General features: G+C 48.2%; 16 protein-coding genes, 2 long non-coding RNA genes and 2 other non-coding genes across 21 annotated transcripts; 14 read left to right on the forward strand and 6 right to left on the reverse strand.

The window, feature by feature from the left end:
* Window positions 1–11,167: 11,167 nt before the first annotated feature.
* LOC140221678 (uncharacterized) lies at window positions 11,168–13,631 on the reverse strand. Its single transcript, XM_072291409.1, has one exon. It carries the CDS (start codon window positions 13,622–13,624, stop codon window positions 11,168–11,170), a length of 2,457 nt encoding a protein of 818 aa, XP_072147510.1. The 5' UTR covers window positions 13,625–13,631.
* Window positions 13,632–15,572: 1,941 nt separating this feature from the next.
* LOC117845568 (uncharacterized) lies at window positions 15,573–20,682 on the forward strand. The gene is made up of 7 exons (XM_072291101.1): window positions 15,573–18,057; window positions 18,187–18,291; window positions 18,370–18,504; window positions 18,594–18,803; window positions 18,883–19,008; window positions 19,074–19,180; window positions 19,798–20,682. The coding sequence occupies exons 1-7, from the start codon at window positions 17,985–17,987 to the stop codon at window positions 20,434–20,436; spliced, it is 1,395 nt and encodes a 464-aa protein (XP_072147202.1). The 5' UTR covers window positions 15,573–17,984; the 3' UTR covers window positions 20,437–20,682.
* Window positions 20,683–23,868: 3,186 nt separating this feature from the next.
* LOC117862413 (GDSL esterase/lipase LTL1) lies at window positions 23,869–25,726 on the forward strand. Its single transcript, XM_034745882.2, has 5 exons — window positions 23,869–24,194; window positions 24,271–24,398; window positions 24,499–24,741; window positions 24,934–25,186; window positions 25,302–25,726. Exons 1-5 carry the CDS (start codon window positions 23,954–23,956, stop codon window positions 25,535–25,537), a joined length of 1,101 nt encoding a protein of 366 aa, XP_034601773.1. The 5' UTR covers window positions 23,869–23,953; the 3' UTR covers window positions 25,538–25,726.
* A 127-nt stretch (window positions 25,727–25,853) lies between these two features.
* On the forward strand, window positions 25,854–35,094 carry LOC117862374 (ATP-dependent DNA helicase MER3 homolog). The gene is made up of 27 exons (XM_034745832.2): window positions 25,854–26,215; window positions 26,459–26,573; window positions 26,831–27,014; window positions 27,116–27,277; window positions 27,371–27,608; window positions 27,713–27,749; window positions 27,830–27,876; window positions 28,368–28,405; window positions 28,535–28,556; window positions 28,656–28,868; window positions 29,028–29,184; window positions 29,262–29,313; window positions 30,285–30,356; window positions 30,467–30,516; window positions 30,637–30,754; window positions 30,834–30,897; window positions 30,978–31,061; window positions 31,677–31,802; window positions 31,880–32,076; window positions 32,170–32,358; window positions 32,442–32,690; window positions 32,765–32,814; window positions 32,921–32,938; window positions 33,204–33,286; window positions 33,381–33,657; window positions 33,959–34,002; window positions 34,121–35,094. Exons 2-27 carry the CDS (start codon window positions 26,494–26,496, stop codon window positions 34,939–34,941), a joined length of 3,672 nt encoding a protein of 1,223 aa, XP_034601723.1. The 5' UTR covers window positions 25,854–26,215; window positions 26,459–26,493; the 3' UTR covers window positions 34,942–35,094.
* Window positions 35,037–40,320, reverse strand: LOC117862397 (serine/threonine protein phosphatase 2A 55 kDa regulatory subunit B beta isoform). The gene is made up of 13 exons (XM_034745862.2): window positions 38,327–40,320; window positions 38,026–38,237; window positions 37,794–37,916; window positions 37,578–37,721; window positions 37,354–37,445; window positions 37,139–37,257; window positions 36,902–37,025; window positions 36,648–36,774; window positions 36,474–36,542; window positions 36,241–36,332; window positions 36,057–36,134; window positions 35,475–35,545; window positions 35,037–35,357 (listed from the first exon to the last, which is right to left on the reverse strand). Exons 1-13 carry the CDS (start codon window positions 38,517–38,519, stop codon window positions 35,218–35,220), a joined length of 1,584 nt encoding a protein of 527 aa, XP_034601753.1. The 5' UTR covers window positions 38,520–40,320; the 3' UTR covers window positions 35,037–35,217.
* A 141-nt stretch (window positions 40,321–40,461) lies between these two features.
* On the reverse strand, window positions 40,462–48,598 carry LOC117862389 (polyribonucleotide nucleotidyltransferase 2, mitochondrial). The gene is made up of 16 exons (XM_034745851.2): window positions 48,166–48,598; window positions 47,364–47,519; window positions 47,108–47,278; window positions 46,757–46,882; window positions 46,527–46,688; window positions 46,261–46,380; window positions 45,838–45,975; window positions 45,188–45,350; window positions 44,167–44,292; window positions 43,465–43,595; window positions 43,131–43,350; window positions 42,983–43,054; window positions 42,250–42,329; window positions 41,952–42,095; window positions 41,063–41,740; window positions 40,462–40,867 (listed from the first exon to the last, which is right to left on the reverse strand). Exons 1-16 carry the CDS (start codon window positions 48,514–48,516, stop codon window positions 40,769–40,771), a joined length of 2,937 nt encoding a protein of 978 aa, XP_034601742.1. The 5' UTR covers window positions 48,517–48,598; the 3' UTR covers window positions 40,462–40,768.
* An 88-nt stretch (window positions 48,599–48,686) lies between these two features.
* LOC117862449 (uncharacterized) lies at window positions 48,687–49,438 on the forward strand. The gene is made up of 2 exons (XR_004641992.2): window positions 48,687–49,053; window positions 49,151–49,438. It is a non-coding gene; the product is annotated as an uncharacterized lncRNA (long non-coding RNA).
* Window positions 49,439–51,694: 2,256 nt separating this feature from the next.
* Window positions 51,695–52,451, forward strand: LOC117862441 (uncharacterized). The gene is made up of 2 exons (XR_004641991.2): window positions 51,695–52,195; window positions 52,273–52,451. It is a non-coding gene; the product is annotated as an uncharacterized lncRNA (long non-coding RNA).
* A 1,543-nt stretch (window positions 52,452–53,994) lies between these two features.
* Window positions 53,995–56,729, forward strand: LOC117862427 (uncharacterized). 2 transcript variants are annotated; one of them, XM_034745915.2, is made up of 4 exons: window positions 53,995–54,144; window positions 54,220–54,420; window positions 55,810–55,874; window positions 56,358–56,729. In XM_034745915.2, the coding sequence occupies exons 2-4, from the start codon at window positions 54,273–54,275 to the stop codon at window positions 56,445–56,447; spliced, it is 303 nt and encodes a 100-aa protein (XP_034601806.1). In that variant the 5' UTR covers window positions 53,995–54,144; window positions 54,220–54,272; the 3' UTR covers window positions 56,448–56,729. The 2 variants fall into 2 exon arrangements, with proteins under 2 accessions (XP_034601806.1, XP_034601797.1); XM_034745906.2 differs by having other exon boundaries at window positions 54,041–54,420.
* Window positions 56,730–59,616: 2,887 nt separating this feature from the next.
* On the forward strand, window positions 59,617–59,702 carry LOC117841825 (small nucleolar RNA SNORD25). The gene has a single exon (XR_004637404.1). It is a non-coding gene; the product is annotated as a small nucleolar RNA SNORD25 (small nucleolar RNA).
* A 60-nt stretch (window positions 59,703–59,762) lies between these two features.
* Window positions 59,763–59,906, forward strand: LOC117841805 (small nucleolar RNA snoR136). Its single transcript, XR_004637387.1, has one exon. It is a non-coding gene; the product is annotated as a small nucleolar RNA snoR136 (small nucleolar RNA).
* Window positions 59,907–61,076: 1,170 nt separating this feature from the next.
* LOC117848602 (glutaredoxin-C4, chloroplastic) lies at window positions 61,077–63,262 on the forward strand. The gene is made up of 4 exons (XM_034730104.2): window positions 61,077–61,360; window positions 61,846–61,934; window positions 62,652–62,750; window positions 62,945–63,262. Exons 1-4 carry the CDS (start codon window positions 61,305–61,307, stop codon window positions 63,046–63,048), a joined length of 348 nt encoding a protein of 115 aa, XP_034585995.1. The 5' UTR covers window positions 61,077–61,304; the 3' UTR covers window positions 63,049–63,262.
* A 3,954-nt stretch (window positions 63,263–67,216) lies between these two features.
* Window positions 67,217–70,304, forward strand: LOC117862454 (two-component response regulator-like PRR1). The gene is made up of 6 exons (XM_034745938.2): window positions 67,217–67,892; window positions 68,092–68,253; window positions 68,339–68,472; window positions 68,597–68,764; window positions 68,955–69,036; window positions 69,148–70,304. The coding sequence occupies exons 1-6, from the start codon at window positions 67,733–67,735 to the stop codon at window positions 69,996–69,998; spliced, it is 1,557 nt and encodes a 518-aa protein (XP_034601829.1). The 5' UTR covers window positions 67,217–67,732; the 3' UTR covers window positions 69,999–70,304.
* Window positions 70,305–70,440: 136 nt separating this feature from the next.
* LOC117862465 (purple acid phosphatase 2) lies at window positions 70,441–72,488 on the forward strand. The gene is made up of 2 exons (XM_034745947.2): window positions 70,441–71,277; window positions 71,383–72,488. Exons 1-2 carry the CDS (start codon window positions 70,788–70,790, stop codon window positions 72,270–72,272), a joined length of 1,380 nt encoding a protein of 459 aa, XP_034601838.1. The 5' UTR covers window positions 70,441–70,787; the 3' UTR covers window positions 72,273–72,488.
* Window positions 72,489–72,723: 235 nt separating this feature from the next.
* Window positions 72,724–74,422, reverse strand: LOC140222938 (H/ACA ribonucleoprotein complex subunit 3-like protein). The gene is made up of 4 exons (XM_072294103.1): window positions 74,315–74,422; window positions 74,135–74,214; window positions 73,997–74,039; window positions 72,724–73,037 (listed from the first exon to the last, which is right to left on the reverse strand). The coding sequence occupies exons 2-4, from the start codon at window positions 74,186–74,188 to the stop codon at window positions 72,940–72,942; spliced, it is 195 nt and encodes a 64-aa protein (XP_072150204.1). The 5' UTR covers window positions 74,189–74,214; window positions 74,315–74,422; the 3' UTR covers window positions 72,724–72,939.
* Window positions 74,423–74,787: 365 nt separating this feature from the next.
* On the reverse strand, window positions 74,788–76,634 carry LOC117860454 (uncharacterized). The gene is made up of 3 exons (XM_034743747.2): window positions 76,299–76,634; window positions 75,900–76,029; window positions 74,788–75,803 (listed from the first exon to the last, which is right to left on the reverse strand). The coding sequence occupies exons 1-3, from the start codon at window positions 76,435–76,437 to the stop codon at window positions 75,212–75,214; spliced, it is 861 nt and encodes a 286-aa protein (XP_034599638.1). The 5' UTR covers window positions 76,438–76,634; the 3' UTR covers window positions 74,788–75,211.
* A 14,191-nt stretch (window positions 76,635–90,825) lies between these two features.
* On the forward strand, window positions 90,826–91,853 carry LOC117841598 (early nodulin-like protein 6). The gene is made up of 2 exons (XM_034722022.2): window positions 90,826–91,133; window positions 91,238–91,853. The coding sequence occupies exons 1-2, from the start codon at window positions 90,899–90,901 to the stop codon at window positions 91,624–91,626; spliced, it is 624 nt and encodes a 207-aa protein (XP_034577913.1). The 5' UTR covers window positions 90,826–90,898; the 3' UTR covers window positions 91,627–91,853.
* Window positions 91,854–92,172: 319 nt separating this feature from the next.
* Window positions 92,173–93,876, forward strand: LOC117846508 (protein CANDIDATE G-PROTEIN COUPLED RECEPTOR 7). The gene is made up of 2 exons (XM_034727746.2): window positions 92,173–93,145; window positions 93,257–93,876. The coding sequence occupies exons 1-2, from the start codon at window positions 92,270–92,272 to the stop codon at window positions 93,752–93,754; spliced, it is 1,374 nt and encodes a 457-aa protein (XP_034583637.2). The 5' UTR covers window positions 92,173–92,269; the 3' UTR covers window positions 93,755–93,876.
* A 14,423-nt stretch (window positions 93,877–108,299) lies between these two features.
* Window positions 108,300–112,997, reverse strand: LOC117862501 (E3 ubiquitin-protein ligase WAV3). The gene is made up of 2 exons (XM_034745995.2): window positions 112,500–112,997; window positions 108,300–110,586 (listed from the first exon to the last, which is right to left on the reverse strand). Exons 1-2 carry the CDS (start codon window positions 112,731–112,733, stop codon window positions 108,709–108,711), a joined length of 2,112 nt encoding a protein of 703 aa, XP_034601886.1. The 5' UTR covers window positions 112,734–112,997; the 3' UTR covers window positions 108,300–108,708.
* Window positions 112,998–124,313: 11,316 nt separating this feature from the next.
* LOC117842015 (uncharacterized) lies at window positions 124,314–125,541 on the forward strand. Its single transcript, XM_034722349.2, has 2 exons — window positions 124,314–124,895; window positions 124,997–125,541. The coding sequence occupies exons 1-2, from the start codon at window positions 124,774–124,776 to the stop codon at window positions 125,205–125,207; spliced, it is 333 nt and encodes a 110-aa protein (XP_034578240.1). The 5' UTR covers window positions 124,314–124,773; the 3' UTR covers window positions 125,208–125,541.
* The last annotated feature ends 129 nt before the right edge of the window (window positions 125,542–125,670 follow it).

The following is a 125,670-nucleotide window of genomic DNA, read 5'->3' on the forward strand; positions in this document are numbered from 1 at the left end:
TGGCTCCATGTGGAGTTCTGGAGTGGAGCAGCTCCACCCGGAGTTGGAGCCATGCCAAACAGGGCCTTAAAATGTCATTCTAAATTTGTGTGTAAGTTAACTATGTGTATCATTACTGAAAATAACATAAAGTAAACACCTAAATCTTAATCTAATTATCTCCATGTGCATTGTATAGAAATGTTCAAAAATAAACTAATATATGATTCGAAATTACCTATTTATATTATTGTTAATATAGAAAGACTAAGTTAAGGTATATACACATGATAGGTGTCACCGTATAAACTATTTATACATGTATGTGAGGAATTAATGTGATCTTTATGCTGGACGCAATGTATGGAGGTGTGATACAAAATGAGAAAAGTGTGAATGTGGATGAAAAAGTTTATGGAGTAAATACTAATTAAAAATCAATGATGACCGGATAAAGATAAGTACACGTCTATATGAGTATTATGTTGAAGTATTAAAAAAATGAGAGAGTAGTAGGTAAACAATTTTGATTATTAGGTAGGAGTTTGATTTCTAAATAATTTTCAAATGTAATAGCCTTTAAAAGGAGCAGGTTGATGCATGGAGTGGTGGTGCTAATCAGGTTCACGAGCTCGTCTAATAACGGACTTGGACGGTGTCATCTCAAGATTGTGTTTTCTCACCCGGCGCGCGCAGCAGATGTGTTTATTGGTGATGAGGTGCCAGATAACCTAACCTATCATGCATACCGAACGCGAGAACAAAATGACGAGTCGCGCTGCGCTTTGGCGGATACCAACAGTGCTTATCCGGTGGGTGGGAATGACGAGCAATCGCTAATCGCTTTTGGTCTCTACTAAATCTGTTTGTTTTTGTTGCCCTCATGCTCTGCCTTTAATTGCCTGATTGCCCTGACATGGCAGCACATGCTTTTCTTTTCTCATGTATTTGCTGTTAACAATGCTGCTTAAGGTGACAAACCACTCCCTGATTGTCCAGCATTTTTTGTTTCGTTCTTAGTACTGGATCATATGGATTCATGGATCATACATAGTTCATGGTGCAATTTGATCTGAAGGTTTTCATGACAAGATCAACAAGTGGAAGCCAAAGGCAGTGTGTATATATCGCAGCGTTGTTTCAGGAGCCAAATGCCACTATGCCCAGAATGGATAGATTTTGACAAGAAGTTGAAGGTATATGGATTCAAAGTTTCAGACCAGGGGTGGGTATAAACATCCAACTGAGGCACTGAGCCAATCTGTCATTCAAGCTAGCTATGGCGACTAGGCCGACTGGTGGTCAGAATCATCCATGTAAACCAACTTGCACCAGAGCAAAGTACTTTCCCAAATGATAAAAGCTCAAACGGAGGAAAAATAGCGGTAGGGTACAACCGGAACGTATCTAGTGTAAACCAGATACCCCGTGCAACCTTGGAAACTCTAAATAAAGACCACAAGATGCTAATCCAATAGATAGGGTTAGAAATGGGGTTATTTTGCACTTAACCGCCCGCCTGCCAGCAATGCAAGATCAGCCGAGGAAGGCGAGGAAGTCGGCGGAGGGGCACGGGTGGCGGCGGAGAGGCGAACAGGGTGGCGGTGGCGTCTCTAGATGGGTCCACTGGGGGGGTTGGATGGAAGGGGTAGGGTGGATTCGCAAAAAACTAATCTTGCGGTGCTGGCCGACGGGCGGTTAAGTGCAAAAGAACCCCATCTCTAACCCTATCCATATGATTAGCATCTTGTGATCTTGATTCAGAGCTTCCAAGGTTGCACGGGTTATTTGGTTTGCACCAGATACGTTCCCTTTTACTAAGGGCCCGTTTGGATGATCAGAATCAGGTGGAATTGGAAACACTTTCTTGGGCCGACCTGCTTGGCCGCTCTTGGAATTGGAAAGCGTCATTCCACAACATTCCGCAACATGGAATGTTAGCCCAAGTTAGATTGGTGGCAAAAAAAAAGGAAACCGATTTCGTCGTGCTCATCGTCTCCCTCCCGACTCTCCTCCCTACCCCGAGCCATCGCCTCTCACCTCCCATCCCGATCCCTCGCCTCTTCCCTCCTGGATGCCATGGCGACTAGGGTTCCCTAGTGCCGGCACCTCTATCTCCCACGTCCTCCCAGCCTGAGCCCTCAGTTATCAAGTCGCGTCGGTTGCAGGGAAGGTAGCGGGCTCGCAGGTTTCGGGCGCAGCGGTGAGGCGGTGACGGGTGCATGGGTGGCTGCATACGAGGCTGTGATAACGTGCCGCAGGTGCCAGGGCAAAGGACGACGCGTGGCCACGGGCGACAGAACCCTAACCGCTAGCTGCAAGATCTGCCGCCACCGCTGGTGAGTTTCCCAACCGTGGCCCTCTTTCCCTTCCTCCCAAGCCCGTCCATTGTTGTTGTGTGAAGGATCTGTGCGTGGATTTGATTTGTGTGCTGGTGTTTTTGTTGTAGATAGCGAGCTCCTCTTGGATTTGTTCCTGTACAACGAGATCGAGAACGGCCTGCTGTTGGAGGTCGAGGGAAAGGTCGATTCGATTTGATGTATTGCATATGCTACAGTTGATTGGTCATATAGTTTTATTGTGCTAACCTTGCTAGTAAGCACTGAAATTGTGCCTCACTAGTCAAATTTGATGTTCCATGTATGGAGCACAGGAGCATCCAACAACTTAAATATATCTGTAGAATTAGGTAATGTGTTCTGATGGTGCTTTGATGTATTCCTTTCTCATGCATTTTATTTGCTAAATACTGCAAGAAAATACTCGCCTAGGCTCATTATTTAATTAGTTTAATAGGGAAGCTTTATGAGGAATATAAAATTAACACTGGAATCATGGGAAATTGGAGTTGTTTTGCTGAGTGTCTTGCCACTAATTAATGAGCTTATTTGGCTCCCCATTGAAGCAGCCTTGGAAAGCTATCTTTTTGAGATCATCCAAATACCTAGCCTGAGATATGATTGCAGACTGCTAGAACTGCTTATCATGTAGTGTCAAGGTTTCTTAGCCTGAGATATTTTTGTTTGATATATACACTTGTCACTGTTTGATTAACTTCAATTTCTTGATCCTGATGTCTTGATGCTAAATTAAGCATTTCCTTTGCATATATGCTATAGATGCCTGATGATAATGAGAGAGAAGCGTAGGAAGAAGCTACCGGGTACATGCACAAGACTGTCTTGTACTGGGACTCAATTAGCTTGATGTTTGTCAAAGATCATGCTACTGGTGAAGGGGCAAAGACCCCAGCTGATGACGCAAAAGAGATGAGTAAGGAAGAGGGTACCAGCAAAGAGAATACTTCATCAGGAACTTCAAGAAGCTTAAAAAGGCAGTGGTTTGGTGATTCCTTCACCTCCATGATGGCTAAGAAATTGGACAAGTTCAAGGATGAAGCACCAAAAGGGCCGACGTCAAAAGGAAATTCTCAACACACTAAACGAGATAGAGGGTTTAGATGAAGACACCTTGCTAGACCTATTTGATATCTTAACCAGTCCTTATTGGCACTTCCAGTAATCTTAAGAAAGAGATGGTTGCTGAAACAACTCAAGAAGTGAATTGAATTGTTTTGTATTGATAAATTATGTCAAGTAATTGATGGGTGTTTAATGAACTTGGATATGTTTTGTAAAAGGTGGTGGTACTATATGAATGCTATATGTATCCGATCGAGTATCTGTGTGTGTAAGAAATAGTATCTAGGACTTAGTAGTTAAATCTACTACACAAATCTCTCTCTCTCTCTCTGTATGTATTGTGGCATTCTACATTTTTTCCAACCTGTGGCACTCAACATTGTAGAGAGATGAGAGATAAGCTCATGTATCTATTGTTTGAAGAGAGAAGGTTATTTTGCAAACTGGATATGTGTGTTTATTCTGTACTTAAAAAATATTCCATATTTAGCAATCCAAACAGGATATGGAATTTGATTCATGGAAAAGAATTCCATCACCACCCAAAAAAAACTGAATTGAATCAAATTCTGAATACTTAATTTCTTGTGGAATCTAATGTCTAGAATATTATTCCTGTAATGTGTTTCAATTCAAGGGATCCAAATGTACCCTTAGGAAAAACCTAAGAGTGCGTTTGGTTCCAAGGACGAAATGGGATGGGACGGGACGATCCCACTTTGTCCCGCGTTTGTTTGGGAGACAAGTGGGACGGAGACATCCATACCAAGGAATATACCACCAAGATCCGGGACGACCCCGTCTGGCAAAATCGAGCGGATGGGCTTGTCCCACTTCAACGTCGTCCCCTGCCGTCTGACGCGAGGGAGCAATGGCGAGCGTGAAGTCGTCGCCTGCCATCTGACGCGCCCTCCATGGCCGGCGGGAGCCAGCTCCACGGCCCTCCGCGGCGGAGCCGGCTTGGGGAGGCGCGGGGAGGATTCGCCGGCAGGGAGAGTGTGGCGGATCCACTTCGGATCTACTTGGTTAAACATGATTTAGCCGCCTGATACGCGACGCTCATGCCTAAGCCGAGTAAACACGAAGTGCCGTCGGATTTCCTCCGATTTAACCACTTGAACATGACCATTTTAGCAGACCCACGCGAAGGTGAGCGGTTCCAGAGAATACAACAAGTCCACCGAGTTAACAACTTAACCACTTATTTTGGTTAGAAAATAAACATCAGAGTTTTACAAGGTTTTCAAGAAGACAACAGAAGGTAAAACCACTAGCGGAAGCAAAACGTCGGGGTTGGACGTCCCTAGTGAGGCCAGCCGGGACATCACTGATCCCTCTCCTCGCCGTCCGAGGAGGGATCCCACTCGACCGTCCAACCCGGAAGGAGCTGGGGCGGCCAAGTGCCAGCGGGAGAAGGGTCGGGAGCAGCAACTTCACCTGAAAAACGGGAGCCACAACAAGGCTGAGCTACTAAGCTCAACAAGACTTAACCGACAGGAGTAAAGCTACTCCACACTTCTAGACATGCAAGGCTTTTTGGCAGAGGGGTTTGTTTGCCAAAAGCACTAAATAGAACCTTAGTTTCAAGTTTTAGCTCAGGTTCTAAGTTCATTATCCGGTCTAGGTGTTGCAACTATGCTAAACAATCATAGAACCAACCAAGGTATGTATATATATCGACAAAACCATGTCATCATCAGATTCCTCATTTACTCAGGGTGACATAGCGATCAAGCAGTCTCAAACTGTGAGAGGCAGACGAATCGATTCGAGTTCTTTAACCATGCATGGTGAACCTAACCTCACGACATCCGCGCACCCGGAGGTCGCTTCCTGTGTCGGCCTTCCCCATCAATCCCCTAACCCGTGTCGGGCCTATTTCCTTTGGTGCAAGGTTCCAAAGACCCGGCCTCTGCCGTTCTGTGACCACGCATGCCACCACGTGCGACATCTAGCAGGAGAAACTCCATTCCAAGAACAATGGGGCGACCGCTCACGTTTAGGTTCAATCCGGTACTAGGCTTCCTCATACCATACTAAGTATGAGGTTAGTACTTTCAAACACTTGATCACGAACACCACCACTGTCGGGCCTTAGTCAAGTTTCATAGATAGACGGGGCGATCAACCGACCACCAAAGAGTTACCCAACCTTGCCCCGTCCATCGTCCTTACAGTTGTAACAGAAGGGTAGACAACCAACTCCTACAACTCGCGAGTGACAGGAAATCACTCGACTTTTACCGCTTCCTATTTAAGCAAGCAGCTACTCGGTCCAACAGCTAGTGTTCAGATCAGGGGAGCTACGATATGCATCTAGGGTTCCAAACAACTCCTATACGTAAATGCACAAGCATGTTAGAGAAGGCATGCGCAAGTTTGGTAAAACAACACAGGGTTTTCATGCAACCGGGGCTTGCCTTCGAGCAAGGAGGAAGAGAACTGCTCGACTTCTGGGGCGGCTTCGGCTTCAGAGGGCAGGAGCTCAGCTACACCGTCGTCTTCTGGCGCCGGGTGCAGCTCGTAGAAGCCGTCGGCGAGAAGCAGCTCTACACGAATGCAATGCATTAGTTAGCATAGATGGTTATTTCAATAGCAACACTTGCAAGTCTGAGCCCAGAAACTCGCGACAAAAAGCAGGAGGATGGGAAGGTTCAAGGGAGCTGGTGGAGATCAAGAGGTAAGGGTCCGAGGAAAGGAACTCATGATCTGACCCTTAAACTAGAGGGTTGGTGTGCTAGGGATCCTCAGACTCAACGCTGAAGGGTTCCCAAGTTTTACACATACACCCTTGGTTTGAAGAAAAAGGTTACAGCCGAGCCCTCGGGCGAGGCGGAGAAGGGTCGGCGGAACAGACAGGGTCGGGCGAGACGGAACTAGGGTCGGGCGGATAAGAGGGGTCGGGCGAAGCGGACAGGGGTGGGACGAGGAGGACCAGGGGTCGGCAGCTTACCTTCTTCCTACAAGGAAAACTTGGGGTCGGGAAGAAACAGGTTTGGGCGGAGGGGTTAAGGCTTTGAACAACGGCTGAGTCCGGCAGTACTCCGGCAGCGGCGGTGCTTCTTGTGGATCACAAGTGAGCTCTTACGCAGCACGGAGGAGCAAGCGGCTGGATGGCTTGGGGAAAATGGAGTGGAGTGGAGAGGAGAGTTCCTCAGGAACTTAGTGGAGTGGCGCTGGGAGCTCGAGCAGGGAGCAAGAGAAATGGCGGAAAGGCAGCGATGGCGAAGGGAACTCCGGCGGGGTTCGCGCATTCCCTTTTATAGCGGCTGGGAAGGGAGAAGGGAAGCGGCGCGGGAGTGAGAAGCAGAGCGGCGCGAAGGCCAGGAAAGAAGCAATGGAGTGCTCTGCCTGGGCGGCGATTGAGCGACGAGGGCGGTGGAGCAGGACTTCGGGGATGACGCCAGCGGTCATTGGGCTCTGGCGTCAGGGCGGCGCAGGAGCGGGTATGCCGGTGGTTGAGATTTGGTGGAGGCGGGCGTCGTCGTGCGGTAGAGTTGATGGAAGTGACCAGGTTAACGGCGCTAGAATCGAGGGTGCATAGGTGAGAAGACAGGCAGCCGCGGGCGCGCGGGCGAGCGCGGAGCAACAGATTGTCGGGCGGCTTCTGACAGGGCGGGGAAAGGAGCTGTCGCTGCTATGGCCAGGGTTGGCGGAGGAGGAATCGTCGGGTAGCGAAGACCTGGCGGCGCGACTGTGCCGAAGTGACGGAAAAGACGGGCGACATCGGGCTCTGCGGCCGGGATCTGGCGATGTGATGATGGGCGCGGGAGGCGAGGCGTTGCAGAAAGGTTGCAGAGGGGCTTCCGCTGCAATTGGGGAAGGGGGCGCGAGAATCCATTCGGTCGCGGGCCAGAGACGAGGCGGAGCGGCGGGCGTCGGAGAAGTTGAGCCACGCGGCGGGGAAATGCTGAAGCGGGCATGCAACTCGAGTGCGCCTGTCGCGAAAGATCTGGGGGAAAAAGATCTCGTGGGTCCACCGGTCAGATAGAACGGACGTTTTGGGAAAGACTTAGAAGGATCCGACAGTGAGTTCGGGTTGGCGGGGTCGGAACTGGAGACAAGCGGGGAGGGGTCGGGTCTGAGGGGTCGGGACCGTTCGGGAGGTTGAACACTTAGGCTTGGAAAGCTAAGACAGGTGATCAGGGGCTCGGATTAAGATTAACTTGGAAGATTTGGGGCCGGTCGTCACAGAGAGCCAACCTGGGGTGGCGCGTGGAGGGCGCTGGTGGTGAGGGAGCCGGTCGTGGGGGTGGCACGGGGAGGGTCGGCGGCAAGGGAGCTCTGGGGATGGGGAGGAGAAGATGAGCGGATCGTGGCCGGCGTGAGATGAAGTCAGATAAAAAAAAGGAAGAAACACGCAGGAGAATGACAGGTGGGCCCACCAATTATTATATGTAACGGTGTTAAAATCGCCATCCATTCCATTTTCTTGATCTCTTGTACCAAACAATGAAACGGGACCGTCCCATCCTACTTCAACCAAACACTAGATGGAACCGTCCCGTCCCACAAAACTGGGACTGGACCGTCTCGTCCTACATTGTCTCCCATCCAAACACATGCTAATATTACTTCGATGTTTTGCTTTTATCAATTTTTCCATCTTTAAATTGGTTTACAAGAACTATTTTACTTTGTTTGTGTGTGTTTAATTCAGAACATACAGCATGATTCATCAAGAATCTGTATTGACACACGGGCACTCAACGCTAACATCTATATATAGCAACAAAAATTTGGCGTTTAGAGGCCCCCATGTCGCCTCCTGCTCGGGGTGACTCGGGCAGCGATGGCAAACCCTTGTTGCCGCCGTCGCCACCTACTTCCTCCCTCCCCTCGCCGCCACCGGAGGGCACTGCCGAAAGCTCGAGTGGCTCCTAGGAGGGTGGCGGTGGGGTTCTTCGCACCCGGTCTTGGCCGCAGGAGCCGTTCCTAAGCGGGGGACGATGGTCGCACCCCGCGGCGGTGGAGGCCGAGTGGCCACGGATCCGGCACGGCGCCTGCCGGATTCGGTGGCTGCGCAACCCAGGGAGGGCACCTAGGCGACGGGAGTGTCGGTGCGTGGAGATGGCGAGCATGAGCGCCTGTGCGCCCAGGGAGGGTCGGCGTTGAGTGCGACCGCCGTGACACGGGCATGGGCGTCGGCGCTGGCGCCGGAGTGAGGTGGAGCAGCAGCGAGTCGAGTGGATGGCAACGGCGCTGGGGGCGCCGCTTGGAGAAGTGGGCCGCGCGTCGGTGGCCGGGAGTTGAATTGGACCCGACCAGATCTGGGGCCGGCGACGCGATGGTGCGGTGCAGGTTGATGGGGGCGGCGTGTATGCCGGTCGGCGGGCACGACGGCGGCGCGATGATGGAGCGGCTGGGTCCGAGCGGATCTGGGCCTGCTCGGTGCCGCGCGGCATTGGCCACGTGTGGCCCGGCGCGTGCACGAGGCTTTAGCTCGACACAACAGTCAGCAGCGGAGGGGCGAGGAGGTGCCCCTAGGTCGGATCCGCTGATAGGAGATGGTTGGCGACGGAGGAGGCGAGGTGGCCGATGGCGGCTGTGAAGCCCACAGAGGGCAGTGATGCAGAGGTGGTGCTCTGCGTTGCGAACGCAGGTCTGCAGTTTTGCAACGCCGCCGTGGTGGTGGGGCCTGAGGGTGCATGTATGCTCGTGGCACCATGGTGGTGATGCGTGATGTGCCGGGTCACCCTTCTGGCGCAAACGTCGCGGAGGTGACGGGGAGCGAGAAGCTACTACAAGTGATGCCCGAGCAAGTCGTGGGACGTCGGGAGGCACGCGGTCACTGGGAGGAACGTGGCTAGGGGGAGCGCGCAGCCAGGAGAGAACGCGGCGGCCGGAAGGAGTGCGGTGGCCGGGAGGAGCATGGCTAGTGGACGCGCGGCGTCAACAGGGATGTGCGGGCAGTGGAACAGCCAGAGGAGGAGAGGTGAAGGAGGTGCCAGAGTAGGAGTTGTGGAGAGGCGTGGCAGATGGTCTGTGGAGTGCGGAGGTGGAGGTATGGCGGCGGGTCGTGTGGAGGTGCGGCGGTGGCGCTGGCCTGGCTAAGCGGCCGTGGTTGTGGTCTGCGAGTGCCAAGCTGAGAGTGTGCAATGACGAATTGGGATGCTCCGAGAGAAAGCCCTCGCCGACTTTCGTGCTAGTGCAGATGACGGTGGCGTCCTAGGGCGTCATTTTCCCTGTTGGAGGCATCATGTTGGAGCTACAATCCTCCTACACGGGGTTCCTCCTAGTGAAAACCCTGTCTAAATCCTGGACGAGCGACGACGGCGCCACTGGCATCGTGCCCTCCTTGGAGCCATCATCTCTGGAGACCCAACTCGGCTTGGCATCGCGGATCCACTGGTCATAGGCGGCAATAGCTGATGGCGGCAATCCCATTGTGTGGCAAGCTCGAAGGGGGTTGCCGAGCTCACGTGGTAGCAATCACAGTCATGGTGACGGCCAGGGGTTGGTGTACAGTTGTCGGTTGGCTGCTTGCAATGGATCACGGCGGCTAGCATTGCTTGGCAAAGGTCATTGCGCCGTGGGACTGTGTCTTAGGATGGCGTTTGCGGCAACGATATCATGGGATGACTTAGCTTGCAGCGGACCGCGGCGGATTTCTCAGCTCGGCTTGGCCATCCGGTGCGGTACATCATCAGAAGACGGTGCAAGCGACAGACTTGGCTCGCTGAAGTGGCGGTGAAGGCTATGCGCACGGGTGAAGCAATGAGGAGAGGCCAACCTGTGGCGGCAGCTCGGCTATTCGATGGTGATCTGGGGAAGCGGGGCAATATTGCGCACCACACCGACAACGACAAAAGAAACGGATCCGTGACATGGAGTACCGGGGCGGGCGTGGCGAGGTCCCCGCGTGAGAACGAGATGGAGTCCACCGACGGATGTGGTGAGGCCCCCGCGCAATGTGTACCGTGGTGGCGGCTGCGAGGCAGCCTGCGAGAGGTCCGGATTCGGTGATATCACTCTATCAGGTGGAGTGTGGTGTCTGCAGCGGCATTTTGGTGGAGGGTCCCGCATGGCGGCGGCCTCCTCGGTGGGGTGCAGTGTGCTTCCGTCAGGTTCCCTGTCGACGCAGGGCCACTCATGGAGGTTTCAGTGGCTACATGAGGGTGATGGTTGGTGGTGCCGCTGGGGAGAGTGGAGTGGGGAGGCCGTATTTGAGTTGAGTGGTGACCCGGGTTGATGTCCCAATCCAACCGGGTGAGTCTTTTGTTGTTTTTTTTCTTTTCTTTTCCTTTCCTGGCTATGGCCTCCCAAGGTTGTAGTCTTATATTTTTCTACTATATCAATGAAACACGCACTATCTTATGCATAGTTCTTTCAAGAAAAAAAATATATAGCAACATATGGTTTCAAATGTTTCCCAGAATAGATCCATTTCGTTATCCACACTAGCAGTACGACGGCAGACATATTTCAGTTACATACATATTAGAAGGACACCACATTTCTTCTTTTTTCCCCTTAAAACAAGAATAGCAACAAGTACCAGCAGACTGGATGTTATACGCGTGACTATATGGTTGAATACTCGAATCAACACACATAATTCGCCAGAATGTTTAAATGAAAATAGTAAACAGCTGAAGTCAGTACAGCAGCGGAATTCCAAACACATATATGCCTACATAGCTGCCTACTACATGAATTGGTACTATACAACAAACAATACATCAGAAAATGCCTACGTTAGTATTACGCTTCAAGGTGAAGGGCTGAAAAGGATTAACAACCCTTGACCACCAAGCCGTAAGTTATCAGCGCAGCCATTTAGTCTCGTGCATACGGGGATAGCTGACCAGACTTTCCTCGTATAGCATGGGAACAAGAGGTATAGCTGGCTTCTCGCATGGAGCTCCATGAGAAGAAGCAGCTCCTGTCATTTTCTTTGGAAGCAAGATCTCATCTGCGTCGTACAACTCCTCGATAGTCTCATTCACTGGATCATAGAATCCCATCTTCCTCCCGGTGCTCAGCAAGATCCTGCCATCCTTTGGATCAACTGCCAGCGGCATAACCACATCCGCAACAAGGGAATAATCAGGTGATGCTTTCAAGCATACCACATATGCTATATCCCACTCGTCATGCTCCATCTTCCATATCACCAATTCATTTGCCATCAGGTCTGCAAGGACAACACACAGCTTTCCCACGAGCTCTACCACAAACAAATGCCATGTGCTTTGGCTGCTCCAGTTTGCAACATTAATGTCCGGTGGGCAAGAGATGACATCAAACACGTCAGTGGCGATGTCGAAGGACACGATGGCATACTCGCTACTCGGGCCCAACAAAGGGTCGCTCATCCAGTATAACACCCCGGCCACATAAGCCGGTGGCATGTTGTTCACGGGGAGGGGTGGGACCAGGCCCTCTTGGTATCCAGACCCAGGCCTACAATGCCATACTGAGCAAGACAAGATATACTCGCGGGATATGAAGTTCTTGAATTCGTACAGCATTATCACAGCAACATGCTCCTGCTTTCGTGGATTGAACCCCAAGCCAACACTCTTATTACCTATCGTGAAAGCATGATCCTGCATTATCCAACCATCAGTAGGTGTCTCCCATGGTGGACATGGAAGTGACCCTGGATAGGAATTGGTGCTCCAGTAACCCGTGCAAGGGTTGTAGAGGTAGTCCCTTTCGCCCGTGATTAGCAAGTTCAGGCCATGGCAAGGCTTGGAACAAACCACCTTTGAGTCCAGCCGTGTGCCTTTATTAGCAGCCTCTGACTGCCATTTTTCCAAGGGGGCAAAATGGAAGAACTTTCTTCTTCCACAACCCTTGCTCACCATCTTGATCTTTATCCTCTTCTCCATGCTCTTATGAGCAAAGTAGGACTGGATAAAGCGCTTATCCTCGATGAATCTGCGCCATTGTTTGGACACACGCTTGAACTGTACAATGGATCTAGCAGGGAGACGGAGCAGGATCTCCTTAGTCGCCTTGGCCAGAGGAGATGAAAAAGATATCTCCTCATGGGTTTTGTGGACAGGAGCAAGAGTTTCTCTAAATAAACAGATACGTATTGCAGTGCGACCGCTTGTATAACTTACTCCTGTGTCTGCAACTGAGAGGATGGTTTTTACATTCTTTGACAAGGCATCATAGGAGTGAACAGTGTCAGTGTGACCAGATGTTGCCATAATTATTTTCTTCGTCACTGATCTGCCATCACCAACAGCACCAAGGACTCTGATAACCTGTTGGTCAACCAAATTTCTTCCGGCGTAATGTGACAGATCAATGTGAGTGTCCAACGACCAAACACCGGAGTTGTAGTCCTGCAGCTTCCAAATCTCCAGTGCGCTACTGCAATCAGGTGATCCATGGCGAAGGTCTCTGACCATGCACAAGCAGCCGTCAAGCTCCACCAAGTGCGCTCCTGATGTGCCGCACGGTGGTGACTGAACCCACCCAAAGGTCTCCTCGGTGACTGAATACGTGATGATTGAAGCTGCTAGATCAATGACTGAACACGAGCCGCCGCCGATCAGCCAGTGGAGCGAACCATTCGCGAGCACTGGCGGGAGATTCCACGTAAAAGCACATAGAATGGCGCGATAAGCAGTGGTGGAGAAGCTTGAAGGGATTCTCCCTGCGGCGGGCCTCCAGGTATCCCCATATTTGCCGCCAAGAGTGTAGACTTCACACGACACGTCTGGATCCTTGGGCTTCCTGAGCAATCTCATAACCTTGTACTCTTTCGCCCGGGCATCGAACCCAAGGCCAGCGCTGGAGTACAGCTCTTTCTGACAGGGCGGCAGCCGCGTGACCGCCCTGGTGGCCGCGTTGACGACGTAGTACGCCGGCGCCACCGCGTCGTGCAGCAGGATGAGGCCACGGCACTGCGCGGCCACGCCGCCCACGAAGTCGCCCCTCAAGTCGTCGAGGGTGAGCATCAGCTTCGCGCCGCCGGGGCATGGCGGCGAGCAGGAGTACACCACCGTGGCGTCGCACGCCGCGGTAGCGGGCGCGATGAGCAGCAGCTTGGGGTAACGCGCCGAAGCCGCAGGGGCGCCGGACTCGGTCTGAGTCTCCCTCGCCATGTGGAGGGTGCAGAATTCGTCTGAGCAAAGGGTTGCGGCCCAGGCGCGGCACACGGCGCGGAACCGGAGGATGGACTTGACCGGCAGCCGCAGCAACACCTCCGTCATGATCTCGTCCGGCAGCTCCGGCCCGGTGATGGGTGACTCGGTCTTCATCCTCTTAGTGGCTCTCATCAGCATACCGGCCCCAAATCGAAGCGCTGGACCGGATCAGCAATCCGGGCTGGACGAACGGTACAAGAAATTTGGATGTTGGGTGGTGCTAGGCGTTGGGACCCGGGTGGAGTTATATAAATAGCGCCTGTAGGTTTACATACCCGAATCGGAAGAGGATCCTGAAACCGCAATGGAAGAGGAGACCGGGGGGTTCCGAATCTGACCAGGCACTGCCTGCGTCTCCTCCTTCCTCCGCGGCTTGTCCAGCAGTCCTCACCCCCATCTGGCGACGCCGCGGTGTCGCTCGGCCAGTGCGTCGGGACTCGTCGGGCGGAAGAAAGGAGAAGGAAGAGGAGGCACGGGCCATGTTGGGCCAAGTCAGCACCATGAATTAGTTAGAGGAGAAAGGCCCACTAGCCCGGTCGATTGTGTCACTGATTATTGCGGCCCAAAAAACTGGGCGGGCCTAAACCCAGACCGAATAATAACTGAATTACCTTTAAAAAAAAGATGGTCGGCTCGAGCCCAAGCCTGGTCCGAATTGGGCCTGACTCGGGGTGTTTGTATACCAGGTGCTAAAGTTTAGCAGTGTCACATCGAATGTTCGGATGCTAATTAGGAGGATTAAACATAAGCTAATTATAAAACTAATTGCATAACCATGTGCTAATTCGTGAGACGAATCTATTAAGCCTAATTAATCCATCATTAGACAATGATTACTGTAGCACCACGTTGTCAAAATATGGATTAATTAGGTTTAATAGATTCGTCTCGCGAATTAGACTCCATCTGTGCAATTAGTTTTGTAATTAGACTATGTTTAATACTTCTAATTAGCATCCAAACATCCGATGTAACATGTGCTAAACTTTAGCAGCCTGCATCCAAACAGGCCCTTTGTTGGTCCGTGGAGTTAATGGGCGAGCTTGATGGTTCGAAAGAAACCCGGTTTTTTTCCAGCCCGGCTCGAGCCCAAGGTTTGCTCATGATTAATTTGAAGCAATGCTTTGTAGTATTCTATTGCTGGGAGCAATTTGCAATTGTTTTAACACACCATCATGCATATGCATGCTTGTACTAGCAAATGAAAGAAACTGATAATGGTCACAGTGATATTGTTGACCCTTGTTGCACTTTTGCAAGTCTTATTATTTCTGAGTTTAGTTTTGGCTTTTTCTTTATTTGAAATCTATGCCTTGTCTTGCACAGGTTAGGGAAGACCCAGTTACTCATATTCTGCGTCTCCACACAGGTTCATCCCCGTATCATATTTTGTCCAGTAGTACATAGGCCACTGAATTGTAGAAACATGCAGAATTTGAAGAAACGCAGAACTGCATAAGCATGAAAGAATTTGAAGAAACATCGAAGCTAACAGAATCATATCAAATAGTGAAGCAAAATTGAATATTTCTTTTTTGTTTCTATGTGCTACTATAACAATTTTCAGTTTTTTTTTTTACTTCATGGAGGTCCCCCTTCATATCCTTTAAAACATTTTCTAAACTTTATTCTTTCATGCTTGCAAAATGACCATATGATATTATTGCTATGATACTAGATGCCATTGTTTTACCTTAATTTGAGATGTTGTACACTTATCATATGTCACGGTGAGGCCCACACATCAGTGGCCGAATCCCTCCACAATACTTGAATACTGCAGAAGCCAGTGATTAGCCTGACATGTGGCAGTGGCACGGACAAGCCTACCCACCCACCGCGGCTCCGCGCGCGCTTTGCCGCGATGGCGCCCGCGCCGCCGCCCGATCAAACCGCTAGCCCTCCGCATACTCGCTTACCTCTTGGGGCCCCGCCTCACGGGCGCCGTGTCGCTGGATGCGCCTCCCGCTCCGGTTCCCCGGGGCCCCGGCCTCAATTGCCGCCCCGAGCCCCCGACCGCGCTGACCCACCTCCCCGCTCCTCACCTTCGGCGTGGTGTCGCTAACTCTAGACACCAGTGCGGACCCGCCGCTCAGCGCCTCCTGGTTCCTCGGCGACGACGAGCTCGACCGCGGCGTCACGGCCGTTGCCGCCAGCTTCCCCAACCTCCGCCGCCTCTCGGTCCCCCGCCACCGCGGAGTCTGGCGGGCTTATCCCTGGCGGATGCCTGGCGTCGCAAGAGCATCAGCTCCACCGGTACACCGATCTCGGCTTCCGACTTCATGCGCCTCCAGATTCTCTGCACTGTTGCGACGTCCCCGCCCTCAACGGCAACTGCAACTGCCAGGGAGGTTCTTATGCATCCCTGGTTCCGAGATTGGTCAGATTGTAGCGGATTGCGAGGGAGGTTCTTATGCATCGCGGCTGCGGGCCGGTGCAATGCTATGCCTGACAGCTTGAGGAGCTCAGATCGCCATCGCCCGATCAAAGGGAAGGTGCTCAACTATTCAACAGGCACAGTCCATCGAAGAAGCTGGTGTAAATTCTTCGATTTCAGCCCAAAGTCAGCCACATTTCTTGGTTCTCAAAAGTCAAAAGGGCAAACTCTGGTGCCCTTGGTCTTCAAAGTCTGGTTCCCCTTATTCAACTTCAGTGTGCAGACAAGAGGGCACATCATAATTTCTTCAGTGATCAGAATTCGGTAATTTGAAGCACAATTGCTAGTCCAGAGATTATAACAAGCTGAGATTTCCCTGAGTACCCTTAAAAGAGTGAATTTTTTCCGTCAAGTGCTGAGTTCTGATTGATTGATTCTGAAGAGAGCCATTGGTAAAAATTGCTCAAACTTGCTGGTGTCTCTGACTGAACTAAGCTGCTGCTCTAGAAATGCAGGCCGAGGTGTGTGTTTCATCCGCTGCAGAGTTGGGCCAACTTGTCACATATTCTGGCCCAACAACCGGATAGCCCAGGCAGGCCTTGCAATCGTTCATCCAAAACATATAAAGCCCGCAGACATCCTGCCAATTTCTTCCCATCGTCCGCGCTCTCCAACTACCAGGACAACGGAAAGCTTCGGAAAGAAGAGCAGAAGAAGAAACCAAAAACATGGCCGCCGTCCGGGGCGGCTTCTCCTCCGGTGGCAGCACCAACACGCGCCGCGCCGGCCACCTCCTCCCGCTCCCCTGCAACAGAGAGCCCGCCGCCGCGTCTTGCGCCTCGTCGGGCTCCTCCCCGGCCCGCTCCAAGGCCACGCGGGCTGCCACCTGCTACGGCACCGACGCCAAGCTGAAGCCCGAGGTTGAGGCCTCCGCGGGGAACAACACGAAGATGCTGCTCGCAATTTCCGCCACGGGCGGAAGCAGCCCGCGCTACGGAAGCCGCCCGCCCCCCTCCGACAGAGCCGGATCGCTCACCCACCACAGCCCCGCCTCGCCTTCCTCGTGCATCCGCGGCGGCGGCGGCTACCGCCAGACGCACGGAGGCGAGGACGCCTCCTCATCCGTCACGCGGAGACTGGTCAGTTTTCATGTTCTCTTGGTGTCATTTTGCGTTGTTCCAGACAGTTTCTTGCTGGAGACGAGTTAGTTCCGATGTTTCTTGGTTCTTGGCATGCTTTTCATCCCAATTCCTCGAGACGGAATTGGTTTCGATGTTTCTTGGTTCTTGGCCTGCCTTTTTATCTCAATTCCTTTCTTGGTAGTTCGCGGTTCTTGAATGCTTTTGGAATACGCCAATACATCGTGTCAGCTTTTCTTTTCTGGAGCAGAGGAGATTGCAGAGGAGATTTCTTGGATGGGCTCAGTCGATCTCCATTACTTTCTTAATAGTTTGCGGTTCTAGAATGCTGTTCGAATATGCCGAAAATATTACGTTAATTCTTCTTTTCTGGAGTAGAGACGGTTTCTTGGGCCTTAATTCTTTTCTTATTGTTTGATTGACGTTCTGAATGCTGCTGGATAATTATTTTCTGGATTAGTGGTATTTTCTTGGATGGAAGCACTCACTTTCTTTCATGAATTGCAGGAACAGACGGCTCTATTGCTTAGTGTTATCTTTCTTTTCCCTGCATATATTCTTCATCAGCTAATAATTCTGGAGTATTAAAATTGTTTGGAATCCACATGCTAGTTAACTGACATGTAAAGAATCTTGCACTTTGGACGATTTGGGCTTATTCTCACATTTCTGTTCGTCAATTCTGGAAGGCCAAAAATAAGAGAAATATTTTCTCAATCATTATCATATTATTACTATCTTCATTTATTTGTTAACTTCTTCATCATCTATCCAAAGTTGGATTACTTAGCATCTGGTTCCATTCAATTGTTTCATGCAGCTCCTGGTTTTGTATGCACTTTTTTATTTTCTCCGTCCATTTGATCTTTCATAGCCCACAGTTAATCGGAAATAAATCGATCCAAATCTTCTACTGCAGGAAAAAGGGCAAGGGAGGTTGCCAACCAGAGCAGATTTCATGAAGCCGTCTTCTACACTGCGAACCATCAGATTGCAGACAACCAGGCATCCTTCTCTGCTGGATAGGAGAGGTATGTTCTCGTTTGTCTTCTCCATTCATAGATCAGCGGCAATTATTTCTTGCAACTCCAGCTAGATTGATGCGTGGAGCTCTCACCTAGTCACCTCTCATAAGTTTCGTCAATATATGGGTGCAATAGGTTCTGTCAATGACTTGAGATTTCCTAAGGCGAGAGGAAAGGAGAATGAGGTTTGTGATAAGAACAACTGGCAGACTGATACTGTGTCATCTTGTCTATCATCAGGTTTGGCCTGAAGCCCCCTGGGTTTATCAGTTCTTCAGCGTAATATGATATTTAGGACAATCATTTTTTTGTTTTCAGCTCGTGATCAGAATTTTGAGTCCGATGGTGCCTTTAAAGGTAGCAATCACAGTGCGATGTCCATGAAACCTTCTGCTATGCTGCAAAACATCAGAATACAGACACCTAGGCACCGTTGTCTGCTGGATAGGAGAGGTAGATCTTTTTTCTTGTCTCCTCTGTTCATAGACCAACTGCACATTTTTCTTGCAATTCATGTCAGTAAATCAATTTCAAATATGCAGTTGAGGGGGGCAATCAGGTGCCTCCAAGATCCATCCACAAGGCTGTACCAGCTAGATTGATGCACCAAGGCCCCTCACATAATTGCCATCAACATGTGTATGTAATAGATCCTATCAATGACAGCATAGTTCCTGAAGTCAGTGAAGAGGAGGATGAAGTCAATGAACAGGACTGGCAGACTGATACCGCGCCGACTCATATATCCTCAGGTATTGGCCTGAATCTATTGAAGTTCATCAGATATTCAGTAATAAAATCTTAAAAGTCGGATTATCATGTTTGTTGCAGCTTGTGATGAGTCCGATGGTGCCTTTGAGGGTAGGAAGCATAGTGCGCATTTAGTGAAGCCTTCTGCTATGCCACGAAACATCAGACTGCAGATACCCAGGCACCCTTCTCTGCTGAGCAGGAGAGGTAGTTTTTTTTTTTTTTTTTTGCTTTTCCAATGCCTGTTCAATAAATCAATTTCAAATATGCAGTTGACAGAATCAATCAAGTACCTTTTATGTGTGGAGGTTGCTCCTCAGACAATAACCATCAACATGTGGATGCATTAGATACTATCGATGAATGGAGATTGCACAAGGTCAGTGATAGCATCTTGCATTCCATGGTGCATACATTTCTTCTGTTAGAAGTGCAAATTTGTATGCGTTCCATGGTGCATACATTTTATCTCAGAATTTTTCCAGTCAGTGGAAATTGTTATGCGTATGGAATGCTAACAATTCCTGATTACCTTTCAGTTAAACTCCTTTTCTAGAAACTAGCAGTGACTGTGCTTTAGTTCTGCTATTACTTTTAGAGATTGTGTTTCATTATGTCTACTGTTCCTTTACTATCCTAATAATGGATTTTTATTTACAATCTACCCGTCTTAAATCTTGGCATCAAAACAATATCTAAAATTAATTACCTATCAGTTATGCTAAATATCTTTATATTTATTTAATTCGATTATATTTGTTAATATTGTTGTTAGTTTCTATAATAATTCATGTCCAAATATTAGAGGGCCTTTGTTCCTATAACCTTCGGTGCACACACAACACGCTGTAATCTAGGAATATATACGCCGATGTTCACGTTTGATCCCTTTTTCTAGCAAATTAGGATTTCTTCAGTATTGTACCAACCTGTAGTAAGATTTCCACTTGGCAGTCCATATTCAAAAAATAACATTATATTTTTTTGTTTTCTTAGGGTTGTGTTGTGACCACCAAATGTATTGGGCAATCCTCTTCCACCGCATCAAACAGTAGCAAGTTTGCTCCATTGTCCTTGGGAAAAGTTAAAGACAAAGCGGCCATTGTCCGTTCAGCTTCAGCTCACAAATCAGGTGGCACTGTGGGTGCCAGGAAGAAAGAAGCTTATATTACCACTTTGGGCACCGGAGGTGGGTACGGGGACCCTCACCCTCCACCATTCTACAAGTGCGAGGCGTGTCACAAGGGGACGGCCTTCTACAGGCTCAAGTGCTGCCGTCTGGTGGTATGTGAGCGCTGTGGCTGTGCTTGTGAACCAGCAGAAGCTGTGGAAGACGAGAAGCTGCAGTCCCGGAGAGGCAAGGTGCAGGCTGGCAAAGAGAGACTGCCCAAGGTGAAGCTTGAAGGTTCAGATCTTTTCCTCTGGCAGCCGTGTTCGTTCCCTGCGGGGCTCATGTTGTGTGTGGCGAAACGGACTGGGAATTACCTGCAGTATTACTTTGCACCGGTTGACGATCTTATGAACCCGAAAGTCAAAGGGATAAAGGCAACTGTCTACACCTTCCGTCAGCATGGACGCAATGCTAGATCTCTGTCAGTAAGAGATGAGCTCCTTACGCGCGAGCAGTTGCGCTAGCAAACATGTATCTTCTCCTTTCTGTGCATTCGTTGTATGGTAGTATGGTACAGACCTTAACAGAATGTTAGAACGAAGAAAGTGCAGTGTCCAGGTGAACTATCTGCAGATAGAACAGTAGATGCTCTGTTTGTTTCCTCTGTGCTCTAGTTGGTTTGTAACCTAGCAACCTGTAAGGATGCTTGTAAACACAAACATTGATTGGCTTTTTTCAATATAAGCCGAGTAGATACCAGTTGACGCTGACGAGCTCATCGTTGGTTTATTGCTTTTTTAGATTGAGGGAAATGCAAATTGGTACTCCAAATTTAGACATTGTCATCGTAAAGAAAACATTGCCGTCTCCACTTCGTGACTGTTATTACTCCGTGCTTGATGATCGTCACGTTGCCCTCTTTTAGTGGACTACTGTAATTTTAGTCCTTGCATGCTTAGCGCTGCTAAATTTGCCTGTGACATGAAGGTCTTTCCTGCTACAAAGCATACTAAACTGCAATTCAAACAATGCAGATATGTTTCAACTAGAACCAGCTAGGAACTGATTTCGGCCTTCCAGATGCTTAGCAGTCGCAACGTGCATGAGTGCATCGCCGAGTTTAAAGCGCAAGACTTCAACCTTCAATCTATTTTCGCGCCTAATTTCAGTTTTCTGCAGCTTTATTACAAACTAAGAACAGCGCTTATCTTTTGTTTTGTTTAGTCCGTGTACTACTCTGGATCTAAATCTGCCTGTCAACATACCTCTGGAACTTCCCAAACTTTTTATCGTTCTTGAGAATTGCAGTACCCTCTGTCTACCCTGACAGCCGGGTCTCTGGCTGGCGCCCGCGTACTCCCGCTCCCACCAGCTCTGGGCGGCAAATCATTCTCCGACGCCGTGCCAACTGCGGATCTGTACCGCGGCCGTTTCCTGCAGTGCACCGTCTGCCAGTCGAAGATGTCAGCAGCAATGAATCGCAGGGCGACGCCAATTACTCCGGCATAACTCATAGTAGTTCGGATCGGAATGCTTTACAGTTACAGGAATACAGGGTCTTTCTGCTCTTCATTCCTCGAGCTTTCGGAAAGCAGGTTTTGTACCGCATGCATGAGGACGCTGTGATTCCGATCTGCATGGCAGTAAATTCAGGCCTGGGGAGGAACTCATCAGTTGAGGTAAACCAGCGCTGGTAGCTTCTCGTGTCCACTTCATTAAAAATCACCATGAAGAACGAACTAGGCATGCAGAGACAGAGAGAGAGAGTACACTGTGCGCATGGCATGGCTGTACACGAGGCTAGATTTGAGAGAAGGAATCATATTTCAGGGTGTTTGATCTTTAGTCCGGCCTAAAGTTTGTATCATATCGAATATTCGGAGATTAATTAGACGAACTAAATATGAACTAATTATAAAACTAATTACACATATGGAGGCTAATTCACGAGACGAATCTATTAAGCCTAATTAATCCATCATTAGCATATGTTTACTGTAACATCACATTGTCAAATCATGGACTAATTAGGTTTAATAGATTCGTCTCGCAAATTAGCCTCCATCTATGCAATTAGTTTTATAATTAATCTATATTTAATACTCTTAATTAGTATCTAAACATTCGACGTTACAGGAATTTTAGGAGGAACTAAAACCAAACAGGCCTCAGTTACTACGATAGCTAGTCATGGACGATCTCGACGATAAAGACAGTGGCATGTAAATGTAGCAATGTTACTGTGGATGAACAGGCACACGTGTAAAACCGTCAGGGGCTCCGGGTACATTCCGAGTTTCATGCACACTGTCTGTCGCACAGAATTCAATCCGGGTGAGATCTGAGTTTCTGACCAGTCCTCGCAGCTTCGTCACCTAACCACCCAACGGTGAAATACTGGATCCCCACAGCATGAGGTGGCCGGTAAATTCGCTTTCCTACAGTGCGTTCGCAACCAGGTCAGAATTCCAGCAGGGGCACGCAGTACGGTCTGTCATACGCCAGTGCTCGGCCAGTCTCGGCGGTTTTTATTGCAGATACAGCAGGAGTACTGCAGCACGATCAGGGATTCAGGACGCTAGCACACCAATGAATGCAGCCGTTGCTCTTGCGTGGTGGAAGAACAGTCGTGCGAGCGCGCTTTCAAACACTCCTCGTTACTTCACTTCAATTCCCAGCTCGATTCCACCATGGCCATGGTAGAGCCGCCGCCCGCCGACAATCTCTTCAGACTTAAAGAAACTACAGCAGTAGAAACTTAACACTCACATGCATTGTATGGTTCAGGGACTTCAGAGAATGTTAGGACGACGCTGGTGAAGAGTTGTGATTTGTGAATTGGGATCCAGCAGTACGCGAAACTGTGGTACCGCGACGGATTTTCAAGACGGCGTCGTTTCAGCTTTTAACATTCTACCCCACCGCTTTATGGATTTCACATGGCGTGCTAGTTTAACTTTGCCCATGGAGCGGCCCTGGTAGCACCATAAATGAAAAGGTGGGGGTAAATACTGTAAATGGACTGGAAGCAGGTGTATCTTTCTGGTAAGTTTCTGATGGTAGGTGTCGGTTGAATCGCCCCTGTTCTACCGAAATTGAATGGGTGACCAAACTCGGTCTACTTGCATGCGCGGTACATTGATTTTGGCGAGACAGCAAAGATGGTAGGAACGCCTCTGGCAGATGCGCTCTAGGAACTTTAATTTTGCCTGTACGTGAATCGATCTCGTTTTCCACCTTCACAACAGAATTGTTGGGCGGATCACGAATTGGTAAAAAGAAAAACCTGAATATTTTACAGACGAAAAACTCATGCTGAACATTTATCCGTCCATCGATTCAGTGATTGCTGAAAAACAACTTTGTAAATAGTGAACGAATTTTCACAACATTATGCAACTAATAATGAACTAATGGCAAATTTGGAGTTAACTAGCGACCGTTCTTCTCCTAATTTCACAAACTTTTCTTACAGCATGCTCTATTTTATGGAACGAGTACGAAAAATCGTATGCTTCATCAGTAGAACGAATTAATCTACCAGATTGGTTTTAGCATGCATTAACCCCTTCTTAAATAACTGAGAAAGGTCTCTTTCACTGACGCCAAACAGCACAAACGACGAAAGATTTAAACAGATTTTCGATCGTACTCCTACGAGTGTTAATATCAGCAATTAGCAACTCGTATCCAAATCATAAGATCACTCTGGCAGTGCAACCCATTCTTATTGGTTGTAGAACAAAAAGCTTCTGTGTCCTATCCTGCAACCACACAGACTGGCACGGGCTCCTGCTGGGCTAGCTGTTGGGGCACATGATCCAAGGCAGCCACACAACCACCTCGCATGTGTGCATTTGCTAGGGGTGGCCAGTGAGAGCTGTGTCCTTCCGCTTGGTGCAATGCAAGATGGCGATCGAGGACGTCCTCTTCCTCTATAAATCACGCGATCGCCACCTCCAGCAGCCTCCCTGAGCACGCGTAGGCCGCCGTTCACTTGGCCATTCCTCTCGTAGCTTAGCGTCTGACGAGACTTGCACGATGGACGCTGCTCCTGCGCCTCTGCTCGTCTCCATCCTCTGCCTGCTGGCGGCTGCCGCGCCGCCGGCGGCGTCCGCGGCGCGGGCCTTCTTCGTGTTCGGCGACTCCCTCGTGGACAACGGCAACAACAACTACCTGCTCACCACGGCGCGCGCCGACGCGCCGCCCTACGGCATCGACTTCCCCACGCACCGCGCCACGGGGCGCTTCTCCAACGGGCTCAACATCCCCGACATCATCAGTAAGAGAACCAGTGCCTCTACTACTTGATCAGCTTGGTGTGCTACGTACTGCACTGCACTGACATTTGGTTTCAGGCGAGCACCTCGGTGCTGAACCTGCGCTGCCGTACCTGAGCCCGGAGCTCCGAGGGGAGAAGCTGCTCGTCGGCGCCAACTTCGCGTCGGCCGGCGTCGGGATCCTCAACGACACGGGGATACAATTCGTACGTCTCAATTCTATCTTGTCGCTGCCCTGTCACGAATACTCTCCAAATAATTCTGACGCCCATGCGTCGTGATGCATGCGTGTGGCCGATCGAGCAGGTGAACATCATCCGGATCGGCGACCAGCTGCAGTACTTCCGGGAGTACCAGCGGAAGCTGAGGGCCCTCATCGGCGAGGAGCAGGCGGCGCAGCTGGTGAACCAGGCCCTGGTGCTCATCACCCTCGGCGGCAACGACTTCGTCAACAACTACTACCTGGTGCCCATGTCCGTGCGCTCGCGCCAGTATGCGCTCCCGGACTACGTCCGCTTCATCGTCTCCGAGTACCGCAAGATCCTCTTGGTAAGTAAATCCATTCTCTCGTCTCCACGTAGCTGTACAATTCACTCCGGGCACGCCGCGCCATGTGCGCTGCACCGCCTCCATCAGTTCAGTAGGCGAGAGTCACCTGTGTGCTCGGCACCGACTGATCCGCGTGCATCGTGTGTGTGTGTGTGTGTGTGTGTGTGTGTGTGTGTGTGTGTGTGTGTGCAGAGGCTGTACGAGCTGGGCGCGCGGAAGGTGATCGTGACGGGGACGGGGCCGCTGGGGTGCGTGCCGGCCGAGCTGGCGCTGCACAGCCAGAACGGCGAGTGCGCCACGGAGCTGACGCGCGCCGTGAACCTCTTCAACCCGCAGCTGGTGGACATGGCGCGGGGGCTCAACCGCGAACTCGGCGCCGACGTCTTCGTCACCGCCAACACCCTCCGCATGAACTTCGACTACATCAACAACCCGGAGAGATTCGGTGAGTAGTCGTCACGTGCTGCGGCCGAACCCAAGATTTTTTTTCCAGATCCGGCGTGGGAAATCAAGCGGCGCTCGGGTTGGTGACTTGATCCTCTTGTGCTTTCTTCATGCAGGGTTCACGAACGTGCAGGTGGCGTGCTGCGGGCAGGGCCCGTACAACGGGATCGGGCTGTGCACGCCGGCGTCCAACGTGTGCGACAACCGGGACGTGTTCGCCTTCTGGGACGCGTTCCACCCCACGGAGAGGGCCAACCGCATCATCGTCGGCCAGTTCATGAACGGCGACACGGACTACATGCACCCCATGAACCTCAGCACCATCCTCGCCATGGACCGGGAGGGGCTCTAGATTTTTTCTAGCGTCATCAGCCGGCCGGCCACGAGTTTATATACGTACATGTCACGTGCCGATCGAGCACACTATGTCCTGCACGGTGGCAGCATAATTTGATTGGTGTCGTGACACAATTGAGTTTGACAGTGTTTTCCTTGATCTGTCATGGATTTAACGGGAATTAGTAATTGGTTGGGATTGATACTTTCGAGTTATGCATTGTGCTGTGGTGCCTAATTTGTTGGTGTCAGTTGTATCAAGTGAAATGGCCATTGGAATATTTTTTTAAAAAAAAAGAAGAAGAAATGATCTTCAGGGTCGTGTCTCGTGCATGCTGGAAGTCTGGAACCCTGCACGGCTGCTGGCTGCACGTCTGGACCTGACCTTTTCGGCAGAGCCGTCAGCCACTCAGCCGTGCCAAACAACGCATCCCGCCTGCAAAACCCACGGCAAAATTTGAATCGCTTCCTGCTCACAAACGTCTCCCCTTCCTCCAGTCCTCCTCGAGGCGCCACCGAACCAACGCCATCAGCCCAGCGCGCGTCTCCTCCCGCTGCTGCGCTCACAGCTAAGCCCCCTCGCGAAGCAAGCAGGCGGCTCCTCTGATCCTCTCCTCCTCCCCGCCGTCTCGTCGGCAGCCGCTTCCGCATCTCGCTGCGCTCTCCTCCGACCCGATCCCGCACCCATCAGCGAGTAAGTGCGCCCTTCCCCCGCTCGTCTCCAACCTCTCGCTCCCGCCCGCCGATTCGGCCGCGTAACCCCCCGCCGGGTCCGCTCCCAGCGGGCGGCGCCGCGCGCAAGGTGTTCGACTATACTCCCCGCGATGGATTCCTCGCCACTGATCGCTCGGATTTTCTCATCATCGATCGCTCTGGTTTTTTTTTCCGCCACCGATCACCAGCTGGATTGCTCACCCCGATCACTTGAATTCTGCAGGAGGCGAGTCTGTGCGGCTTAGCGTCCGACCGACGATGGGATCTCTCGTCGACCCGTACGCGCTACGCTGTGTCTCCGATCTGCCCCCGCCATTCCGCCCCGTGTTTGGGTTCAGGTGCGACCCGTGTGCTGATCATTCAAGCTCTGCGTTTACTTTTTGGTGTTCATACGGAGTGTTTCTGCACTGCTGTGTTTGTTCAGTTGTGTGATTGCAGCACCCCCTTGTAGATGATTCGAATTGAGTAATAGTCTCGCACATTGCATGAGATTACAGTGGTAACAACTTGAGAGTTGAGATTATGGGAAATATGAAGCCATTTTGATCGACTGCTGTAAGGGTAGGATTTTATTAACATTTTGGTTTCTCTGCAGATACTTCAATTCCTTGCAGAGCGAGTGCTTCCATGTGTGCTTCTTCTCAGATGTGAACATGGTTATCTCTGCACCTACTGGGAGTGGGAAGACCGTGCTGTTTGAGCTCTGCATCCTGAGGCTCCTCTCTAGGTTCCTTTCACCAGACCTGAGGTTCAATTTGGTTAAAGGAACTCTGAAAACAGTATGTGCCTTCTGACTGCCTTTCCTCAAAAAGCATAGGGGGCTTATAATGTAAATGGGGTTTTAGGGTTCTGATAGTTCTTCACTGGAATGGCACTGCAGATCTACATTGCACCCTCCAAGGCGCTAGTGCAGGAGAAGCTGCGGGACTGGAACACGAAGCTGGGCCCATTGGGGATCAATTGCTTGGAGATGACTGGTGACAATGAATTCTACAACAATAAAGCCATACACGATGCTGATTTGATCCTCACCACTCCTGAGGTCTATGTCACTACTTATTTTGATATGTGGAAGTTAAGATGATAGCTTGCTAACCAATTTCTTGCATTCTCGCTGAAATTGTAATACATGCAGAAGTTTGATTCTATGAGCCGACATGGTGTAAGAGATGGTAGATTGGGTTTCTTCAGTGACATTGCTCTTGTCCTTATTGATGAAGTTCACCTTCTCAATGATCCACGTGGAGCTGCATTGGAAGCAGTTATCAGTAGAATTAAAATGCTTTCGCGACAGGGCAACATGAAATCTTCTCCTTTGGCTAATGTTCGATTCATAGCTGTTTCTGCCACTATCCCTAATATTGAGGACATAGGTTTGTAAATCTCTGCAGTATGTTCTTAACATACTATTTACCTTTCCATATCACACACTCCAATAAAGGAAATTATGTTTCTCATTAACATTGTAAAATTTCAGCGGAGTGGCTCCTAGCACCCCCAGAAGGAGTTAAAAGGTGACTAACAAAATTTACTTGAGGATTTTATGGAGTACTCCCAATAAATTTAACTTATCTGTGGTATGCTGCTTTTGCAGATTTGGAGAAGAAATGAGGCCAGTGAAGTTGACAACCAAGGTCTTTGGTACGATTTTCCTATATACTAGAATCTAGGCTAGCAAATGTCATGTACTCGTACATAGCAAAACCTGATAAAATACTTTGCCAACCCTTAAGATTAGCTATCCTGGAACTGCTCAGACTTAATTATGATGCAGCAAACTATTCAACTAATCTGGCAGCAAATGCTCTCCCTATCATGTGTTGCCTTGAAGGATCAACGCCAAGTCATTAAAGGCTAGGTTGTTCCAATTTCCATCAACAATGATTTGACTGTTTTTCTATGCCACAAATTACATTGGATTTACTTATGTCAAAACACCTGTGTGTATGAAATAGCCACGATTTTCTCAGCCATAGAATTAACCTGCGTTTTTATGCTACTAGGTAAAATTATGAACATATATATACATGCTGTACTAATTGCCTAATACCTTTCCAATGATCTTTCAGCTGCCACTTCATCAGCAATTTCTGTGCTGCTAATTCTTTCTTTTTTACTATTGTGCTATTTAGGTTATGCTCCAGCTAAAAACGACTTCCTTTTTGAGAGGGTATGCATCTTTACAATCCCAATGTTCTTTCTTTCACAATTAGAGGAGGAAAATTAGTGGTGAGTTTTAAGCATTCAATTAAAGTTCGATTCTGACCACTTAATTCCTTTTCTTTCGTTCAACTTGTAGAGGTTGCAAAGTTTTATTTACGGTAAGTAACATCCCCCCATCCCTCAATTGCATTGCACATCATGCAAATTACAGTATCAGAATTTCAGTACTAAAAATAGAAATGAAATACTGATTACAGATATCCTGATGCAACATTCAAGAGGGAAGTCTGCACTTGTTTTCTGTTCTACAAGAAAAGGTGCACAGGAAGCAGCGCAGTGCCTTTCACAAACTGGAGCATCGCTTGGGTATTCGAATCCATTTATGCAATCAATGCAGCAGTATGAACATCTAAGGGAGGCTTCTCTAACCTGTAGTGACAAGCAACTGCAGGCTTGCATTGTACATGGAGGTTGTCTGGAAATCTTGTTCCCTAGGCACCCATAATACCTTCCTTAACTTTGCAACCTCCAATTTTTTAGTTGTCTTTTTGATACCCATGCTAGGTGATACACTTGGCCTAAAAACTTTAATGGAATGCTTAACTGATGTGATCCTATTCCATTTTCAGTTGGTTTTCATAATGGTGGTCTTTGCTTAAAAGATCGGAATCTTGTTGAGGGTCTTTTTCTCAAGGGTGATCTTCAAATTCTATGCACAACAAATACTTTGGCGCATGGTGTCAACTTACCAGCACATACAGTTGTCATAAAGTCAACACAATTTTTGTGAGAATAAAATTTAGATATGGCATCAATTAACTTGATCTACACTTCTAGTTTCTGACATCGATTCTATTCTGCAGCAACAAAGAGAAAGGCCTATATGTAGAATATGAGAGGTCCATGGTGCTTCAGGTGTACTACTAAGTCTCAATATGTCCTATAAACTATTATTGTTGATATACAATAATAAATATTCCATCTCGCTTCACATCTTACTGTGATTTTGTGTGGTTAAAATATAGCTTCAATGTTGTATGTCCATTGCTATATTTCTTTTACTTCTGTCTAAACTAATAGGTCAGGTTTGAGGCATAAAAACTACTGAATTTGTTTCTGTGATTGTAACTCAAATGCTAAAATCTTTATTAGAAGGTGGTTCTGAAATACATCATTGGCATTTCTGTATCGAAAGAGCAGGAGTACTGGATATGTTAACTTATCTATATAGGTTGAATTTTACGTATACTGAAAAACTTCAATGAATTAAGTGCTGTAGTTAATTAATTTATATCTTTGCTACCTGGAAAAAAGGCATTCATTTATAAAGAGGCTCTACATTTGTACATTCATTTACCAAGACTCTTAGATTTCTGTTTATTTCTTGACTTCGAGCCCTGCATCTTCTTCAATCAAAGCGGGGTGCGGTCTGCTCCTTCCCGTCAAGTTTTTTTTTTCTGTTTATTTCTTGACTGGATTATGTAGTTCAGTTCACTAGTGGCTCTGCTTATGCTTGTACTGTAATTAATTTTGTTGTAATCTGTTGTTTATCAAACAACAGTAGTTCCCTAAAATAACATCAACATCAACATGAAAATCTAAGATGGTATTGAAATTTACATATATATAAAATACAAATTGAACAGTAAAAGTTAGCACATTTAGTAATTTCACTACTCCCTCCTTCCCAAATTGTAGGTCGTTTTGGCTTTTCTAGGTGCATAGTTTTTGCTATGCACCTAGATGCATAATACTATCTATGAGACTATGAACCTAGGAAAGCCAAAATGACCTACAATTTGAAACGGAGGGAGTATTAAATATAAAACATACTATATGATTATTCTCTTATTTCTGACAAAGCTTCTGTTTTTGATGATCTGCAGATGTGTGGGAGGGCTGGACGCCCACCATTTGATGATACTGGAACAATTATAATTATGACAAGAAGAGAAACAGTAATTCGTCCTGTGTTTTCACTCTTATAGATTTCGTGAATTGTGACATATTTTGACAGGAAAATATTTCCTGGGTTATTGGACTAACATGCTGTAAGTTTTCCTTTTAGGTTCATCTATATGAGAACCTTCTAAATGGATGTGAAATGGTGGAGTCTCAGTAAGTGCTTCATGTGTAATCAGAAACTAGTGTTTTATGTGATATTTCACCTAAAAGATGACTATGATATGCACTGCATACAATTTTATACTTCTGACCAAGTATTTATACTATCACCAGGTTGCTGCCATGTGCAGTGGAGCATCTAAATGCAGAAATTGTTCAGCTGACAGTAGCTGACATAAGTTTGGCAATTGAGTGGATCAAGTGCTCATATTTGTACATCAGGATAAAGAAGGTATGGATACACTCTTGTTTAACATTTAAAATCTATGTAATTTAATGAATGTAGTAACTTTAATGAAATATATTGCTAGAATCCTGAGAACTACGGAGTTAAGAGGGGGACTCCTAGAGATCTCCTTGAAAAGCAAATTCAAGGTAACTCCTTTTGGACTTTGTTGGCTTGATGATTCTATTATGATGCCTTATGCTTTGATCCTAAGCAATCTAATATACAGGTATATGTGTTGAGAAGATTCATGAGTTGGTAGAGTATGGACTGATTTTGACAGATGAATACGCTTTCCTTCTACAACCATTAGGTAAAGTTTTCTTCTGTAAAACACTATGCAGATGCAGAAATTACAATCAGAAGATGTCATATACTGCAATGCTCAATCTTTTGTGATAAAATACTGCCTTTTTTGTTGCACCGTACCCTTTATGCATTGGGTGCACCCAGCCCAGAATGCAAAACAAACTGTAGACTAAAATATATGTTATATATATCAACCAGCCAGATCCATGACTATATTGGTCTGGATACGTTGTCCTTATCCCATGATCTGGGTTTGTTGGATTTGTATGTCTAAATCCCCAGGGTTCCCATATGAAAATGGGGCACCCTATTTCACAGTTCTAATACTGTGCCGATTCCTTCAGAACATTCTGATAATGACATGCATACACCTTATCTCTTCCTCCTCCCAACTCTGAGGGTTGACATGCAGCCATGCAGGAATGTTACTTGGAGTCTAACATTCTGTGATAACCAGGATTATTATTCGATTATTTTGAATCCATTTTCCCTCAAATATATATTTTCCTGCTATTTAGGGATGGTAGTATTCCAATTAATCACTCCATTCGCATGTGTCTATTTTGCAATTTTTCATCAAAAGGACTCTCTTTTAAGATCTATAATTGTTCATACTCAGAACCTGGGAAGCTGATGGCAAAATTCTACCTGAAGTTTGATACAATGAAGCTTATCGTCAAAGCTTCTGCCTGTTGCAGTTTGGAAGATTTATTGCATATCATCTGTCACTCTGCAGAGATTACTTGTAGGTAGTTGCACATGTTTTGAATTAGTTATTAAGCGTCAATCATTTTAATTTTATTTATGTTTTGGTATATCAAGGGATCCAACTACGCCGAAATGAGAAGAAGGTTCTAAATGACATAAACACTGACAAAGATGGTAGACTCCTCTTCCATATTGTCATGGAGAATGGAAAAAGGAAGAAGCGTGTTCAGACAAGAGAAGACAAAATATTCTTGCTAGCAAATGACTGCTTAACTGGGGATCCCCTGATCCATGATTTATCCCTCAACCAGGTTGTTTGTTTGTCTAATTTAAAATACCTCTTGATTTTCACCCCTGCTATGTTGACTTAAGTGAGCTTCGACTTAAGTGAGCTTCCCGTGCAGGAGATGAATTCAATATGCTCAAATGGATGTAGGATTGCCAGGTGCATGAGAGAATACTTTATATACAAAAAGAGTTACAGATCTGCTATAAATTCTATGATCCTTGCAAATAGTCTACATCAAAAGCTTTGGGAGAGGAGTCCATTTCTTCTGAAACAACTGCCTGGGATTGGAATTGTAACAGCAAAGGTTATTAATTTTCTTATTGTTATGTAGACACTTCTCTATCCGCAGCCTGCATAATTAATGCTTGAGTTGATCACTTGCTACAGGCTCTGAAGAGTGCTGGAATTTGTGACTTTGACACCTTGGCAGCTGCTGATGCTAGAAAGATAGAATCAGTAACAGGGCGCAATTATCCATTTGGCAATCATATAAAGGAATTAATGTCATCATTACCACCCAAAATTGACATACACATAGAGGATGCTGGAAACAGACTGGGGAAATCGACCATTACTGTAACACTGACTCGTCTATCACAGGCAATTCAATCCAATAAACGCAATTTTGCTGACATGGTACCCTATCAGCTTTGCTTCCAAACATTTAGTGCTTTTAATACCTACTAAGTTTTATAATATTCTTTTGTCAGGTTGTGGGCTCGGAGGAAGACAATGTGATCCTCTTTCATGAGAAAATAAGGTCAGTGTACCCCCTCCTTTCTTTGTCAAACTGATACCTTTGACAATTTTTTCTTCTTCTACTGATGTGGATGGTTGTTTGTTGTTCTTATGGTTGTTGCCACCAGGACTCAAGAATTCCACAGGTAACACTTTTCAACTTTATTATTCCAGGATATGTTTGACCATTCTTCTTCACCGTCAAATGAGAGGGATATAACATCATCTGAACAAATAAGCTGAAGTAGCATTATTTCATATAACAGATGAACAGATCACAATGATAGCAAAAATGAACAAATTGGGACTAATATCATTATAGAAGTATCTAGCTGCGCTCTCAGATACCTAAGTTTAATCCTAAGTTGTTCAGGGTTCCTCAGTCCTCACTGCCAATTTGTTAAAATGCAGCCCATATTCTGTAAAAGTTTTTGTGCCATGCCCCCCGAATGCACGGGTCACTCTGAAGGCTGATCTAATATTTGAAGAATATGGTAATATCACCAACCAAGAATGCTTTCTTTAAAACATTTAATACACACATCATGTGTATGCTCACACTGTTTACGCTTCCATTTTATGTTGAAGTTGGTCTTGATGTGCACAAGAAGCATATAATCAGCAGAGAAGATGATTTGCATGTCACCAAAGCGCATGGGATAGATAAGGCTGAACCCACATACAATCTTCCTGCAGAGATTTGTTTGGTTAGCTCCAGAACAATTCGAACAAGCCGATCTCAGTCTCGCACTGAACAGAGCCCTCTTTCCAAAGAGGTATATGTCATAGAAGATGATGCTGTCACTGCTCTCGAGAAAGCTGATAATGTACAAGGAACCAGAAAATTTAACAACTTGGCTTCACTGTAAGTGGTTAATCTTTGTTTTTTTTTCTTTTGCTGGCCAATGATTTGGGAATTAATTGCCAGACATCAGCATAAACCAAAATACTAATCAAACTGGGGAATATGCAATCTGTAGTTTCCAAATATCTGGAAGGTTGGAATTAGTCATTATGTTACTTCACAGCTACAAGTGAAAAAAATTCAGCACGTATCAAATTAGCAGTTACTTCACAACTCTGTACTTATTTAGTCTATATCAATCAATCCATGTTTTCTGAACCTTAGGTGAGTATTTTGTAACATGGTATTTTCATTATTACAGGGAGGTCCCCAGCTTTGATCTGCTGTCTGAGGAAGAGTACGGAGGTAAGACAATGCTGCGAACAGTATATAGCTATGTGCACTTTATGCTTCATTCGTGCTCCTTCCTTTGAAATCTAGTATTTTATTATTAGCTTGCTGAAATGTGCATTATCGTGTTTAGATATGCAAGCTGCTGCATCAACTCCTGAACCAGCAGAGGCAGAATGCAAAAGTGCCACAAGCAACACGATCTTTGATCACATACGCAAGAAATCCAAAGATTTCCCCACTCTGGTGCTGTCAAAATCCATGGATAGCTCTTATGAACCTCTGATACTGAAGAAGATGAAAACATCAAGAGACCAGTTTGGGGTAGAACAGAGCAGTCTGCACACGGGCGGGGTCACGCCAATGGATTCTGAACCTGCTGAGCCTAGGGTCTCTCCAACCAATATGCTGTTTACTGGCAAAAGGAACAGCCCATCTGAGAAGAAGATAATGACAACGCCAGGCGAAAGCCCTCTTCGGTTTTCTGGTGAAAATGACAGCCCATTGGAGAAGAGCAAGATCCTGATCAACGCTCCAGCTGAAAACTCTCATCTCCAACTTGCAGCCAAACGTAGCAGCCCATCTGAGAAGAGCAAGATGACGACAACTCTAGATGAATGCTCTCTTGGGCTTGCAGGTGGAAAGGACCGCCCGCTGGAGAAGAGCAACATCTTGATCAGAACTCCAGTTGAAAATCCTTTCGAAAAAGGAACTCCAGCCGAAAACTCTCCTCAGTTTGCAGCTAAACGTGACAGCCCATCTGAGAAGAGGAAATTCAGCTTCAGCAGTTCCCTTCCATGCTTCCAGGCTGAGCAATGCACAAAGCAAGAAGTCCGAGCTGCATATCAACCCTTCAATATTGAGGAATATGTCAAGGATATATTGCGGAAACCAAAGGATAGCGAGAACGGCGACTCTTTTCTTAATTGTAGGAGCGTCTTTTCCTTTCTCTGATTTGCTGGGAGATCTTGAACAATGTACATTCAGTTATTGTGCTCAAAACACGCACTGTAACGTGGCAACGCATCTCCTTTTCTGGGCACGAACAGTTATGAATGCTACCCTGCAATTTGCTCTGTAATAAATATTCCCTCCATCCCAAATTACTATTCGTTTGGATTTTTTAGATTTATAACTTTTGTTATGCACCTAGATGATACATAATATATCTAGATACGTAGCAAAAGTCATGTACCTAGAAAAGTCAATTTGGGACGGAGGGACATGTGCTTATCTATGGTACATGTACAAGCTGTTATTGGCTGCACAAACGATGAAGTTTTCCATCGGGTGCCACGCTATATGTGTGACCTTTGATGCCATGTTGCATGGCATTTCCTCCTTGCCGTCTGACCTCGGACCATCCTGACCTGCACGACAAGCAGACAAGAGATTTTCAAGAGCACACTATGAGCTCCGGCAATAACTTCGCCGAGACATTAACTGAAAACACAAATGGAGAACTTGGCAAATGGCTGTTTCCGAACCTTTTCTACCAACTCCAAGAGAGAAACTGCTGAAGAGCACCGGAATCTTTGTAGGAGCATGTGATTGTACCCTGTGGCGAAAGTGCAAAGTTCAGTAGAGGGGCAAAAGGCATTCGCTGCTTTAGAGGGTATTTGGATACGCCTACTAAAGTTTAGCACCTATCACATTGGATGTTTGGATGCTAAGAAGTATTAAATATAGGCTAATTACAAAACTAATTGCACAGATGGAGTCTAATTCGCGAGACGAATCTATTAAGCCTAATTAGTCCATGATTTGACAATGCGGTGCTCCAGTAACCATTTGCTAATGATAAATTAATTAGGCTTAATAGATTCATCTCGCGAATTAGCACAGGGTTCTGCAATTAGTTTTATAATTAGCTCATGTTTAGTCCTCCTAATTAGCATCCGAACATCCGATGTGACGCTGCTAAAGTTTAGCACCTAGTATCAAACACCACCTTAGTTTCATGTTATATTTGATAGCACATATCCGCAATATTTTTTTATGATAAACAGTACTCCAGATTGTCCTTTCAAAGCGAGAGATGGAAAAACATAGATGTTTGAAGCAAATACCTGTAAGGGTTGGTGCTAGCTTCCAACGTAGTGCCAGAGGTCTGCGCAGCAGTACGGGAGAAAACTTTGAACGTATTACTGCTTATCATAAGAGCCAGAAGAACGATGAGGAAATCAGGAAACGACCAAGGAGGGGAGAATGAGATCACTACACTCTGTGCTCATGCGTTTCAGTAGTGAGAACCTGTAAGATCCAGTGGCGAAGTAGCTCCCGTCCTTGCTGGCGCAGCAGCTGAACCGGTCAAAAATGTAGTCCTCGGTGTATAACTCTGACAGCTGCAGCATCAGCAGACAAGGAACATTTCTGATACTGTCATCTTTTATTTGAAATTTGGACAGATTCAATTGACAAACTGTTGAAGGCAACGTCTGATAATGAATTATTTCCATGTTGGATGAAGCATGAAGTATATGTACCTTTGGGCGAAGGAACTCGTGCACCTTGTATGTGGCGATGGGTGAGGTCTCCACCCGCAAGTCCCAGAGCTGCAAACAGTGAGGCTTCAGGGTGAACCGTTGCTGCGTTGCTGCTTGCTAACAACAGGTAGCTGTATAGTTGGTATGCTTGGAACAAATGGAGTTTCATAGCACCTTGAGGTTCATGTAGTCTCGAGTTAGAAGGCATCTTCCCTCGCCAGTGAACTTCAGATCGGTGGTGCAAGAGATTATCTCGGTGAAAAATGTGCTGGGCTGAGGTCGGCTCTGGCGATCCTTGAATCTGTTCAGTAAGCGATAGTTCAATTCAGGAGTGATGGTTTTAGTCTTGCAAAACGAGTGGCCTTAAGAAGCATAAGCGTCGAGAGTTGAGATCGAGGGGTGGTTGCGGAAATGCAGAGGGCACTCACGTTCTGACGCTCTGGTCGCACAGCGCCGACCGCCGCAGGTCGACCAGCCGGACGAGGCCGCTGGAGCTGCCGTAGCCCAGCAGGCTGCAGGACGACGGGTGGAACTCGGCCGTGGTGATCACCTCTGGTTCATCATCCAGCATAGTCAAGCGTCAGTGCTTGCTAGTGACCAATTGTTGACATTCACGAACTTGACAAGTGTTACTACTTGATGGTAAAAAAAAATGACCAAATCACCTACGAGATCCTCCATGTCCGCGGGCTTCTTGTCGACGATGTTAAAGCACTGGCTCGTCACCTCCAGGTGCCACAGGTTGATCCTCAGGTCGTCCGCGGACACGAACGTCTCCCCGTCACTGTATGCACATTAACAAGTACTGCCATTGCTTTGCCTAGAAAAAAAATCAGAGGTCCAGGGGCAGAATGAACCTGCGAGAATAAGATTAGCCTACCAGTTATTCGAGATGGAGTTGATGTTGAACTCGTGAGCACGATCGAAGACTCTCCGGCACTTTGCAGAGTACCCATCTCCGACATCACCTATCTGATCGATCAAGCATGACAGAAAAAATTCATAAACATCTCAGTATCATTATCACCCAGTACTACATCGATCAAATGCGCCCGGCAGATCAAACACCACAACTACAAACGCTGAAGAATCCAGAGAGAAAACCTTTTCAATTAGCTCAGAGGAATCTGCAGACGAACCCCTGTGTTTCGTGGCCGCCCATTCAGAGTGCGGTTCTTGCAGAGGCAACGCCGAGGTGCTCCGGCGCCGCTCGCCGTCCCCTTTCTTCGGCGCCTTGCGTTCCGAGACCTGCCCTGAAGCAACAGCGTCATTATACTCGAATCCTTCTTCTGTCCGTGTCATTTATGCCGCGTTCGGTACCTTCCAGAGCTTGACGGTGCGGTCGTTTGCGGAGAGCATGCACAGGGAGCGGTGGTTCGGCCGCGCGCACCACCTCACCTTCTTGATCTTCTCGCCGATCTCCAGGCTGTGCAGCACGTCAAACTGTGTACCAAGTACCGGCAGGGGATCATCAACGGAGTGCGTGCGCTAGATTTACAGTAAGATTTCGCCCTGCTCATCTGATGAACAGCTCGATCGACCGGTGCCTCACCTCCGGCTCGTGGCTCTGGAACTCCATCGCGAAGCTGTACCTCGGCGGCGGCGCCACGGCGTAGTCCGTGCGCTCCAGCTCGGCACGAGGCCACGCCTGCGGGGGCGCGTCGTCGTCGTCGGTCCTTCGGAAGAGGATGACGCGCCCGGCGTGGTCACCGGCGGCCAGGTACTCGCCGCGGCCGTCGAACTCGATGGCCGAGATTTCGTCCGCTGCGACACGCGTGCAAGTAAAGCACTGATTATTTCATCTGCAACATACATGTGGGTTCTGACGTTTTGAGTTTGGTATTGACAGGTACCGTCATCTTGGAGCGCGGCCGGGCCGTTGCGGTGGCCCCCGGCGGCGGGCGCCGGCAGCTCGCCGAGGACCTGGGAGAACTTCCACTGGGGTAACTGGGAGGGCCGCGATTCTTGGTTGCCGGAAGACGAAGAGGAGGTCGGGGACGGGGTTATGGAGCTCGTGGTCCGCCGCCGCCTGCCGGCGCTGCTCATCGTCTCAGCCTATAGGATCATGTATCGGGAATGGACAGTGCTCTGGTTTTAGAGCATCCGTAGCCACTCGCCGGCTGTTATCTTCATCTGTTGTTGGCTCTTGCGCTTTTCCTGCCGAATCACCTATCGGCTATCGCCGTCGCAAAATGGTCATGAGCTGAGTTTAATAAAAAAAAAAGGAGAGAGAAAAGGTGCAGCGAAAAATTCTCAGGCAAAGAAACCACAAATAACGTCACTCTTGTAGGCAGGCATAAGAGCAACTTCAAAAGGTTTTTAAAATATTCTTCTCCAAAACGAGGTATTGGGGGTTATACTAAAAAAACTTTCACCTAAAAATATATCAATCCACATTGAAACGCTAAAAACTACCCTTAATAATTTTAAAAAAGTCACGTCGTCATTATTGGACCCTTAGCCTGCCCACCTCCCGGCCCATGACACCAGGCACCTTCCTTCCCCTCTCGGAGCACTCCATGCACTTGGTTAGCACAACCTTGGCCGCCGGCATCACCTTCCTGCCGCCGTCTTTCTGCCTGAGTCCGCTGCCAAGGCTGAGGCCTAGCCCGAGGCCGTTGTTGCTGCCGCCGTCCGCCTCGGCAGCACGGTGGCGGCGCATGTGGCCACCGAGCGCCTGGCCAATGGCGAACTCGAGTGCAATGATCCTGACCCTGGAACAAACAGACAGCGTAGGTTGACAAGATTACTCATACCCTTTGGCAAGTCATCCAGACCTCTCCAATGTCTAACATCTAATACCTGTAGGTGGTAGAGCTTACATATTGCATCAGGCAAAGGTTTATGCAAGTCAGAATCAAATCTCAGCTCTGAATAGCGAAGATGGATGAACTTTTTGACACTGGATAGCAAAATTTCAGCATTGAAGGGCATTGCTGATATCTTAAGTACTCGGATATAATGCAATTGATCCAGAATCTTCACAAATTTTGTCGAGAAGTTCTCATCATACACACCTACCAGCATTAAACTCTCCAAGCTTGTCAGGATAACATTATTCTGAATTTGATCTTGCTTTTCTTCAAAAGTTATACTACGTTCTATGTTCTGTTCATTATAAACCAACTCAGTCCAGATGCCAACATGACGAACTGATGGGAAGATTTTTTGAAGATCTGAGCCATCAACTGTAAGGCATTCATGTAGTGAGACTTCTCGTGCTACATCATGTATCAGATCATGTACAACAAAGTAGTGTTCATTCATCACTATCTAAAATTGAGATACTGCAACTGCACTTGTTATCTCCCCTTCATGAGATCTGAAGATCTGAAGAAAAGAAATTGAGAAGGGGCCAAAAATAAGTCTCCTTGGCTCCGTAGTTCCCCCGTTCTTGCAAAGGCTCGCTGGCGGACTGAGGAACAGACGGGAGGGAGGGAGGGCAAAAGGGGGTGTACCATCTCGTAGTACTTGAGCTCGTCGAGGTGCTTGGCCAGGTCGGCGGCCAGGCGCTGCATCTGGTTGATCTGCACCACCATCTGCTGGTTCCCGATCCTGATGCTGGCGGCAGCCCCGGCGGGCACGGCGCCGAGGACGAGGTTGGCGCGGCGCAGCGCGTCCCTGAGGTGTGCGACTTCCTTCTCGAAGCACTCGGAGCTGAGCAGCGCGTTGACCCTCCGCCCCTCGCCCCGCCCCCGCCGCTGCGCGCGCGGGAAGGGGCCACGCAGGAAGGTCCGGCTGCTCGGGTGCGCGGCCGGCGGGCGCTGCGGGGCGGCCACTGCGCGACATCCGGCGCCCTGCTGCGCGCGCCCGGGGAAAAAACACGCGCGCGGGAAAGAGGTCGGGGGCGGATTGGGGAGGACCGGGCACTGCAAATATACGCGGGGCCTAGAGTGTTTTTTTCGCGTCGCGAATCCTTCGAGGGAGTATCCTTCGAGGGAGTTTAGGTGGAGAAAGTATCCAGCCTTTTGGAGTTGCTATAAGTACGTGTTACGAAGAACTGGTATTCATCGTCTGGATTATTTAAATCAGTATATAGATAAGCAACCTTGCCCTAGTAATATACATTTGCTGCAGCAGGTTCAGGACGCCGGGTGGTTCGTACGCTAACTTTCACGTGATTCTCTGGACCTAATTTTAACTCCATTATGTTCATGCTTGTATGTCGGGGGAAAAAATCAGGACAATGCTTTCAACCGCTAAAGAACAAAATTTCGCTAGCCCCGTGTTCCTCACGTTGGTAGATCAGCTGCTAGCTTGCTACACATTTACAGGTGTCTGGTCTCCCTTGTCCACTAGTCCAACAGCGAGAAGACTGGGATTCCCTTCGCGTTGAAACTTGCACATTTCACAAGTAGTTCCTGTCCAACTTCAAATTCCTTTTGACCATTTGCCTGCAACAAATGCTCCATAATTTCAGTAACAGAAGTTCATTGAAAAGGGTCAAAATAGGATTCAAGGGTTAACAATCATGAACATAGTGGCACAACTATTAATAAAAAGAATAGATGCAACAAATGCCCCAGAATAAGCACTTGCATAATGTTGGTATGAACAGGAAAGAACCCTCAACAGTTATATGAAGTTACCTCAAATTTATGCATTCCGCGTGCTCCATCGCTCAGCTCAAGTACTAGTCCAAAGGCTCGAATCTGATAGACCTTTGCTGTAACCACATCACCCAACTTCATAGACCCAGATTGGAAGTTCACCGGAGTCTGCTTCAGGTCCAGAGTGTTGCTAGCAGTTGGTTCTGGAACCTCTTCTGACCCACTGGTTTCCAGGCTGTTACTCCCAGATTCCTCAATCTTTACTTTCTTATCAGTTTTCTTGGTAGCACCTCGGGCTTTCTTAGCGGTAGCTGTCCTAACCTCCTGACGTTCGCTGGGTGCTTTATATGGTCTAGGAGATGACTTGGAAACCCTTGCCCGCTTCTTTGGACCATTTGCGGCATCTTGAGCATCACAGTCAGCCTCACTTCGTATTATAACTGAAGGAGTGGAAAATGCAGGTGCCTCCTCAGCTGTGCCATCTTCATGTTTGCTACTGGATGGCTCAGCATCAGCACCTACACTGGGCATGTTCTCTACAGCAGCCCAGCCTACTTCTTGACTTGGCAAAGGACCTTTACTCTCTAAATCCTTCTTCTTACGTGGTTGGGGTAAGGTTGCCTTAAGTGAGAGTTTAATGTTACCCCTCACGTCCTGTCCAATACACATCAAAGAGAGCGATTGGCCAACAGTTACAATATCGGAGACTTTTGATACCTGAGGGGGGGACAACAAAACAAAATACACAAATAATAGTTAAAAATGATGAAAAGCTGGTCTGTCAGTATTCAACCCAATAAGTAAGACAAAACAAAAGAAAGCTATTCGAGAAACAAATATTTAACTACTTCTAATAAGCATCCAGTAAGTCTGGAACCATAGAGGTGCACTAACAGAGCTGAGTAAAACTGATTCACAAGAGAAGTACCGGTTCATGTGACAGCTCTGAAATGTGAAGAAGGCCTTGCTGTCCACCATTGAACTCCACAAAAGCGCCATACTCCTTAACTGAGGAAACAGTTCCTTTGTATGTCCGACCAACTTCAATTTCACGTCCCACGAGAAACTCAACCTGCATTTAAAAGAAAGGGTAGATTTCATTATATGAATATTCTTCTTCCCAGTCGCTTGCACTTAGCATTTTAACTAGCACAAAAGGGGATTATGTATACAGTAAGCAAGGGTTATCAAGCGCTATCATAAGTGGGTGTCATAAGAACTAGTACCTTCTCAATAGCTTTATCCATAATAGGTTGGGTTTTAGCAACAATAGTGACTGTACCATCACTGACTGATACCCGTGCACCTAATAATGGAAGAGAGAAATTAACACCCAGTAGTTGAAGAAATATAACCCAGCATAGTTATATAAAAAATGCTCAATAATTGAAACATGTAATTAATTATACGGATGAACCATGTTTTGTGCCACTGGTTTATCACACTGAGGTGCAAACCCAAAGCCCGCATAAGTATAGCCAGTGCAAAAAAAACAAAAGGTCACAGCTTAAAGAAAAATGGGACAGACCCTGGAATATAAAATCAAATGAAACCATCTATACCAAGATGTTTCCCAGTTAGTTTAATATGTGCAGCTCATTGCCATATAAAGTCATGTTAAGCACATAGCTGATCTAATCACCAAATGGTAGAGGATGGATTAGTTTCGCTGTCCTTGATACCCCACTGTTTTCTCCCTTCATCCAGTCATCTAGTCAGCTATTGAAAATGCCTGTTTTTACTCCTTACGAATTTGCAGATGAAAAGCACTTCTCTTACGCCCCCCCCCCCCCCCCCCCTCACCAAGAATCAAGTTCCTGGCTTCACCCCTGACAACAGGTAATGTCCAAAATATGCACCAATATCCAATACCTTGTCCGATGAAATAAATAAATCGTATCTTACAAAAGAGCACAAGAAAGAACATGAACAAAGGCAGGTGTATAGATAGCTTGATACCTGTTTCTTGCTCAATTTTCTTCCTGTGGAAAAGCAGTTTCCTAAGAGAATCGCTGCTGAAGCTCAGTGTAGCTGCAAACAGAGGGTCAGTTCTGACCTTAATCATATCAGGATTGTGACAAAACAACAAGCAAGTACATTAACAAACCTAATCGAGGGGCACTTCCATCATTCATAGCACGTGCGATACTTATTTCCTGGTCCATGCGGTCAAGGATTTGAGTACGAGCCTTCCGTGCAGGCTCTAAACTTTCACATACTATGTCCAATGGTATTCCAGCAGGTTTTATATCCAGCTGAATAGCAGTAATACCTTTCCTTGTTCCTGCAATTTTGAAGTCCATGTCACCCAAATGATCTTCAAGACCCTGACAAAAAATGATTATCATGTTCAGTTGAGCATCAACATCCTTTTCATTCTGTGGAAACAGAATATACAATTGACTGAAAAACCTTTGAATGAAGTGCATCAAAACACTTACCAAAATATCCGTTAAGATGCGATAATTAGAAATATCTCCAGTTGTTGGATCTACTTGACTTACAAGACCTACTGAAACACCAGCTACATGTTCTCTTACTGGTATCCCAGCATCCATCAAAGCCATACTTCCTGTGAAACCACATTTACAAATGAATGAACATTAAGAAAGAAATAATAATTTTCTAGCTGTTCAAGGGTGTCACAATAACAATGAAAAGGTAATTTACATCAAATAAGAAAATACTCCCTCTATCTAAAAAGGAATGGCATTCTAGCTTTGTCCGAAGTCAAACCATCTAATATTTGACCAACTTATAATACAGAAAAGGACCAATATGTGGTGCCAATTAAGCAGCATTAGATTTACGATGAGTATTTTCATAGTATACCAATTTGGCATCATAAATATTGATATTTTTCTCTATAAACTAGGTCAAACTTGAGATAGTTTGACTTAGGACAAAATTATAATGATATTCCTTTTTGGGATGGAGGGAGCATGAGCTAAACAAATTATTATTTTATCAAAAGCAGATTCCTTGCATTTATGGCAGAAAGGAAAAGGGTGGTGCTAATGAAAAGCTTCGCTTTGTTAAAAAAAGAAAACAAGGGATTCAATATATTTCTTAGGATAGTGAAGCATGTGGTCTTGCAAACTGAAGTACAGCGCCACTATAAGAGAAAATGGTTTGTTGCATACCTCCACATACTGATGCCATTGATGTCGAACCATCAGAGGCCATGACTTCTGAATTTACCCGAACAGTATATGGAAAATCACTTTCTGGAGGAAGCACAGCGAGCAATGCTTTCTCCGCAAGAGTGCCTGCACAATGGTACAAAATAAATAACTGCAGTGCTGGTATTCATTTTGCTTTATCCAAATTTAAAACAGACCATAGTAGCCCAATCTTGCCCAAACCACACCAAATCCTCAAGCTTTCATGCACTATTTGAAGTTCCCCAGACTCTACTCTGTTCCAAAATATGTCGTTTTAGTATTGTCCTATGTCGAACTTTTCTAACTTTGACCAAGTTTATATATACAATACCAAATAAATGCACTGTAAGGACATACTTCATGGTGGATTTAATGAAACTAATTGGATGCTGTTGATGTTAGTGCATTTTCTGTAAACTTGATCAAAGTTAGCGAAGTTTGACTTATAAACTTGACGCAATACCAAATGAATGCACTATAAGGACATACTATATGGTGGATTTAATGAAACTAATTGGATGTTGTTGATGTTAGTGCATTTTTCTATAAACTTGATCAAAGTTAGAGAAGTTTGACTTAGGACAAAACTAAAACAACCTACATTTTGGACTGGAGTAATATAACACTGCTACTTCCTCCACTTTTCATATGACATATTAGGATTTGAGGGAAAAGGTCGAACTTTATAAAAGTTGACGGACAATTAGTTTTATACGCATGCCTAGTATACAAAAGTTGTATGAACAGATACAACATTGATTTTGCCGCAATTGATTATAAGAGAAACTTGTGGTCAACATATGTTTCTAAAGACTGCAAATCTTGAATACACCCTATAAAAAGAAATTGGAGGGGGCACACTACTTCATCTACCAATTAAAGATTAATTATATCACATTGATAAGCCTCTATATGAGCCAAATTGGGCGAGGATATCAGACATATTCCTTTAACTAACTTCAGGATAGTTCATTTAGTATATGGAAGAGAAAGCGTGTACCATGTCCAACTTCCCGTCGATTCAGGCCCCCACGTTTGGCAACTTCATTTATCGAAAATGGTGGAAAGCTATAGTGAAGCATGAAACGCTTTGTTGGAGGGCCAACAATTGAATCCAGTCGCTGAGCATCACCAGGAGCACCAAGGGTAACTGTACACAGAACCTACAACCATGGTGCTGGTTATTTGCATGATTATATATGCAACAACTTGGTCCAAAAAATATGTTAAGTTCCTCCAAAGTTAAGCAAATAATACTGTGTGTATGTGTTGTTTTATCATTTGGTACTGTGGACTGTTAGCATTAATCTTGTTACTAGAGAGTTGTGCCCAGGGTCAGCTAGTGTCTAGTTCATTCCTATTAGTGCTGGCTAGATTTTAGCTTGTTGAAGAGAATAATACGCAGATCATATGGGCATTGACTGCATTAATTATAATGGGCAAGCGTGCAAGCCCTGTATCAGCTACATATATGTGAGAAAACGATGAGGGCTAGTGTGGTCGCATCGACCAAATACTACTTGTTATTTTTGTGCTTGTGTGTGTCCACCAGGCATAAACATTAGCGTGTGTTTGTAATAAACACGTAGAAACTGAGGGAGTGATTTCCAAAATGCACTGTAGAGTTAAGGATATAGAGATAGAGAGCACCTGTGTATCTCCACGTGAAAACAGGGCAGATCCATGTAATACTGGATATGTGTTGGCTTCACAAAACAATGGTCTGACCTCATCAAGTTGTCTACCATCTACTCTAAGTCCCTCCTCAATTATTCTTTTACGTATGACCTGCACAATTCGACACAAATCCTTGTCAATCAAAGTAGCGAAAGTGATCCAATAAGAATATAGCAATGAACAAAGTAGCATCAAGTGGTGTCACTTAAATAAATTTGCCCAAATATTCAGAAATTCCCATGAACTAATGTACAGCATCTTCAGAAATTTGAGTAAAATCATTAGACTAAGATTATACATTAAGCTACAGACATGTAACAGCATGCATTCAATGCTGAGTAATTTCTTCCCTCTTTTTTGTTGCAAGATTCTGCCAAAGAAATTAATGTAGCCTACCTGTTTCCTCACTGTGTCAACTGCCTTGGAAAGAAACTTCAAGCTGTCCTCATCGTTTTCTTCTTCAAGCTTTGCTTTCACAGATTGTGTGATTTTTTCTAAAGCTTCTCCCCGCTCAAACTGAAATGAAAATATCCAATAAATCCATGCTGTGAAGGGAAAAAAAACACTTTGCACTTCTTGCTGGTGGCAGGGGTTTGTAAATGTTGATCAACATCGAATGTTTTGGCTTCCCCTCCACCAAGCATAAGATAAAATATAATAACCTTGCCATATGATGAATCAGTGAAGACTTCCTCAATGGGTGCTTCTGATAATGTTCTAATTTTCTCGTAGGATGTATCTGAAATCAGAGATATCTTGTATTCTTTCTTCTCTTTACCGGCTCGCTTAGCCAATCTTATTTGAGGGTCAATACATTTAATTGCCTGAGTAATAATAAATGCATGAGACTATACTCACAATGGATCAAAAAATAAAAGATAAATAAGATTACCTCAGAGTGTGCAAGCTTCATTCCTGCCTGAAGATCTCTTTCAGTTATTTCACGAGCTTGTACATCTATCATTAAAGTTTTATCCCGTGAACATGCATAAACAAGATTGAGATCACTCAAACCTAGCTGCAAAGCACCGTCCAATATAAAAAAATATGAGTCAACTGAACAAATTTGTAGTAGTGCAGATGATCCCAAGTATGATATTAAGTTAGATCCATTATGAAATGCTACCAGGAAATATAAGGTCCACAAGCAGTATAAATGCACAACATCATGAAAACAGTACATGCACAATTTACAGGATACAACAAATTTGTTCCCTGTGTCAGTAAACCAATCAAAATTTACCTCATCGACTGTAGGGTTTAAGACAAAATTCCCATCAATTCTCCCAACACGTATTACTCCAATCGGCCCATTCCAAGGTATATCAGATAGCATTAATGCAGCGGAAGAGGCGTTAGCAGCCATCACATCTGGATCTTGCTTTCCATCTGATGAAAGAACATTTACCATGATCTAAAAAAGAGGATGTGTGATTTTATCAATGAGTTCCAATGATTGTTCAAACTACAATAATTTGATTTATCATAAGAAAGAATACCTGAACTTCATGGTAAAAGCCAGGAGGAAACAGTGGTCTTATAGGTCGATCAATTATACGCCCACACAGAAGTTCTCTTTCCTTAGGGGCACCTTCCCTGCGCATATATGTTGTGGGAATAACACCTTGCGCATATTGTTTTTCTTGATAATCAACCTACAGCCACCCAAAAAGAAAAACTTCATTGGGGCGAAGAAACAACCAAATAGTACTCAAAAGATAAATATAAGACAGAATATTGCATTAAAAATGCAAGATCACACAGAACATAACTTTTGGACCCTGAACTTCTAAAATCATCACAATTTTTTTATAATTTAGACTTAAAATACCGCATAGGATAAAGAGCTTGTTAATTAGATGGAGCTTTTGCGACATTTCAAACTCAAATATCCTTGCACTAAAAAAAGGTTGATTATACTGCCTACTTGGAATCAGTTTCACCAAATTCTTGATGCCAGTTGTGTGCCTATTTGCATGATTAAGAACAAAAACTAATCATTCGGCAATCAAAAACATGCTTGTAAAACATGAAGCAAATTTTAAAACATCAAAGCTCAAATGTGAGTATGGAGGCGGATGTAATTATGGCAGTATAAAATCTGGAGTTTCCTTAATCCTTATGAAGCCAAATCAAGCATGATTCATCAACTGAAAGTTGTTTATGCTCGCATAACATAACCATATCAAATTGCAGGATTTATAAGTGGGGGCAGATGAACTGGGCATTCCTTGTAGAATTCAACGCTCTTTAAAATCACACATCACAATCACATTATACAGGCCATGGGAAGGACCGTACAGTTAGTGGGAGGAAGTCCCGGACGGGCTCGTTGGACTTGGCGGCGGCGACGGTTGAGAGGACGTGGGTGTCTTCCATGGAGATCACCACGGAGCCGTTCGCGAAGCGCGCCATCTTTCCCGTCTCGAAGGCGATTGTGCGGCCCCCGATCTCAAACTCCTCGCGGAAGCTCTCCAGCACCTTCCGCCCCGGGGCAGGAGGCGGCGCCGCCGCATCCGTGGCCGCCTCCTCGGCCGCGCCGGAGAGGAATGCCGCGCGGGCGCCGGGGACGGCAAGGGGCGCCGCGGGCAAGCGGAGGCGGGGCCGGCGGCGCGCCAGGGAGCGGAGGGAGGCGGCCACCGCCATCGACATGGTGGCGGGCGGCGAGCTGGGAGGAGCAGGGAGCAGAGGGTTTTGGTTAGGGTTTAAGCGAAAGAAATGGTTGGGTCTCGCAGTCTTTGCCCCCTGTTGCGGCGGAGTTGTTTGTCTCGCTGTGAACCATGGCCCACATGTCAGTTGGCTAAAACGCCGCAGCTTCTCGCGTTTCTGTCCTCCCCGCGATCTAAACCGTAAACGCAGCGATCGACGGCTCAGGATTCTCGAGGCGTGTCGACCGAGAGCACCACGCATCCAGCGGTTCCCCCACCGGCGCCGGAGCACGCCGCGTGGCCGTCGTCTCCCTCGAGACCGACGGCGAAGATGGCGATGCCCTTCGGGGCTTCGGCGCACGGAGCTGCTCTGAACGGTCGACACGCCCGTCGTTCGTGGCATCTGGTTGCTGTTCGCGGGTGGGAGCTAGCAATGGCTGGTCTTCGCTATATATCTCATTTCTTCCCAGAGATCGGAATCGTTCTTGGTGGATAACGAATTTGTGATGTGTAGAGAAAAATTCTCGCGCTTCCATGCCCGGTAAAGTAGTTGAATAGTCATTGGATATAGATGCTTTTGTCCTAATTTTGGCGATGCTTATGTGTTGTGCTAATTTGTCCTTTGTGATGTGTTGCAGCTCTTCCTCGCAATATGTTTTGTGTTTGAATGAGAGCTTGGGGCTGAACTGAGTAGCATCTGTGACTATATGAGCGTCCACTGCATATTCTGGAGCATTGTAAGTTCGAGTTAGTTTTTTTTTCCCATGATAACGATCTTAATCTCTGAAGAAGCTTAAGACGCAACGGAAATCCTAAGATTAAGCGAAATGTAAAATCTGAAGCACCACTCCTTCATTTCTTCGATCATATTGTTTGTTTGTTGGATATTGCTACTGTCAGTTATTCAATATCTTGTTACACCGTCACTCGTGAGTCTTGAAGTGGTATTATGGCACTTTTCTTACCAATGACCCAAGTGGCCAAGTATGATAAGAACAGTTTTATGTGCGAAGAATAGTTGGTTCCCCAAACTAGCAAATAATATTTCTGTGTCAACTGCTAAACCATCTTCCATCATAGTTAGTCTAAGTAAAATATAGGATCCTAAAATATATGTGATTTGGCCAAGTGTTAAAGGTTTTCTCAAATTTATATGTGCTTTATGCCTCACTAAACCCTTTTTCATATTTCCTTAGACTAATCATGTCCTCTATACCAACTATATGCAATCGTTGTTTTGATCACTGTTTACTATTGGCCATGAAAGGTGCCATTTCGTTTGGTGACTAAAAGGCTATTAAATATGTCAGATGAATGACATCTGTACTACTCAATTGTGCACCCTCCACATGCTAAGAAAGAACAAACCAGTTATTTCTGGTGGGGCAACCATGTTCCCTTGAGTGTTGTTTACTTTATATTACTCTGAAGATTGATAGCAACATAATTTTTTGAAAGGGAATGGAAGCTCACAGTTGCTTCATAGATTATTAAGCTACTTTTTAAACAGAAATCAGGGAGATGATGTATCAAGAGAAAATAAGCTTAATTCCATTACAAGATGAACAAATTGAAAAATACTGGTGCTTATGGTGTTGACAAATGGCCACGTCCATGATACACTGATGGTATTTTCCAGCTTGAGTGATCTTTAAATCTGTACGTAGAGAAAACTAGGCTATTAGGTTTCTAGGAAGCCTTTTTTTTCTTTTTTGTTGTTTTTTTGGCTTGTAAGGACAAAAATCATTGAGCACACGCATTCAGAAGTGGAGGCTATCAATTCAAAAATTCTTGATCCCTGCGCGTGTTGATGCTTTGTCATGGGACACGTAAGGTCGAAAAGGACCTATTATTGGTGCTTCTCAGTGTAGTGTGAAGTGTCCATGATGGCGATTATTAGGTGCACTTCCAGCAGGCAGGCTCACCACCTCGATGGCTCCTCCACCATTCCACCTGTTCAAAGGATGGAAAGGGGATTCAGAAATTCCATTGGAAGGGGTCCACTGCCCTGGGCCTCAACCATTAAATCTCACTTTTGTGGAAATGCCATTCTTTGGTGGTATTGATTTCTTTTCCTTTATTGTGGAAGCAGTTTCCACTAAATATGCATCATATAGTCCCTTTTAACTCCGAAGAATTGTTTATTGGCAGACTGATTAACAGTATATTGCATGGTGTTTTTCTCTACTCTTTGCCTTTATGGTCCTGTGACAATATCAGGCAGAACTGATTCAGTTAGATGCATGGAAGTGATTTTAACTTGAACTGAAGAATTAGGAAATGAAAGCTTGATAAGCACGAAGTAGTGGCAAAACAGGAAGGCCACACTCCCCAATCTCCATGTTCTAAAAAGTGCATCTCAAAAGAGGAGATTGCCTCTTCAACTTTTTGTGAAAGGCACCTTTATGTTTGTATCGTGGATCTGTAGATTTTGTCTCCAGGCAAAATTTGAGTACCCTGAGTATGTTGTTAAAGATTGGTTAGTTGGGTTAAGCCTCAGGTTGGTTGTTAGACACTTAATTGCTAAGCAATTGGGTGGCAAGTAAGAAGGATATCTGCATTCCAAATTTTGGCAGCAAGCATGGCAATTGGTCAAAAGCTGCTACCAAATTATTACTAGTAAAAAGGTAAATGAGATTAGTATAGAGGTTGTCTTAACTTTTACCAGCATGAATGCCTTGGATGGCTGGATGCTGTACATTTACACTCAGTAATTTACTCTAGGGCAGCCCCCAAACAAGGATAGGAATGGAGAATTGTCAGCAGAAGGAATAGCTGCAGAATTGATGTTTGGTTAGACAGGAATAGCATGGATAGGGATTTCCAGACATTGCCACGCGCCCCATACAGTAAGCTTTCTTTGACTTTTCGTTATTCTTTTTTTTTTCCACTAAAGCACACCACCGCTAGCCTCTTTATAATGCCACCGTGCAAGCTGTTCTTGGTTCTCACAAGAGCTTTTGCTGCATCAACACTTGCCGACTACATCCAGGTAAAAGGATTCCTCTCCTCTCCTTTCCTCTGCGCCACAGCCCCCCCCCCCCCCCCCCCCCCCCCCCCCACACACACACACACACACCCCGCAGATCATGGAGGGCGCATGGCAGGAGCGTCTGCATGGTTCTTGAGAGCTGCGTAAGCAGTACAGCAGCACAAGGATGGAGGACAATGGCTGCGCTCAGCTGAGCTCCTCCTCCTCATCAATGATCAGTTTGTATTTGTCCATACCTCTCATGGCCTTCTTCCCTGGCTTCCAGTTCCAGATGGCTTGGTGAGGCTTGGACAGAAACCGGCAAGTCAGAAATCGGCAATGGTGAGCTCCTACAGGAGCCTACCAGTTTAAGTTTTCCCTCTTCCTGTTGTTCCTCGTTTTCCTTCATTCCTTCTTTTTTTTTTTCCTTTTACCTTAGAGTTGTATCTAGTGAGAGCAGAAGATTTCAGTAGAAGTCTTGCTTTCTGGAGACAATGTTTTTTCTGTTTGTTTTGGAATATCCTACTTTGAACTGCTCGTGGTTACCCTTATAAAGATGGCGTGTAACCTATTCTGTTGTTGGTTCTGCAACCTTGTTTGATCTCCTTTTGAAGGATACGGTTGTCGTATTTTTGGCAACCCTTGCTGTGAACTGAAGCCAACTCCGCTAGCGAAAAAACAATGAATGGTGGTGCCCCAGTCTCACAGACATGTACTGAATCCTACTCACATACTAGTCAGGTTGGAGTAACAAAATTTATGGTTTTCTGAAGGTCTGAATTGTTGCAGTTGTAAGCTGACCCTGCGTACACTACTGCTAAGCGAAAGATGTTTTTTCCCTGCAACTTGCAAGAATATGTACTGTTTGATGGTAGTACTACCACATGTAATTTCAGGCGACTGATATCCAGAAAAATTCCCTGTTTCCTGAGGCACCTATCGGCGATTCAGGGAAAATATCTTGCACATTTCCCTGGAACATTGATGTTTTCAGAAAAGTATGGCCAAGCCTCTCTTCGGTTCATGTTGGTGAATTATTCTTCCCTTGTGGGACCGTGAAACTGCATTATTCCGAAGGTGTAGTGCCGACACGCTGCTCGATGAGTGGAATTTTCACTGACACTGGAAAATAGCCTGAAACGACAGCTCTGGTCTTGCAGAATGCAGATATACTGGCAACTTTGATCATTCGTTCAGAGAGAGCTATAATTAAATCTGCATGAGCTAATTAGTTTATCCTAAACAAGTAAACATAGTATAATTAAGGACGAAGAGATTAAGTAACAATAAATTTTTCCAGTTTGTCTATGAACTTTTGTTGATTTGGGGAGGAGTGGGTGGAAGGAATGGAGAGGTTTGAGCCCACCGAATCTACTTTATCAACTTCTTCACCCGGTCGGAAGGAGAATAATTCTGCCACCGGTCTCCATAACCCTAATGGAGCTTTTTAATTTACTCGCGAAAATTATTTTTCCACCTAAAAAACGTGGTTTGTCCCACTCTCCTTTATGGATATCTTCTCCCCTCCTCGTTGATTTCCCCCCTTAATTATTTGATTTTTTTACTCGTGGAGTAATTTTTACCTCATGTTCTATGTGTGCAAAAATAGTGTTCCACCAGTAAAAAAACCATGCCATTAGGGATAAAGGGTGAGTGCCAGTATTGCTAATCTCTACCAAGGTGGAGCATAAGAAGACCTCTGCGAACCTTACTAACGCATTATGTTGTTCTTTGGCAAAATTGGCCTAAATTACTTGGAATAATTTTCAACTATGACCCTTTTAGCTACATGTGTTTCTTATGTCAATTTTGGAAATAAATTCTTGTGGTACACATTGACGCATTCACGGTAATATATTACTTTTTTACAATTAACACACTTAAAAGGATGCTCGAAATCTGACAAGTGATCGACATGTATGGGTGCAATATTTCACCCCCAAGATGTTTGCGAGGGCAGGTGATGGGCCTGTTCGCTTCAGCTTATAAGTCGGCTGAAAAGCTAGAACGACTGATTTGTTGTGAGAGAAAAATAGTATTTGGTGGCTGATAAGCCGGCTGAATAAGCTGACGCGAACAGGCTCGCGCGTGTTTCTTTGCTCCACCTGCACCTCACGCAACCCGTTACCATCCCTTTACCAAGTTAATTATCTTCAAATGATCAGATCAGTTACTAGCATGTTTTGATTTGCTAGGATGCGTTAGCACTAGTACCAGCTTCAGGTGTGCACAGTCCTTGCCTCCTTAGCAGCCATCTTCCCTCCGCCACTAAAAATACATGGATATGATGAAAATTGAGCTAGTAAGTTGTGCAAACTTTACCTTCCACCTTTTACAAACTTATTAAATGAAACATGATGATCCAATTCTTCAAAGTTCGAACTCTCGAAACAAAAGGCGCTAGTTTCAAAATGCACTCGTCTTTCCAGTGGTTCTTCAAAAAAAAAAATCATAGTCCATCGTGCGCCGCTAGCAGCCTTTCAGTTTTCAGAGCTCCAGAGTTCTCTCATTCGGCCTTCGAAGTTCGAACAGAGAATGGGCTGAACCAAACAAAGTGGTGGGCCAGCCCAAACACAGCCCACACTCTCCAGCTTCCAAGTCCAAACCCTACCACCGCCGCATCGCCGCCTCCGCCTCCGATCCCCCTTCACCGCTCGTCCCGTACGCTCCGGCCACCCTCGCCTCCGGCGACCGCCATTCCCGCAATCATTTTCTTTTTGCTTCTGCGGTGTGCAGGAACGAGCGGGAGGAAAAAGAAGCCACTTGGCTGGTACAGGCAGCGCTGAAGGATGCCGCTGGGGCTCATACTGAGTTCGCTCGGGCGGTCGATGCGGCGGAAGCGGATTTCTTCGCTAGACATCCTCTCCTCCAAACGTGCGCCCCGGGATTACTACAAGGGCAAGAACTGCAAGCCCACGGGGTTCCACACCCGCAAAGGTAACAGTACAATCAATCGGTTGTGACTTGGGGTCTAGCTTTTCCAGTTCATGGTCGCCCTCGCTCTGCAATTTATGTTTCTCAGTAGTTTACAAAATGGTAATGATTGCGGCAGTGGAATGTGAATTTTTTTAGGATTTGGAACTAAACTAACCGTAGATGAAACTTGGAATGGTAGCTGATTCCAAACTGTTTACCCTGTTTCTGTTTGGATGTATTGAGGTATTCATCACTGCATATCGAGCATGAAGAGTTTTATGAGACTAACTAAATGTTCCTAGCTTAGGATACCATGGAATTTTATGAGTAGTGAACACTATGCATTTCTTTTTTTTTAAGAAAACAAGCTTGGGTTTAAGTGGTCAACTCCTTTGGTAGGCTCGGATGAAATTTTTTACTGTGAATTTATCAGGTAAATATTTGCATGCATCACCCTATGTTGTATACAATAAGGCTAATGGACACAGAGTGTCTTTAGTACTATTGCGTACTGCTTGAAAAACGGCATAGAGAATAGTGAGTAATGTGGCGTAGAATTCAACAATTTCATATCATGATAATATTGGGACAGCCTTACCACTCTGAGAAATAGAACAGCAACAATTCATCCATATGAGTAGATTCTGAATTATGAATGCAACGGAAGAAACTTTGAGGTTTGAACCATGGACACTTATTAGCTGATGTGGCACCACACTATTTTTTGAAAAACCAGCAGGAGCACTGCTCATTCATTTAAGAAGGAAAGCAAGCATTGTTTTAAATAGTTTGTATCACATAAAAGGAAGGAAAACTCGAAACACATCAGAGCACACAGAACTCATTCGATCCATGGATCACCGCAGGTCATCTTCCGTTTGATGTGGCACTGCACTAGATTTTAAGACTTAGAACTACATATTGATGTAAGCTGAAACTTTGTTTTAATCAAGCGAGTTATGTGTATACGATCTTATTGTGAGAGGTGGAGTGAACAAAGTTGTGCTCTGGTTATCTTTTTTTTTTGTTTATTAATCTTACGTTTTTATTAGTCCATTCTTCCTCCAGAAGTACAGGTTGGCTCTTTGCGATAGCGTTTAACGGGCAATGCTTGTCTAAGCCTTGAATGGTGTATAAATTCTTATCTATGGCAGTGCAGTTTGATTTTGTGTTAAATGTATAGTCCTGTCATCGGGCTCTTTTTCTGACTGCAATCTTGATTTTACTTGATTCGGTCAACATCCCCATTCGCTTTAATGCTATTGCATGATAATCCATATGTTTGTATAAAACATGTTGCAAAACTCTTAGTTCCTATCCTTCCTATCTCTTTGATGAGATTTAAACTTTTAGACTTGTAGTTGTATATGTTTTTGTACATCTGTTAAAAAAGTCTGTGTGCTTTTGCAGGTGGATATGTGATTGTTGATGAAAAGTTGCCAAGATTTGTAGTCCCCGATTTGACTGATTTCAAGGTAATGAGCAGTTTTTTCCCCCCCACAGTTCATGGACTTGATTTGCATGCTCTGGCTAGATATCAAGTGTCAAATTGTGCTCTTCACTCCATTCATTGTATGATGAAATTTTATGGAACGAAGAAACATATGGAAATAATAAAGTAGTTGAAAACTAAAGAAACAAAAAAAAATAGTGTGCACACAAGAAAAACTCAGCACAAGCACAAAATATAGATTTCCAAGTTTATGCTTATTGATGTTTTCTGTTAATTAGTTAAGTATTTGGAGATGCCTTCCATGTCTTAATTTATTGAGAATTTGAGATACAGTTACTTGAATGTTCAGAAATACAGTACCATTGCAAAAGCGACTTAACCATTGTTGCAAAGGTAGAGGACCTGTAGTACGTCTAGTATCATTTGACCTAGAAGTGGTAACCATTTCCTTCATCTACTCACTTATGAGTTTTGAGTAACAAATTTGCCATATAAATTACTGCAGTTGAAGCCATATGTGTCACAATGCGCCAGGGACCTCACGGCGTCCACGACATCCTCGACTACAGCTGAATCTTCTGAAAACAAGAGTTGATCTTACGCATCTGCTTTAGTGAATGCTTACGTTTTATAAGAATGCTCTCAAGAGTTTATGTTTTCGTGGAGAGTGCCGATGTTCGGAGCTTAGCATCAGGCCATCAGCAGCCTAGCTACATGTGGACTGTTCAGATAGCTTTCTTGTAATGACAAACTTCATGCCGCAGCATAAATCGTGTCGACTTTCTTGTCCTCACATGTACCCATGCACAATTGTCGCTGTTTCTTCCTGTAAATTTGATTTTCATTTCGAAGTAAAGATTGAAGCTATGTTGCACCCCGTTGAGGATAGAAAGCAGGCAGCGGACTCGATTTTTTTTTGTCCTTTTCAGGTCCATCGGTGTGAATGTTAACTACACGGATGCGTATACAAAATTAACGTAGAGAGACATATACTGCGTGCGTCTCTATCCATCGTGTCAGAAAATTCACGTCAGTAGTACAGTAGTTATTCCTGAAGCTGTTTTTTAAGAACCTGTTTGGGATCCGCTCCAAGTTTAGCAGCTCTCCTAATTCATCTTGCCAAACACCTACAACTCTATACTAAGGGGGTGTTTGGATACGAGCTACTAAACTTTAGGAGTGTCACATCGAATGTTCGGATGCTAATTAGAAGGACTAAACATGAGCTAATTATAAAACTAATTGCAGAACCCCTATACTAATTTGCGAGACGAATCTATTAAGCCTAATTAATTCATCATTAATAAATGGTTACTGTAGCATCACATTGTCAAATCATGGACTAATTAGGCTTAATAGATTCGTCTCACGAATTAGACTCCATCTGTGCAATTGATTTTGTAATTAGACTTTATTTAATACTTCTAATTAATATTCAAACATCCGATGTGACAGGTACTAAAGTTTAGGATGGTGTTGCCAAACACCCCCTAATTCTAGGAAAAAGTTGGATCTGGGAGCAACTTCAAGGTTTTTCTGAAGCTCCTTTATGCTCCCAAAAAACTAATTTCACACCTTCTCTTGAAGTTGGGTGGAAATTACGCACCAATACCCTGTTTAATCACGTGCCGCTTGAGGGAAAAAAAACCAACGCCTCCCTCGCGATCTCCTGTTCCGCCGCCGCTCCCTCCCTCGTGATCTCCTGTTCCGCCGCTGCCCCCTCTCCCTCGCAACGCCTCATCCGCGCTCAGGCCCCTGTGCGCGCGCACCATGCCGGCGTCCCAGTCGTCCTCCCGCACCTCCACCACCCGCCCGCCCGGTCGCGCTACTCGCTGGTACGAACGCCTCTCGTCGACGCGCCGTCCAATGTCTCGCTATTTCCGTCGATGTTTGCTTGCTCGACGCCGACAGCAGCGGTGGCGAGGAGTGGTGCACTAACTCACGTGCTCGCCGCTGTCGTGCTACTTATCCGACGACCCGCCGCAGCCGCCGCGCATTGCCGTGCCGACCTCGTGCCAGTTCCCGGACTACGACTAGTGCGCGCTGGAGAAGGTGCGGTCAATGACGACGCAGACCACGCCACGGTATGTGCATGTGCACGCGCCGGCCACCACGCCCAAGTCCGTGGCGGGCTACTCGCCGTCGCTCAACGGCTGCCGGAACTACATGTCGAGCACGCAGGCTTCGGAGGCGAAGGTGTGGTCGCAGAGCGCGCCGAAGCAGTGGCCAGAGCTCGCCTGTGGCGGCGGCGCTCGGAAGCGGGTGCCGCTGAGTGAGGTGGTGGTGGTGGAGTCACCCCGCGTGAGCTGAGCGGCGTCGGCATGCAGTGCAGGTGCGGCGGCCGCGCGCACGAGGCCTTCAGCTTCAAGTCCGCCGTCATCGGCCGCATCGACCGCACGCTGGATATTTGAATACTAATTAGAAGTATTAAATATAGTCTAATTACAAAACTAATTGTACAGATAGAATCTAATTCATGAGACGAATCTATCAAGTCTAATTAGTCCATGATTTGACAATGGGGTGCTACAGTAACCAGTTGCTAATGATGGATTAATTAGGCTTAATAGATTTGTCTCGCGAATTAGTATAGGGGTTCTGCAGTTAGTTTTATAATTAGCTCATGTTTAGTCCTCCTAATTAACGCTTGAACATCCGATGCGATACTCCTATAACTCGTATCCAAACACCCCCGTAGTGATGGCTCCTCTCCATTGGGAATGCCAGCTAGACGACGAGAGCTTCGGGGGAGTAATTAGCAATAAGAATGTGTTTTCCTGTGCTCTTTTGCTGTTGTGTTTTGCAATGTGATCAATCATGCGACGTGTGTTACTTCCCTTTCTTTTTCTTTTTTGTGTTTATTTGCGGCAAATAAGTGTAGGAGTAAAATTAGATTCATACTGCACTTGCCATGTAAATTCTTGCCCCTATTATTGTACTGTAGCGACGGGTACGCAGGTAAGCGGCGCGGAAAAAACCATCCAAAGGTAAGAGTGGCTGTTCCCACTGGTTCCTACAATTTCTAGAGCTGAATTTGCATCTGTTAGTCAAAACAGGTATATAACTCTCTATTTTCTTGAAGTTAGCTGAGTGAATCTAAAAAGGTGGCGTTAGTGGAGTGGAGCTGTTTTTTTTTGAGCGGGCAGTCCAAAGGCCATTAGTTTTTACGGAGAAGCTAGCATTTTCGGAGTATATATAGAGGCAGTATAAAGAAAAAAACTGAACGCAAAGAAAGAACACCAAATTTGCTTAGGAGGCCCACCGGACGAACCAGAGAGCCCATTATCAGCCCGTTAGGGTTTTGAGACCGAACCCACAAGCCGCCGGGCAATCACCAGCGGCGACTATAAATTGCCCTCCCTTCCTCCACAGGTTAAACACCGCCGCCGCTTCCTCCGTCTTCGCTGGTATCGTCTTCGTCTCGCGGATTAGAATAGATTTGGTTCTTTGCTCTGCGTTTTGATTTGATTTCCCTTCAAAATTGCGGCTCCCTTGTGCTTCGTCATCTGGTCTCTGGGATGATCGGTCTCGTACCAATCGGTTCCCAGTAGACTCGTTCCCTTGAAGCAACATCACCCTGTTGTATCCTGAGCTCGCCTTCGTAATGTGCCCTCGGATCTTTTTGGCGCCGCTGGGTACGCTGCGACTCTTACATACATGAATTACCGCCGCATCCCACCATCGATCTGGTAGTTCTTCCCTTTTAAAGTTTAATCTGATGTGCGATTTGTTTTGTGAAAGCATTTTTTGTTTTTATTCTTGCTGGCAACGGTGATGAGTCCTACAGACCTGTAATGACTCCTGCGGAGATGATCGCATGGTCAAAGAACATCTAAGGGACTGAGTTGTCTCAGCAGCTTATCAATCCATCTATAGTCTTGTTTAGTAGTGTTTTGGTCTAGCAGATCTTGTGTCTGGCTTCCCTTGATTTCGTTGTGCCTGTGAGCCCGTATGGTTCGTGGGCAGTGCCAAGAATGTGAAGCAACAGCGACTGTTCCTCTCGCTATCCGGCGCGGATCTTTTTGATGCGATTGGACGTCGAGGAACTACAATTTTCATTGTTTTGCTCAGTCTTTTGAATTTGCAATTTAGTTGGCAAATTTTTTACTTTTGTGGTTTGTCTGACGAAGTTCAGTGGACGAATACATCGGAAAAGAACACAGATTCAATCTGAATAGAGCAGCATACAAACCGTAAGGTCACCCCATTGCTATGAAACTGGTTGTTGTCTATAATAATAACTAGATTAATATCTGTCAGCGCAGTATTGGGCAAAATGATATCATTTTTTTTGAGGGCAGACAAAATGATATCATTAGTAAGACGCTCAGCAATGCAACCTCAGGTTCTGCGCGTGGAATAGACCAGCTGATCTTAGCCCAATGTCAGAGCTCGACCTGGATTGGCCCACTCGTGTATTCAACCAATGGGCTAACCTGGACTTCTTGAAATTGATGGATTGCACAAATGGACCTATCTGGACTTATTGAAATAGATGGGCCAATACGGGCTTTATATACACTTGATGGACCTCCCTTCGCCGGCCTGGCCCAAACGTTTTCTCCTCTAGCCGTTCAAACGCACCGCAAGTCGCCGTACGACTGAAAAACGAACGCATGGCGGACGGAATTCCGCGTCAAAAAAACTGGCTTGCTTTTATGATCGCTTGCCCAAGTGGTGGCGTTTGGGCGTGCCGAAATCGCAGCTGCGACCGGCCGAAGTATTCGAAGGCTGAAGTAGCCTGGTCCTGCAGGAGCTGTCCGATTTGGAAGGCGCATATGAGACCGGCGGCGGGGTGGGCCTCCGGCTCCACGAAGGCCACGCGAGACGCCGGGCGAGGGGACTCGAACGGCGTCGGGCGTGCGGGAGGCGGCGGCGCTACGTCCCCGCGCGGATGGAGGGACGGGACGGTAGGCAACAGGGCGATGAGGAGATTTCTGCAGCATGGCTTGTGTGAGCCTGGCTCCGCTAGTACGCGGGCTGCTCGCGTTCTTCTGGAGCCAGGCTAAGGGGGGGTTGCTGCATAGCTGGAGCCTGGCTAAAGGCGTTAACCAGGTAACCAAAAATGGGTTGGGCGGCCTGCTGGAGCCTGGCTAGGAGTTATGCCAGGCAACCAAACACGCCCTCAGCCCTCCCACAAATGTCCACGCGCAGCTGACCGGCGCAAACGTCAGGTCGTGCGTGGGTGCGCTCCTGGCTTAACGTGCACGGCGAGGTCGTCGGGAGTCGACGCGGGCGGCGGCGGCGCCCAAGAAAACCATCTCGTTTTCGACTTTTCGTCCGTTCCCGCGACAAATCTGCACCGCCCGGTCGTATATAAACAGGACGGGCGGGGTCGGCTCCGAAATCACACGGCCGTCCAGTTTTCTGAAAATCACACGGCCAGACGTCCTCTTCCTCGCCCGCCCCAGCAACGAGCCAACGACCAACGGAAGAAACGAGCAAACCGCCCATGGCGCTCGAGAAGGCCAAGGAGATCGTCGCTTCCTCCCCCGTGGTCGTCTTCAGGTCTCTCCCCCATCTACGCTTTGTTTCTACTGCCCTTTACAGATCGAGCAAACTTTGGTCTGGATCCTAGAGTTGGAATCATACATAGGTGACCGTGTAGTCATCCCTTATCCGTGGTGGTGCTGTTTTTTTGCCTCCTTGCTAATTTGCAGTTTGCTCGGCTTGGTCTAGAACATAAGGTCATTTGTGGATTGTGATAGACATCAGGATTCATTCTTTTCTTCTTTTCTTTTACCGGTAATTTAACAATATGCTGCTGCACATGGTGTGTTTGTTCACTGTTCTTGTTCATGCCAACAAGTGGACAGCTAAAATATGATCACTCCCTTTGCTATCCATTAATAACATTTATGATGAAAGGGTGTGCATACATGTCAGGCAATTCTGTTGGTATGCTTACGGGTTAACAGAATTTATATTTTTGCTTCAACTTTCCTGAAGTCTTATTTTGATATTTCCTGATATTGTAATTTGGATGACCACAGCAAAACCTACTGTCCTTTCTGCACCCGAGTGAAACAATTGCTAGCACAGTTGGGGGCGAATTACAAGGCTGTTGAACTGGATGTGGAAAGTGAGTGTTTTGATTTTAGTGTACTTCTTTTATTCTGTATAGTTTGCAATTAGGCAGATAAATGTTCTGAAAATTTGAACCCGTTATCTCCTTTAGAATTACAAGGAACATAGTCTGATTCATAAACCTTAATAGTCAAGAAATTGAACCTATTAAAGAAGGTTAATTTTTACGATATTGACTAATGATGCTCCTAGAAACCAATCATATGTAGACTTATCAGCTCATCTATCAACTGAAAGATATTGTTACTTAAGTTTAACCAAGAGATGCAAATATTTTTTTTTTGGTCTGGTTCTTGTTAAATTTTACATATTGTTCACTGCAAAACACTTGTTTTGATCAAATTGCAGTCCTGAAAGTGGCTGGATACTACTGAGCATGTAATCATTGGGGCAATCAAATAAGAGCTTACTTAGTACTTCTGCAAACCATGTAGGAATCTGCCTAACGTTTTAGTGCCATTATCAGATTGATTTATCATAATAATACACTGTAAAAATTTGCTCCTTGAATGAAGAACAAAAATATGTTATGTTAACGAAATAGCATGATCAATTAGATCATTTAGCAACAACGCATATCATGTGTCTTTTTTTGACAGTGCAATTACATGAGCAATTTTAACATGTTTCAAGTACTCCTCGTAGATAACAAGATGCATGCATTCTATGAGAATCCTGTGCTGAACTATTACGTTTTTATCACTTTGCGAAGGTGATGGATCTGATTTGCAATCAGCTCTTGCTGAATGGACTGGGCAGAAAACTGTTCCAAATGTCTTCATTAAAGGGCAACATATCGGTGGCTGTGATGGTGAGTCGTTGCCTTCTGAAATCATGTTATTATCGTACTGATCCCAAGAAAACTATAAGTTGCATTCACTTTGTTGCTGTCTTACTGGCCAGTCAGATTTTTTTTTTGTGTGCACTGCGTTTTAAGCTGAATAGCATCTTGCTCATTTGCATCTGAAATTTGTCTTGACGGTGGTATTAACACTTCCTGAGCAGCTACCGTAGCAATGCACAACGGTGGGAAGCTGGTGCCTCTTCTGGCGGAGGCTGGAGCAATTGCCAGTGCCAGTGCCAAGGCCACTGCCACTCCGTCTTTGTAGACAGGTTCTACATTGTCATTCTGGTCGCTTGGTGGCTATATGCAATTGTTGCATACTAATGTGATTGTCGTATAATAAAGATGAATAAGGGGTTTCATCGACCTCAATTGCCTCTTGGCTTCGGTGTTGACTGTAAGTCTGTAATTGTAGCTTCAGGTGGCTATTAAGCCTCTTTGCAGATCTTCAGACACAAATAAATCATTTCTCCTGCTAACCGCATCTGTACGGCCCTGTACCTATCAGTAAATTTTTTTTCTTCTGTTCAAAGAAAACCTATCAGTAAAGTGGCGTCGATTAGGCGCTGCAAGTCTGCAACATCCCATTCAGTCACGATTTCAAACAGTAAGTTCAGGGGGTCACTATTACCATGTCACATAGAGCGTAAGAGACCCTAGCGCCAAGCATACAGTCGTCCCCCCAAAATTGAGCCTCCTTTGGCACGACTCATCGAGCGGCTTCTAGAGCGGTTTTTGATGAAGCCGTGCCAAACGCTAGAATGCAAAACGGCTCACCCGTGAAAGCCAACAGAAGCCTCGCAAAATGCGGTCTCTGCGTTCCTCCACCCGCCGGAAGCCAAAAATAGTGGCTTATTCCGGCTCCTCATCATCATTTCCATCCTTGTCCTCGGCGCTGGTGCAGGGCGGACGGAGATTGGTGGTGGCGGCAGAGGGAGCCGGGGCCGGCGGGGTGGCGGCGGAGGGGCGGAGGAGGAGGGCCGGGGTGGCGGCGGAGGGAGCCGGGGCCGACCGGGGGGGGGGGTGGCGGTGGAAGGGCGGAGGAGGAGGGTCAGGGTGGCGGATAAGGCCAGGATGGGAAGCGGGAGGGAGAGGCCGATCGGATAAGGAGAGAGGAGGGGAAAAGAAAGAAGGGGAGAAGGCAAGAGAAATAAAAAAAGGAAAGAAAAAAAAAGAAAAAGGAAGAGAAAAAAGAAAAAGAAAAGAGAAAAAAAATATTGGATATTTGATATCTTCTTTCCATTCTAAAAAGCTACATTCTAAAAAGCTAGGAGAAGCTATTTTCAAACGTTTTCGTACAAAATAAGCCAGAGCTAGAAAAAGCTACCTTTTCAGATGAGCTAGAGCCAGGGCTGTTTTTTCACGAGCCAAAGCCATGCCAAACGGGCCCTGAAAGTTCAAACAATCAGGTTTAAGATTCCCTGCGAGAATGTGACAGAGGGCCATGTTTTTGTGTAAACTGCAACCAGAGTGGGAGGCTGGAACCCGGACACTCTCTCTAAATAAAAAAAAGGAAAGCTAAACTATGCCTGGGCATTTTTTCCAGCTCCCCACACTCGAATTTTTGCTTCCCCCATCTCTCCCTTCTTCTCTAGCACCGGCGAGCCCCGACGAGCTCCGACGAGCTTTTAGGGTTCGGGGTTGGGGGCGTACCTGTCTCCGGCAGACCTAGAGGAAGCTCCGGGGTGGCAGGATAGCGGGCGGTGGTGGCGGTAGAGACGACAGCTAGGTGGGGTGGCGGGGGCACCGTTCGTCGCGGCAGCGGTGGACCTCGGCTGGGCGGTGGAGGGGTGGGGCGAGCACCGGCGACGAATTAGTGTGGGGGCAGTCGAGATGGCGGCGGGAGCCGCCGACAGGCAGGGCAGCGACAGAGGCAGGGGCAACCGGCGCCGGGGACCTCAACCAAGCGGCCAAATGGAGAAGGGGCAGGGAGGAGGGAGGGGCGGTGGAGGAAGGCGGGCCAGCGTCGGCAAGGCGGAGGGCAGCGGCGGTGGGATGGAGGGTGGCGGAGGTCGGGAGGACGACGGGCTGCACGAGTGGATGGATAAGAAAGGGTGGGGGAGGTAAAAGGATGTTGGGCCGAGCTATTCGTTTTAGATCTATCACAATCCACAAGTACACAGTAGATAGCCAAAAAAATGCATCATTGTTCAGTGTCATGATCATCGTTCGTCAGGAATTTATTTTTTTTAAAATAAGCAGGAGCACTGCTAATTTATTTATAAAATTCAAATTGATCTCTACTCTTAAGCATTTAAGGAAGCTAAGATACACTACGCAGATCTAGATTCCCATGAGCTCGGCGTCTCAGCCAGACGTCCTCCTGAATTTTGTGAAAAAGTTGCATTGGCCGGAGGGTTTGGCCTTGAAAGACTCGTTCGTTTCATATGTTCCATGTTGTGAGGGATATGATAGCTGCCTTATATCGTCTCTATCTTGTGCTGAACAACTGCAACGCTCTTGTGCACCATGCTTCCACTTCTTCATTGTCATTAGCTGGAATGGTGACCTTCAGGTGCTCACTAGCAGCCATACTTCCTTGGAGTAACTGCAATGCAGGCACATATGAACTGTTGTTTCCGATTTTTGATGCTGTTACATTGCCAATTTCTAGCCAGCAGTTTGTCAGGAATTTACAACTGCGCCTTTGATCGGACAACAGAGCGAGCCAAATGGCCCATTGCTGATTCTGCTGCTAGGGTTGCATCTCCACAGCCACCATTTGAGGGGGTGTTTGGGAGGAGGGGGCTAAACTTTAGCCCTGTCACATCGGATGTTCGGATACTAATTAGGAGGACTAAACATAAGCTAATTACAAAACTAATTTCAGAACTCCTAGGCTAAATCGCGAGACGAATCTATTAAGCCTAATTAGTCCATGATTGGACAATGTGGTGCTACAGTAACCGTTCACTAATGATGGATTAATTAGGCTTAATAGATTCGTCTCGCGATTTAGCCTAGAGGTTGTGTAATTAATTTTGTAATTAATCTATATTTAATATCTTTAATTAATGTCCAAACATTTAATGTGACGGTGCTATTTCCCGAACACCCCTCGTATCGTCAAACCGAGCAAAAGGCCGAACGCACGCACGATGGCAGACAGCCGAGGCGACGGTAGGCCAAACGAAACCATGCTCCTCCGTGACTACCACAACTATAAAGTTCATTAGCCCCAATTAAAATTCAGATCAATATTTTAACAAAACCTATTCAACATTTCAACAAATCAGATTCAACATTTTGTAGAAGTCAGATTCAACATTTTGTAGAAGTCAGGTCAACATCTAAAAATACTAGATTCAACATTTTAAAAATATAGATCAACATTTTGTAACAAAACATAACATTCTACATTTTTCACTATCTATTTCAACATTTAAACAAACAAGATTCAAACATTGTTCCAAATAAGAATCAACATTTTTTCCCCCTGTCTTCTTCCTCAAGTCCGGCGGGCAACCGGACGGCGCGGTGCCAGAGGGGCGGCGTCGCCCGCGGCCGACGGCGCGCCGCGCGCGGGGCCGGCAGCGGCGCGCGGGTCGGCTGTGCCCGCGGCCAGCGGCGCGCGTGGCCGGCAGGGAGCCGGTCAGTCCAGGGCGGCGGCGCCGGGCCAAGAGGCGGCGGCGTGCTGTGGCCCGTGGGAGAAGCTAGGGTTGAGGAGGAGTGGAGACACATCCAACGGCTGGTATTGCGTGCACGAATCTCAAATAATGGGAGTTGGATATGGATAAAACTTCCGGAAGCTTTCCCGACGAAAACAGCGTAGCCGGGCCGCCGGGGCCCGCCCGCGGCACGAGCCGCCACCACCGCCTGTCACTCTCTCCCACGATCGGAACGAAAGAAAGAGATCACAACCGAGCGTCAGCGTTCGCGGCCGCGGCGTGATCCGGAACAAGGGGCGGGGAGGCGGCCACCGTGGCCGCCCGCGCCGGCGCTCGTGGGGGGCAACGGTCGAAGGTGGCGGGCATGGGCGCGCCGGGAACGGGAGGGGATGAGCTCGAGGACGTGGCGCGCGCGGCCCACCACCCCGGCCGGCGCGGCCCGCCTCCGCCTCTCGTTTCGTAGCCCCGCCTGGCCCAGCTGGCCGGTCTGTCCCCCCGAGTCTCCGTTAACAAGGCCCAGCGACCAGAAGCGTGGCTCCACCAGGTGGGGCCGGCTCGGGCTAAAGATATTTCCGGGACGCCTCGCCCGCCGACACGTAGCCCAAAAAGCGAAGCGTTTAACGGAGGAGCCAGAGCTAGATATTTTTGCCCGGTCAGCCTCACCCGCTGCCCGGCTGGGCCCCATAGCCGCGCCCGGACGGCACCTGCTCGCCCGCGCCTCGCGCGCGCGGGCGGCCGAGATCGCGCGGCCGGCACGCCCGAGCGCGCCGAGCCGTCGCCTCCTCGCCTCGTGTTTTATTTTACTCCGCGGCCGCGGCGCCGTGCGGCTGGCTGGCTGGCTTCTCCTTCCCCCCTTCCGCGCCGAGCGAGGCAGGCTGCTGCTGTGGCTGCGTGCCCCACCGCACTCACCGAGGGAAAGCGAAAAAAAGCGAGGAAAATATCCTGCTTCCAGCGCAGCACCCCGCAGCAGCAGAGGAGGAGAGAGCGGACGCCATCGCCAGTCGCCACCGCCGGTGCCGCCCCTGAATAGATTAGGCGCGGATAATGGTGGGGGCCCGACCGCGACGGGCCGAGGAGCGCGCCGCCGCCGGTGGCGACCCCAGCCGCTGCTGATTGCTGTACTCGCCTACCATCATCGGTGGTGGTGGTAGCTCGCCAGGCGCCGGATTGATTGGGGGGACGATGCTGCCGGCCTCGGGGACGGAGGAGGAGGCGCCCGCAGATCCAGCGACAGTCCACGTCTCCGGCTCCGGCCGGTGCTGAATCGGACGCTTCGGGTTGGTGTCGCGCGCTTGGTGGAGGAGCGCGTGGTTGGTGCGTGGGGGGTTTGACGGTTTGGGTATGGTGGGCGGCGGCGAGGGGGATCGCGTTGGCGGCGGCGCCGGGGTGGGGGGAGGGCAGCAGTTCGTGGACCGGAGCAAGGTCAGGATCCTGCTTTGCGACGGCGACGCCACCAGCTCGCGGGAGGTGCTGCGGCTCCTCTGCAACTGCTCGTACCAAGGTTAGTCAAACCTCTTCAATTTCAACCGTACCTGGTTTCCCGGATTAGGATTTTGTTTTGCTTATCGCTGTGAGCTTAATCATTAGTTGTAGTATATAGTACTAATATGTTCGCTTCTAATCATGGAATCTGTTACGCGTCATGTGTGCTTACTGTTGTGCTGGTGCTGATGCTGATGCTGGTGAACTTTATGTTTCAGTAACTTGCGCCAAGTCTCCGCGGCAGGTGATCAATATTCTCAACTACGAGGGCGGCGAGATAGACATCATCCTGGCTGAGGTCGATCTGCCGGTCACAAAGTGCTTCAAGATGCTCAAGTACATTGCCAGGAACAAGGACCTGCGCCACATCCCCATCATCAGTAAGCTGCCTTCCTGCTCTGTGTCTTCTACCGATTCCCATGACGTGCTTGTAGTGATCGTCCTCCTGTTGATGGAGCTATGCAGTGATGTCCAACAGAGACGAGGTCTCCGTTGTTGTCAAGTGCTTGCGGCTTGGGGCAGCAGAGTACCTGGTGAAGCCGCTGCGCACAAATGAGCTGCTGAACCTATGGACCCATGTGTGGCGGCGGCGACGGATGGTAAAGGCCACTATGCTGATTCACCTTAGCCTCTGTGTTAAAAGCATGCTCTAAGCTGAGATGCTTGTGGGTGTTGCTGTACCTGTATGAATTGTTCTTTAAAACTGGGTACTGGTGTTGGCAGCTTGGTTTGCCCGAGAAGAACTTCTTCAATGACAACTTCGAGTTGGTGCTCTCAGAACCTAGTGACGCCAATACCAATAGCACCACCCTCCTCTCAGATGAGACAGATGATAGGCCAAAAGAAAACATGAATCAAGAAACGGGCACCTCAAATCAACGCGAACACGAGGTAACATTAGGAAGTTTGTCGCATTCCAGATATTCTTTTTGCTGTTTTAGTAGGTTTCCATTTTTCTGCTTTGATGAGTTGCCACAAAGATGTGCCCGGTTTCCTTGTATGTTGTATGATGACGGCATGCTAACATGTATGCATTCAGATACTTGTTTAAGCTCTGTTCCATTTCTTGGCGTGTTTCCAGTCTAATCCTTCTGTTGCTGAGCCTGAGCAAAGAGGCAAAATGGAGGGTGTGCCAGGTTCTGTTGTAGATGCCGATCAAGCATGTAAGATATTTCAGTCCGACCTGTCTTTTCCTGTAATAATTGGTCTTCCTTTTTCATTTTTAATCACTCCTACTTCTAATCTGTTTCCTGTTTGATTCTTTTAATTGCCAGCATCACCAGGAATAATGTTTTCACGCCCCATAAAAACTAACCTGAGGGTTGGCGAATCGTCTGCGTTTCTAGCATATGTTAAGTCAAGCACCCCAGCCACCAGCTCATTTGATAGTGAATTACAAAGAGGTGGCAGTCGGTTAGATTCTTTGGATAACCAGGGTAATTGCTCTAGCGCAACTGACAGAAGTGACACTGGTACTGATGTAAATATTCGGGATAAAGAAGGCTTTGAGATGCCTGTACAGTACCCTATGGTATGCTTTTCTTCCTCTAACACACATATGGAGCGAAGCAATGAAGGCCAAAATGATACTTCAGGAACTCCGCCTATGTACCAGTACCCATTTTATTATCCAGGGATGGTAGAGCACAGCATAGCACTTTCTTCGGCGCAAAATTTTCAAGAAAACATAAACAATGCTCAAGCATATACACCACCAACAATGATCCCACAGTACAATGTTTATCCCCAATGCCATGCTGTACCTATGATGTCATCATTTCAGTTTAATCCTGCTGGTATGGTTATGCACTCAAGTCATATACCGACACAAAACATGTGGTCATCAGTGTCAAGCACCCCAGTGCCTGAGGAAACATGCAGTCGCTCTGAAAGGAGGGCCGCAGCACTTGCCAAGTTCAGGCAGAAAAGGAAAGAACGCTGTTTTGACAAGAAAGTGAGGTATGTAAATCGGAAGAAACTTGCTGAAACAAGGCCAAGGGTACGAGGGCAGTTTGTTAGGCAGGCAAGCAATACCGATGTTATCAGCACTGGAGATGATATCTCCGAAGATGAAGATGATGATCCATCATCCAGGGAGGTAGAGATTATTTCTTCTCCAGAGTAGTGGTGGAAAGGTCCTCTATGTGAAAAGATAGAGTGCAGATGATTACTGCTCGCTTTGTTACAACTCAGTAGACCTAGGCAATACATTCTTCTACTGGGAAAGGCAATACAACCTTCCGCTCACACAGTATACCCTTTTTGTCCCTGAAAAACATGTTACATGTGGCAATACCACCATTGTTACTCTGGACATTTTGGAGAATCATCTTTTGATAGTTTTGTTGTAGTTATGCTAATTAGTGACGCACAGACCAGTGTAAGTCAATATAATCTTATTGCAGACCGATATCTGCTTTTTTGAGGTAAACAGGGCTATTGTCGTACATACTGCATATTCTAAGTTGATTCCACATTTCGGTTTCCCAGTCCATGTGCAGTTTAGATGAATTAGCCATGATAGAAATTGTATTATGTACTTGGGCTGAGCCTGTCTTCCCCAGTCCCTCTCGGCTCTCGCACAAAGCACAATCTGGATTCTGGAGTGACCTGTGTCTATGATACAGGAAAATATCGTGATTGAGTGGGGCCAGAGGAGCTGGGTCGACCTGTTCCAGAGGGGCCACCTGCCGGCGCGGATAAACGGAGTTTCTGTTGCGGAATGCCGCATCAGTCTGTTGAGAGGCGAGGGAAGAGCAACCAGTCAACCGCCACCGCCGCCGCCGCCGCCATCGGCCATCGGCCATCGCTACGTTCTATATAGATCGAGTCAGAGAGAATAGAACATCAGAGACAGAGAGACTATCAGTATCAGAGATATACGGAGGAAAGAGCCGGAGGAGATCTAGCCACGATGCCGATGGGGCGCGTTCTGGCCATGCTCCTGCTCCTCGCGGCGCGCGCGGGCGTCCCGTGCGCCACCGCCGGCGTCACGAGCCCGTACCGGAGGAGCCTGCAGATGCTCCCCGACATGCCGCTCGACGCCGACGTGTTCCGCCCGCCGCCGGGGTTCAACGCGCCGGAGCAGGTGCACATCACGCTGGGAGACCAGACGGGGCGCGCCATGATCGTGTCGTGGGTGACCCCCGAGCACGCCGGCAGCAACGTCGTGCGCTACGGGCTCTCCGCCCACCACCTCACGTTCACTGCCGAGGGCACCGTCCAGCGCTACACCTTCGGGCCGTCGTACAAGTCGGGGTACATCCACCACGCCACCCTCACGGACCTCGAGTACGGCACCAGGTACCTGTACCGCATCGGCTTCGGCTACGCCGTCAGGACCTTCTCCTTCAAGACGCCTCCCAAGCCTGGCCCCGATGTGCCCTTCAAGTTCGGCTTGATTGGTTGGTCAATAATGGATTCTATTCCTTGCATGCGTCGGGATGTAGTGCAATTTGCATCTGATCGATCGTTCACACTGCTCCATTGTATTGTGCTTTTATCTGCAGGTGATCTCGGGCAGACGTACCACTCGAACGACACGCTGACGCACTACGAGGCGTCCAACGCCGACGCGGTGCTCTTCATCGGCGACCTGTCGTACGCCGACAACTACCCGCAGCACGACAACAACCGGTGGGATTCGTGGGGCCGCTTCACCGAGAGGGTGGTGGCGTACCAGCCGTGGATCTGGACCACGGGGAACCACGAGCTCGACTTCGTCCCGGAGATCGGCGAGACGGAGCCCTTCAAGCCGTTCCGGAACCGGTACCCGACGCCGTTCGCGGCTTCCGGGAGCACGCAGCCGCACTGGTACTCGGTGAGGATGGCCTCGGCGCACGTCATCGTGCTGTCGTCCTACTCGGCGTACGGCAAGTACACGCCGCAGTGGGCGTGGCTCAAGGCGGAGCTGGCGCGCGTCGACCGCTCCGTGACGCCGTGGCTGGTCGTGTGCGTGCACTCGCCGTGGTACAACAGCAACGACTACCACTACATGGAGGGCGAGACGATGCGGGTGCAGTTCGAGCAGTGGCTCGTCGACGCCAGGGCCGACCTGGTGCTGGCCGGCCACGTGCACTCGTACGAGCGCACCCACCGCGTGTCCAACGTCGCCTACGACGTCGCCAACGGCAAGGCCACGCCCGTGCTCAACGGCTCGGCGCCGGCGTACGTGAACATCGGCGACGGCGGCAACATCGAGGGCCTCGCCGACAAGTTCCGGTGGCCGCAGCCGGACTACTCGGCGTTCCGGGAGGCGAGCTTCGGGCACGCCACGCTGGAGATCATGAACAGGACGCACGCCTTGTACCAGTGGCACCGCAACGACGACGGCGTCAAGGTCGTCGCCGACGAGGCGTGGTTCACCAACCGGCATTTCCTGCCCACCGACACCAACTAATATAATCGCTCTCGATCGATCCTAACCGGTGGTTTCATCGGCAAGGTTATAGGTACAGAAGAGTGTTGCAATGTATTTTTGGATTATTAGTCGGAGGAACTAGCTTATGAGATTAGAGAATCAGAGGTAGAGAGTTCTTAAAATTCGATGAACATTGCCCATTTCTTGTAGCCCTTGTTAATAATTAATAATCCATTGTTGGTAGAGTCTGCATAAGGCCTCGACTACATGCAAACTCAACGACGAATAACCTACCTGGAGTAGCATGAAGCTGAGCCTTAGATTACCTCCCTTTTTAGAAAGGGGATCCAGTTATGCTCCAACGAGAAGACCAAGAGAAGCTGCCTGGAATTCCTAGGAGCCCAGGAAATACAAGTCTAGACTCCGATGTACTTTTAGTAGATAAGCATGTTAACAGTCAAAGAGAATGAGGTCGAAATAAAAAGGAGAATGAGGTCTAAATGATCTGAGGGACACATACATAATATTAGGAAGCGCGATCCATTAATAGCATAGCATTACATAGTGTCTGAATCTGCTGGGAGACACCATGGTAGTGCCTAGCAGTGTTTGATTTCTTTTCTCACATAGCTAATCTACATTCCAACCAGCAGGCAGCAAAACAGACGGTATTCTCCACAACATCCATGGTGAGACAGTTGAAACTTCAGTACTTCAGTGCTGGCTTCTGGGTTGGCAGCAGTCCAAATCTCTTCTTCAACAGGTACCGCTGGCGAGCGTACTTGTCATCTGGTGAGAAGCGAGCTGCACCGCAAGTACCACGATTTCAGTAATTCATGACGCGAGAAAGGGGCGTGAGACAAACTCGAATTATAAATCAAAACCACAAATGCAACCACGAAAAAGAACTAATTCCACATGTACCAGTTCTGCCCGTTACATCCTTTTTACACATGGACAATACAAGTGTTCACATCAAGAAAACTAAAATCGGTCCTTATCTCTACTACGTAGTCTAATACTCGTACAAGAGAAGGAAGCTCTAATCTGGCAAACAGTGCATGTTAAGGCCATTGATGACTAAAATCGGTCATATATGAATGTCAGTTGAAGTCATATTGCAAAAGAATTTGTAGCTGGAAAAGAAAGAATGATCTGAAATTTTGTACACTGTATAAGATCTTACAGAAGAGTTGCGCAAGCAATCTGCTTAAATATCCAGGATCCTTATCTCAAAAGAAATTGAAAGTACATCGTACAATTGGATAAACATCACTGGAAATTATATCTTGATGGAAAAGGATTGATTCAGATACAAAATACAAAAATGTCAATATATATGCTTGGCATCCTATGAGCATAATACTATACCACCAGTACCAAATCAGAAACTAGGATCAACTGGTGCTAGCAAGCAACGCTCCATGAGCATAATGTTCCAACACTGAGAAACTAAAATTGACACAAATAAACCATGCCTTTCTGTTTGACAAACGTTGAGTTTAGCAACGGATTAACAGAAGCATAATCAATACAAGTTCCCCAAAAGGATCTACAGCGCATATCTAATCACAAAAAACTATTGACAAATCGGGCGGAGCTCCAACAAGTCTACAAACATGCCTACGCACGCTAATAATTAAACAACCGTTTGTCCATGACTACATCTTTCTTCGCAACACAAGAAAACCATATTATTACATCTTAGACAAGTAAGATAACAGCAGGCACAAAAGGAGCTGCATCGAACGAAGGGGGCGTACCCGGGTGAGCAGACTGCGTCGGCACCCCAAGAGGCGACTCCTTCTGCAAAGGAGGAAACAAGATACGCACATCAGCACGGGCTGACACCTCAAAACCATCAGCTATTCAGCGAAGATTAAGCGCAACGTCACACATACCTTGGTGGTGTAAACCTTGTCCCCCTTCTCGTTGATGTAGTACTGGAGATACATCTTGAATCCACGAGCAGGGGTGAGCCCTGATAAATCCGACGAGAATAAAAGAGTGATTACTCCCGGTATCGGAAAGAATCGCAGCAAACGAAACCAATAGAGATTGGGGAGGTGTCGCGAAGTTACCAGAGGATGGCGGAGGAGAGGAGCGGAGCGGAGGCGAGAAGGAATCGGCACGGTACCTGGCGGCTAGGGTATACGGGGGAGACCGGAGAAGAGGCTCGGGAAGTGGGCTTTCTGAAATATTTGGGCTGTGTGACCGTTCCGTCGTGTCCAGCCCACCCACGATTGGCCTCAGACCATGCAGGTCAACAGTTGTGGCCCTTGCGCCGGCACAAAGGCACGGCCCATCATAGGAGGAAATGGCACACAATTTAGGTAATAAAATGTATTATAATTTAGTTACACGAACTAACCATTTCAATTAAAAAACTAAATTTATATATCAGAAAAGATGAAAAATTCACTTATATTTCAACAAAATAGGCAAGGAAGATGAAGACGTAAATTTTATCGAGTAAAAGGATAATGTTTCCGAAATGTGTTTGTTGATGAAGCAAAAAAAAAAAACCCCGTAGAAGTAAATAATTCCAGGACAGTGAAATTAAATGGTGCATCGAAATGCTTGTTGAACTTGAGTAGATGTAAAACGAGAGTACAGGATCTAAGGTGCACTTTCAACACCTTCATCTTTCTTGCCCTCTCATATCTCCTTTTTTTTTTTGCAAAAGGAGATAAAAAACTACCTCATTCCCCTAAAAAGGTGTTCTAAGACGAGCTAAACATGTCACGGAGACAGGCTACTCGATCGAAGTGGGCTTTAGTTGGTGTTGCATCCTTATCCACCAACACCACATCATGTACACAATCACAGTGGCCTCTCGCTCTCACCCTCTAGCCACTACGTGTCGTGTACCCTCCACGCATAGGTCGGACGGCGGCGGCAGCAAGCAGTCCAGCACGGAAAGAACATCTAGTTATAGCATGGCTATAAAATTGTAGGCTAGCTCTAGCTGCTAGCTGCTAGTAGAAAGCGAGCCCTTGATCCTGCAGCAAAGGGTAGCTGCTGGTGTCCCAGTCCCAACCGCCGTCGACGATGTCATCCACCACGTCGTCGAGGTTCCACAGGCTGCCCCATCCCCACGTGGCGGCGGCGCCGTCGAGCTGGTGATCCCCGCTGGACCCCTCGTCGCTCGCCGTCGCTGAAGCGCTGGCGGTGGCAGCGCCGGGGAGGAGGCCGCAGGAGGAGGAGGTGCAGGAGGCTATCATGGGGCAGAACTGGAACAGCAGGTCGTCCATGTCCTGCTGCAGCATCCGCAGGTCCTCCTCGTGCTGCTGCGCCGCCAGCGAGACGGCCGGCGACGACGCCTCTTCCCTGACGACGGCTTCGTCGTCGTGGTCGTTGCCGGCCTGCCTCTGCTGCTGGTGGTGCTGCTGGTCCTGTCCCTGCTGCTGCAGCAGCAGCTGGCTCTGCATCTCGCGGCGCTGCTTGAGGAACCGCGCCCGCGCGCGCTCGATGTTCTTGGACGGCTTGCCCTTCTTGAAATGCGTCCGCCAGTAGTTCTTGATCTCGTTGTCCGTCCGCCCCGGCAGGCTGCGCGCGATCGTCGACCATCTGTGCATATGCCAGAGCAGAACGTGATCAGCTATCAGAAAAAAAGTTACAAGATGATCAGCTAATACCCTTCAGAGTTTCAGAAGAGATTGTTACCTGTTTCCCCAGAGGGCGTGCAGCTCGAGTATGACGCTCTCCTCCTGCGGCGTGATCTTGCCTCTCTTGAGGTCAGGCCTCAGGTAGTTCACCCACCGGAGCCTGCAGCTCTTGCCGCTTCGCTTCAGACCTGCATCAAGCCCAGACAGCGTGAGACAACTAGGCAAAACCACTTGACGTGTACGATAGAGCTGAATTATGCATGAACCTCAATTGACTTAGCAAGTTGGCAATCATATATCCTAAATTTACACATGTACTTTCAGGTTTGACTGCATCAACTTGCCGATTAACCTAATGCAACTTGCAGTTTCGAGGTTGGTGATAAAGCTTTCTCTGACAAAGATAAGGAATTTTAACGAGACAATTGAGGAAATATAAGAAGCAAGTGTTCAGTACCGGTCAGCTTGGCGACAGAATTCCACCTCCCTTCGCCATGCTGCCTGACGTACTCGACCAGCAGCTTGTCCTCCTGCGCCGTCCATGGCCCCTTCCTCCACCCTCCCTCCTCTCTGCCCCATCCAAACTGCCCTTCCATTCTTCCTGCCGTCTCCTCTTCCCTCTCTCTCCCTCTCTAGGCAAGGCGCCTCAAGTCAAGAGAGAAGAACCTGTTAAGTCTTTCACTTCAGCGATCTTAGCTAGTGATCGAGCTAATCAATCTCTAATCCTCCCCGAGCTGTCTCCCCAACGAGGTGTTAGTGAGTGTGTCTCAGTGAGGCGATGCGCGGCAACCGAGTGAGCTACTGCCGCATATATATCCAGCACGGGCTCGCCAGGGGAGGCCGGCCGCCGCGTCGCTGTCGGGGGCATCCCACTGCCACTACGCCCCCCCGATGGTGCCGGGCGGGCGTTGCCGGAAATGCCCCCCCGGCGATCGGTGTCGCGGGTAATTTTGGGAAGCTTTTGCGCGCTTTCTTTTCTTCTCGACGGATATGATGACGGATTACCGACTTACCGTAGGATTTCCTGCCGAAAGCGCGGCCTCGCCGCCTAGAGCTAGCTTAGCACCTCACCTGTGCCTTTGTTGTTGTTTTTTTTTTCGGTGCTGCGTGGAGGAGCCACGACAAGGACAAACCATGTTTCCTTAGCTCGTAGCCAGCGGCCAAACACCGGCAAATCTTAGCTTAGATTTCAACTGTTTTTTGCTCGCAATCGATGGAGTCGTTGGTCGTGTGAAGTGATGATCTCCATGAATAGTCGGTCCGTGTCGTCATCGGAAAACACAGTCGATTTGGTGGCGTGTCGCGTCTAGTTACTGGTGATCTAGATGTTGAGCAGGACAAGCAGAAATAGTATGTTCCACACCGGCCTAATGTGCTTGTGACTTGTGACGCGAGATATCTCACGTAAACTTTACTGGAAATCAGTACACAGTTCCGAGGAAATCCTTTGTGAATGCTGACGTCCGGGCGATCCTGAGTGCTTGGCTAAGGACCCATGTAATGCATCTAGTGCATGGTACATGGATGGGTTGACCCGGCCGCCCCCTCTTAGTAGCACAACGCCAAAGGCCGAGCAAGCAAGCACTTGCTAGTAGCTTGGTCGCGATCGAGCCCCATCAGGTGCCCATTGTGCTGGATTCCGGACACAGCACAGTTGACCTGCCACGTTTCCTTTTGTACAGTGTCGCTCTCGTGCTTTGACAGTTGACTTGGGGCTCCCAGCTTGCGTTATGGCCTACCATACCCATACGACTGTACCGGTCGCTCGTGTTGGTCAAGGTTTCGTTGTTCATGTCGCTCGAGTCTAGTAGACATCAGCCCAGCTTGTCTCTTTTCACGTGATACGTCTAGGGGTGGTAGTGGATCATGACCCTCATGTCTCATTCACAATCTAACTCAGCCCTATCTATTTTTAGTTCAAAATCATATAATATTATGGTCCGATCTTTATTGAGCCCGATACTTAAATTTGCTAAGCTATCAGAGGGCCCTTTACCACCTCTAGATACGCCCCTTCAGAATCTGATAGTCCACATCTGAATTCGAAATGACGCCTGACTTCCCATTTGATGGCTCCATGCCTACCATACCATACTGAGGCCCCGTTTGGTAGGGCTTCTCAAGGTGCTTCTCTACCGGCTTTTGGTGAAGCCCTACCAAAGGGGCAATTTCAAAACAGCTCCACCACCAAAGCCGAGGAGAAGCCGCATAATGGCTTACACTAAAGAGAGGAGGAGCCAAAAAAATTGAATTCACCGGCTTTTCCACTCTCTCAAAGTATTAAGTGATCATAAAATTACCCATATTGCCATTGAGAAGCCGTTTTATCAAACATATTGCAAAATGACTTCAGTTCCACTAGAGAAGCCACTCCACCAAAGGAGCTAGAGCTGAAGCCGTTTTGGAAGGAGGTGAAGCTCTACCGAACGAGCCTGAGTTTATAAACAAATTGTTGAATTAACCGAGGCATAGCGCAAAAAAAGCTTACGCTCCTACTCTCTAAACAGAATGCATCGTGAACATATTTAAGAACTAAATTCAAACTTCTTTCACTGCAAACATTAGTAACTAACGCGGAGGCACCGGGAAAATCCAGGACGGGATCGTAATTCCACTGCTCAACCGTAGACCCGAAAGTTGAAGCTCGCCGAGCAGGTCGATCAAGATGAGGTAAAATAATCCTAGACCCCGACGGCGATCGCAAGGTTAAGCCCCCCAATCAAGCACCAAGCGCCTAACTCGTTGAACACCTGGCCGCCGCTGCGCGCGTCCCGGTCGCTTCAAGCCAGAGCAATATTCCGCGACGCGGTTACCATGAAGAAAAGGCGATCGAGCCGGCCGGGACCGAGAGCCTCTCGCGCTCATCCGATGGATAGCGCGCGCCGTCGCCGTCAGGAAAAAGGCCACAGCCCAGCGCCGGCTCCGCCTCCGGGCGGTGCACGACTTCCCTTTTGACCGCGCCACATCGTCCCCCCCGGGTCCGGCGCCCCATCGGGGTGCGCCACGTCGGGCAGTCGGCACGCGCCCTCGCGTCACCTGCCCCCTCCCGTCCCGTGTCCCTTGTACGGCGAGTCGGGTCGCCTCGCGCCCTCGCCGTCAACACGGCCGGGGAGTGCGGCAGTGCGGCCTAACCCCACCTCGTCCCCGCCGCAACAGCGTAGAACGAGCTCTGAGCCTCTGACCCGGGGGTCAGCAGCCGGTCAGTTCGCTGCGCCGCTGCGGCCACGCGACACGCGGTAGCCCGCTCGACCCCGGTGCGGCGCGCGCGCTCACTCGGTTTGGGCGGTTGGGCCGTTCATGCCCACGAACAAACAAGACGGGATCACCAGAGGGAGAAAGCGAGAGCGCGTGCGTGCGTGGAGGAGACCGCGAGTGGGAGGTGATGTTACCATCGTCTGCGCTTTATTTTTTGGAAGGAGGGAGCTGAGGATTAGCACGGGAGGAAAAGAGCGCAAGGGGGACGACGAATCGGAGAGGTTCCCTCGAGCCTCGTGGCACACACACAGCTAGAGGATTAGCATGTTTGTGGTTTAGGGGTCATGGGGGACATGATGCGAGGGCGAGAAATTAGCCGATCATGCCATGAGAGCTGAGAGCTTGAGAGCGATCTGGGCGCTGTTTGCGAGTTGGACGTGATGGCCTGGTGACCATCTTCCATTCTTCCGTGTTGCACGTGGTGCTCTGCGTGTTGCTTGGTACGCTGAATTATGGGACGTTTGGTTCCTCAAGCTAAAGTTTAATCCGTGTCACATCGAATATTCGGAGGTTAATTAAGAGGACTAAATATGAGTTAATTATAAAACTAATTGCACAGATGGAGGCTAAACGACGAGATGAATCTATTAAGCCTAATTAATCCATCATTAGCTAATGTTTACTGTAGCATCACATTGCAAATCATGGACTAATTAGGCTTAATAGATTCGTCTCGCCGTTTAGCCTCCAACTGTGTAATGGTTTTGTAAATAGTCGACGTTTAATACTTCTAATTAGTATCTAAACATTCGATGAGACATGTGCTAAAAATAAGTCAGAGGAACCAAACGGCCCTTTAATCTTGTTCGACGATAAAGAGATGCTCCAAACCTACAATAATTTTAGGGCTTTTTTTATCAGCTGAAACGTCCAGATATCCCATGCTTAGCGGTTAGTGACGATAGGAAAAAAACTATACCATGTTTATCGTTATAGGTTTAATTTTTAATTTTTATTAATTATTTGTTTGAATTTAGTCCAATTCCCGATGTATTGCGTTTATTTGGTGACCTCCATAAATTTTATCACCGATAATATAGAACAAGGAGCATCAAAATGACTAACTCATAACACGAGATATATCCTTGTTTTACCATTAACATGTTTATCATAATTACATGTCGGGTAGGGACAAAAATAATATAGGTGAATATTTAAATAGGACTAGTTGAATAGCCGTGAGAGAAATTCACAGGGCACATGCCCCCTTCCCTCCCACCCACAATATATTGTCACTTCACTGTATAAAAATGCAATGAACTAAAATCTAACAATAAGTAGGTAAAAGTTCATTATTTGTTTTGAGAACCATACCTATGCTTAATTTCAAGACATTTTTGTTGCTCAACTGTGTTGCCAGCCTTCAACCACGAGTTCTTTAGAATGTGTAATGTTACCGAATAAGCAGGAGAATACATAGTATGTAGAAACTATATCAAATGTACATATGGCTCAAGTTATATCTATCGAACCTTGAACTATGTGATCCTAATGACCCTAATAAAAGTGGCTCTAGGTTTCGGTGACCCACTTGTACTTGCAATGAGATACCCATTTGATCGCTCTCCACAACATTATATTGGTGTGGTTTAGTAAGAATTTTTCATGATTTATAGATCTAGTGATGTAACTTGGAAAATGCAAAACCGCATGTACATGTGACCATATGGCTTATATCAACCGTTGATTTCTTTCCATCCAACCATTGATCCACTACCTACCCCATATACTTCTAACCTAGCTATAATTCATCTCACCATTGATTCAAAAATGAATGGCTTGGATAGCTCATGTGGTCACATGTATATGTGAAAAATCAATGTAACTTTCTTTTTGTTGATACTTACACCTTTTTTTAGCTATTCAAGTAAGAAAAAAATGCATGCAGTTAATATATATGAATATTAGCAATTGGTGACATATAGATTTGGTTCTATTGCTGCAATGTTAACCATATAACTGAACCTGGATTAGACATGGTTATTAGTCTTGTGCTCCATGTTTTAGTTGTGAACTTACTGCACTATGATAGACAAGTAACTAAAAAAGTCCATTTCGGCGGCATAACTGAAATGACCCCAAATTACTTATCACTTTGAAACTCGCCAATTAAAACGATGCGAAGAAGATAGTAAAGAAGCAAGTGGCTCGCACCAACAAAGGTGCAAGTTCAAGAAAGAACCAAACATTCACCAAGGAGGTGCGCTGCCTTTTTGTAATGATATGGAAAAGATCACTAATCAAGTTTCCTCAAGGAAAAAGAAAGCAACAAACAAAAGCTAGTTGTTAGCAATAATTAAGTTGTTGTGTGTGTGTGTGTCACACATGTGACACTGTTGTTTGAACAGCTTGCTTGAACAAACAAAAGAAAAAGATCTTGTGATAGATCGACATAGACGACTCGTAGTCACGCGTCGCCGGCCCTTAGCATAGCGCGCAAGCATGTTCCACAAAATGGAACAGAGCGAAAAGGGGGCAATGGCAATTGGCAATCCACCAGTTGACGTCTCAAGACCGACCAGGAGACTTTCTCGAGAGAGTGAAAGAGAAAGACCCAAATGCTCCATTAATATCTTCCGGATGACCATGCGTTTATGATTCAGAGGAATCAGCATATAGTGCTGCACAGGAAGGCTGCCAATGCACGTAGTCGCGGCTGAACACGTTGCCGCCTTGGATCAGCGTACTCCGCATATAAAATTACGCTGGGCGGCAGCAAATCGTACGCGGTTATGGGTAAATCGATCTTTGTAGGCTGCCAAACCAGGGTTTACCCTATGTTTTCTTTGATGCATGCGCGCCGGCGGCACGCGCGAGTTGGATGCTTGTGCCGCCAGTACGTCGTCTCTACGGCCATGGTCAAATGATGATCTGATCTGATCTGATCTGATCTTCTCACACGGTTTAAATAGTGGTTAGCAGGTTAGGGACCATGGTTTGTTTCGTTAATGGCCAACTCGCCCGGCTACACATTGCTTTTTAATTTGTGGAAACTGGCAGTACGTGGTGTTGCACTGATGAAAGGTTTAGGAGCGACCGCCGCCGTCGACTTGGAGTGGAAGACCAACTGATTATAGTAAACACGTGTAGTGTCGATGCGTGCGTGCATCATCGGCTGGGACGACCGGGGCAGGAAGATGGGAGGAGCAGTGGTTGAGTTGACCGACGTGACTGCACGTGTTTTCTGGAATCTGATAGATGGATTGCCGTACAGTAAGTTCGATCAAATCTATGTTCGTAGGTCGTCTCGCAGCATTGGTGGTGGATTATTAGTTGCACAAGCTCATCATGGGAAGTAACAATTTCAGACCCTGAGAGCGTTATCAGGCTTTGTCTTGTGCTTTTTAGAGACCTCGCTAGATTAACCGAGGGTGACGACGCCCGTGCAAAGGGGTAGCCTTGTCACACGACGGAGAGGAGTCCAAGTCCGACCGCACGACCTCCGGTCCGGACGTCCGGTCCACGTACAGCCGTGTTGCTTGCTGCCATTTTTTTAAGATTAAGTCTTAACATTCACAGTGAAGTCTACTATCACGACGAAACAAATTTAGCCAACTACCCGGACGATACATGAGTACTTAGACTCCAAACCTCAAAATAAGAGTACAAAATAAGAAAGAAAGAGACTAAGAATAAAGCTAGAAAGATTAAGCTTCAAATTTCTTCTAAGTTCGTGCTTACACCTTGTTTTGATCCTTGTGCAGCAACAAAATCCATACATCTGTTGTTTTCTTAGAAACTATTGATGTTAAGATTATTCTGCCACGCATATCGAAAGACAAGTCAAGCACGACTAACGCTCCAAGCTCACCATGATTCTGCCAACCCAAGGACTCAAAGCGACTCCTCAAGAGGAAAGTAACGTTAAGATGCTAACGTCACCCGAACTATCAAGTCGATTCTTTGGTTTTCACCTGGAAATGTCCCTGGGGTTGAGGTCCTCACCGCAACGCCTTCAAGAAGGAAAAGAATGCCCATAGCACCGTCATCGCTGGCCAATGGTGAAGGACCAAGCTAGACTTTCACCCGAGAACATGCACCCCACATGGCAACCGCCAAACACTGTCGGTCGTCACCTTAGTTGTACCACTACGAGCCACCGAGCATTGGTCCGGCTGTCAGTCCAACTCCCTATCTGCTCACCGCCTAGGGTCGTGGATGCACGGAAGTACCCAATGAGGCCGGACGTCACCCTTACCATCAGCGGGCCGTCGTCGCTGCTGCCGCCATGGATGGGCGCCCTAGCATGGCGCCACCCACCGGGGCCACCATGGACCAGCCGGCGAAACAACTCGCAGGGTAAACGGCGGGGACAAAGCCGGATCTACCGCCAAGACCACCGGCCCGGTTGTACGGCCGTGTTGCTTGCTGCCATAGCTCCCTAGTTTAATCGTAGCCTAGCTAAAAGCGGGCGGCAGGCGAAAGCACGCTGTCACGTACATCCCGAGCAACGGCAAATTGTTTTTTTCACCCATCCCCGGCGGTAGGTACGTGTCACGGCCGCTCGCCACGCCACCACCCCCCCCCCCCCCCCCCCCCCCCCCCCCCCCCCCCGGGGCGGTGGTCGTGGTCCTTCTCCGCCACACGGCCGTACGACCGGGCCGGAGCATCCGCATCCATCCGACCATCCCACGCCGCCATGCCGTCGCTTATGGAGTACTCCTCGGGCACTCGAGAACTCCGGCTCTCCCTCTCGGGCGCTCGCGGTGACGCCGGCCGCCAGCAAAGGGGCTCTCCCTGTCGGCCGCTCGGAGTAAACTAGCGCGGCGTTCGTGGTCCGTGGATGCCGTTTCCGGCGAGGGGTGCGGCCGCGGGGGACAGGCTTGACGCGGGCGCGTGGGCGCGGGCGGTCGGCCTGCGACAGGTGTCCCGGTGCGGGGGATTGTTAAATGGCGATGCGCATAAAGCCGGCCGGCCTCCGATCCGTGGCCGGAAAGGGAAGGCCTGCCGGCCGCGCTGTCTATATGCGGCACATAATTGTGGTATACTCCAGCAAGGCAGCAAGCATCCGTGCAGTGCAGGGAGTATTTAAGCTTGGGTATCTCTGGGCTAGAAGCATCTAATCTTACTTCTCACTCAAAAAGAGTGTACGTGATCTGTACGTATGGTCAGCCGATACTGCAAGCGAGCTCCATGCAGCAAAGGCGAAAAGGAACGGAGGCTACAATATCTGGGCAAATTCCAAATCTATCACAGGATGCACCAATACTGCAGGCGCTGTGCCTTTTCATCACAAAAACATGGCCTGAACAAACGCCAGGCACCATGGAAAGAAGAATCTGAAGGGAACTGTTTGGTTTTGGGACTGAGTGGAATAGGTTGGCTCCGTCCCAGTTTTCGAGGTTGAGTCCGACCCATTTCATGTTTAGTTGATGGGTTAGATTCGATCCAATTTTTTGTTTGGTTAGAGGAGTTGAGAGAGGTAGAATGGATGTTATTTTAACACCGTTAGGAACAGTTGTACGTGGACCCCATATGTCATCATGGGACCCACATGTCATCCTCCTCCTCTTTTTTATTTTTTTCCCGTGCACCTTACTGTGGCAGAACCACCAAATTAATCTAGCTTAAGTGTGCTAAATATCAGCTTAAATGCGATCAGCCACTTAAATTGGATGAAGATGGCAGTCTGTAAAACCAATACAACCACGTATTTGAGATCGAAACAAGCATACAAATACTCGTACGAAGACGAGCTTAGAGATTACAACAATCCAGATAAAAATATCACATAGGTCCATATTTATTTATTACAAACCAAGTTCAAATTCATAAAGTGGTTCAGAGTTTAAGTGCAGCGGAAAGAAACGATAATCTAACGATGATACATGACATTATGGTGAAGCCGTTTATGACATCACTCACCACGGTCCTCGCCCGTTGAGAGCGTGTCCCACTCAACCGTCCATCCCGGAGGGAGCTGGTACGGCCAAGTCATACTAGCAACCATTTCATCAACTTCATTACCTGAAAAAAAGCCACAAGTAGAGAGTATATTAATACTCCGCAACGCTTACCTGACAGGTGGTATCTAGTCCACCGACTTCTAGACATGCGAGACTTTTTGGCTGAGGGGTTGTTTTTACCAAAAGCTTCTAAAGTGGGTCCTTACTTTCAAGTTTTAGCATCAAATTCTAGTTGATTAACCATTCTAGTTAAGCATCTATTCTAAGCAAGAATGGTAGAACAAGAAATTTAATCAAGCCTCAAAATTAAGCATCATCATTGTTCATCTTCTTACTCAATGCAGCATAGTGGTCAACCAGTCTCAATAACTGCGATAAACAGACGATCGAATCGAATTTCTTAACCTTGCAAGGTGGACCTAAACACACGACATGCGCATACCGCGACGGGTCCACACATTATCAATGGTTCCCATCGATCCCCGATGCGTGTCCAGGGCCCACTTCCCTTGGATACAAGGTCCCGCCAGTCCCCGGAACGACGCCGTGCCGTGACCGTACTTGTACCCACATGATGCATCAGGGGAATCGTATCCAGAGAGAGCGGGAAAAAAGTCCACGCCCCGGTTCAATCAGGTATTAGGCTTACCGATTACCATATTCTCAGCATGTGTTTAGTACGTTCAAAAACTTGACCACGAACACCGATACGTTTCGACCTTAGCAATTTCCACTATACAGATGGGGCATCAATAAATTCAGGAACATCGCACAAAGCCCCACCCGTCGACCTTATGATTCCAACATAAGTAAACAAGCAACTCCTATCGCGAGTGATAGGAAACCACTCGACTTTTACCGTGTCCCTATTTAGCATAGCAACTAAGCGACCTAACATGCTAGTATTCAAAATATGGGTACTAGGAGCATGCAACTAGGGTTTCAATACAACTCCTATGGACTTAATGCACACACACAAGTAACAAGAATACTGTATAAATTTGGAAACTAGGGTTATGCTCTGTAGCTTGCCTTCCTACCCTAAATCAGCCTTGGACCCTTCCAAACTTTGGTTCAGGCCTTGGTTTGCCTTGATCACGTTCAGCTCACCCTCCTGCTGTCCTTCTTCGCATTTCGGGATGAGCTCGTACGTTCCGTTGGTGAGGTTAGCTTCTACACGAGATGCATATGCATAAGATTTCTTTTATAATTTTTCATGACGTAGGTTCTATTTCGTTAACCATAAAAACACGGGGTGTAGTTTTGGCCACATTCACCTAGACAAGTTTATAAATATTTCTTTTCTTTTGCTCACATTCACCTAGACAAGTTTATAAGCATTTCTTTTCTTCACCTAAACATGCTTGGTTGGAAAGAAAACATATATTTTATTTTGATGGTGATTGTGTACATATATAAAATTTTTAGAAATTTATTATTCAAAAGACAACAGGTTGTGCTATTTTGGTACTATTAAGTAAACTTTTTAGGGATGATCATGCTACTGATGAAGAGCATAAATAATCATTTGGGAGCATCCTAGTAGCAATTATCTTTACTAAATAAACTAGCTTTCAACATGAATAAATGTTTGAGGAAGCATATGCTAGTATATGAACATGAATGATTTACAGGATCTTTCCTCCTATATAAGAAATCCACTGTAAAAATTTAAGATGGATTTGACAACTACAGAATTTACTAAAAATCAAACGCGGTTACACTGCAGATATGAAGAATGATTTATAACTAGAGTTCTACCACAAACTTCACAGAATGGTTTTCAACACTATCATGTACTACTGTGAATTTATCAGGATTTTATGAGTATGAAAACTATTTATTCCACAATAAGGAGATTAAACAACATGCATTTTGATAAGTAACAAAAACACATATTTCACAGATATGAGGATTAGAAAACTAACAAAATTTATTTTGTATTTCTATCTTTTTTCTTTGATTTTAAATGAATTTCCAAACTTTCAGCCATTTCTATACATTTTATTCAAACTTGAATTTTCTCCTTTACAGAATGACTCTTAGAACTTTTCAAGGTTTACAACTACGCCCCTATATTTTGCACTAAGGACCCTAAAACTAAAATCTAGATTGCAATTGGATCCTTGGCTGGCCGGCGGCTCGGGGAGCGCGATTCCGACGATGTAGGGCTGCGAGGTCAGGGGCTAGGGTCATGAGGGCGACGAGGGGCTCACCAGCGACCGGTTTGGAGCAGGTCTCGGGGGCGGAGGAGGGTCTGTGATGGCTCACGGCGAAGCAGTGGCGGCGCGACCGCTTCGGTTTCGGCTCCGATGTTGGTGGCGGTGGTGGTGGAGGTTTGTGGGGCTGGGGAGGTGGAGTGGTGGTAGGGGAAGGCGCGCGTGCGCTTGGGTGGCAATGGGGATGGCCGGGAGGGGGTGCTCGTCGGACGTCGGCAATGGCGGAGCGGTGGGGGTGCGTGCGGCCGGTGAGGTATGGGCACGGGGCCTTTTTTATAGGCGGTAAAGGGGAAGGGGAGGGGCGAGGTGTCGAGGCGGAGCTCGCAGCTCACTGGCGCGGCAGGGCAGTGGCCGGGCGCGCGGGGAGTGGCCTGGTGGCCGTGGCGTGCGCCGGCGCTCGTGGCGTGGCGCAGACGGCGGTTGGCCACTGCGGATTTGCCGTGCGGGGGAGGAAGATTGCACGCACAGGGAGTGGGCGAGCTATTGCGCGTGTTTGTGCGTCGCCTCGCCGGCGGCCATTGGCTTGGCGCGACGTGGCTGTAGGAATCTCACGCCGCATGGCGACGGCGAGCGCGTCGCGAACACGGTGACCACGCCCAGGGTGCGTCGCACGCGTGGAGTGGGAAGGGGCCGTCTTCAACGGGAGTTTCTTTCAAATTTTGAACTATGTGTTTGAATCTCCAAATATAAAGGTTGAAGTTCAAAGTATAGGCTATAACTTTGGTAAAAGCTAACATATGAAAAACGGAGATAAACTTGGGAGAAGTTTGGTGGAACGTCAGCCAAAACTGGTTTTGAAAATGATTCGAATTTCGGCGGAACTTCTACTCAATTTTTGAACACCTTCCACTCAAAATCAAGAAAAGTGCAAAATAATGAAAGTTGTTCCATTTGAAAAGATCTATCACTTTTATATTGGCTAAAAATTATGTTCTTATATAAAATTTATTTTTATTTGCTTCCAAGTGCATCATTATAAGGGTGTTTAACACTTAACCATTTTGATTTTTCTTTGATTTATTCTCAATTTCTCGTGATTTGGCTCTTAATTACTTGAGGTGTCACAGTTGTCTTCTTCCTCCCGAGTGCCGCCCCTCCATCTCCTTTGTGCTGGCCGCCGCCCGCTGCCCCTCCCTCCCTCTCCCCAGCGCTGGCTACCACCCGCCGCCCCTGCCTCTTTCCCGCCTCCACGCCATGCTACACCACCCTGCTCCCCCGCTGCGGCGGCTTGGCTCCTCTATGCCGCGCCGCCCTTCTCCCTTCTCCTCGGCACTGGCCACCCCTCCCTTCTCCCCGGCGCCGCCCGCCCCCCGCTGGCGAGGCCCTTTGCCTCGTGCTGCCCTGCCTTGCCGCTGCTCGAGAACGGAGACGGATGGTGTTGATGTGGGTTGGGGTGGTCCGCTCGTTTTGGGCGGACCGTTCCAACCCGCATCTACGGGAAATATTCTCTATGGGAGACGACTTCAACCTACTACATTTCCAACCAAACGCGGGTCTGAGGTCGAACCCATTCCAATCCAGTTTGGCGCCAAACCAAACACACCCTAAGTTCTTGCCTAGGACCTCGGATGGCAGCGAAAGATACGTTGTTTTCCGTCGCGAGAACATGATCAGCGGACAAGACGTTTTCAAGGAATCCGGAGGCAAGCAGTAGAGCTCCGGGGGGTTGACATTCTGCAGGTTTCTGAAAGGACACAAAATTCGTGTCCCTTTGTAGCTAATCATATGCCGAGATGGTCTGCACATCTCCGGAGCCTTCTGGATGAACGAATCTCGAGCAAACTATTGGCAGCATATATAGCGACCTATGGACAGACAAGTATCCCGATCAACTCACGTTGGGATGCGGTGGGAAACAGCACAAAAATAGAGTTCCAGCTAGGGGATACGAACGCATAGGAAATTAATTTTGGTAGAGTAGCCTCCATCCAAGAATCCCTAGATCTCTTTTGTTTTTGCCTAAAGAGAAGCTAGAATCCGGAAGCAGACACAGATCATGTGCCCAGTCATGGGTACAGAGAGATTTTGTTAACGAAGAAGAAGAATGATGTGCCGATTAACGACAGCGACTTAGAAAGGGACCTGTAGGTAAAATCTAGGTCACGAAGAACTCAGATTAGCAGATTACGCATCGCTCTAAAGAAATTGTGTAGGGCTCAAGTTGAACAGCAAGCAAGTACATATTTTTTTATGTTCGTCTCAATACCAGGGGATATTTGGTTCTTTAGTCCGGACTAAAATTTATATCACGTCGAATATTCGAACGTTAATTAGGATTAAATATGATCTAATTATAAAACTAATTACATAGATGGAGGCTAATTCACGAGACGAATCTATTAAGCCATTCCATCATTAGCACATGTTTACTGTAGCACCATATTGTCGAATCATGAACTAATTAGGCTTAATAGATTCATCTCGCAAATTAGTCTCCATCCGTACGATTGGTTTTATAATTAATTTATATTTAATACTCCTAAGGCCCCGTTTGGGTCCAAGGAATTGGAATCTATTTATGGAGTAGGCTAATTTATGTTGGAATGTGGCATTCCACAACTTTCCAAAGTTTAGATATAAGCCTATCTTAAATTCATGGGGTGGGAGATGGAAATTGATTCTATAGATTATGGTTATTAGATGGAATTCAATTCTTATAGCACGCTCTTAGACTCGCTTCTCTATAGTAGAAGTGCAGCATACAAGTATCTCTCCCATATCACCAACTATAATATACAACTATATTCCACATACAATTATATTAGCTTAATTAATTTATGTCTAAATTATGATTATTAGGATGGAATTCAATTCCATCGAAACAAACGGGGCCTAATTAGTATTCATCATTCGGAATTTTAGGAGGTATAACCAAACATCCCTAAAGCTCAAATCGGCCTAGCCCAGTCCGTTAAGCCCATGAGGCCATGGTTCTGTGTGAGTCGAAACAGAATGTAACTTGGCCCACGAACCAACCAAATCTTGACAATGCAACTAGTGCTTTAAGCGCAACAAGGGTAATGTTTGGATTTCTAAAAAAGGAAAATGTACATTTTACTCCCAAAAGTACGGTGAGTTAGCTTAATCTGATAATCTCTAACGTTTCGTCTGACAAACCAGAGCTCTGGCAGAACTCGTGACATTCTTCGATGCCAGGCAAGCACGGCCGCCGCGGAGGGGAGGCGCGGACGCTCGAGAAGTTGTGGGCCGTGGCGCTCGCCCGCCGTGTAGGTTTCGGGCTACGACTCCAGGTCCAAGGCGTGCAGGGACACCCACACGGCCACACACCAGCAGCATGCGGGAGGGCGCGGCGGTGTCATGTCTTGCAACGCGCTAACTGCCGCCGCCTCGTCCCCCACGTCTCATCGCGTTCGCCCTCGCCCACACCGCACGCACGTTCCACAGACCACGGAGCGCGCGCTCGCGCAGTCAAACTACAACCGGCGATGCGACGCGACGCGACCAGCAGGAGTCATACTAGCAACCGTCCGAGCCCGCCAAGCCCCTGCAAGACGCGCCCGAGCACCTACAAGACGCCCACGAGCGCGCACCTCCAGTTCCAACTCCACACAACCCGCGCGCGAGCACCAAGCCAGAAGCCACATCCGAGGCAGCTCAATCCTTCTCCTCCTCGCTCTCGCCGTGAGCGCATCGCCTCCTGCAAGCAAGCTAGGTCCATGGCGGCGTCCGCCGGCATCATCAGCTCCCGCGTGCTCCCCGCGCTGGCCCTCGCCGGCGCCGTCTTACTCTCCGTCCTCCTCGCTCCGGGCGCCTTCGCCGCCGAGGCCGCCGCGCCGCGGGCGGGGCTGGAGTTCCACGTCGGCGGGCCGCGCGGGTGGCGCGTCCCGGACGCCAACACCAGCTACGGCTGGTGGGCAATGAACAACCGCTTCCACGTCGGCGACCGCCTCTGTGAGTACCAGCCAAAACAATCACTTTTCACCATTTATCATTCCATTTCGATGCAAGTATAACGACGGCAGTGGATGTATGATCGATCCGGTCCTCGCATGCAGATTTCAAGTACGCCCACGACTCGGTGCTGGTGGTGGACCGGCCGTCCTTCGACGCCTGCAACGCCACCGAGCCGCTCGCGGCGTTCGCCGACGGCGCCACCACGGTCCGCCTCGACCGCCCGGGCTTCTTCTGCTTCATCAGCGGCGAGCCGGGCCACTGCGAGCAGGGCCAGCGGCTCGTCGTGCGCGTCATGGTGCACCCGGCACTGGCCGCGGCGCCCGGCCCTGCTGCCGCCTCCGCGCCCGGGACTTCGGCACGGCCGGGCCACGGAGGCGGCCGCCCCGGCGCGTCGTCCTCCGGCGCTGCCGCAGAGGTCGCTGCCGCCGCCGGCGTCGCCGTCGCGGCGGCGGTGGCTGCGCTCGTTGGTGTCGTCTTGGTGCTCCCGTGATCAGTTTGTTTAGTGTCCAAGTTCGCGTGGTACTAGTTGTTAGGTTAATATGCCGCCTCACTATTGCAGTTTCAGTTTCCATGTTATTTTAGGTCCATGACTCATGAGCTATCGGATTTGCGACAGACAATTTGTTTTACTGAGTGATTAGATTGCTATATGTAATTTGTATTGTGATTCATTTCATCATGCTCTTGGAGTTCCTGAACGATGCCGATTTATAGTGAGATCACGAGTTCTGTGTTAATTCGTATGGATTGCCGAATGGCATATGGTCCATCAGTCAATCAGTTCATTGCGTCAGTTGATGATGCAGCACATGCTGAAATGGTACATTGCAAGATATGAAACTGGTCAGGGCGTCAGGCAGTGCTAGCTAGAATATGCACAGAGAAAAAAAAATAGAGCAATGATTGAACCACGTGGCAGAGAGAAGGGCCGTGCTCTCATGGCCCTCCCTAAAACGCGCCATGCTCATCGATGAGCCGCTTGTCCGTCGTCTCCATTGCCGTTGCTCGAGCGGACGCCATGCACGTGTCACAATGGTTCCCGATCCCGAACGGGCAAGCTGAGACGCAAGCAGAACGATCCATCTAGGGCGTTGCATGACAACACGCACGGCGTACCCTCGTTGGCGAACTCCATGGGCACCCCGGTCGCCGTCGCGGCGGCCGTCGCCGCCGCCGCCGCCGCCGCCGTCCTCCTCCTCGCGCGGGTTGCCCATGCCGAGATCAAGATCACGCCCATCGTCTCCGACCCGAGGTCGATCATCCTCTTCGAGCAGTTCGGCTTCGCGAGCGGCGGCAAGGCCACGATCTCCATAAGCCGCGCGACGTGGCAGCTCCCGCCGGGGTCGCGCCTCGCCGGCGTCGACCCCAACCTCATGGGGTTCGTGCTCATCTCCGGCTCCCAGTTCCCGAAGGTCAACAACCAGACCGAGTACTCCGCCGCCGACCCGGGGCCGGGAGGTGGCGGCGGTGGCGGGTTCTGCGTGCTGACGAGCGAGTACGCGCTCCCGATGCTCCGGCTCAACGACGTCCCGCCGGGCGGGGTCACCACCACCGTGACCATCGACGACCCCGACGAGTACGCCGTCGTGTTCAGCAACTGCCAGGACGGCGCGGAGGTCACCATGGACGTGCGCACCGAGATGTACAACGTGCGCCGTGACGCCTCCGGCGGGGTCCGGGACTACCTCCCCGTGGGGCTCCGGCCGCTGCCGGGCATCTACGCGGCCGTGTCGGCGGTGTACGTCGCGTTCCTGGCCGGGTGGGCGTGGACGTGCTCCCGGCAGCGCGCAACGGCGGAGCGGATCCACGCCGTCATGGGCGCGCTGCTGCTGTTCAAGGCGCTCAAGACGGCGTGCGCCGCCGAGGACGCGTGGTTCGTCCAGCGCACCGGCACGCCCCACGGCTGGGACGTCGCATTCTACGTCTTCGGCTTCTTCAAGGGCATTCTGCTCTTCACCGTCATCGTCCTCATCGGCACCGGCTGGTCCTTCCTCAAGCCCTACCTCCAGGTCAATTTGTCGATCCGTCGTTCATAAACATTAGCAATGCATCCCCAAAGTTGAATTAGAATTATTGGTCGAAAAAAAGTTGAATTAGAATTCTTTCTGGATGTGATTCAGGAGCGCGAGAAGAGCGTGCTCATGATCGTGATCCCTCTGCAAGTGATCGAGAACCTGGTGCTGGTGGTGATCGGCGAGACGGGGCCGACGGGGAGGGACTGGATCGTGTGGAACCAGGTGTTCCTGCTCATCGACGTCATCTGCTGCTGCGCCGTCTTCTTCCCCATCATCTGGTCCATCCGCGGCCTGCGCGAGGCCTCCAAGACCGACGGCAAGGCGGCGCGCAACCTCCAGAAGCTCACGCTCTTCAAGCGCTTCTACCTCGTTGTCGTCGGCTACCTCTACTTCACCCGGATCATCGTGTCGGCGTTCCTCGCCGTGCTCAACTACAAGTACCAGTGGGGCGTCAACGTCGCCGTCGAGGGCGCCAGCTTCGCCTTCTACCTGTTTGTTTTCTACAACTTCAAGCCGGTGGAGAAGAACCCGTATCTGTACATTGGCGACGAGGAGGAGGAGGCCGCCGGCGGGGAGCTTGAGATGGACGATGGAGCTTTCTGAGCTCTGATTCATGGGATGCAGACCCATCCCATCGTGCCTCAAAGTTTTTTTCCATGTACGTACGTGTTATACTTAGCAAGTACAACTAGCCAGGTGCTGCTGGGGGGTTCGGTTGTGTACAAATGTTTCTCTTCTCCTCTTTTCATGAAGGAATGAACATATACATGTGCTCTTTAGGATTTCTTGAAGAATAACCGTGAAATTTCAATAAAATTCATGTTAGATGTCCAAGTATAGGCATATGTATTAGATACTGTTCTTCCCTTTCCCAGTTGGTAAGAAAAATCATTTATTTTCCCTACCAATAAAATACCGCACATATTCACAAAGTAATTATTTTTTCTCAGTAATTAATTGTTACGCCTGCAAAGAAATTCTACAAGAACTCTACGCTTGACATGCTAACGTGGACAGCAACCATGCTTTTGAGTTTTGACTTAAAATAACCTTTACCAGTTGAAAGGTTTTACGGCGGGTTGGTAGTTTTTGTCCACGACAACACCTAGAGTTTTTGTATAACTTTGTAGGTGTTACTCTTTCTTTATCTGCATTTGACCTAAATCAATACAGCAAAATGCAAATTTGGTATATATATTTTTTATTAGTACATCAGAAGTTTTTCCCCTAGTTTATTGCAACAAAAATTAAGGTTTTTTTTCTTACTTCTACTTTGAAGTGCAATTGTGTTTTTACTCTCATTTTCTTTTTCTTAACTTTGTGATTTTCCCTCAGCTATTCAAAAATTAATGTGATTTTGCTCTTGATCTAAGGGTAAAATCGTATTGACTTCTGAATAGCTTAAGGCAAAATCACAAAGTTGAGAAAGCAAGGGCAAAATCACAATTACACATCAAAGTAGGACAAATACCCCAAACACTAAAAACTTGATCACACGAATGTACGATGCTAAGGCGAATGATGATGAGGACATTACAATTTCACGTTAGATGGCTATTGAGCATCTCCAACTGTCTCTCTTTCCTTAAAAAACCACAAGTATGGCAAAGGGACTTCTCAAATACCCTCCTAATATTTATCTATTCCTTTTGTTCCAAATTGTAAGTCGTTTTGGTTTTTTAAATTCATAGATATTATTATGTATCTAGACATACACTATATGTAGATGCATAGTAAAAACTATGCACATAAAAAAACCAAAACAACCTACAATTTAAGACGGAAGGAATACTTTTTAAATATTTTTAAGTAATTTCCGTCAAGTAGAGGCCTTGTCAAAACGTCGTTCTCTTCGCACCTTTCTTTTTCCTGTTGGCTCTCCTCCCGCGCCGCCGGTTGCCGGCATTTTATTCTATCTTTTCTAGAACATAAGTATCCCCTCGTTTATAATAGAGGGGGAAAAAATTAAGTCCCAATTGTAGCCATCAGGATATATAAACCGCACATGCCCTACGAACGTGTGCATCAAGAAATTGAAGCTGGCCAGTGCACGTATTCGATCGATCTAATAAAGCCCTCGAGAAGGTCCGCTTGCTCGTGCTCTCCCTTTGCCGGCCAGGCCAGATCGATCATGTCGTCGCCGTCCTCCCGGCTGATCGTGCCGGCGCTCCGCGGCGCCTGTGTCCGCGCGCGCGACACGCTCCCCTCGTCCTCCGTCCTCGCGCGTAGAGTGAGATCAATCTATCGCAATTTCGGAGGCGAAATTGAAGGTCGTGACGAAGGTCCGGGTGTAGATTTCAAGTTGGAAAGGCATTTTGATAGCTGTAGCTGCCTATACAACTTCGATCTGCCGGACACCCTTAGAATTAATGATTGCTCCTCACGTCATGCTAAGTGAAAAACCCTTGTAGTCATTATATATTTGTATTGATGGTTCCAGAAACAATCGATAGCAGTACTGCTGGGTTCATACAAAAACCCATAAGTATTATTTTTATAGAAATTTTACCTCTACAAATTAACAAATCATACAAAAACTCTACTTTTTGTGCTGATGTGGACAATATAACCATGCACTATGATTTAAGCTTACCAATTGAAAGGTTTTACTGGTTTGTTGTTTTCCAGGACAACAAATTAAAGTAGAGTTTTTGTTGAGATTTTATAGGCGTAGCTTACTCCATTACTCTTTTATTTGCATTTAACCTAAACCAAATGTAACCAAACTCAAATATGGCCTAATTTTTTTGCTCGGTATACATGCTTTTTTACTGGTGCATTAGCGGTTGTTTAGCAAGTACATTGCCAATAATGTAAACCAGATGGTGCATTGCAGTTACAACATTAATTAGGTGCACTACGAGAGCAATGGCCTTGCGTCCAGCACATTAGTGCCGGTTGCAATTGGGTCGGGTACTAATGCTCACATTAGTACCGGTACCGGACCTAACAGATAGTTCCCGAGATGCCCCCCTAACCCCTTTAGTACCGGGTGGGAGTTCCACCCGGTACTAAAGCTCCCTTCCGCCGCCTCCCCCCTCATCCCTCTCTCTCTCTCAGCCGCTTCTTATCCATCCATACATCCGTATCCTCTCTCTCTCTCAGCACCCTTACTCCTCCTCTCCTCCTCTACCTCCCCTTCCCTCCTGCTCGCCCCTCACCGGCAGTGAGGAGCAGCGGCAGGGCGAGGTGAGGTGGCGGCGGGAACGGCGGCGGGTGGGGCGAGGTGAGGCTGGCGATGGCGGCAGGCGGGGGTGGCGGCAACCGGGGGGGGAGGGTGTCGGGGGGGCGGAAGGGCGGGGCGGCGGGGTCCGTCGGGAGGGCAGCGGGAGGGAGGGCGGCGGTGGGGGTGGGGGCAACAGGGCCGGGCCGATGGTATGCCCGATTTCATTTTTTTAATTTTTTAATACATTTTAGTACCGGTTATTTGACCCAAGGGTCCTACTTTAGTACCAAACTAATAGAACAGGTTGCGAAACCGGTACTAAAAGGCCATTTCCTAGTAGTGGTGGTTGCTGAGCTTAAGAGGCATGTATAATGTAAGGTGCTTAGACACAGACGCTTAAAAAGAGAGAAAGGTGCCACGTTATCAAGCATTGGTACAAAGCAAATTAATGCTTAAGTAGGTCGTTCAACCACCATGTTATGTTAGAAGTTAGATCATTGAGCACCGGTGCAAATTTAAGCAACTAGCTTATCCATCTTATAAACACAGCGTACAAATGCCATGCTAAAAAATCCTGGTTTTTTAACTAAGCGCATCCTCTAAGCACCTGCATTTTATGTGCTTTCACTTTCAGAGGGAGGTTTCTTTTGGAGCAAATAAGAGGGGTTTGGACGGCATATTAGCATGGCTTAGAGCTATTCTGCTGCGCACAACGAATAAGCATGGTTGGTGGATCGTATAGAGTACTCCTCCGTCCCGCAAAGAGTGTCTCTTTAGGTTTGTCATAAATCAAACTGTTTTAATTGTTTTAAATTTGACTAAGTTATAATGAAGAATATCAATATTTATAACACTAAATAGGTATGCTATGAAAATATATTTCATAACAAATCTAATGAAACTTGCTAAACATCAAAAACATTGATATATTTTTATATAAACTTGGTCAAACATAAGATGTTTTGACTTAGGACATAATTAAAGGATACTCTTTGCGGGACGGAGGGAGTAGTGTCAAAGACAAGGACAATGTCAAAGTTTTTTTTCTACAATTTAGTCGACTGCTGGCAGAAGCTCGAAATACTGGTTGAGATTTTCTATTAAAGAAGAGAACAAATAGAGAAGTAAAATCAATAACCCCCAAATAGATGGATATGTCATCGTCAACGCCACACGGCAGATGAACATGGCTTCCAATTAATCCTACAGCTACCGAAGGAGTCCGTGTGGAACCCGAACCTCTATGCCCCTGGCTGCGGCACCGCCACGGCCGTGTCCACGTTGTTCACGACTCACGGAGCCCGCAACGCGCCGACGACATCCCCGACCCGCCTGGCTATGCACCGCACCAGCTCCCCCTGGCGGCTGTCGTCGTGCACCGACGGGACGGTGAGCGTGACGTCGAACGCCGCGTCCCCGCGCGCCATCTCCCCGGCGAGGCTGCCCATCACGAACCCCGGCACGCGGACCGCGGCGCCCCACGCCACGACGGGCGTCGCCGTCACCGCCGCCTCCATGCGGCCGGCGCACAGGTGCGGCGCCGGGGGGCCGGCGAGCCGGAGGCCGCGGTAGGACACGTCGAGCGCCGCGCCGACGTCGACGCACGCGCCGTACGCGCGGCTCCGCGAGGCGATGCGGAGGGTGAGGTTGAACGCCGGGTCCAGCGTCGTCGCCCGGCCGGCGAGGTCCCTCGCCGCGTCGAGGCCGGAGACGGAGGCGATCGCGGCGTAGTAGCGCGGCTCCTTGGTGCTGTCATCGACTAGCCACCCCAAGGAGCCGATAAGGCGATAACTACCGCGGCAAGTACGGACCATATTACGAGGTACCAGCAAAACTGGTGCTTCTGGACATGTGGACAGCAGCAGCAGCAACGAGAACGCCGTCGTTCGCCCGGCTCTGCCTGTGCCCCGAACGCCATCATCGCCGACGCCGTAGGGTTTTTTCCAGTTATTGTGGGGATTAAAAAGGACAGGAGGGAATTATTGGACAGTTTAAATCCCATACAAGCGTCTTTGTAATTTGTTTTCTACCTATAATAGGAGAGTTTAAATCCCATACGAGCGTCGTTGTAATTTGTTTTTCTACCCATAATACAATAATGTGTAATAATGTGTAGCTCTCCTGCATATTCAAGAAAAAAAACAAATCCCATTCAAGTCAAAATCTCCTCAATCTCGTCCAACCCCAACCCAATCCCCTCGCGCTATTGCTATATTTTCACGCGCGGTACTACGTCTCGTCACCCAATCCTTTTTTGCTGTAAACCCCTCCGGCAGGAGAGATTGGTGCTCATAGAAGAAGGCCACACGATCCAATTCGAATCTAAATGGTATGAAATTGACAGATTCTGTCTCCTAAATCAATCGACAGGTATCGATCATTGTTCACTTAAACTCCAAATCTTGTTTCTTCCGTTCTAAGCTAGCAAAACTATATAAAAACAAAGAAAACTATGCGAGCTAAAGAAAATTCTAGACAAATATGTATCCTCTCAGTAACATGAAATGCCTTATCAGCATCATCATCTGGCGCGGAGGGTGATACACTGATACTGCTGATCTGCTGCACTACGTTGTGGCAAACAAGCAACAGGTAATGATATCATCTTCGTCTTCATCGATCTTTTGGAGGAGATGAGCTGCTGTTATTGCGGCGCAGAACAGGCTGCTACTTTCATTGTTAACTTTTTTTCGTGATCATGCCTTAGCACATTTTTCATCGTTAGCTCCATATTGATCTAGGATCTTGCTTGAGTGATTTTAGCTTTGTGGTTTTGGTTGGCGTAGCGTGGACCGTGGGTTTATCTGCGTATATATTATTAGATATTGGTTATTTGCTACCTCGGCAACACACGTTCATGATCACACGGCAACGCGTGCATGTAGTACATACTTCCTCCGTTTCATTGTATGTACATAGATTTTGCTATGTATCTATACATAATGTATATCTAGGTGCATAGCAAGAATCATGTATTTACAAAAGTCAAAACGATCTACAATTTAAAATGGAGGAAGTACATACATAACATTATATAAACTTCACTAGTTCACTGACAACCAATGTTTTCAAATCGTATAATCGAACCTAGACCACCGATAAGCCGACTAATTGCGATTAGTCGTCGACAAGGCCGATTAGTCGAGCCTAGTCGGTACCTAGTCCTCCAGCGTAAAGGATGTATATATACTATACAGTTACCTAGTTGGTCACTTCTCACTTGGGATTACAAGTATTGAGTACACAGATGTTGAAATTAACAGCAAGCCACCAATTACTATGAGGCGTAAGCACCGAGCAAGTGAGCAAACAACAGAGCAATAGGAAGCTCGAGGATAGAAGAGCAATAGGAGATACATTTGTTCACTAACCATCAGAGGAGGAACTCATCTTCGTTACCCAGTACAGCTTCGCCAGCCGGCACAGAGGAACAGGTGGGCGGCCAAGGCATGGACGGGCAGGCGTCAGGTAGACAGGGGCAGAATTCCGGGAGGAACGGGATCCGGCGGCAGACCAGCGCATGGCCACGGCAGAGATGGGATCCGGTGGCGGCGGTAGATTCAGGAGCGAGCTCACGCACGGGTAGGGGGTGGTTCGCTCGGGCTCGGTAGTCAGGTATGGGACTGAGATGGACCTAAAATCTAATGGGCCAAGTCGTCGGCCCAAAATACCAAGTTCAGAGTTGGCTCAACCTAGTCGTTCCCTCCCTAATCGGACGACTAGTCATGATTAATCGATGATTAGTCGGACGACCAGCAGGCTAGTCGAACAAATCGAATCGTTGGGCATTATCGGTGGCAGGGAATTGATAAGGGCGATTAATCACCACTAATCGGATGATTTAATAACAAGGTGTACAATTGTGCAAGACAAAAACCAATATTTATGCTTAAACAGTTCGGAAAAATGTAAGCATTTTTTTCCTTTTAATAACTTTCCCAACTCGTCTATAACTCTCTAAAGGCCCGACCTGTTTCAGGTGTAACACTGATAATTACTATCCAGACGCGCGCGGCTATGCAACATCTAGAATCCCTGCCCTACCCGGCAGAGCAATCTGTGGCGCGGCTGTCGACGCCTGCTGGACGGTGCCCACCACGGTCACGTTGCAGGGGCCGCCCTGCAGCGCGGCGGCGTCCCCGACCTTCGCCTTGCACGACACCACCTTCCACCTTCCCTGGTACGGGACGGTAAGCGAGACGTCGAACTCCGCCGGGCCGAAGCCCCACCACAGGTCCCTCGCGAGCGCGTCCCGGACGGCCCCGGGCAGGCGCACCCCGCTCCCTCTGGCGACGACGGGGACGGACCCCGCCGCCCCGCCGCCGCTGCCATGGGACGAGCCGGCGCAGCGCCTCGACGGCACGGCCGCGGCGGCGAGCGGGACGCGGCGGTAGGACACCGCCACGGACGAGCCGAGCTCGAGGCACGCGTCGCCGTGGTGGCCCCAGAGACCCTGGCCGATGTGCACCCTGAGGTCGAACTCGGGGTAGAGCGCCGGCCGGGCCAGGTCCGTCGACGGGTTGAGGCCGGCGACGGCGTCGATCCCGACGTGGTAGACCGGGTTCTCGGGGGTCCCGGCGCCGCCCAGGATTGCGACGACAAACACAACGACGAGGAAGGCCGCCGCGCAGAATTCCCCGCACGTGTCGTCCTCTCCATGACCCATTGTTTAAGCTTCGTGGACTCTCCTCCCCTCTCGGCACGGGGTTTATGTAGATGGCGATGGGTTTGGATTCGTGTGTCGGTGTGTGATGGCAGGGTTTGGGTCTAACACGATGATGTTCTATGGGGACTATATGAGACTGCATTGGACTTGTTTTTTTGTTGCTGCACATCATGGACAAACACTACAAAAACACAATTCTGATAGAAAATTCAACAACACGTTTGTCCAAGCATCTTAGAGATGCATGCAAGTTGCAAGAACCCCATAGGCAAGTAGGCAACGGTATCTGTGCCGGTGTCCACTTCACTTCGGGGCCTGCTTAGTTCCCCAAATTCCCAACTTTATCACTATGCAAAAATAAGATTTCTCGTCACATCAAACTTGCGGTACATGCATGAAGTACTAAACGTAGACGAAATCAAAAACTAATTGCATAATTTTGTTGTACTTTGCGAGACGAATCTTTTAAGCCTAATTAGTCCATGTTTGAACAATAATTCACAAATTGGGAACTAAACAAGACCTCGGTCACGAGGCACGGAGCCCGCAGGACGAGCGACAACGAACTCGACCGCGTCGCGCCGCAGGTCCCTCCCTGGTGAGAGCTTGGCCCGCCGACGGGTCGAGGCCGGCGACGTACGGCGTCGAGAGCGCGACGTGGTAAAGCGGCTGCTTCGCATCCTCTCCCGACGGAACCACTGCCTGACGGACGTTCCTATGTACCCACCCCTTGGATCCACCGGCGCCGTCGCCATATTCCCGCCTCCACCGCCGGCCGGGAGCCACTCGGAGCTTTTCCTCCGGTCCTGCAAGCCATAATTCAGTTGTACCACAAATCCCCATCCCTAATTTAATTTCCAGTAAAGATTTACATCCATTGACACAAAATACAAATGCTCAATCGAGTGAGGGTGTAAATCTGTTAAAATACATTTCAAACAGAAATATTTTTGCAACACATGGCACCTTATTGATGAAATTTTAAAAAAAAAAGATTTATGCTAGATATCTGTCAACAGATTTCTGGAAGAAAATCAGTCAAATTTCTCACTCACGATTTAGCGACGAGATTCGTGCAGAGGTCCATCTCCTCTGTGCCCGGCGGCCTCCGGTGACCTCCATTAACTCCGGCGAGCTTTAGGGTTAGGATTCGGGTTAGGGGTTTTGGGTGTGGGGGTGGGGGGATTTGTGGCCTCCGGGCGTAGAGGAGATGGCCGGGGAGCTGGTCGGTCCGGCGGTGGTGGCCGGTCGCTGGGGCGGACGGCGAGGCGGCGGGGGCGCCGCTCGCCGCGGGCGGCAGTGGAACCCCGGATGGGCGGGGTAGGTGGCGGGGGCGATGCTGGCGAGGTGGTGGTTGTCGGGGCGGCGGATACGTCGGCCGGAGCGCCGCCTGATCCGAGCAGGCGGCGGCGGTAGGCGGGGGCGCCGGAGCCCAAGAAGATGAAGGAAAGAGACGACGGGGATTGCGGCCACTGGGGAGCGAAGTCGGCGGAGGGGGGGAGGGCGGGGTGCGCCGGCGCCGCCGACGGCGCCGGTGCGGCAGGAAGGCGGCGCGTCGAGGGAGGTGAAGGGGGCGATGGGGAGGTGGCGCCTGGCGCGCGTCGGGGGATGAAAAGGGGCGGCGGGGTAGAAGGGATAAGGTGGTGGAGTACGGTGTACAGTTGATTAGATCCTAACCATATATTGATGATCCAACGGTGTAGAATTTGACAGATTTTAGGGGCTCAAATCTGTTGACTGATAACTAGACAGACCCATAAAAAAAATCCTGCACAAGACCCAAGTTCTCACTCAATACCGTTGCAACTTGAAAGACAGGAGATGATGATGTGCTTGCAGCATAACCAGAATCTCAGCATGTACGGCGGCGCTGACCGGCCGCGTGCATCGCTAGCTCAGAGGCGGTCGGCGGCGGCCTCCACCCTTACCCAGCGCGTCTCCACATCCCACCAGCCGCCTCCCCCGCCCTCGATGAGCTTGACCTCGACCATGGCCTCCCCGCTCCTCATCTCCTCGGCGAGGCTGTCCACCAAGAACCCCGGCACGGCCACGTCGCGCCCATGCACGACGACGGCACGCGGGCCGATCAACTCCAGCGGGCCAACGCAGACGCCCGGCGTGCTCCCGGAGGCCAGCGGGAGGCGGAGGTAGGAGTAGGACACCTCGACGGCGGTGTAGGGCCCGATGCACGCCCCGTACGCCCGGCTGCGCGAGGCGACGCCGACGGTGAGGTTGAACACCGGGTTGAGAAGCGCCGGGCCACCCTTCCGCAGGTCCGTCGCCGGGTCGAGGCCGAACGCCGGAGACGGCGGTGATGGAGATGGAGTAGTCCGGCGGGATCTTTGATTCCTCGTCGTACCAGCATAAATTCATGACGTAAACGAATAGCGCCACCAAGGCGAACGTCACGAACCAGCAGCACAGGCACTGCCTTGTCGGCCTCGGGCAAGAGGGGCCACCATGGCGGGTCAGAACAGGCTGCTCCTCTACGGAGTACGCGCCCATCATTAACTCTCTATCTAGGGTTTTGGTAAGGCTTGCAGTGAGGGTGAAGGATTTTGGATCCTAGGAATGAGGAACGGTATCCCAACAATCCGGAGAGGCGTGTACCACGGATTCAATTACAGTTATAGGTTTCCTGAAGCTGGTTTGAATCTTTCTTCAACTTGAAGCAAGTGCCCATCAATCGTGAGAAGTTTGTATTTTCAACTGACTGAAGCATAGTGTCTCCCTAATCCAATCTTTTTTCCTTTTCCAAAAGCAACCATGGATAAGAGCATCTCCAGCAGTCCCCCGATAAATATTTATCCTAATATCACTTTCATCATTATTGTAAGAGTTGTTTTTGCAGTCTCCTAATAATCTCATCCCAATCCAACTACCATATTGGGAGTCACAACTCCTACTTTATTTAGGGAGAGTTGGTGTGAATTATTGGGTTGTCCCATTAATTATTGGGAAAAGGGAAAAGGAAAGCGAGACTGCTGGAGCATTATTTTCTTATCAACTCTCCCAATATGATAGTTGGATTGGGGAAAGGGAGATTGCTGGAGATGCTCTATACTCAATATGTATCAATGTTAATTACATGACGATACAAGTGAAACACAGGTACCCGATAATCTAATTTCCATTATTGAGAAGCTGAGATTACCTAATCAGGTTTATTTTCTATCTAATATAAACAGCAAAAGAACATAAGCGCTAGAACGTAGAATTGTTCAGCTGCCAGCAAATTCAGGGTGGCACTGGCACGTCAGCTGGAACTGGGTGCTGAACGTAGCCGGAATCCCCGGCTGCGGTTCCGGCATCTCGTCAATGCGCGTGAAGGACTGGACGCACGGCATCGACGCGCCGGTGCCGCCGGCGCGTCCCCCGCCCTCACCCAGCACGTCACCACCTTCCACCTCTCCCCTTCCAGGCTCGTCAGCTTGACCTCGAACGCGGCCTCCCCGCGCCTCATCTCCTCGGCGAGGCTGTCCGCCAGGAACCCTAGCATGGCCACCTCCCGCCCGCGCGCGACGACGGGGCGCTCCGCCGCCTCACGCGGCCCCACGCACATGTCCAGCGCGCACCCCCTGGCCATCGGGAGCCGGAGTCACGAGTAGGAGACCCTGACGGCGGTGCCGGGCTCGATGCAGCAGCCGCCCACCACGCTGTGCGAGGCGAGGCAGACGGTCAGGTTGCCGCCACCCGCCGAGGAGAAGGGGAGGGGGCCACCCGCCGCCACGCCACCTGTCACCGAGGAGAAGGGGAGGTGGCGATCGGCCGCCGCCGGATCCGGCCACGAAGGGAGGGGATCTGGCCAGTAGGGGAGGAGCCGCCGCCGGATCTGGCCTGGAGGGGAGGTGCCACTGCCGCATCCGACCTGGAGGGGAGAGGCGCCGCGGGGAGAAGGGGAGGGGGCGGCCGCCGGGGGAGGGAGGGCCGCCTCCCAACCTCGCCCGGATCTAGCCCCCGCCGCCCGGATCTGGCCCGTCCGCCGGGGAAGAAAGGAAGAAGGGAGGCGCTGTCCGGCGGGAGGGGAGGGGTGGCGTGGGTGAGGAAGCCGAGGTCCGGCGTGGGTGGGGGAGGAGAAGGGCGGCCTGAGGGCAGGCGGGCGGGGGGGGGGGGGTGGCGTCGTGAGGGGAGGCGGGGGTGTGACGTGCGGCGTGGGTGGTTTGCAGAACTTGTGTCCTGCGCGTGAAGGGAGGCGGGCCCGGTGCGGAAACAAAAAAAACAGAGAGATTCGTCGAGTGTCCTAGGTGTGACACTCAGTAAAGGGTTGCTTTGCCGAGTGTCTGACGTAGAACACTCGGCAAAGCTTTTTTAGAAAAAATTCAATAAATATTCAACGGTTCAAAAAAAAGTACCAAAATTCACATGAAACAATATAGGTTCTGTATTGACTATACAAAAAGTTTTGTAGTCAAACCAAAACTTGACCATCATTTTGACTCCAAATCTTATCGAATCTTTCTCAAAGTTACCATTCTTCTTCTGAGATGCTTCGGTTTGTAAACATCGTACGTGACGAAATGTGTAAAATCTTCTCAATTTTTTTTCATAGCCTCTATGTGTGATATCATCACATCATGACAAATCTCATGATTTTCAGACTTTGCTTATTTTTTTTACAATTTAAAAATACTACTGTCACACATTCATGGTCGTGTTTCCTGAACAAGATGTTCGAAATTTCTTTTCATTTCATGGGTCAGATCTCAAATTGGGCCAAATAACGAATATCATTTTTCTACTCATTTTATTCTATAATTCGAATCACTTGCAGTTTAAATTCGACTTATACCAAAAATTTCCTTAAAATGCAATTAATTAAATAAATATAGCAAACAAATCCAAAAATATACCAAATTTTAACATGGAGTACCACATGTTGTATGTGGGGAGTAGAAAAAATTTCAAGGTGAAAAGAGGGGAAAAACTTATTTTTTTGCCGAATGTCAAAAAAATACTCAGCAAACCCCCCCTCTTTGTCGAGTGTTTTTTTTTACACTCAGCAAACCCCCTTGTTTGCCGAGTGTTTTTTTTTGACACGCGACAAACTCCTTATTTGCCAAGTATTTTTTCTTTGCTGAGTGTTTTTAGTCTAGCACTCGGCAAAGAGCTTGTTTGCGGAGTGTCAGGAGAAAAATACTCGATAAAAAAAACACTTGGCAAATTTAAGGTTCCAGTAGTGCGCGCCGATATGTAGCTCCGTTAGTCTAGGGTTTTGGTAGTTTGGTAGGTGGTTTTGTCTCTGTGGCTTCGGAGGGATTGATCTGCCTGCACGTACGTGGGCTGGGAGTATAGAAGCGTACAAGATCGTGTCCTCCACGATAGGCTCCCGTGCCATTGCCGAACTCTTGGAGAGGAACCAACTCCAACCATCATATAAACACACGGCACGGCCATGTGCTCCAACGCCTTCCAAGTTCCAACCCCTCGTCATGGGAGCGCACGCGCGGATAACCGAGCCGCTCCTCGACGTCGAGGACGGCGGCGGCGGCGGCGGCTGCTGCGACGACGCGATTGGGCTCTTCTGGGAGATCCTCCCGTGCATGCTCGGCGTGCTGCTCGGGCTCGTGATGACGGTGCCCATGCTCTACTACCGCTACCTGTGGTCCTTCGACAACGGCAAGTACCCGGAGTTCACCGTCGCCGTCGCGGGCTTCTCGGGGCTCGACCCGGCGCTCCCCACCATGGACCCCACCTTCGACCTCACCGTCCGCATCGCGGAGCCCCGGAGGTGGAGCGCCGCGTGCGTCGAGCGCGGCACCACGGCGGTCGTCTCCTACCGCGGCGTGCGGCTGGCGAGCGGCCCCGTCCCGGGGTTCTGCGGCCGGAGCGAGAACACCACCGAGGCCTCGTCCGTCATGGCTTGGGGCACCGCCGTTCCCGTGCCGCGGTTCGCGAGGGACCGGCTCGCAGAGGAGCTCCGCCGCGGGGAGGCGGATGTGGACGTCGTCCTGATGGGGCCCGCGTACTGCGTCGACTGCCACCAGACGGTGATCGAGTGCAAGCCCCGCCTGGGGCGCGGCGAGGCATCGCCGCCGTGCTCGGTCAGGTACGACCACCCGAAGCTGCCCGACGACCCGGCCAGGAGGCTGCAGCGGGCGCCGCAGTAGCTGATGCGCGGCGTGGAGCCTTTTTTGTTTCGCAAATCGCAACTAGGTGTTCCGTAACTTCGTGATTAGAAGTTTAGCGCTATCAAACTCTGTTCTTTGTTAATCAGGGAAACATTGTGCTCTCTAGATCTAATGGTAGATTTATGGATGCGGTTTATAATTTGCTCAACAGATTTGATGTCAACAATGTTGCAAATCACGGGCTATAGAATTTAGAGGAGTGCTTCCGAAAAAGCTACAGACGCTATAGCGGCAGCTATGGCCTTTACCGGTATGCAAAAAATCAGCAAAATTTAGACCTAAACATTATTAATTTTATAAATTTCAGCTCATATTTCATAACTCACAAGATAAATCTTAAATCATATTTTAGCTCATATTAATTGCAAGCATGAGTGTGAGCATAAGCAAATAAATCACAACTCACAAGATAAATCATAAATCATAAATTGTAGTTCATAGATCACGTATATATAAGTTCATAGCTCAATCATAGGGTGTTAGCGGCACTAGGCTATTAAATTTAACGGGGCTATTTCACGCTATAGCGGAGTTAGCGGCATTAGCGATAATATTTGCAATATCGTCGCAACACGTGTCTCAAAAAGCTATAGTGGGCTATTAGGAGGCTATTTGCAACATTGGATGTCAACCTTTTAAGTTTAACTTATCTGGAATACTAGCAATTTACCGCTATGAAATTCTATTTTACGATTGCAGGGAAACATGTGCCCTATGGATCAGGCAATGGTACATACTTGCAGTTTATGGTGCTCAAGATTTTGTGTTAACCTTTTCGGTAATTTACCACATATACTAATCTGAAGCTAATTGGCGAATTTTATGTAGTGCTTAATCAACTGCTGGGAATAAGAACAATGACAGATATCACGAAAACTACATTATCATACAGGTACCTAGAGACCTACATTATGTTGTGTGCTGCAAACTGACCAGTCTTTTTGTTTCTCTAGCCTATGCACCAGGCAGCTAAGGAGCGGAATTCATAAGCAGAATCTGACAAAAATCGAGTCCAACTCGAACCAATGTGAGTATGTGACAATAGGCACGAACTAGTTGAAAGCAGCAAAAGGCCTCACGGCATGTGCTACATCATGAGCTAATAAATTGAACAAGAGTTATGGATCCATGGAATAGCATTACACCCCCCCCCCCCCCCCAATCAAAATTTCCAGAGATTCCATGATATACTAACCCAAGACCGGACCCTCTTATCTACATCACCAAAGATCAAAGGGAAAAAGATACAATGACAATGAACTGACCTGACCCTAAACTACACCTTACCCAGTTACCGCGTTGAAGCTATTACACAGTTTCTCCAGCCCCTCCTCTACCAGTCTAACTTATTCCTTCACACCACAGGAGTATACCCCCCACAATGTATTTACCACCAAAGCCCCTCCTCACCTTCCACAGTATACCCCCAGAATATATTTACCTCCAAGCCCGCCTCACCACTACCATGACTCAAACAAGAGAAACAAAAGACAGGTGCTAAAGCACTACGTTATGACCTCCTAAGCAGCCATACAAATGATCTTTTCTTTTTCACCATCATCCATGCACTTGCTTGGCAAGATAATGGCAATACCTTTTATCTAGGCTGGGGTTTTTCAAAGAGAATCCTAGGTTGTTGGACCTGTGATGGGCCCTGAGGTGAAGGGCTGTGGTTCTGTGAGCGCTGCAGCATCTGAAGCATGGATGGTGTCTGATAGGAGTAGACAAGCGTAGCACTGTCGGTGGAATCGCCTCGTGCAGTGGCTCTCTGCCAAGAATGTGAGCTCAGTCCAGACAGCAGATAAGCCCGTCCTGAAGCCTCATAGCGTTGCCGGTTAGCCATCCTCTCTTGCATTTCCCTCAGCTCTGCATCAAGGGCTGTGCACAGACGATCCCCACTCTTGCTTGCAAAAGATTCTGATAGTATCCTCCGGCAATCATCAAGAATAGTCACAGCATCAGAAAGTACGCCTCTCTCAGCAGCAGCCCTTGCAGCCTCAATAGCATCAGCAGCACGGACACGATTTCTCTCACGATCAACCTCCATGCAAACCAGCTCAGATGTGGGTGATTTAGTCCTCAAGATTTTTACCTCATCACCTTGAATCCTGAAGTCTTCACTTGTTAACGAATCTCTGTAAGCACAAGCAACTCTCAGAAGTGTGGTCTGTTCACGACATTGTGGTAATCTCACTGACAGCAAAAAGTCTCTCTCCTCATCAGCGTAGAGATGACCAACATCAATTGAGCCATTTCGCCCATTTGCTGCCACCTTACTCAGGTAACTACCAGATTTGATGGAGCGAAGCTGAACACCAGGATGCACACACTCCACATTTAGTTGCATATTCTGAACGACAACACTGAGAAGCCCACCTATACACTGAGCAAATGCATCCTGAATCACACCTTCATCCTCAATAAAAGAGAAGGTACCACCAGAGGCCTCAGCAATTGAGTGCAAAGCATCTGAATCATGGTCTACTCCAAAACCAAAAGCATGCACGGGCACTAAGCGAAATGTGTGATTTAGTATGGAAGATGGAACTAATGACCTATAATCTGGTCGGGCACCCCTGATATTTGAGGAAATATTGTATGTATCTTGGCCATCTGACAAGAGAATGATGCTGCATACTGGATTCTGATAGCTCCTGTCCTCAATAACCTTAGCAGCTTTCTTCAGTGCATCAGCAATGTTTGTGCCACCACTAGCACCGAGTGAGTTGACAGCCAGCAAGGCCTGCTGCCGACCAGAGTGTGACATCCGTCGGAGATGGAACAACCTTCTGGCAGTAGATGAGAAAGCAATGACTGAAAGACGATCAGATGGCCCCAGGTGCTGTATTACAAACCCCATGGCTCGCTTCAAGAGTGCCAGTTTAGTGCCTGCCATACTTCCACTAACATCAAGCACGGTAACAAGATCCACAGGGGCACGAGATGTAGGATACCCATTTGAGGTCACATTGACCGATCTGCCTGTGACCTGCTCAGGGTTAGCATATGGGGCCTTTAGATGGATCAGAACGGCAAAATCATCTTGAGATGATTGTGGAATAGCTGAAAACTCTGGATATGCCTTAATTTCCACAGTTCTACTAGATCCAATGTTAGCAGACTCCATCTTCTGCAAAGGTTCATCATCATTGAAGTCTACTGGCTCAGAACCAAGTAAGACAGGAGCTTCTCGCTGACGGTTCGGAACCGGGCGGAGAAGAGCCATGTAGGCATCTTGCTGGGGTAATCGAGCTTGGTTTGCATTGAGCCCACCTCTTCCTCGGGGAACTATAGAAGATAATGAGCGATTGAAGGGGATCTCTTTCCACTTTGCCCGGCAAATTGGGCATACATGGTTTCCATGCTTCACACTGGAGGAGATGCAGTGGAAGTGAAACATATGAGAACATTCAGCAGTGAATAGGGCTTGCCCGTGACCTGGCTTCATGGAATCAAAACATATAGCGCACATTCTCTGTTGATAAAACAATAAACGATGTGTTAATTTGGCTATTTTTCAAAAAAGAAAGCAGGATGGAATGGACATACAGATCACAAGTAACAGTACATATACTTAATTTTATAGAAATAGCACCTCACAACAAAAGGTGAGTATAAAAAAAATACTTATCATTACTGTATAAGAAACCCTACCAAAATGGTGTTTAAGGACTCTGACTAAACAGAAAATCAAATTAACCACCATCACACAACTAAACCCAAAATATCACTTTCTATTCACATGCTAATTCTAACACATGGTACAAATTTCCAACTCATAGATGTATAAGAAAACATGCAAACAGACATGCATCAAAATATTGCTTATTGGTCATAATATGCGGCACTTTGCACAAAATTTGAAAAGCCTGGCTGGACAAACAGACAAAAATATTGTCAAAATCCTTGCCACTAAAATTTGACCTAAATTATCCAATGTTGGTTTCTAACATATGTCAACTTTCAAAACATGACCAAACTAATCTTTCAAAGATTATTCAGGCCTCACAATAAACAAATAATCTAGTTTGCCTTTTCCTTACATTGTAGGCTTAACCTTTGACCAGAACAGGCAAATTTAGAACCGTCACGTGCATAAATGTCAACCCTATGGGAGAAATACTTGTGAGGTTGCTGGTCAAATAGGGGCACTTCCAAACACAATTATAACCAAGTATGGCATACCCCATTAAACAAAAAAGCATGAAGCCATCAATAAAGGCATCGATGCCTCGACCCAACCACACAAAGATTCTATCACAAAAATCTCAGATCTTAAGACTATCAAAGAACTCACGCGCCTGCCATGACAGCTGTATACAGGTACATCCTTTAAGAAAACAGTTGAAAGCCAAAAAAAAATATTAGCACTAATCCTGGCAATTTGGCATTCCTGTTAATGGACAGCAACCCGAGTTGAAAATTTTGGTTGACATTTAATGATATTACAAAATTTATAGGCGAGTGGTAGAGGTGTGAAGATGATACACGTGAACAAAATGGGAAGTTGGCAAGTTGGTCAGCAAAGAAGCCAACTTTCCCTTTCCGGGAGGAGCAAGTTGATGCAGTAGAAAAGAAGCTTACGTTAAGCCGCTATGCATATCACACACAACAAAGCAATCAGCGTCCAGAGCGGCTCTAAAGGATATCTAGAGTTCTAGACAAAACTAGCAAACCGAACGCACGCCAAAATCGCTAAGGATCTCTGAAAATGAGGAGATCTGTGAAGAGAAAAAGAAATTGAAGATTCTGTACATTTGAAAACAGCACAAAGTTCTATGAGAAAATAGCATGGGACGGAATATTCACAACAGAAAGTGACATCATCTTGCAAAAGTGCATCTATTTTGGACGTGTTCATGTGTTCTCTCGAGTAATTTGGGGAAAAAAGTTAAAACACCAGTAACTAAGGAAAAAATTGGTTCTTGTCATGAACATATGCTCCCGCAGGAACAGTACGAGATGAATTCGATTTTCAACTGGGAGACAAAGTGACAAATGACAAATCCCGACTACTAGAGGCGCAGCTTAAGACAAAACCACGGGATTAAAAAATCAGATGCATACAAAGAATGCTGGACGCAAGCAAGAGCATCCAAACCAAAACGCCCATCAAATCATCCAAAAATTGCCGACCAGGGGAAAACCGCATCTGGAGACAAATCGTTCACAAGCGAAGCCACATTGCTTCAATCCGTACCCAACTCTAACCAAAAAAAACCCAGAAGGGCGGCAAGCCGGCCTCCGTCCCTGCGACATTCCACATCTAAGCCTGCAATGCTTGCCCGGCCCCTCACGCGCCAGGTTGCCGGCGAACCTCACGCAAATCTTAACTCGGAATGACGGGAGGTAAATGCTTGGAGAAGGGAGGGGAAGAAAAGGTCTCACCTTGGAGGACTTGCCTCCAGAAATGGACCTCCGCAGCGCGCGGGCCTCCGCCGTGCCCGTCGCCGCCGGCGTGTTCGGCGCCGATGCGTGCGCCGCCGCTGTAGAGTCCAGGGAGACCGCATCCGAGGCGCGGCGCTCGCTTGCGCCGTCCTCCCGGTCGCCGGCGACGGCGGGGAGGTGCACGCACAGGCCGGCGCCCAGCGCCTTCTTGGCCTTCCTCCACACCCCCTCCATTGCTCGCCCCCGCTACCGCCGCAGATTCGCCTAGCGAGCTCCTGCCTTCGCTTGTATGGAGATTGAGGTTAGCACTACTAGAGGAAGATTGCGAGGGAGACGGGGCGAGGGGAAAGGCGGTTTTGAAGGGGGAGGGGAGCCGCCATTGGAGAGCTGTGGCGGCGGTGGGTTGGGCTGGGGTTGCGGCGGGGTGCGGCTTTTGGTTTGACCTCTGTGCTGCGAGAGAGACAGGCAGGGAGGAGGCAGAGCAATAAGTGGCGAGGACAGAGGAGGGGGCGAGCGGGGTTTTGACTACGAGCCGAACTGCCGAAGGAAAAAAAAAAATGAATTGGGAGGGGGGCTTTTGGGTGCCCGGGCTCGTTTGGTTTTACGCGGGCAATGGGTTCGCTTGGCTTGGTCACCGCCGGTTGGTGGCAGCCTACTTCTTCCGGTCAAAACTCATCAATGCAACGAATTGGCAAGTGCCAATTGGTCCATCCACAGCTACTCACCCACATGGTTCCCAAGGCCAAGTGAACAAGCCTCTAAACCAGGTTCATTAGTTTTCCATGTGTTTGTGCGAGTTTGCAATGTGATTTTGACCAAGGATATTGTGGTTTTAATGTTATGCAATGTTGACTTCTCTCTATCCTCTAGATTAGTCCGTGGTCAGGGGCAGAGCTAGCCCTTGTCACCGAGGTCAGCTGATCCCGACAAAATTCTGTAATCACCTAACTAATTCACTAATTCACTGTTTATCACTAATCCATGCAATCTTGACCACGTTATTCAACAGAGCTGACCCAGCGGCTGTTTAGGTTGGCTTCGCCCCTGGTTGTGGCCTTATTAAAGTTGTAATTTTCTTCTCTGCTTCTTTACCAATAACTTTCATACTTTTTTACTAATAGCTCTCAAATTCATAAGTGATTCATTGACAAATCCGATGCCGACTTATACATTCTGTGCATTTCTTATGATGACAAAATGCAAACGATGACTCATGTCACTAGTGCTCACCATCTTCCAAAAATAGCTCCTAGCATTATTAACAATGCCTAGCCATCATTTCTAAAATCCATAAATGAGCATCTAACATTCTAGCACCAGCTTTTATTTCCTAGTACAGTATCTTTGTGAATTATGACATGATAGGTTCGTCGGTAAAAAAAAACTAATTTTGCACAATGCACAGAGAGAAACAAAATTTTAGCACTATCAACTGCATATGCATCAAATGTTAGCGTGGGGGTAGAGGTGTGATGGCATAGCTCCACCATACACACATTTCGAGTGGTTTCATTTGTATATATGTGATTCGGGACGCAACATGTTATATCACATCCGTTGGATGTTAAGGATATCTTCCATGCAAAAATTAACTGGTCGTAAAGGAAAACACATAGAAATATGACTTGTTTTATTGAACGTATAGGGAGTAATGAACCAGGGTCACTAATGTACCAATACCAACTCAGAAGTACCGAATGCTAGACAAGAGGTGGTGTACGTTTCGACGTGATAATCAATTCCCTGGATACAGAGGTAGTTCTGAAGACATGGCATGTCAATGTTGTCACGGCTGTTCTTGCGATCTTGTCAGCGCTGACCAGATCGGCTTCGATCAAAGCATACGTGCCTCGTGCCATTATTCGGTCCAAGTGACCAACTTTTCAGCCCACATTTAATCCCAAATATTCGATCCATAGACATCCTGCCAGCTTCCAGCCGTGTACTCGGTTCAAGTTAGGCATGCATTGCGTACGTAGGTGCATCATGCATGGAAAACCGCAGTACCTGATGCCATGAAAATTGCTCTCTCCTGTAATCAAGTACGCAGGTAAGCAGTCACATCTGCACACGAAGACCCGGCCATTGGAGCACTCTCCGTACTGTACCTTACCGTTGAGCAAACCAACTCTAAGCACACAAAATCAGATCAGGGTTGGCGGTTTGCCCCTTTCCGCGAGCTACTCGATCCTGCTCCGAGCGAGCAAAAATCATTGGCGCACATCAGAATCATATTAAACCACACGCCGACGCAGGTAAGCGTTGCAATAATCGTCTAGGCATGGACGCTTCAACTAATTTTATGCTCGCTTGCCGGTAGCTTAGCTTTGCGCCGCTGTGCCCAGGTGATGAGCGAGCGATACGCGAATCCGCTGCCCATGCGGCCTGAGCGCGATCCGGCAGGTGACCCCCGCCGCGCGCACGAGGAATCCTCGGCGGACCACGAAGACCCCCGCGCGCCTTTCGGCCATCACCCCTGATAATATCGGCCGCGCACGCATCCATGGCCAAAGGAGCAGCAGAGCGCTTTTGTGTCCGGGCCGCCGGCCAGATCGCCGGGGACGACGACGCGACGGCGGGAAAGGGCGCCTGACCTGACAGTGCAGCGAGCAGCGTGCGGGGCGGGGGAGCTCGCGTCGTCGCGTGTGTGCAATTTGCCATTTGCGCCATGATAACGCTGCAGGGATCATGGCTTAAGCGAGTAGATTAGTGGGCAGCTAGGGAGTAGGAGGAGCAGGGGCAGGGCTGCTGGCCTCGTGTTGAGGCTCGAGTATAGTGCTGTTACTTTCCGGTGCCTGCCCATAAAGTGGCGTGAGCTTTATGTCAGGACAGGGGGAGAGGGGATTCTTTGAGATAAGTTTACAAAAGACAGTTAAAAGTTGCATCGATCAGGTAGCTTTATTTGGAAATGGTCCGCCGCTCCTGGATGGGTTATATCCTTTCCTTTGGCTATGGACTTAAGGTTTATCGAAAGGTTGGAAGCATAATGTAGTACTGGTTTGACCAGATATGGTATTCTTAAGTCCTGAAACCAGATGCTACAGTAGGAGCATGCATATTCCTGACACGCTCGGTGTTGCTTTTTCTTGACTAAAACAAGTTCTTTCTATTAGATCGACTAAAAATGAAGATCATGCAAACAAAAGGACACCGTACGGTCCCTATGGCGAATCCAGGCGAGAGCGCCACCGGAGTAGCTATATATTGCACGCAGGGGCTAGCTCCTTTGTCGAACACAGTGCTAAACAATAATTTTCCACTTAGGTTCTGGCAGAGTTCCTAAGCAGATTCTCTGTTGAATCGAATAGGAGCTCTGCCAAAGAGTTTTTTAGAGAGAAGTGAATCTCTATTGATTCCGTAAAGTGGTTCTTTGAAATGAACTAAGAAGCTGGGAGCGGAAAAAAGTAGCTTCTCTTGATTCCGTGAAGTGATTATCCATTCTGATTTTAAAAGTTTATACTAGAAAATTAAAGAAAATCACTTAACCACAGAATCACTTCTCTCAGAAAATCAACTCTCATTGAGAATCAGAATCAGATGGGACTCTACCAAACGAACAGATCCTTAATTTACCAAACTTCATCGGGGTCAGCTGCACGCAGGAGGACCTTGGTAAACCCCTCTCACCTATCCCTCGAGTTCTCATTACAACTGATCACTGAATCGACCTGGACTATATTGGATCCAGCGTGTCCAAGCATGAGAGTGCCATGGTCGCTCGAGGCCAAGGCGACAAACTCGATGCTGCTCAACTCCACCTCCGGACCTCCTCTCCACGGCGGCAAGATGATACGGTCCGGAGAAGAAATCATAGCCACGAAAAACTACGCGCGCAGATCCTATACCCGCCACTGTGGAATGGAACAACCGGAGTGGAACGCTGCTGCTGCTCGCGATCGAGTGCTCGTGTCTCCTTCCTAGGCCGGCTTTATAAATTGTGACATCGGATTTCAAATTCTTAATTCTGAACAGATATTTGTTTTCGTGCACATGATGAAATTGAAAATAATTTGCACATGAGGACCATCCATTATGAATAAGCGACTATCCGTAGATCGATATATTGTAGATAATGAAGTTGCAATGGTGTTTATTGACTGTTATAACGCGTTAACTCGTATATTCTTGATTGGTACATTATTGATTGATATATTATAGGTAATGAAGTTGCAATGGTGTTTATTGACTGTGATGACGCGTTACCTCGTATATTTTCTACTGTGAGTATAGCTTATGATGATCCTTACAATCAAGGGAAAAATGTTGAAATTGATCATGCTTAGTTAAAGGGATCGAGTCCTAAGGGGGCTAACAACCACCATATTGTCCTAGTCTAGGGCAACCAACTTGACTAACGGCTTGATCCTAAGGATGATCCGTGCTATGAGAAGCGGTTCTTCTCACCCCAATAGATCAAGGTAAGTTATCCCTAACTCTATTTTGCACGGGCACGGATTTGAAGACCACCGCCAGCCACCGTCTGCTCGTGATGTTGTTTCCCACAAGACTATATCAACGCCACGCCCTGCTTCCTCAAGTAGGCACGAGGTCGTCAGCGTCCTTAAGGGGATCTACTGATTTCATATATAAGTGTAGTCAAATCCTTAATTGATTCCATTCTTAGATGTTCATGACATTAGACTATTAGATATTAAGAATCAATGAGCTCCCGCAAGTTCAAAGCAAGCAGGCAGGCTTGAGGTCACCTGCGTCCTGCAGGCGCGCCAGCGTGCGGGTTGATGCTGTTCGTCGGCACGGGGAGGCCGGGAAGGCGAGCCGGCGAGCATGATGCTGGGTGGGACGGCGCGGCGAGCAGCGTCCGCAGTGCTCACCCCCACCACGGAAAGCCATGCATGCGGCCGGCGCCAGGCGAAAAGGCCGCCCCCCGCTTCCCGGGGCTGACCTTTTGCCCCCGAAAAAGCACGGGATCCTCCCCTCAAAAACGGCGTCCGCCGATGGGTGGCCGGCCCCCGCGCGCTTGCTTGCCTTTCATGGAATCGTCGGCTCGTCGCACGGCGGCATCCGCCGTCTGCCCATCCCGATATCTCAGTCTCAGTCTCACCCGGGTGCTGGCATGGCAAAGCCTCGTTGATCTGGCTGACACGACGACAATTGAAGTGGTGGCGCGGTCGGGTTGAGGCTCGTCTCGTCGTCTGACAGGTAGCGTACGTGGAGAGTTCAGAAGCCCGATTGGCTTTCAGCTGGCACTGGCAGCGGCAGCGAGTGGTCGCTCGGGCACACCATGTGCGGTCGTTTTGGTTGCGCTGCCATGCCATGCCGTGCGTGCGCATGGGCCGCGCGAACGGGATGTTGTTCACGTGCTCATGCGCGCGCACTGACGCACAGGACGCACGTACGCGCCCTGCCCGCCCAGGCGCCCACTTGGCCACTTCAACGGCGTAGTACGACGAATGCGTGGTCCACGGCCTTTGTCGTCAGCGAGCACCCGCTGCTTTTCCGATCGTTTCAGCTCTAAACCAGTTTTTCGGTCGCCTGATGGTGCAGAGGTCAACGTTTCACGGTTGGAACCGCAGACGCATTCATACCGCGGAAAAAAGGCCAGCGGTTGGACCGGAACGAAAAAAATTCCTTGATGCGAGGGTCAGAGAGATTAGCAGGGATTAGGGGCACGGACTCGGGAGGTTTTTGTGTGGCCATGCTGATAGGACAGGAGGTGGCGGGGAGAGAAGGGTACGGCGGCGCTGGGCTGCTGGCGCGCACCTTGTCCGTGCGACCCGACCATGCCCGCACGCTGCCGGAGAAAGGGACTCGTCGCTCGCCTTTCCGATAAAGGCCGGGGAGGCAAGGGAGCTGACTTTATGGCATCGGAGTAAAAAGGTCCACCCACTCACTAATCTCATGGAGGCCACTTTGGCACGTCGCTTTCGTCGACGCTTGTCGTTTTTCAGCGATAGCAATCTGTAAGCTCTGGGTAATTGCATGCTGTTTGCCTGTTTGGAAGGGGCACACAAACCATCATGTGGCGTTTGCATGCTGTTTGGAACGGGCGCACACGCCTGACATATGGTGCTACCATCATACTCCCCCAGCGCGCACGTACAAGGAAGGGAAAAAGTCCAGGGGTTTTGTGCTGAAACTTGAATGATGATGCAGAAGGAGCGTGTTTTTATCTTCGTGTAACTTTCACAAACTGTTTGCACTAATTATAGAAACAAAACTACTACAGCTTAGAACAAACCTCTCGCAAAACTACAATTAATTGTGGTTTGTAGAGCAAGATCGAATGGAAGTAATCACGTGCAATTCCGTAGTAGTAGTAAGTATGATTTAGTTTTTTTGTGAAAAAGTTGCTCTTAATTGTTCCCGAAACTAAATTTCAAAAAAATTGTTCCCGAAACTAGAGAAACTGCACATGAGCAGCAGTCCCATGCCGTACCAAACACTTTGCAACATTGCATTGCCGAAGATCGAGAAGTTCATGCCTTTTGCCCAAAAATTGCTCCCCAGGTCCACGCACGATTCCGAATTTGCTGCGGTAAGATATTGGTGACGGACGACAGCCCACTAGCAAAATCCTGGATCATCCGCAATACCGGGCCATTCTACATAGGATTCAGCCCATTGCAGAATTCAGGCTTATACGGACATACGGTCCACCACGGCACGAGGCCCGCCGACCCAGCGCCAATTTGCAAACTTTGAACTTTGAAGCCCACGACCAGCGGCTAGGCCTAGGCCGAGGCAAGCAGCCGGAAGCCGTATGGACTCTCTTTAATAAGCCAATATAAAAATAGCCCTATGAGCAGCTTCGGTCCGATCGCACAAATCTCCAGATCCCCGCGGCGAAATATCAGCCACCCAAGGCCGGCCGGCATGGAGTCGCGTCGTCATCACCAGAGGTCCCGCAGCGTCCGCGGCCCACCCCTCCCGCCCCACCACCACCCCCGCCACCACGCGCCCCCTCACCACCACCGCCCCCAGAACCCTAGCCTCTCCCCCGCCGCCGCCGCCTCCCACGTCTTCCACCCGCGCTTCCCGATGGAGGACGACGCCGTCTCGACGCTCATGGACATCGACGACTCGCCGCTCGGCGCCGCGGGGGCCGGCTTCCTCGACGAGGACGGCGAGGAGGAGTTGTTCCTCGCCCCGCACCGCGGGGGCCGCGGCGGAGGCACTGCCGAGGTCCGCGGGCCCCTCCCCTTCTCCACGTTCTACAACAACTTCGACGGCGCTGACTTCGACGACGCCGACCTCGCCTGAGGGGGAGCCGCCGCGCGGGTTCGGTAATGGGGGCCGTTCGTGGGCCGCGATCTGAGGAAAGTTAGGGATTTGTCTGTCATGTTCTGTCGATATCGTGATGGGATCTTTTAATTAGCGTATCTGTTGAGACTCGTTTCGAGACATCTGCCAGACGGTTTGGCATCAATCTAGGTACCTTTCTGCTGCGTTGTTTGCGGATCATTGTGCATTCACTTGCTCGTCAATTTTGGCATTTTGGAATGATCGCTTTGATCTGTTTGAAGTATCCTCTATGCTATTTTCTGTTTATGTTGCAATTGATGAGGTATCTGTCGTTTCAGTACCTGGAAGGATCTCCATGCTTGATGTGGTTTACCCTAGAAAACTTGGGCTACAACATTTCGTGTTGAAATTCATAATTTGTGAGGAATTGAACTGGCTAGGCTAATTTGTCCGTATCTTGGATTAATCGGTATTGGCTCCTGCATGCAAATTTGGCACTGCAGACCTACAAGCACTTGTATAAGATGCAGGTAACAAATTAAGCGCAAGAGGTTACTGGTACAAACCTTTCTGCCCCCACCACACTAGTATAAAACAATCGCAACACTAATATTTTACACCTGAAGCTTTGCCCTCACTTTTGTTAACCTGTATTTGGATAACTTTAGCTGTTATTCAGTTGTACTGATAGGCTTTGTTGCAACATATTACAAGTTCCGTCTGAAACTTTTCCAGCAAGGTTTGGTGTCTCTTGCGTTTAATTCATCCCCTGCATCTCTTGACCTGTATTTTGATAACTGTTGTTCAGTTGTGTTGATAGGCTTTTGTCGCAACGTATTACAAGTTCAATCTGTAACTTTGCCCTTACTCCCTGGAATCAGTCATCACAGGTAGATTTTCTTGTAGAAGTTTTGCTTTAGAAATCGAAACTAGCATCAGTATAGTCATGGTTTTCAGTTTGTATGACAACCACTGGTAGGAACCTGTAGGACATGCAGTTAGCTTTCACGCCAACAAATACTTCTATGCTCTTGCTCTTGATGGTCAATATACAAAACTGTTGCAGGACGTAGCAGGCTATTTTTAAGTTTCTGGTGGTAGAGTCTGTCAAGCTGTATCCTTAACTTCACTTGATGTTCAGTTGTATTTTGCTGGACGTGATAGTGACATATTGCTAACTCTGTCTGATACTTTGTCGTATTCAATGGAATCAATCACCATAAACTGCGAGGATTGTAACATCTATTTTTCTTAAAACTGGACTTCAGATCGTATTTTGACCGTAACTTCTAGTTTCTTTTTTATGGGTCAACCAAAGTTGTGTCAGATAACGTGAGATTGTATATTTCTAGGTTTTCACATGTGAGATTTTGTGCGTTTCTTAGTTTTCATACAAGATGTTTCTTGGTGTCTGAACCTATCTGATTATACTCCGAACTTCGCAATTGTCAGTATATTGTATATGAAAAATTTGCATCTTAGAACACATGCCTAGCATAATTTTTAGGCTGGATGCTGTATGATGAAAGGTTTGCTCTGCTGTTTTTTCTTCAAGAGGAATTTGGGGTTCAGTTGTATTGATAGACTTAGTTGCAACATACACCAAATTTCCAAGCTCCATCCGGAACTTTGTTCTCAACATTCCTGCAACCGCTCATTGAAAGTTACATTTTCCAAGCTACATCCGGAACTTTGTACTCAGAATTCGGAAGGATATGCCATTGCATTTGCTTAACAATATAAAATAGTTGCAAAGTCTAGCATGCAGTCAGCAAACGACCGTAAGTGGTAGGGAATGTACTAATGGAGCATGCATCTACATTCTTGAAACATGAAAGTGGTTCGTTTTGCGGCCATTGTTACTTCTGATGAAGCGACGAATATGAAGTCGTGGTTACTTCTAGAGCTATGAAGTAGTGTCAAATAATTATTTTGCATGTGAGATGATGTGTATTTCTTTTTCTTTTTTCCCCCATATTTGTGTATGTTCCTTAGTTTCCATATTTCTCGGATTGATGTGCAATGAATGCGAGATCGTGTATTGTTTATTTCTGAACCTTAGCCAATGCTCCTCAATTATTTGAAAGATTACATGACTTAAAATCAGATCATTTGGATACAACCTTTATCGATTATCACTGCCACTGCCCGTTTTCCTTCTAAGAGCGATTCGAACTGATTATCCATTTTTGACTCCCCACTTGACTTTCTATCCAAGTTGGCAAAAAGATTCCTCTTCATATTAAGTTGCTTCCTACAACAGACTATCCATTTCTCACTCTTCAAATCCCAATAGCTAGTTCACTTTCTAAAAATCTACACTCTCCATCTACTCCACCAATCTTTTCATTTCACACTGCAATGCAACAGACTTTCCATTTCGCACTCTCAATTTTGCATATTTGGCAAGTCAAATCCGCTTGCCAAGTTTGAAGAGTGTGGGAGAGTATTTGGCAAGTTGGATGGGATGGCCATCCGGATAGCGACTCTGTTGGATCATGATTTTCAACAGACTTGTCAAATTTTAGCTTGGAGAGGGAGAGAGGGAGATGGCAAGGCTGTTCAAGTTGCTCTAAGAGCTCTTACTTATTATATTTGATGGAGTTGTTTATTTTTCAGCTTTACCCTTGCTCCGACCTTTTACTCTTGCACAAAGGAAAGAGGTTGCAGGCTTGTAGCCTGTAAGACAGGCAGCTTGCTCAGGCCGTGGATTCTGAGCACTTTGGGGTTGGTAAGTTGGTTTGAGCTCCCTGGTGTCAGCTGCCTGGCCCAAGGTTTTTAACCAAACATCCCCTTTGTGCTAGTTTGGTTTGTTCAGAAAAATTGCTGAATGTTTTTTTTTCCATCAAAAAATCACCGAACGACTGATCTCCTCACACCGGATGAACTAAATCCCTCAACCAAACGTGCTATTAGTTTCTGAGATGCTTTTTTTTTTTGGAACTTCCAACTTTAGTCCCGAAATTTTAGCTTTTTACCTCAAATAAAACCCAACTTTCAACTTTTTTAAGTTCAACTCGGATGGCTTTGAAACCAGTCGCGAGTACACACAGCACAGGGGTGGTCGGGCCTCAGGCGTGCAACACTGCAGTGGCAAGAGAAGAGACGTGATGTTTTTTTCTTTGAACGAACCGAAGCGAGGTGATGTTGGGATTGTAGGTTTGCAATGGCAAGAGAAACGAGCCGCTGGAGCAGTTCGGCGTTTCTGTCAGCTCGAGAACACGATGCTGCATGACAGACGTGTGAACAGATTTGACTGGTGACACCAGCATCAAGCCAATGGAGATGCAAAGAGATCAAGAGATCACCGAGGGCCGAGGCCCACGTGCAGTGTCCATGACCACTACATGGCGAAGGTGATAGCTGCCATTTGCTCGATCCCATCGCCATCCCCATCCGCACGGCGACGAGGTCGTCTTGGCCCTTGTTTATTTCACTCCCAACTCCTAACTTTGTTACTATGCAAAAAGAAAATTTATCATCATATCAAACTTGCGGTACATGCATGGAGTACTAAATGTAGATGAAATTAAAAACTAATTGCACAGTTTTGTTGTACCTTGCGAGACGAATCTTTTAAACCTAATTAGTCAATGTTTGGATAATAATTCACAAATACAAACGAAACGCTACAGTGTGATACAGTACCGGAACAGTAATTTTGTCACTCCTAATTTTGACAACTAAACAAGGCGTTGGGATTTCAGGGCTCACCAGGGCATGGTCGGGCCCTCCCTCAGTCCCTCCGTCAACCCTCGTGAAGCCGCAGAAAGATCCCGCCTCCCCCGCCTGGTGCGCCGGCCACGCGTCGGCCGGCCACTGGCGCCTCCACATCTTTGGGAGGGGGCACGGCGCCGTACGACCAGGGGATGCAGGGTCGGGTCGCGCTTGGCCGCTTGCGCCCTCCCTCCGCCGGCGACCGGCGACCGGCGTCACGTCGTCGCCATGCGGCCAGTGGCTCGTGCGCCCTCCCACGCTCCCAGGGCCCACGCGTGCCGTCCGATCACGCCTCGCCGCACGTGTTCCCCGGCGGTGTCACGCGGGGGCCACACGGGGGCCGTAGGCACATGGGATCCCCTGTCGCGACGGGCGGTCAAACGCCTGGTCAGCCGCTGGTCTGGTCCCACCGCCGCCACGTCGGCCGACGGGTCGGGGGAACGGGGGATGGACGAACCGAACGGATAGGGACGGACGGGGGCTGCGGGCCCTCGTCGTGGCTCGTGCTCGTGTGGGCGTGCTCCGTGGCTGGTGGCTCACGATTTTGTGTGTGTGTTGACCGCGTCGTGTGGTGGTCGGTGGATTTCGCTGCTCTTTGATCCTCGGCGTCGCGTTCGTGTGGTTGCTTTCGAACCTCATTTTCACCTCACCTTTCTTTTCTTGACTCCATGGGCTCCAGCCTTGGTGCTCATAAAATATCTTGCTTCTGAGAAAGCATGCCTTCCACGATGCCCTACACATGCAAAGTAGCCTCCCGAAGCATCTACAGTAGTTACGCACATGCAGAAAATGAGGAAATTCAGTTGTTCTTCTACTTGTCTTCAGAGGTTTAAAATGCAGAAATTGGCTTTTCCCAACCCTCCAGAATGCGAGTGAGCTGGTTTGTGCTTGTCTCCCAAGTTCGAAATTGGCTTGCCAACCCTCCAAAAGTGCTGAAACCTCCTTGAAGATAAAATGTTTGGGTTTGTGGCAAACATATATGAATTTTGTTCATCTTCTGGAAAAGAATTCCACAGTTACCACCCTTTCTTAAATTCTAAATTTGTGACCCCAGTGCTCCAAATGCTATACACATGCACAAGAAGAAACAATAACCATCTCTCACGCTCTTTATAAAACGAGAACACAAAAAGATCCCTTCTCTCCGGTTTAATACAGGCCGAAACCACCGCTCCAACTGCCCTCGGAGAGCCTCCTTCCCACTACCACACCTCACACCCTCACCCTCCTCAACCCCTACCAAACTAGCACAGCCTCTCCATAACTGCCGCTGCTGCTGCTCCTCCTCCTCCCGGACCCGGAGCTGCCATTCTCCGTCGATCTCCTCCAGCCTCCGGCGCCGCCTCGCTCGCCCATGGCCTCGGGGTCGAACCCGGACAGCATGGACACCGACCCTCCCGGCGGCCTCTCCATCGCCGTCGAGCGCAACCCGCCGGAGTCCCGCCTGCTCCAGCTCGGCGTCAAGTCCTGGCCCAAGTGAGTACCGTACCACCGCCGCCGATCGATCACGCTGCCCGGTTTCCCTGGCCTCGTTTCCTGATCACCGTAGTGTTCGTTGGCCGTCGTCGTGCGCGCAGGTGGGGTTGCCCGACGGGGAAGTTCCCGGTGAAGTTCGACGCGCGGCAGACGTGCTACCTGCTCAAGGGCAAGGTGCGGGCGCACATCAAGGGGTCGTCGGAGTGCGTGGAGTTCGGCGCCGGCGACCTCGTCGTCTTCCCCAAGGGGCTCAGCTGCACCTGGGACGTCGTCGCCGCCGTCGACAAGTACTACAAGTTCGACTCGTCCTGACTCATCAGATTGCTCGTCGCGCGCGGGTTCCGCTGATTGATGGTGATCCGCCTATTGGTTTACTGGGCTGCGTGTGTCCTAGCTTAATTGCGTTGCTGATTAGCCTAATTCTGCTGCTGCTAATTTGCTTACCTAGCTTTGCGGTTGTGTCTATCCCTAATCGTCTTTTCTGTGTCGTGTAAAAAAATTGGAGGTGCAGGGCATCTAGCCCCTGCTGCGTAGGCCAGTGGTTACTCATCCGGGAACTGCAACAAATCCGGTCAATGCAGGAGCTGTTCAAAGTATTCTTGTTTATTCCTCCAAGTGCAATCCATTTTGAATGCTTCTTTGACCAGGGTCCTTGGACTACGCTGTCTCCATTGATTTCTTTTTTTTTTCGTTTTTTATGTGCATTTCCAGAGGCTTGAGCTAGGACCACTTGGAACACAGCATTATTTAGCGCTAGGACCATTTAGAACATACG

This window comes from Setaria viridis, chromosome 1 (assembly GCF_005286985.2).
Source record: "Setaria viridis chromosome 1, Setaria_viridis_v4.0, whole genome shotgun sequence".
NCBI lineage: Eukaryota > Viridiplantae > Streptophyta > Magnoliopsida > Poales > Poaceae > Setaria > Setaria viridis.

Bases quoted from the DNA above. Each gene is read 5' to 3' on its own strand.
- LOC117862427 (XM_034745915.2), top strand. From the start codon at position 54,273: ATGCCGCTGGGGCTCATACTGAGTTCGCTCGGGCGGTCGATGCGGCGG. The intron at 54,421-55,809 runs GTAACAGTACAA...GTGCTTTTGCAG, and splicing joins GGGGTTCCACACCCGCAAAG to GTGGATATGTGATTGTTGAT. The intron at 55,875-56,357 runs GTAATGAGCAGT...AAATTACTGCAG, and splicing joins CCGATTTGACTGATTTCAAG to TTGAAGCCATATGTGTCACA.
- LOC117846508 (XM_034727746.2), top strand. From the start codon at position 92,270: ATGGGCACCCCGGTCGCCGTCGCGGCGGCCGTCGCCGCCGCCGCCGCC. The intron at 93,146-93,256 runs GTCAATTTGTCG...GATGTGATTCAG, and splicing joins TCCTCAAGCCCTACCTCCAG to GAGCGCGAGAAGAGCGTGCT.
- LOC117845568 (XM_072291101.1), top strand. From the start codon at position 17,985: ATGAAGCCGTCTTCTACACTGCGAACCATCAGATTGCAGACAACCAGG. The intron at 18,058-18,186 runs GTATGTTCTCGT...TGGGTGCAATAG, and splicing joins TTCTCTGCTGGATAGGAGAG to GTTCTGTCAATGACTTGAGA. The intron at 18,505-18,593 runs GTAGATCTTTTT...TCAAATATGCAG, and splicing joins TTGTCTGCTGGATAGGAGAG to TTGAGGGGGGCAATCAGGTG.
- LOC117860454 (XM_034743747.2), bottom strand. From the start codon at position 76,437: ATGGAAGGGCAGTTTGGATGGGGCAGAGAGGAGGGAGGGTGGAGGAAG. The intron at 76,030-76,298 runs GTACTGAACACT...GGCTTGATGCAG, and splicing joins TTCTGTCGCCAAGCTGACCG to GTCTGAAGCGAAGCGGCAAG. The intron at 75,804-75,899 runs GTAACAATCTCT...GCATATGCACAG, and splicing joins CACGCCCTCTGGGGAAACAG to ATGGTCGACGATCGCGCGCA.
- LOC117842015 (XM_034722349.2), top strand. From the start codon at position 124,774: ATGGCCTCGGGGTCGAACCCGGACAGCATGGACACCGACCCTCCCGGC. The intron at 124,896-124,996 runs GTGAGTACCGTA...TCGTGCGCGCAG, and splicing joins GGCGTCAAGTCCTGGCCCAA to GTGGGGTTGCCCGACGGGGA.
- LOC117862389 (XM_034745851.2), bottom strand. From the start codon at position 48,516: ATGTCGATGGCGGTGGCCGCCTCCCTCCGCTCCCTGGCGCGCCGCCGG. The intron at 42,096-42,249 runs GTACTAGTTCTT...TTTTAAATGCAG, and splicing joins TGGATAAAGCTATTGAGAAG to GTTGAGTTTCTCGTGGGACG. The intron at 41,741-41,951 runs GTACTTCTCTTG...TCCCCCCCTCAG, and splicing joins CAGAGCTGTCACATGAACCG to GTATCAAAAGTCTCCGATAT.
- LOC140222938 (XM_072294103.1), bottom strand. From the start codon at position 74,188: ATGTATCTCCAGTACTACATCAACGAGAAGGGGGACAAGGTTTACACC. The intron at 74,040-74,134 runs GTATGTGTGACG...CCTCCTTTGCAG, and splicing joins ACAAGGTTTACACCACCAAG to AAGGAGTCGCCTCTTGGGGT. The intron at 73,038-73,996 runs GTACGCCCCCTT...CTTGCGGTGCAG, and splicing joins GACGCAGTCTGCTCACCCGG to CTCGCTTCTCACCAGATGAC.
- LOC117862397 (XM_034745862.2), bottom strand. From the start codon at position 38,519: ATGAGCAGCGCCGGCAGGCGGCGGCGGACCACGAGCTCCATAACCCCG. The intron at 37,722-37,793 runs GTACCGAACGCG...GCTTCAGGGCAG, and splicing joins GCACCGTCAAGCTCTGGAAG to GTCTCGGAACGCAAGGCGCC. The intron at 36,775-36,901 runs GTGAGTGCCCTC...CTTACTGAACAG, and splicing joins TGCGACCAGAGCGTCAGAAC to ATTCAAGGATCGCCAGAGCC.
- LOC117862374 (XM_034745832.2), top strand. From the start codon at position 26,494: ATGGGATCTCTCGTCGACCCGTACGCGCTACGCTGTGTCTCCGATCTG. The intron at 28,869-29,027 runs GTTGTCTGGAAA...TTCCATTTTCAG, and splicing joins GGCTTGCATTGTACATGGAG to TTGGTTTTCATAATGGTGGT. The intron at 32,691-32,764 runs GTACCCTATCAG...TTCTTTTGTCAG, and splicing joins AACGCAATTTTGCTGACATG to GTTGTGGGCTCGGAGGAAGA.
- LOC117862501 (XM_034745995.2), bottom strand. From the start codon at position 112,733: ATGGAGGGGGTGTGGAGGAAGGCCAAGAAGGCGCTGGGCGCCGGCCTG. The intron at 110,587-112,499 runs GTGAGACCTTTT...TTTTATCAACAG, and splicing joins CTGGAGGCAAGTCCTCCAAG to AGAATGTGCGCTATATGTTT.
- LOC117848602 (XM_034730104.2), top strand. From the start codon at position 61,305: ATGGCGCTCGAGAAGGCCAAGGAGATCGTCGCTTCCTCCCCCGTGGTC. The intron at 61,361-61,845 runs GTCTCTCCCCCA...GGATGACCACAG, and splicing joins TCCCCCGTGGTCGTCTTCAG to CAAAACCTACTGTCCTTTCT. The intron at 62,751-62,944 runs GTGAGTCGTTGC...CTTCCTGAGCAG, and splicing joins ACATATCGGTGGCTGTGATG to CTACCGTAGCAATGCACAAC.
- LOC117862454 (XM_034745938.2), top strand. From the start codon at position 67,733: ATGGTGGGCGGCGGCGAGGGGGATCGCGTTGGCGGCGGCGCCGGGGTG. The intron at 67,893-68,091 runs GTTAGTCAAACC...TTTATGTTTCAG, and splicing joins CTGCAACTGCTCGTACCAAG to TAACTTGCGCCAAGTCTCCG. The intron at 68,254-68,338 runs GTAAGCTGCCTT...GGAGCTATGCAG, and splicing joins GCGCCACATCCCCATCATCA to TGATGTCCAACAGAGACGAG.
- LOC140221678 (XM_072291409.1), bottom strand. From the start codon at position 13,624: ATGAAGACCGAGTCACCCATCACCGGGCCGGAGCTGCCGGACGAGATC.
- LOC117841598 (XM_034722022.2), top strand. From the start codon at position 90,899: ATGGCGGCGTCCGCCGGCATCATCAGCTCCCGCGTGCTCCCCGCGCTG. The intron at 91,134-91,237 runs GTGAGTACCAGC...CCTCGCATGCAG, and splicing joins CCACGTCGGCGACCGCCTCT to ATTTCAAGTACGCCCACGAC.
- LOC117862465 (XM_034745947.2), top strand. From the start codon at position 70,788: ATGCCGATGGGGCGCGTTCTGGCCATGCTCCTGCTCCTCGCGGCGCGC. The intron at 71,278-71,382 runs GTTGGTCAATAA...TTTTATCTGCAG, and splicing joins CTTCAAGTTCGGCTTGATTG to GTGATCTCGGGCAGACGTAC.
- LOC117862413 (XM_034745882.2), top strand. From the start codon at position 23,954: ATGGACGCTGCTCCTGCGCCTCTGCTCGTCTCCATCCTCTGCCTGCTG. The intron at 24,195-24,270 runs GTAAGAGAACCA...ATTTGGTTTCAG, and splicing joins CAACATCCCCGACATCATCA to GCGAGCACCTCGGTGCTGAA. The intron at 24,742-24,933 runs GTAAGTAAATCC...GTGTGTGTGCAG, and splicing joins AGTACCGCAAGATCCTCTTG to AGGCTGTACGAGCTGGGCGC.